Here is a 130,654-nt window from a genome sequence, read left to right on the forward strand (position 1 = left end):
ATGTATGAATTACTTTAATTCAGATGATTTTATTTATTTATTTAATTGTAAGGATTCATGAAGTCAGTATTGATCAACAGTGCAGGTATGGCCTGCCCCCTTTAACCCTTGTATGGTGTTCAACCTGGAACTTATTGGCCTTGGCTCATTTTCTGTGATGAACATATAATCAGTGACTTTACACTTTACACCCCACATACACATTTATATTACCTATGTGATGTTCGGGTCCACTGGACCCAGGACTACATGAAGTGTAAAATTGTATATTTCAATCACCTCTGCTCCCACATTCCTGCACATTTACGTTAAAGTTCTCTGCCAGTTACTGCATCCCACAAGGATTCTGTTGATTCCCCTTTGGATTTGAAAACTCCAGCACGGATAATAACCCCAAAGTATGCAAATAAAGAAAGAGCAGGTGCCATGACAGCACGAAGACCGAAAGGCGCGAGTGTACCAGTCAAACCTCTCCGGCGGAAGTTGTGCTCACGGCCTACTCACAAAAGAAATGGCGAGCGGTATCGGCAGTGAGTAATATTTTCTAACTCCCCCTCGATCCTACTTGTGATTTACAACAAAAACACCAAACCAGCAACACGCGGCTTAGCTCCATTAGTTAATTTGACTAGAGTTGTGTCGTTCTTTGTTAAAACGCTGCACAGTGTAGCTGTGTGTGTCTCATCAATAGGTCCCCCGTAACCAACTGTGCTAAGCTAATGCTGCTATTATAACAGTAGCTAGCTGCATGCTATTGTACGTGAAGTAGAGGTCTCTAAATGTGTGTATTTGACTTTTCTGTTGTGTTCACACGTCAGTACATGCACAAAAAGAGTGAAACTAAATAAACACGTCTTTATGACACACGATACACACTAGTAGCGGCACTGCAGCTAATGGCAGTTAGCTAATCTGGTTAAATAAATAAAACATATGCGTGAGTTAAAAGTGTTGCTGGGCTTGTTTTATGTTGTTTATCTTGACTGTAGTGACGCATCACATGCCGTGCAGTTTATTGTATGGATTTGGACAGTAGCGCGCGCACGTACACACAGACACACGCACTCAAAAGACACCCACCAAAACAAAACACACGACCAGCCTGAGAAAATACGAATTAAACAAAAATCTGAAGGAAAGATAAACTCACCAGCTCTTAGAGAAGGGAACTGTATCTGAGTGTTCTTATGTATGGTTGGTCGTGGATATTCTGAGTTTATTTATGTATTAACACATTTTGTATTAATTTTTCAAGTCTTGGGGATTTCAGAGACCCCTGGACATGTTATAATGTGTATTTGTGTTGTTGTGTTTCCTCCACAGAACACAAGATGCTGACCATGGGGCCCACAGAGCCCTGGTCAGTCCGGGAGAAACTGTGCCTGGCCTCCTCGGTTATGAGGAGCGGCGACCAAAACTGGTAAAGAGAAAATCTGCTGATAAATGCAGCGTATTATACCAAATCTGGGCCCATTTCTGTCTGTGGTATTTGAAACATTAATGTGATGGATAAGTTGCAGGATGGGAGCAATAAGAAGGAGGTCTTTTGCTTTTAGTTGGACTCATAGTAAATGTAACGGGTCATAAACCATCTACCATGATGATCATTATATGGTCGCTTTCCTCATCCTTTTCATTATGAGCAGTTGAACAGATGGATGAATCGTGCTGTCAGGATTATACTCCCCTAACATACAAATAAACTTTAGCCCTTTGGCTATTATACTGAGTCCATGGATATCCAGTGTTGTGTGCTGATGTTTCATTTTATTCCCAATACAGTTGGATGTGCAACAAAAGGAGGGAAAAAATCTGAAGCAAACAAATCAATTAATGAGACAATTGTCTTTGACCTGAAGATTGTTTCCATTAGGCTTCCACTATAATGATCTCCATTAACAAACGCAAGCATCAACCACAACAAAAACACTTAGATTCACTAGACGTGAGAGAGACAGACTGAACGTGTCTCTCTTATGAAATGAGCTGCAGGCAAATATTAGTTCACGTCAGAGTTTTAGAAAACCTCCATTTTCCATTCAGCAGGAGTGTTACAGAAACATGTAGCATTCTTTAAAAAGTGGAAATTCAATATTTTTTCTGCAGAATATGCAGAACTTTTGAGTCACGATCCTACTGTAGGACGAAACCTTAACCAACCTGTCTGTCTGTTACTTTCTTTTCCATACCACTCTGATAATAATACGCAGCAACAGCCCTTAGTTCCTTATTGACAAAGGTTGCGTCACCTGTAGGAATAATGTACAAATCGGACCATTAGTGTACACAGTTTGGCTATGTCCATGCAAAAAGTACTGCTGTCTCAGTATGTGGTGTTAAAACAGGTCATCTCTGGTCTCTCCAGTAGAGGTCAGATATGGACAAGCAATAGTGACTGAACAACAGTGACAGGTGGATCTTGAACAATGATGGCACAGAACTCTGACAGTCAATAAGTAATTTATAAGAGATGATAAATACCAACCCGGTAACTGTGAAACTTTTAAAAACAACCAGCCGAACCCTAACAAACAGAAATTAATCACTGTTGCAGTATTCTGTGTTTTCTTTGAACTGTTTTCAGTGCTGCAGATCCATTTAATTTGTTTCACATCACCCTGGAGTTCTTTCATATGTCCTTTTAAGTGATTTATTCCCAATATTTAATGGTTTATTCCTTATATTAATGAATGTCTTCAGTCACCAGATGCATTTATTTTCTTTTTGTCTTGTCGCCTCTCTTTGTCTTCCAGGGTGTCTGTAAGTAGAGCCATCAAACCTTTCTCAGAGCTGGGTCGTCCACCTGACTGGTTCTCACAGAAGGTGAGAGAATATTGAAAACCTTTGCAGCATTTTTCACCATTTGCTTCTCTCACTATCTAATTCTTTAACTTTGTGTTCTGGAAGGACAGGTTGCAGCCTTTGTCAGCATTTGCTTCATGATAACACATTTTCTTTTTTCTCAGCACTGTGCCTCACAATACTCTGAGCTGCTTGAAGCCACAGAAGCACCAAAGTTAGTACTACTATACACACTTACACAGACCCATGAGAAGAATCCTGATAATGTTACCCTTTTCACCATAAATACAATATTGTTAAAGTTATCCTAAAGCCTATGCATCCGACTTTGCTCCAGGCGTAAGCGTGGCGAGAAGGGCGAGGTGGTCGAGACGATAGAAGATGTCATCGTTCGTAGGCTGACCACCGAGAGGATAGAGGAGCTGAAAAAACTACTACGAGAAACACAGGACCAGTACAGGTACATAGACACCTGAAAGAAAGACATTTGACGATTGTGAGACGTGACTCTTAACCTCCCTGTGATTTCTGTCCTGACAGGAAGTTGAAGAAGGAGGTGGATATGATACAGACAGGTCATATGGACACGCAGCTGAAGGAGCTGTGGGCAGACATCACACTGTAAGACTCTTCTCAGTTTTTCTGTCTGTTGTCGATTGTTTTGATGTATCTATTACTGTTGATGCGTGACCCATGTTATATAAAAATACCAACACATACCCGACGGTTATACAAGCTACAGCTTGAGATATGAGAGGGCTTGTGGATTTGGTTGGTCTTATCCAATTCTTTGGTCCAGAAACCAAGACATTTTATCTAATGAATGGATGCAGCAAAATTGGCTGCATATGTTCTTGGTTCCCAGAGGATCAATCCTTTGAACTTTGTTTTCATGTAGCTACTTATCTGAGTGCCCATTTATCCAGCAAATTGGTTCATGAAAGGTTTTCGGAAAAATGTATATCAATAGTTTTTCATCTAAATTCATAGTCTCTGTGTCTGTCAGTATGCTGAGGTCCTATATGGTCCTCATGACATAAATTTGGTCATCAGCCCATGTCTGCTAGCGTAGCCACTGACTGTATTGTGGACGTCCGTGTGCAGCAAAAATTTGTGACCACGCTCACTGATGGTGTCGACCAACTTGAGAATAATAATTGTTATCGTAATTTTTTTATTAATAAAAAAAATACAAATAAATGTCACCTACTTAAATTTCCTCCATAGTATTTCCCCTTAGTTCTTCTACATCTGAGCAAACTATGTGTGATCTGAGTGTTTGTTTTTCCAACTCCAGAAAGAAGAAGCAGGATGAGGACGAAGCCGAACAGAAGAGAAAAGCAACAGAAACAGCGTATCAAGGTATGTTCAGTCGGCACATTGTGACGACCTTTATGTTGAAATATGTTATTATATAATATGTAACAAAGAGTTTTAGCAGAGTTTTTACACATTTTTATATACCAACAAATGTTTTCTTTGACTTGATGCATCTGCAACCACCAGAATGATGCTTTTCTCTGACCTCTTATTGGAATTGTTTTTTTCTTGTTAGGACAAGAGGTTGTTTTTCTTATGGCTAATGCATGAGGCCATACTTTCTCTGCTGCAGTTTCCTCACGTCATGGATTAATTTCTCTCTCTCATTTCTCTCTTTGTTGCAGCTCGACAGGCAGTAAAAAACACACCTAAACGTTTGCCTAGTGTAACTGTTCGTTCTCCTCTTGGTGCCAGCCCACCAACACTGGATTCTCAGGCCGAGTCCTCAGTCTCGACACCTCCCATGGATACAGGAGGTGCCTCTGATGACACCACTACCCACTCAGTTGTAAGAGCTTACCCGTTGATAAGATGCCATGAGAATCCGGCACATGCTGAGGGAAAATATGCTATATAAATATTATCCAGGCTTCATTGAGATGGATTTGGCTGTACACTGTCACAGGGACTGTGATTGACTCCTTTTGTTTAACCAGTCTAACCATCTGTTTAGTATGTTGACTTTGAATTCATAAGTGATTCCACAGACGTGCCTCTCTGTCCTTCAGCTTCTTTATTGTGTCATTATGAGTCAGTGGAAAAATTTAATCTCACATGATCACTGATTCTCTGCTACACCTGACAGGTTCAGGGGGTCGGGGTTTTTCTACCAATTACGGACACTCCCGGGCCTGGGCCCAAAGATGGAGGCCTGGCTGCTCTAGTAGATGACTCGCCGCAGAAGAGGCTCCTGACCCAGAAATCCACCCCGCCACCTTCTCCTCTTCTGTCAGAACTGCTGAAAAAGGGCAACCTCATCTCAGCTAGCCCCCGCTTGGTGAGTGGCACCTTAAAGCTTCAGTCGGTAGGTTTCTGAAAATATAGGAGTGAGAGAAAGAGAACTTAAACAAGTACTTCATCAACCATATCAAAATAGATATATGATATTCTCATAATGTTAGGCTGTAATAAGACCTTTTTAAATGTCACTTCAGAAGGAGAGATGGAATATCCCTGAATGCATTCATTCTTGTTTGCATTTCAGTTTTATTCACTGCTAGCGGATCTTATTGCACCATCAAATATCAAGTCAGTACTTTTCACTGTACTGGGTTAAAACGTTGCTTTTAGGGTTTTGCTCCCTTTTTGTTTTTGTATTTGTTGATGTCAGGTTGCAGAGGGAGACTTGACTGGAGGCCTCACTAATGGATTACAGACTGCCACTGCAGCCACTGCCTTACCCCCTGGTCATGTGGTCATCACTGGTAAATATAATTTAATCTAACAGAAGCTGTGTCCTAATCCAGGGGCTGTGTAGTCTACATGGCTGTGACAGATATTCATTGGGATTTCAAAGCATGCAAAATATCCCAAGTCTGTAGACTATATCTGTATTGTAATATTATCAATAGAGATACAAATTACCTTTGTACGGAAGATAAAATACACAAACATTACCAGGCATTAAAGAAACATAAACTGTGATCGCAATGCCACCAGAATAATTTCCATTATATTAGTAACAATGTTAATATTGCAGTGATGTTTTTATTTTGTGCTCATATTCTTATTTGCTCTGCTGTGTGTGTTTGCAGAGGGAGAAGCTGAAGCCGCAGTGAAGGAAGAGCTTTGTGAGGAGACGGGGTTAGTGGAGGAGGACCTTGTATCTGTGTCTTATATGGGAGACGAACTGGACCTGGAGACAGTAGGAGACATCATCGCCATCATAGAGGAGAAGGTACAGGAGATGTTATTCTGTTTACATGTCTAAGTCATTTAATCTCACTTGAATTCTCAAAACAACCTGTGATTAAAACATTATATAACATAAACAACTGTTTCTTGAATCATTAACATAAAGGTATTATGTGCTACTTTTGTCTCATAATATCCTTTTGTCTAAATCTTTCTCTCTCCCTGTCGTCCTGTCCTCCTCCCCAGGTCGATGACTCGGTGGAGGCTTTAGATGCAGCAGCGGTGGAAGCGGCGCTCTCTCTGTGTGAAGAGGCCGTTTCAGAGGGACACACCCTCCCTGGCCCCTGGGAGACCCATGAGCTGAAGGCTTCGGACCCTACGCCCTCAGTCCAGGACTCCAACCCCATACAGGAGCCTCAAGATGTGACCACAGTGTCAGCCCCAACACCTGCAAGCACAGAGACTCACGCCCAACCGGAAACCAAAAGGGAAGAGCAGCTGAAGGGAAACTGTGAGGGACCAGAGGTGACAGGAAGTGACGTCACTTCTTCTGTCACGTCTGATGACGGCGCCACAGGAAGTGAGGTTATGGAGGAAGCAGGGACAGGGAAAGAGGTCATCGAAGCTACAGTAAAGAGTGAAGTAGAGGAGTGGAGCCAGCCTGAGCCCAACCCACCTTGCCTAGGTGGGTGATGACAAACACACACTTTGCCGTTTATTTATTCTCAAAGTATGCCCACGTAAAAACGCCTGCGTATATACTAGAAGTGGTGGACACAACAGTATCCATGAGTGTTAAACCATACATACACATCGAGAGAGAGCATCGTTGCTCTGTGTGCACAACTGAGGTTCCATGAGAATTGAGCTGAGACCAGCGCGGACTTCCTTCCCTACCCGCTCCCAGACGCTCAACGCTGCCTGACAGTCTCTTGTTTTTCAAGTTGAATTTGGAGCGGAGACAGTAGCTGATGCTCCCTTCCTTCGACTGGTCACTTTGAACACTCCCGTCCCTGACTATCTGAACCCCTTCCCCTTCAAATTTCTGTCACTATTGTAATGCCCCCTTGTGAATCTGCCTTTCCTCTTCGGAATAATGATCTGTTTCCTCATGAGTGGTTTCGCTGTCGCAGATACTTTTCTGTGCACTCGTTAAAACCTGTTGTAATTCCTGTTCACAGATTCTGAGGACAGCTCTGTGTCTGGGAAAGAGTCCAAGGTAACTCACTTAGTTGCAGACTTGCACACATGAACACCTTTCTAAAATTTCCATCATATCACTGTATTTTTGTTCTTCCAGGAGGTAAAGGAGGAAGAGGCGGGCAGTGAGGGTGACCCTGAAGAAGGGATGGAGCTGAAGGAGGAGTGTGGGGAGGGCCCCTATCTGTCAGAGGTGGAGCGGGCAGCCAGCGAGAGTGAAGACGGCTACGACCCACCCTCTCAACGCTACACTGCAGATTCAATGGCCAGCAGCCCAGCCTCCTCTTCCCAATTGTAAGTATCATACACTACTTCTCGAATGGTTTGACAACTGTGTCAGCATAACTAAGTCTAACTTTATAGTAGTAGTGACATTGTGCATCAATCCAGGGCAACGGCCTGAGATAACCTCCTTCCCTTACTGCAACAAAACATTTTAGTTGCTCTGCTGCAATAAAACTAGATAAAGCTCAGCTGACATTGTCATGAATATTGATGTCCTGACCTCTGAATCAGATTAGGACTCCATTTCCCTGAGCTAAGCAGTCTGTGACTGCTGACATCAAAATTTGTAACACTATGTGCTTTTGTCTCGCTGCCACTTGGGCTTTCTCATTTGCTTTCATTTCCATTCACTGTGGATCCTCTCTTCGTTCCCCAATAACTTCCTCTCTTCATCCCCCTTTTCTCCACTGTCTCTGCATCAGATCTACATGTGGCGAGGACCAGGAGGCAGTTCAGGCACAAAAGATCTGGAAGAAAGCCATTATGCTGGTGTGGAGAGCCGCAGCCAATCACAGGTGGAGCTTCTTGGCCTGTCCCATGCGAGATAATCCATCAGACTTTATTACTCACAGTCGGGTTCATTTAGAAAGTGTTGTTTTGGCTTATTAAGTTTTTTAAGTCAATACAAAAGCATAGTGTATAGAGCTTGTGTTTGAAGAATATTATAATATGTAAACCGTATCGGGTCTATTCATGAAAATACATCATACCACCCGTGCCATGTAGCCAGCTCTTTGAAAATACTGAGCTTTTCCCAGGCACAACCCCAATACAGCTAATATATTTGAAAAAAAATCACACAAAAATTGAATCATATTTTTTAATCAAATCAGTTATGAAATATGTGATTTTATCTTCCAACATGATGGTGCTTAAACCATCTCTTATATTTTAATGTAACGTTTGGCTGAATATAATGTTCCTGTGAAGAATTGGATGTAGAGAGAATCAGTCTTGTAAACTGACCTTTTGTATTTTCTGTCTAATGCATTGTAGAATGTGAATATCCACTAAAAGTGATTGGGCCATGAGTACTGTTTCTGTTTTATATAAAATATATACTCACAATTTGTTGTATAGTTTAAAATTTTGCTAGAAAATTTAAGTGCAGAGGAAAACATATTAATTTCAAATGTAATCAGTAGCTTGTAACAGCCATAGATTTATTATTATAGAATTGTTGTGGGATCGCATTAAATCAAAAATATATTATTTTGGATGTAAACCTTGTCTTTTCTGTTGACTGTCACTGTAATGTTTCTAGACAGTAGTTTTCACCTTTTCTTTCGATCTTAACCTGTTCACAGCAAAACATATGATGCACCTCTTTGGAGAAATAAATGCATACAGTCTCCTGAAAGAATAGCTGATGGCAGCTGTATTTAAAGGGTTTTAACGTTTCTGATGTCCTGTGTCTCTCAGGTACGCCAGTGTCTTCCTGCAGCCTGTGTCAGATGATATTGCCCCCGGCTACCACAGCATCGTACACAGGTCTGACCAAACACACATTAAAAGCTGAATTTGAAATAACACTCAAAAGCTATTATCCTGGTTCAAATAAATGCTTTCTAACTCATGTCCTAGAAAATATTGTATCATGCTTTTTGTTGCACGTGTCAGCATGACAGGGTAGAGAAGCTCTTGTTTGTTAAGATCAATCGGCAACGAAAATCCCTGTTGCTGCAATTCCATTAAATACAAACAACTCCCGCCGTCCTGTTCCAGACCCATGGACCTGTCGGCCATAAAGAAGAACATCGAGTCCGGGGTGATCCGCACGACAGCTGAGTTCCAGCGAGACATCATGCTCATGTTTCAGAATGCTGTCATGTATAACTCGTCGGACCACGATGTGTACCACATGGCACTGGAGATGCAGCGTGATGTCCTGGAGCACGTTCAGCAGTTCCTGGCCACCCAGCTCATCATGCAGACCTCAGAGAGCGCCATCTCCGCCAAGAGCCTCCGCGGCAGAGAGGGAAACCGTAAGCCAGGAGAGCCAGCTGAGAAGGTGGGTTGGCTGTGAAGAGTAGGAGTCTCTTAAAGTTTAAGACTCAAGTCTCATTGAATTTAACAATGAATTTACATAGTTCATGTTCCGAAACACAGAGGTATTTGTCTGAAGTCCCTCATGTTTATAGCCTGACTCCCTTTTGCTTGTTCATAGGCCTGAGTAATAAATTCAATACACGTAATGATTTAATAACTTGAGTAGAAACCAGCTTCAGAGTGGCAAAAAAACATGTCCACAGAGACTATTCAAAACATGTTTATAGTAAAGTCCACTTCTCCACTATCCATCTGTCTGCAATGACCTTGGAAGCCTTGTATTGACTTGCTCTCTGCTCCTACTTTTCTATATCTTTGATCAAACCTGATTGAACAGAGTGCAGAATCTTAGGCCTCCACCTGGCAGCTGCTTTTATTGAGGAACAAACCCAGTTTGATACAGATTATGTTTTTTAAGCAAGCGGATCCTTTTGTTCAGTCTCACATGTTACTGGGGAAAGTCCAGTTTTGGAGCAATATCAGCTGTTGACATCACAGATACAATTAAAAACTGATAATGGGCTGAAACTGTGTTATTTGATGGACTAATATATGTGTGTCAATCCTCAAATAACAAGCACAATTGTAATAATGTTTTCAGATCTTGATTGAACCGATACTTAACATTCTTGCAGACTGGGATTTTGGTTTCATTTAGAATTTCAAATACCAAAATCATCTTGTCGTGTTCAGACATGAACTCTGAAAAAAGTCAATAAAAATAGGTCCGGACCTTTCCAGAGTTTGCACGATGAGTTTTAACAGATGAAGAACGCCGTAGGAAATTGTCAGTCGGATGAGCTCACAAGTACTGCAGAGCGTGCCAGAGGCAGGACATGATGTACAAAATCCAAGCGAGTCTCTTGCTGTTCCCACAACTTCCCTGAGAATTTCTGAGTGTGTCCCGGTTGCCAAAAAGATGTGAATCTTGTCGAGTTGACATCTTTGTTTACCTCTTTCGTGTGTATGACGTCTCTTCTTCATCCTTAGATATTTGTATTCTATCAGTTTTATGTTAGAAGCGTCCTCAACACAACCACACGCTCGCTGTAAATTTCCAGACATTTTCCTGCTTTATTCCCACATGAGCTCAATGTGACATTTTCCAAATATTTATCTAGGGGAGCTGGCTGGAAAATTTCCAGATCAACCGACTCAGACAGCTTCTTTTTTTTTCCAGAAACAGCCCCCCCTGGAAAATGTCTGGAAAATGAGTGGAGTTCAGTGCTGAAATCTGCTTATTTGTGTTGCCTTCAGTGTTTCACACTCAGTGTAAATTGTGGTTATGTAAACACAACACCACATATGATATACAGAATACACAATGGTACATGCTGACAATGCATATAAGGTGACAACATGATTACTCACAATTACTTCTTTATTTTATAGTTCAGGCTCTCCACTGAAAATGTATATTGTCATATTGATGTTACTTTTATATTTAAGAATATATATTTGAATCATTACACTATCATTCACTCACAATGTGCAAAAGGCAGACATTCACACACTGTTGAATACATGGAAGATCTGATCCACACTTGCCTCCGCCTGCTGTATTGTGCTTCAGAGAAATGATTCCTGGTCCTTCATGTCCTGCATGCTGGCTGCTCCTCTCCTCACTTACTTCTGTCTGTCCCTGACTCAGCTGTTTGTCTGCCGCTGTCCAGCTGCTTTCTGTCTGCTATCAATTCCGTCACTGCATGAATGTGCGAGTTGTGAGAGTGTGTCTAGCGGGGCCTGTCCGACTCATGGCGGATTGTTATGGAAGTATTGTGTTGTTTAAAAGAGGTCATCTCAGGATAGGGAATATCCAGGAATGCGCTTAATCTTCATGGGATGACCAAAAATGTATTTTGGTCATAGAACATATTTAGCAAGTTTTTAGACAAGTTAATTAAGTTTTAAAAATAATGTTTGGCTGCGTCTCCACAGCATGCTTAGCTGGGTTGGATATGAGTGTCATATTATCGTTTAATATTAAATATATTGCAGCTCATACAAATGACTGAGAGTCTTGAGACTGGTATGGTGTTTGTGAGCTGTGTTGAAGAAGTGTTGGTGTGCATGTGTGCCTGTCTTCTTGTGTCTGTCATTGATTTCACTATTTACGATCTGCATATCTGACTCTGAGCGTGGGTCGATATCTGTCTGTCTTTCTGTGTCTGTGTGTCTTTGTGTTTTTGCCCCCCGGCGTGCTCCTATGTTTGACGCAGACTTGTATGAAACTTGCTTCACATGCACGTGTTTCCTTTCTCTCTTTCTCACTCCAATGTTTGTCCACCTACAGGACAGTGTCCCAATGGCCTCTCCTGCTTTCCTTCTCTCTCTCTTTGTAAGTATTCAGGTCCTCCCTCAGATTTCACCAGAACCAGGAAACGCCCCGCACATGCTTGTCTCAGTACCAGCACACACACACACACACACACACTCTACGCATTAATCTGTACCGCTCATCTCCTTTCTTTTTCTCGGTTCAATTGTGGTTTAGTTGACTTAAAGGAAGCAAACCTGATGTAGAAATACAAGTTGTGAGGATTAAAATAATTATGAGACCCTTTTATTGGTGCTATTCAATAATATAGCTCAACATTTTCCTTGTGATCAGTTAAGTCATAATTAAGCTTTTAATAACTATTTATATACAACCCTTAAAAATGCTGAAGCTGTAAATATATTATTAGAAATTCATAAAAATATCTCTTTATATAATTATATATTTTTTAAATTTTGTTTTACATTACTGATATTTTATTTAGTTAAAGTTGGAAATAAAAGCATACAAAATATGATTTATCGATATATGGATTGAGAATCTCTGCGTTTGATCAGATTCCGTTGTCAACTTCAGTCCTGCAACAGTTTTACTTTGCAAATATTTATTTGTGCATTCAAATAGCTGATGTCACCTTTCTCAAAGTAAGCCCCACCCACTTCACACCAGTGATATGAGAACAACACAAATATCTCAGTGTTAACTGTGGGGCCCTAACAATAGATTATAATGGCTTTAAGAACAGATCAGAATTTTTGATGTCTTTTTTTAAATTAGTTTTGCTAAAAGTTAAACAGTAAACTTCCTGAAAATGTCAGACTTTGAACTGATCCACTGACAAGTCTTTGTGTTTCCTGTTTGTGGAAAGCTTTAATCTTCCATAGTCAACAGTTGAGGAAAAATTCTCAGACACAATATCACTGTATAGATGTGTGTCGTGGACAAGAATTGAAGAACTTCTTTACCTCTCTCTCTTGCTTTTTCATACAATGTCTCTCACACACACATCACACTTCACTAGCTGTGTCACCCTCATAAACATCAACACACACACACACACAGGCTCCTTCCATCCCCCGAGCTTCAGTCGACCTTCGTTTTTTTACCCATGCCGGTTCCCTGTGTTTTTCTGTTCTTGTGCGGTTGTCCATGTCTCTGCATGTTCTAATTTCTTTTCTCCTTCTTTTTTACTTTTAAATGTTTTTCTTTCTCATCATAATTTTTTAAGTTCTTCATTTGGGGAGGAAGCCCTCCGAAGTGGACTGTGCTGTGATTTTGTGCGGAGCTCCATCACGTGAGCTCCGCACCCTCACGTGAGGGAGGCCCACCTCAGGGCCTCCCTTCACACTTTCCAACTGACCACCACCCTGCCTACTCCCATGTTAATTATTTCTCCTATTCTCTCTTTCTTTTTTTTCTTTTTCCCTGTTCTCCTAATTTGTCTCCCGCTGCAGGACGGAGGCACCAGGGGTCGGCGCAGTGCCATGGAGGCGGACCTCAAAATGAAAAAATAGCCTAAAATTTCAGAAGAGATGCTATGAGTGACAAACAGACACTTTTGGAATTATAGAAGGTGGAGCTGAATACTTATTGGTCTCTTCGTTTTTTTTGTGAAGAGGACTGCAGCGTCGTGCCTGGTTCGAGTGTGTGTATGTATAAACCTAGTCATCCGTGCTTTGGCATAGACAAGGGTATATGTGTCAGTGTGTGTCAGCCAGTGGACATGAAAGAGCTGCTTAGAGCTTCCTCTCTTCTGGTTCATATGATTAGTTTGTGGGCAGCACTATAGGATTTCACTCCGGGACAAAACTAACCAGCGCACCACTTTACCCAAGTATCATTTCACCAAGGTAGTCGGTCATCATTTCCTTCAGCTGAGAGGGAACAGCGAAGGACTGAGAGGAAAGAGACAGAACATTTTCACCAGCAGATGTGTTTGGGATCAAATGATAAAGGACGGGTGAGTTCTACTCACCAGATTGTATCATGTTAAGTCGAGGACGCATCAATACTAGTCAGTGACTGATCATTGATCTAGCACCAAACTGTGCACTAGCCATTGGGGCTGAAAAACACCATGCCCAGGACGGTCACACAACAAATAATGTACAAGTTCAAAATGATGGGAACTAAGATCATCTCTGTCAGATCACTACAGTGTTAACCACTAGTCACATCTCGATGAATGTATTTTCAGGGTGTTTATCATTACCGGAGCAAAGGTGGTTAAATTAAAGAAATCAGATCATGTCGCTAAACTGGTTATTTAAATCGACTTAGTTAAGTACCTTAATTTATTGCCTTAAAGGAATATGTTTTAGCATATTAACTGCAAAATTCATATACTATACATTTCTGCTGATATTTTTCCAAAGAGCAGGTTCCATAAAATACCATATTTAATTCAATTCAACCTCATAATCTGCAGGCAGAAAGGAAACATGCCTGAGTTATGTCATCACTCTCAAACCGTTGTCTTGTGTTAGTGAGAATTAATTTCATCATGTATTTAATGTCCTTGCTTGTGCATCCAGGTAAACTCAGGCATCTTAAGTTTCTACAAATCTGAGGTACTCAAATTATCCGTTATACCCCTCACTATGCTTCATGAAGCATAAAGATATATAGAACCTTTGTTTTATTGCTTTTGATGAAATTTGTATTGTTAGTGTTGATATGGTTTGATCGCTAAGCCCTAAATTCACAGTCATGGAAATTTTTTCAAATCGGTTCCTATAGATGAACAGACCATTAGCTGCTTAGTTAACATGTGCAAAGTGAAATGATCAATAGTCATGTAAAACCTGTTGTGTTGCGTTAAAAAGGGCTAAAACACAGAATGTGAAGATTTTTGTTGCCAAATTAGTATTGATGCGTCACTTAGGATGTAGCCAGTGTGCTATGTAAATAGCATAAGAACCGTTTGTGTAATGAGTGTTAGCTGAGAGTACAAAAACTGGTTTGTACTCCTGACGGATCATGTAGACTTTGTTTTGGTAGCTGGTACATGTATCACGTGTTCTGTTGTACATTTGTTAAATAAAGATTTGATCTAAGCTTAAATTAGCTGAGATGTTTTTTATCCTGCCATGTCAGTGGAGATGAGCTGATTGACACACATTGAAAAAAAGTTCTATGAAATACTGTCACATTTATTTAAAAATGACTTAAATAACAAGTACAACACATTTAAGGAGTGAGACCTGCCCATTCCTGAAGTAAATGTCCATGTTTACAATGTATGTAGCAACATTCAACTATGTGCAAAATACTACAGTCACGCTGTGTATGTAGTAGAAAAACAAATGACATTCATGTAGGACACAATAAAAAAAACAGTTTAAGACAAGAAATACGTTACAGAGCACACCGAGCCAGACTGTGCATGGAGCCCGACATTTGAAACATGAAAAACAAGGTTAACAGTGAAACAGGTTTACTGTCTCGACTTCGACCCCTAGCTGAAATCATGGATGACAGGACTGGCAGAGGAGTAAAGCTTCCTCTTCACCAGCCGGTACTCTGCTCTCAGCTTCAACACTTTGTTGGTATCAAAGATGTTCTTGAGCTGCGGCCAACCGTCGTCTTTATCTGCCTTGAAGATCACAGACAGTTCAAATGTGGGGATGACGCTTGGGTCCGGGAAGATGCTCCCGACGGATTTGAGGCCATCTTTGAACTCCACGTAGACTGCGATGGAGGCGCCACGGAGCCCACAGGGCTCATCGGCCGAGGAGCGCACCACGTCTTGGCCGATCCTCATGGTCATGTGGCGAGGCAGCAGCAGCACCTGGCAGTGGAGGCTGGACACCTTGGCCTGGGTCAGACAGCGCTCGATCTGCCAGGTCACATCCTGCTGCAGCAGCTGCTCCTCATGCTCCACAACAGTGTCCAAACTGCAAACTGTGGAAAGATAACCAGTATTGTAAGAACAAGTGGCATTAATTCACAAAAACACATGAAGTACATTTTTACACATGCTTAAAGAAACATGCAGCTTTGTCGCTTTAAAATCATATTCCTACTCCTCACCCTGAACGTCTGTTCTTGCTCTGTGTAATGTTGGTGAGAAGGATACAACTGGCTTATGGACTGACTGATCAGGAAGACTTAGAGGTAATTAAAACAGTTTCTCAAAAAACTTAAAAATCGCAGCAACTCTTCTGGAAGCCGAGGATCATGGGTATGATCAACTGTTCTGTTGTGTTTCAGTTCAGTGAGCGACAGTAGACACATTGACAAGCCTCTTTTCCCCAGGACAGAAACAGCCTGAAAAGAATGAATGACCTCATGTGGCTGCAGAGGGCGCTGTTCCTCAGTAAAAGTTCCCCAGTGTTGATTTAATATCGGTGCCGACAGCGGAGTTCAGCAGTAAAAATCTTAAATCGGACCAACACCACTTCAGACGGTCTCACTCGGACCTTTTTGATGTCATTCTACTTTCATCTCAACTTTGACCATGGTCACGTGAGTGAAACCCAGGAAGTGATGCTTGAATCTGTAGCAAGAGAGCAGTGAACACCTGAGTGTGTCATCAGCTGATCCAAGACCCGATTCACTTGTATCAGACTCATCCCTGTCAGGTGGATTAGAGAATTAAAGTGTCCTTCCGCCAATAGTATAGGACCATTTCCAATAAAGTGTATTTTACTTCAGTTAGCGGATTTATATTTAACTGTTATTAGGTTATGGGGGTGAACTAGAGCTGACCTCCAGGACTTTTCTGAAATTAACCATTTAATATAATTTCAGAGTCAGACGTGATGGTTAACTTTTTAAACTACTTACAGCGTGAGTTGTTGTCTCTCTCGTCCCAGCTGTCGACGCTCCCCCGCCGGGCAGAGCTGCTCTTGGTTCCCGGGGATGTGAGCTGGGACCAGTACTTTCCTATCATTCCCGTCACGCTGTGCTCCGGCTTCGTCAGGACGGACGCTCCGTGTCCAAAGAGCAGGGCCGCGACAAACACCATCCTGGTTCTGGTTCGAGTTGACTGAGCTCCGGTTTCTCCTCCGAACGTCCGCAGTGTGTTTTCTCCATGTATGAAGTCGGTGTGGATGAGCCGACGCGGAGGGAGCGGTGCTTTTAAACCGGAGGAGCCGCGGGTTGCATCAGCTGAGCGTGTGGGCGGAGCTGTCCGCGTCCATCCAGAAGGTTCCCGGATCATCACGCAACATGTCCGGGCATTACTCAGGTGAGGAAGCCCAGAATACACGAACTAACAGTTAAAGTACTAATACACTGACAGAAATGTCCTCGAGAACCACATTAAGATTTTGTACTTGAGTACTTTTAAATATAATTGAGTATTACAAGTAAGAGTACCACATAAACTTGATACTTTACTTAAAGTAAGTGCGTTCTTGAAAGTAAAAGCACCAGCTAAAGTAAGGAATAACAAGTGTATTTATCAAATATATTTTAATTTGATCAGATAAATCTTGCATCCAAGACACACAGTCTGGTGTCACTTTATTAAGCACACTCAACTAAAGGAATGCAGCTTAAATACTGTAGCTCAATCAAGTCAAATTAATTGATTAATCCATTTTTTTTATTTGTATCATCGTCTTTTTTATGTGAAATAATCCAATTATTAACCTATTGATTGACAGTTACAGGCATAGGGTTTTATAGGTCCTTAATTTCCCATGGACAGATCATGAACAATTTAACATGCAGTTGCTAACAGATGTTTTATTATTTACATTGAACACTGAATGAACTCCAATGGTTATTTTCAAAGTATTTTATGTTTAAATGGTTCCACCAGAGGGTTGTCCAGTCTGGATGCATTTAGAGGAGTCTCTTTAAATCGGTCCAGACAGAGGGTCAGTCAGAGTTGCCCCACCTTTTATTTGTCAAAAGCACTAAAGGCTCCAGGTTTGAGGAGGTCCTTATTATCTTTTCAAAGACACAACACAAACTGACAACCAACAAAAGCTGGTGGGAATCATTAAAAAACCTTCAAGGAAACTCTGGTGAATGGGTTTTTCTTACTATTGCAAAAAAATGTAAATTGCTGATTTCATATCTAAATGTATCAGGTTCTTAAGCCACGGACAAGTCACTTGTTTTCTTTAGGGTCCAGTTTTTCTTATTGACATTATTAGAGTAACAAAGCAATAACATGTCAATAATAAGGTAAAATTCGGTCGTCTCAGTATATCTGGCATTAAGGAAAAATCCAGATTGGGGAAACACTGAGTTTATCGGCATTCTTTTACATTAGATTACATTACATATAGCTGATGCTTTTATCCAAAGCAACTTACAATAACAGTTGGCGAGAACAGTTTATGACCAATTTGCCATATGTTCTGTATGGTCAAACAAGGTCACTATAACAGAAAATAGAAGAAAACATTTGTGAAAAAATACTAGTTCCTTCAAATTATCTCTTCTGGTTAGATGAAACACTTTAATTCATCTTTATGACACGTCACAGTAAATCTAATTTCTTCTGGTTTCCCCTGAAGCTCTGTCTGTGTGTGTGTCAGGTCTAGACATGGTAGCATGAGCCCTACCTTACTCACAGGTGAGTAAGATTTTCTGACACTTTTGATTTAGACTCGCGCACAAACGCACGCACACACCTGGTTGAGCAACGGAGGCGTATCCACTGAACTCAGGATTGTATCATGCGTAAGCTTTACAATAATAGTTTGAATTTATATAGCGCCTAAGGACGCTACTGCTATGAAACACATTCACCTAAAAGAGGCTCACAATGGGTTGACAAACGTACAGACGTCATTAAAACACACCTTGGTTCCTCATCTTATTACAGAGTAGGAGAAAAGTCAAACTAGGATCAAGGACATGTAAACCATTAAACTGGTTGTTGCTGCTTTTCATTGACTGATCAGTTTCAAAATAAGTGTTAAGATTTGATTACAATCCTAACCTTTAAGATCTTTGTGGTCTGTTTACATTTTTTAATCTGCATTACTATAAGTCACTATCTATGCATCTTTGTCAGATATCTTTTATTTAATTTCATTATAAAGCAGTTGACACTGACAGTGTGCTATCTAAATAAAGTATATTATATACATTAGGCCATATAGTTAAATGGTACCAGTAACAAATATGGGAAGTCTGGGCACATATTTCCTCCTGTTTAATACAAAGAGACGTACATTGGTTTGACCCACAACAGACGCACACACACATATATATATTTACACGTGTGTCATCATGCCAGTTGTCATATAAGTATATACAAATACGTGTATGTATGTGTATATGCATATATATTTATGCTCAAAAACATGAAGGGAACACTTAATCATCACAGTTTAACACAGAGTCAGTTAAACTTCAGGGATCACTCTGTCCATTTTGGAAGACCAAGTGTTTGTGTTTGGTGCACAGCTAATCCAGCTCCTCTAGGATGCCACATCCATACCTGCGGTCCCAAGAAGCTGTGTCTCCGGGCAAAGTCTCAAGAGCACAGAGGAGACACCCGGAGGCCAGCCGCTACACAAGGAGAGCTGGAAAAGGCCGCAGAACCCAGTAGCAGGACCGGTTTCTGCTAATTTACAAGTACCACCACAGATTGTCAAAGAGTTCACTGATGATCCAGGTTTGGGAGGAGATCCCTTAGGACACCAGCCGCCAACTCATCAGGAGCATGTCCAGACATTGTCTGAAGTGCATTATAGGCCCACTGAGGCCACTAACCCGAGTCACATTATGAGTTGCCTTAATGAAATTCACACAAGTTGGATCAGCCTGTGATTAAAATCTTTTACTTAGACTTCCGGCGTGATTATGAATCCAACCCTCAATGGGTTGATGGGCTGGATGAACAGTGGATGAACAGTCAATGGAAACCAAAATCAATGGATTTTGATTTCCATTGAATGTTGTTTTGTCATTTTGTTCTCAACAAATAATACAAATGACATCAGTAAAGATCCTCAACTTGAATAATTTGTTTGTTTAGATCTGATGTGTGATTTAAGTGTAATATATCCTACTTGCATGACATGAATAGACGGACTGAATAGGTTCACCACTGACATCTGACTCACCTTCCTGGTGATGTCCCTGCTTCTGTTACATCACAGCTGCCAACCAATCACGTTATGATCTGATGCCGTCATCACAAAGACCTGACACCAAAGGAGGAAGTGTCTCTCTCTAGACCTGCAGGGGAAGTACAGGATTGTATTACGGCATATCCTCACGACATTACCAAAAGGAAATTTGTGTGTGTGTGTGCTCATTTTTATTCCCTTTTTAGAATAAACGCTAACACTCTGAGGACCAGTAGACCTCATAGGGACCAAAGCCTGAACCTAATGTGGCAAAACGTCGAGCTCCTGGTTAAGGTTAGGGGTAAGGTATGAATTGTGGTTAGGTAAAGGTTAGTGTTAAGCAGGAATCTCGATTAGAGTTGGGGATACTGTTTTTGTTAGGCTGTCCACAATGAATTGAAGTCAAAGCGAAGTCCAAAAAAAGGATAGGTTTGCAAACCTGTGTGTCTTTTTCTGTGTAGAAAATGTAACCATTTAATTAATTTCCAGTTCCAAATGAACACCTAATCTGATGCATCAAAATTATCTTGAACAAATATTTCTGTGTGATGAAGGTCACAGATTAAATGTTTCATGAAGTCATGGATGACTTGAGCCATTCATGAGCCAGTATGACGACCAGCAAGTGTGTCAATAATCACTCAATAGCCACGTGAACTGAATCAGACATCATTAGTTTACATGAGTGCAGGTCACTGATATCCAGTCTCCTGAAATCTCCTGTCAGTAAACAGTCAGTCTCATACTGTGTGTAAACTCTGGCAGTGTCATCCATCCACAGTTCCAGCTGGTGTCAGCTGGTCGGGATGTTGTGTTTTTGGTGGAGAACAGGTCAGACCAGTCTCCTGTATCTGATTCGAAAATAACTCACATGTCTGCAGCTGAGTGTTGTTTTCTTAAATCCTAAATGAAGGCAAACTAGACGGGTGAAGGTAGAGTGGATATCTACACCACTGTTAACACCTTATCTCTGAAATAACATTCATGGGTCCATCTGTTTATCAGGAAAGACTCCACAGGTGCTTCCATGAGTCATGTCCCACCCCTCCACCAAGTTTTAATAATGCCACACCCTGTATTCTCAAACACTGTTTTCCAAACTTCTTGACTTGTGACACTTTTTGGAAATTAACTTAGATTCAGGTGAAACAAATGGTAGAGCTGCATGCCTGTCTGTGTAATATGAAAGAAAAAATGTAGCACTAAGACTGAAAGCATGGGGAAACAGCTGGTCTGATTCTGTCCAAAGGTGACAAAATCTAACACCTGATTTGTCCACATACAAGTTTTGATTTGTACATACTGTGTGGTGCTTTGTGCTAAACTAATAAGTACTTTCACCATGAAGATATGTTCGCAGACAGATGATCTTTAAAAAGCTTGTGACCTTCTCGCACCACAAATGTTTGATTGCCGTGTTTGACGGATAGATGGTGTAGTAACTGTGTTACAATAAATTGTTCTACCACTGGTGAATTATCAGGCTCAACCAGGAGGTGGTGCTAATGCTGTGTACGGTAGGGAAAGATCAGAATCAGATCAGAATCAGAATCAGCAGTATTTTATTGCCAAGTAGGTTTACACCTACAAGGAATTTGCTCTGGTTGTTGGTGCTTACAATGAACATAGAAACATAAAACACAATAAATACAACATACATAGGAAAAGCAATAAAAAATAGAAAACCAGTATATATTTACTCACTGTATACTTCTTATTTACTCACTTTTTTCCAATATTTATACAAAGTAGCATTTATTTGACATAAACATTTCTGAATAAAATATATGAAAGATAAAAGATATAAAAAGTGAAGTAAAAAGTAAAATGCAAAATGCAAAACAGTATACATTGTCCGATTGCAATATGCAATGTAATACAGTATAATATAATATGAGATAATGTGTTAATTTATTAATTTAACACATCCTTGAGGTGTGGGGGTGGAATAAAAGTCTGAGGCAGCTGGGAAGAAGCTGGTCTTGTGGCGGGAGGTTTTGGTCCTGATGGACCACAGACTCCTGCCCGAGGGAAGAACCTCAAAGAGTTTGTGACCCGGGTGGGAAGGATCAGCCACAATCTTGCCTGCAGGCCTCAGGGACCTCGAGGCAAACAGGTCCTATAAAGATGGCAGATTGCAGCCGATTACCTTCTCAGCAGAACGGATGATACGCTGTAGCCTCCTTTTGTCGTTAGTGGTGGCAGCAGCGAACCAGATGGTGATGGAGGAGGTGAGGATGGACTCGATGATGCAGGTGTAGAAGTGCACCATCATTGACTTCGGCAGGTTGAATTTCTTCAGCTGCCGCAGGAAGAACATCCTCTGTTGCCCTCTTTTGGTGATGGAGCTGATGTTCAGCTCCCAGTTGAGGTCCTTGGAGATGATGGTGCCCAGGAAGCGGAAGGACTCCGCCGTGATAACTTGGGCGTCGCTCAGGGTGATGGGGGTGTGTGGGGCTGGGTTCCTTCTGAAGTCCACAACCATCTCCACTGTTTTCAGCACGTTGAGCTCCAGGTTGTTCTGGTTACACCAGGTCACCAGATGGTCAATCTCCCACCTGTAGGCGGACTCGTCCCCATCAGAGATGAGCCCAATGAGGGTGGTGTCATCCGCGAACTTCAGGAGTTTGACGGACTGGTGACTGGAGGTGCAGCTGTTGGTGTACAGGGAGAAGAGAAGAGGTGAAAGAACACAGCCTTGAGGGGAACCGGTGCTAATAGATCTGAATTCAGAGACATACTTACCCAGCCTCACGCGTTGCCTCCTGTCAGGCAGGTGGAGTCAGGCACACTCAGCTGGGAGAGCTTCTCCTGCAGCAGATTCGGGATTATAGTGTTGAAGGCAGAGCTGAAGTCCACAACCAGGATCCTGGCGTAGGTTCCTGAGGAGTCCAGGTGCTGGAGGCTGAAGTGAAGGGCCATGTTGACTGCATCGTCTACAGACCTGTTGGCTCTGTAGGCAAACTGCAGCGGGTCCAGGAGAGGGTCAGTGATGGCTTTAAGGTGGAACAGCACGAGGCGCTCAACTGCCTTCATCACCACAGAGGTCAGGGCGACGGGTCTGTAATCGTTGAGTCCAGCGATCTTGGTTTTTTTGGGGACAGGGATGATGGTGGAGGTCTTGAAGCAGGCTGGTACGTGACATGTCTCCAGTGAGGTGTTAAAAATGTCAGTAAACACCGGAGACAGCTGATCAGCACAGTGCTTCAGGAGTGATGGAGAGACAGAGACTGGCCCGGCTGAAGGCACTGTACTGGACTAAATATTCGATTTTTGTGTCTCAATGTACAAATCACCTTCGTAAACAAAAATGTCACTAAATGTCTCAATATATGCTCAAGATGAGAATTGATTGCCTTTTACACTAATATTTAAGGTGAAATAAATTCTAATCAATGGCGTTATAAAATTTCAAAATTATTGTCACAACTAATTCAATAGGTTTCTTAAAGGTGGTGAAATGACTAATTGTAATTTGGATCAAAAAGCACCTCAGCTAATGTCAGGGCAAGTTTAGAAAAATGGGGTCTACAGAACAGTGCTGCTGTTTTTTCTACATACTGTGAAGACTGTTGGTGAGTGTGTTGGGATTTGTACTATATGTATTGATTGGATGTTGGCAGACGATCATGACCTGGTGATTTCAAAGGGAAGGACAATGACAAACTCTTCTAAACAACTTTGTCAAGTTTTAACCCTGACGTCGCACTAAAGCATAGTGCACACCCTCTACAGACTTAAAGATGGATGACAGGACTGCTCCCAAGTTGTTGATAGTTTCCGCGTTTGCTATCAAGGACAGAAATATATTGTACACATATTAATCTAGGGTGACATGTCTGGTCACAGGTCAGGCTGCATCTTTCTCTAAGAACTGTGAACAAAATATTCATTACAGATTAAACACAACCCTTTATCTGAGAATTCTCTTTTATTTATTTAATATTTTCAGATTAGAGTTCAGATTTTCTTCAAACTGATGTAAGATAATGTGTGCGACCGTGCGTGTGTGTGTTTGAATTCCTCTGACTGTGTGTGTCTGAGCATGTGTTTATGTTGGTCCATGTTAATGTTCGCTGTTTTCAACAGGTTCTTTCAGGGGTAGAGGCTTCTCCAGGCTGATCATGATGGTGGGCTCCCTGCTCAGTGGCTCTGGTTGCTGCCACCTGCCGTTTACACGAAACACACTTGGCTGCACGCTTGAAGTGTTCGCTAACGGGTTCACCATGTCCGGTTTGGGAGGTGGAGTGACGCAGAACTCCTCTTTCTCCTGCTGCTGCAGGTGTGTGAGGATGGCCTTGGACAGGAAGTGAGGGTCGTCCTGACGCTCATCTAGAGGAAGAGGAAAACATAGTCTGAGGTTTGTTTGAACGCACTGCCTCTAATTACTTTCACTGTTTTGAGTTCACCATGTTTTCAACAGTCTTGACCTTCATTCTTTATTTTAGTCATACACCATACCACCCAAATCCTGAATGTCTTTGTGGGGAGTCACTAGATAATCTAAAAACTGAAATGCCCTTGACAAGCAGTCTGTCTCACAATGTGTGGCAAGAGACACAAACATATACAGACACACACTTAGCGGCCCCCCTGACCATTGAGCAAGATGAGTGTGTAGCGGTTTCGACACTCCAGCGACTGCTCCAGGATGTTCTGCAGGGTCCTGAAGAAGATCAGAACCTGCTGCCTACGCTCAGGCTCCCCAAAACCAGCACTGCTCTCCTGGGACATTTTGTAGAGTGTCAGCAAAGGTGTGGCATACTCCACTACACACTCACGGGCCTGTTGACACAAACACGCAAACACAAATCTGAATACACACATTAAACAACAACAGAGTGGTGGATACGTCCCCGGCCTAGACAGATGATCTTTGAATAGCTTGTGACCCTCTGGCACCAGAAAATTTTGATTACCGTGTTTGACGGATAGATGGTATAGTAACTGTATTACAATAATGTTCTTCCACTGGTGAATTATCAGATTCAGCCAGGAGGTGGTGCTCATGCTGTGTATAGTAGGTAAAATGGCAGGTGAAGGCATTGTACTGGACTAAATATTAGATTTTTGTGTCTCAATGTACAAATTGTCACAACTAATTAAATTAAGTTTAGTAGTGAAATAACAAATTAGGTAGTGAAATAACAAATTGTAATTTGGTTCAAAAAGCACCCCAGCTAATGTCAGGGCAAGTTCTGACATTAGCTGAGCTGACATAAACAGTTCTGCTGTTGTTTTTTTTTACATACTGTGAAGACTGTTGGTGAGTGTGTTGCAATTTGCTGATGAAACCTTTTCATAAAATGTCTGGGAATAGTTTAATTCAGCATTTCAGTCCATTCAATGCAATGAACAATTTCCACATCAATTCTGCCAGAAACACAAACACAAACTCCACAGCAGCCCAATAGAGAGCATGTCGGTCCCTATCCACATGGTTGATGGTTAGACCCCTGGTTTCTCCAGTCCGTATGAATGATGAATGACAGAAATAGCGCTGCATAAATGGTTGAAAGCCACTTGCATTGTAAAAGTAAAACTGGAAACGTTCCACTAAAATTACAGCTTTCCAAAGTTTCAGATTCTCAAGAAACAATAAGTTTCTTTACTGATAATTACTTTATTCATTATTATACTTGGTGTAAGACAGTATTATAAGTCTCATTATAAAATTTCTGATATAGATTAAAATCAGATCAGGGGAATTTGAAGCCCAGGTCAACACCTAGAAATGTCATCACCAAAATGTGTGATTTTTATTTCACGTTTCAAAAGTCTCACATTTGCTATCATCTTATTTTGTGTCAAATACAGCAACAAATCTGTTCTGGTAATCACTTTGAAATAACTGGAGGCTATTTTTGGTCTGACATGAAACGCGGGATGTTTTCATGCAGCCCAAACCTTCCTTTCCCTTCACTGGAATACAGAGCCAGTTCTGAGCCCAGTCACTGTCAGATTTGTTACATCAAAAACATTGAATATAGAACACATTGAAGTGCTTTCTTAAAATACTGGAAAAAAACAATATACAGAAACAGTCCCTTGAGTCTGTCACTTTCCTGTGACTCTCTCTCTCTCTCTCTCTCTGTCGCATTCAAGATGAGAAGTCTTTACAAATCTGATCAGAGGAGAAAATATCAGCACACTGAGTCGCTCAGCCCACACTGGCAGTAAGAGGACCGACACAGAGTTAAATTTTAGCACAAGAAGTTCAGCATTTAAGCTGCAGCTTCTCTGGGAGGTATATTTATCTGCCTTGAATCTGATACAGATGAACTTCTTATCAACTTATTGTGTAAACATGTAACAGTGTAACTTTAGAAATAAACGATCATGCAGTTATTTACCTTCCCGTCCTCGCCCACCACTCTGTAGACACTGTGCTTGTAGACCCGGCCCCGGACCCCTGCCCTGTCAATCTCGCTGTTTGGGAGGTTGTCGTAAAAATGAATGTTGTTGTCCTCATCTTCTAACTTGTGCGAGATGTTGGCGTTGAGAGGAATGAGGATCAGGAGCTTCTTGGAGCCGCGACCCCAAGAGGAACCGTTCAATTGATGGCTGGACTGAAATGATGCGATGGAATTCTCCAAACCTGGAAGGACACACACGTCTGTTCATTCACCTTCATTTATATCTGTAGGATCACTACAACGCAGTGCAAAGTTCAATACTATGTTGTTATATTAGGGCCATGCCAAAGAAAAAAATATTTCAAGCTTTCGAAAATAAATCTGTAATATGATCAGAATAATGTCATAATTTTACATGATGAAATTCATAATTTTAGGCTACTCGTAATTTTAGAAGAGGAATATCAGAAAATCTTGACGTTGGCTATGTTTAAATGAGGAATGGTAAATTATTCTTAAATTAAAGTTTCACCAAAAAATGAAATACTTCTTCTTTTGAAAAATCTGTCTACTCTAAAGAAAGAAGCACCCAGTCTTGGAGGCAATGTTAGTGGTCAGCTGCGAGGTTATCCTTTGTGTGAACTTGTACTTTCTCTAGATACAAAAAGAGCATTATTGTGAAATTCCAGTGAGCACTGGTTCTCCTTTTTGCTACAAAATGTTACAAATGTTATTTATAGTTTTATTTTGAGGAATCTTTGTGTGCTCTGAGAACCCGAAAACACAGAATCAGAACTGGTGTTGTTTTATAAACTTTGATATTATCACTTTACTCATTAATGTATGAATTTTTTCCTCACAGTACTATGACCTAATTCTGAGAATATATTTATTCCCTTTAGGGGCCCTAATACCCTAGTGCAATCCTATAGCCCTCTAAATATCTTGAGTGTCACCAAAGATGAATGTCTGAGGTTTGAAGTTACCTGATTCATAGGCATATACCTACTTGCATTGTTAAAATGGTACAATGGTATGGTATTGTGTTAATCCACACATTCTGGTATTCTAATTATAGGTGATTTATTTCAGAGACCAGGAGGATAATCCAGATGCCCATTGTGTGTGTGTTTGTTGTGGCGTTACTGACGTGGCAGCACCAACTGCAAGTAGCCCAGGTAGAAGGACCAGGCCAGGCCGTGGGCCACGTTCATCTTCCTCCCCTCGCAGATGTCTGACACCTCCACTTCCGACGGACCCTGCACACCGACCACATACAGTAAACAGCTGGAAGCACAACGCAACACCTCAACCTCTGCTCAAGAGCTGCCTGACACCCTTTGGCAAGAGAAAAGGGCATTCCTGCACCCGGACTGCCCTTTCCTAATCAGGACAAAAACAGGACACAGAGAGACAGAGCTGAGCCAAATCTATAACGCTGTACGTTCCTGTAAAGAATCTGACGGAAGCTTTGTACAAAATGGTTCAATTCTTTGAGGACAGAATTAGTGCTATCGTCATTCTCGCTGATGAATATTACTATGGAGTCTATTTTTACTCCACATATATCGATTACAATCAACCGATCCTTCAGGAAGTGTTCTTACACATAGACTATTATGTCTGAAGTGTAGTCCTCAGAGTACAGTTAACTCTCAGATTATGACGTATCTGGTATATAATGATCTAAACTTGCCTGGGTTGTGAAGACAGATTCCTTTTTCTGTCGTCCAGGAAGGGAGACTCATTGATACAGGTCTAACTAGTCAGGACAATTTTTTTGGGTTTAAGATGTAGAATTTATTATTAACGGTTTTACTGAAATTAAGTGGAGAAGATTGACTGTATATAAAGATAGATGACGGGACCGCTTCTCCTAAACCTAAGCCAAAATGTTTTTAACGCCCCCTGGTGACTTACTTTAATACAGGTCAGAAACCATATGGGACATTGACTACACCAAGTGCTCATTATTATGGTTTTAATTTCTTATTAGTTGGTATAAAAATGGGATGAGACATGTTGTGCATCGTTAGTCTTTTTTGTAGGATTTGTTTTGACATTTTAACTAATGTCGCATGGAATAATTCATAGATCTAGTTGAAAGAAGAAAGGTATATTAAGGAGGCTTATATCTATCAGTGTGTACAATTTGGTGATGTTGGACTGAATCTATTTGACTGTTGGGATTTAGGTTACGAGGGAGGTTGGCCTGATATGATGTAACACACCCTCTAATGATCCTGTAGTCTTGCCTGTACGATCACAGTTATATCGAAACTCTTTGTCTTGGAAGTAGAGGTGGACAAAAGGGAGAGCAGCTGTGCATCCGAGGAGGGTGAGGGTAATGGCATTCAGGTAAAACTGCAAAGCAAAGCAGTGGAACCAGCCAAGCCAGAGCCACATTCTATGGAATGTCTGGTGAAATGACTCCATGGACGTCATGTAAGATGTTTTACTAACACCAGTGTTTCATTTCTGTCTGGGTGTGACAGTACTGAACATTCGCCCTCTCAAAACTGTCTTTGATTAGCTTATCTTAGCCACAGCAGAACATTTTGTATGGGGCAGTGACTAGTAGTGAAACAGAAACTGAATGACACTGACTCATTGTTATAAGGATTACAGTATTCTCTGGAACATTGACAGAGAGCTGTAACCCAACCTGTCAACTAGGCCTGAACTTACCCGAGATAATGACAGTTACTGTGCATTAAGTGATGCCTGCTGTTGCGATGGTTGTTGTAGTCTATCTTTGTCAAATTGCTTATGAATAACCTTCCCCAGAGCACATTGTTGGATGTTACAGCTTTCAATACTTTAATGTTTACTAATGTCAGCCTGAAAGGACACTTAAACATCTCTCATGTAATGATTCAAATATAGTTTTTTTTGTCTTTGTACTAAAGTGGAAGGGTCAAGACCCCAGGAAATACAAAACCAGTGGTGTTTGTGTTTGTGTGTCAGGTCTGTATCTCACCAGGAAGCCCAGGCTCTTAAACAGAGCGTGAAGAGCTGATGCCAGAATGAGGTCTTTCCAGCCCTCGCCTTGGTTGTTCAGTGGTTGTTCATCCAGGTAGAGCAGAAGACCTGCCATCCCAGCAGTCAGCAAAGTCTTTATCTCCAAGCCACAGGCAGGAACCACATGGCTCAGCAGCCCTCTACCTTGATACCTGGTAAGAAAAAAAACCATATAAACTGAAGGGATGAGGGCTGTTTGTGTGTGTCCTCCACTTACATGTTTACATGTAACCACATTAACAGAAAGGGTTTCGGCAGCATACGGTTCTTATTTAAAACTGATCTACTCTGTCCAGAGTGGAAAGAGTTAACCAGACAGTAAAGTTGCATCACTAGAGCTAAGAATCAGGTTTTCACCGGATTTGAGCAACACACCAGATATTACGAAAGGGTTAGGGTTCACTGAGACATGGTTTATGTTAATAGATCAATTAAAATGGCTTTCAACAATGCTTAAATAAAGGTACTGTTTAGAGATATATCAAAAGAAAACACAACCACAAGCATTGAACACTTGAATCTGTCTCTTCTCTTACTCCAACTGATCTCTCACCTTGTGTTTGAATGGTACAGCATCTCCTCTGCCAGCAGACAGAGCCCGTGCAGCAGAGGGCCAAGGGTCAGGCTGAGTATTACCATAGCAACCCTTTCAAATGACCATTCAGGAGACAGAAACATGATGCATACCACTGTTATGGCAACCAGTACCGCTGCACACTTCTTAGGCAAAGTCCCACGAGGCTTCGGGATGAGAGCATCTTGATCTCGGTGGCATTGCATCTGTGGGGGAAGAGACATCTGGTGTCAGGAGTCCTTTTATAAAAAAACAGCTGTAACACTTTGTATGCAGAGCTAGCTGAAAAAAGAAAACCTAAACAAGCCCATCTGAATGAAGTCTAATGTGGAAGTCAAGTGAGACTTCATCAACGCTTATACCGATTGAGAAAAAGAAAGGTGGCGACGAACACTTCCTGTAAGTTCCACCTTCTAGATTTAACGTTGAATATTTAGATTTAACATTTGACATAAGGTTGAAATTTAATATTTACATTTAACATTGATATCATCTTCAATAGTTATTTACAAGATATGTAAATGTGACAAACTTCGCAGATATTGTCATAAATTCGGTAAAAAGGTCACTTTAAAAATACACACCACTTTTTAACATGTTTTGGAACTAAATTTGGTGACAAGTTGCTGTTATCTTCAGCATGTGCTTTACAATCGGCGACCCCTACCTTCTGTCTAATTCAGAAGGTCCAATTTTAAATGTACACACCATCCTCAAACAGCAATGAAAGACTGAATTGCCTCATTGCTTTCTACTCCGGTTTCCAATGCAAGTTTGTCTTTAGGTGTGCCACTGTTTAATGAATGAATGCTTTGACCAACCTGTCGAAAATAATAATGCGTCTTAAAATGTTCTGAGTCGCCAGTCTCAAGAATAACAGGGTCTAGTGGTCACAGATCAGTGTCACTAATATTTTAATCCCAATTAGTGGCAGCTCATACTCAAACGGAGAAAGGTCTGTGATTTGGGTTGCCTCTTCTTGTCCTTTGTTTTAAGTCATGCAAAAAGTCTAAACACAACTTGGACTGGTTTGTCTAAATCTATGAAAGGGGAATTATAAAATGAAACAAGAGAAAGAAATGTATGAAAGGACTCACCTTGGTTAGTTTTCTGGATCCTTATTAGAGAGACTCCTTCTCTTGTTCTTCTGCCTCTGCTCTCCTCCTCTCCTCTCTCCGACCTTTTATCGTAGTCCAACACTTTCACTTTTAGTTACCGGTAAATCAGCCCTCTGCCTGTACACACATTTGATCACGTGTGCACTGGTTATCATTTCACTCCTCTCTGTACACCGATCAGCCACAACAGTAAACATACTTTCTATGTTGTAGTTAATCTGTGTGTATATACAGTGTACCTCCTCGTTTCATCAACACCAGTTGTGCTTCTTTGTTTTCAGATTCTCAGAGCTAAGAGAGAGAAAGCGCAAAGATTTCTCACAGTAAAACTATTAATAATGTTTCGTAACAGATTTTTTTACTTTTACTTCCAGTTTAAGCTGTTGCCAAGTATCTGACAACTGAGCAGGTGTTGGGGCCTGTTTCTTTGCGTCATCTGTACATTAAAGAGTAACAACATCCTCTGTGAGGCGTGTCTCACTCAGGATATGGTTCTTTATTGCTCTTTGTCTCTACAAGTCTTTGGACCTCTTTTGAGGGGTTTGAGGGAGTTGCAGGTCGTCTCTCATTTCAGTATTTTATTTAGACATTGTTTTTAGTGTGTTAATTTGCCAAAGGAGGATCCAAATTTGGTTAAAGGTCCAGTGTGTAAGATTTAGGTGAAAGGATCCATTGACAGAAATTGAATATAAAATAAACTTAGTGATGTTTTTCACGAGTGTGTTTCATCTAAACTATACAAATTGTTGTTTTATTCACCCTAGAAAGGGCCCTTTATAATCAATGCTTGATAATTACATCAGGGGATGTGATATTTTTTTGTGTCAGCAGTCGACATTAAACAGCACAAAAAAAGGATAGCTGGAATGCAGTTACACCTTCAGTGAAAGCTGTATCTATTGAAAGTCACCTATATTGGTTTGATCGCGGAATTGAATTCAAACACAGTAGAGAGAGAGGGATGGTGCAGAGTTATCTAAGCTGGAGCTGTCCATCATTGGAAACACAGCACTGCAGGTGAACCCTCAGCTGAAGGGCCAATCGGGACCGGACATGCTGGGTCAGTTTCAGACAAAATGTTTTCAATAATATTTGGGTGAAGGTGCCACTCGGTGCACAATCAGGGAGCTCTGCATAAACAGACCCGAGAGCAGTGAGCACCACAGCATCTCCTTATCCATCTCTCCTCTCAGAACAGATAATTTTCAGTTTTCAGAATTAATAGGCCACACTTGGAGGGAACATCTTAAATAAAAGCTGTAGCCGTACAACTATGTATGTAAACACCAGTATGTAAAACCTAAAGATGGGGGGGTCATGTGTTTAAAACAACCGCAATGTGAACTGAAACTTATAAAAATAAAAATTATCAAATATTGTGCAAATTTAAATTGTAAATAACACAATTACTGATTATTCACAAGCATTTTAGTTGTCAAAACTGCGTAAGTGGGTTTTAAGAAGACTTTTCTTCTTAAGACCAGTGGGTGGATGAGGCCCAATGAGTGATAATGTGTCTTTTGCATATGTGTTCACTGCCTGATGTCTGTTCATGTTCTTCTGTGAACAGGTATTGCCGGTTTGACTGGTTTTGATGGAGAGTTTCTCTGTGGCATCAGTTTGTGTGTGCGTGTGTTGACTTGTCTCCCTTATGGGGACAAAAAGCAAGTCCCCATAATGTGAACCATGGTAAAGACATTATGGTTAGGTGAGGTTAAGAGTTAGGCAAATATATTATCATGGTTAGAGTAAGCCTTTACAGTATGGAGGAAATAAAGACAAGGTATTGATTTCAAAGGTTCATGCATATTTTATTCAAGAGTAAAAAAGTGGATCGTCCCATGGGGCATGCTTACAGTGTTAGTGACTGGGGGAGTCAAACCGAAAGAGAGCAGAGGGAGAGAGAGGGAGAGAGAGGGAGAGAGAGAGAGAGAGAGAGAGAGAGAGATAGAGAGCCGTGGCAAAATTTATATGGCACAGGGTCTCCCAGGGGTGTTCACCTCTCCCAAAGAAGCACAACAAGATTAACCAAGGAGCAACGAAACATGAAGAGCAAACAGCAGAGAGAGAGAGCTTAAATATTAAGAATAATGTCCAGAAAAAATAGAATCATAATAATCATAGAATCATAAATATCATCAAATAACAAGAGGTATCATCAAGAGTCATGATCAGAGAGAGTACACTTTTTTCCTTTAAATCGTGACGGCAACACACCGGCTCTTCTGTTAAAATGTGTCTTGCTGCTTTTTGCTTTGAACAGCTCAAATTTTAACCATGCAATCATGCTTTGGCTGCCTGAATGCCTGTGCCTCTGTATATAGTATGGTCATTCATCATTGCTAGTTTAATATTTGTTTATCATTATTCATATTTATCATTTAAAAACAACTCCTGTACATCGACAAAGAAGAGCGGAGAGAACGTGGACTCAACACTTTGAATAGAAGTTTACTGTCATTCTGTACAGCGTCGAAAGAAACCGGAAACACTGGTTGTGAAAAAAAAAAGAAAAAGAAAAAAACATAATAACACAAAATGCATACAAAAAATAAATTAACACTATGTACAAAATTAATTATTCCTCAGTTCATTTATATCAACCAGAAAACCAGAAACAAATTCCTACCATAGTGAAACACAGAGCACAAATATAATCTTCACATTATTATCAAAGAACTTAACTCTGCATGCACTGATGCGTTAATATAAATGCTTTACAAAGACCTTTTCTTCGGACTTCTTCTGTTGTCTCAGCTGCTACCTTCACCACAAGAGTCAGTTTCCTGTGTGAAATATCATTTCCTGCTGCTGTTTAGAAGCAGACAGAAAGGAGGATGTAGAAAGAGGATGTATAGAGAATGACTTCACATTTCAGCTCCCCCCGGCCCCCTCAGAGACAGAAAGCATCTTAATTCCACTATACTGCATCGTGCATTCTGTGATCATATGCATCAGATGTGCAATAGAGCCTCTCTCTGTATCCTATTTACACATGACAGGTAGGGAGGAACACCTCAGATCTGATCCGGCCCAGGTGTCAGGCCTTTCCACTAGAGTTAACTGGCCTGGGATCAGAGTTTTGGGGGGTGGATGGTTCAGGGAGGGGGGATCCTCCACTTCACTTCAGCTGGAGGACGGGTGCAGTGCTACAAAAGCAAAACGTGAATCTCCTCCCGAGAAGAAAAGGTCAGCTAGGACTCAGATTAGACGGCAGCTGAGATTATCTCACGCCGACAGAGAGACCTCCACACCACACCACACTGCATGTCCGAACTCTTCTCACCCGCTGCCTGCTTTAGGACCAGATCTGCCAGTGTTTGCAAAACCAGGACGAACTTTCAAATGCCTCACGGACAATTACATGTTGAAGCATGTGCCAGCAGGCAAGAGCAATTACGACCATATAAAATCAACCCACAGAAGGTTTGGTTCCATTTCCTGTTTCGCAATGCAAACAGGAAAAATAACCAGGCAAATCTTTAACGCCCCAACCTTGATTGCCACTCACAACCCCCCCACCCCAATGTGCAAACACTTGACCCCGCCAGACACGCCACACGCCACAGAGACAGCCACGTCATGCCTACACCGGTGATCCCCAACATACGAGGTGAACCGCAGCTCCTCCTGTTTAGCATGGGGACTGTTTTATTAGTACTTTTCCTGTTGTTGTGCAGTGACATGGGAGTGGTACTTCTCTAAAAGGGCTGATCAGTACAGTGAAGAGACTCAGCCTTTGGTGGTAACGTCCAGGTACACTCATGCCTTTACATACAGCTGAGGGCATTGGGAATGGGGGCAGTAATCATGTGTGTCTGTTTGCATATGTGTGTGATGTTGTGTGATCTTCTTGAGTGAATGAAATACTGTGTCGCTGTGTGATGCCTTTTTTTCTGGTGTATATATGCCTATGTACAGGTATCTTATAAATATGGTACCACCATATCAGTGTTGTAACTGCAGGTTTGGGCTTGTGGGAGTGTATGTCCATCACTCTATATTGCTGTTGCTGTCCGTCCCATTGGGCTCTCCCATGTTCATGCGGCCCATTGACAGGCCCACGCTGTTGACGCCGTCGCGCCGCGGTGGCATCCTCTCGTTGATCCGGTCCAGACCTTTGGCCTCCTCGAAACTGCTGATCCGATGCTGCGGGGAGAAGCCTCTGATGGCTGCAGACAGACACGAACACACAAACACACACACACACACACACACACACACACACACAAACACAAACACACACACACACACACACACACACACACAAACACACACACACACACACACACACACACACACACACACACACAAGCATACGTTAATGCACACAGAGAGTTAATATCTTAAAATACATTCAGTCAAATCTTGTGTATCCAAACCCCCTGGAGAACATATTCAGAGCACTAACAAATGTGAATAAACAAACATTTACAAAACATCCATTCTCCTCTGATTCACCTTTTAAATGCTTTTGTTTGCGTGCAGCAGGAAGAACACTTTTTTACCAGTCTGATCCTGATAGTGCTCGCCATTTGGGGATTTGGATAGACAAATTTCTCTAGCATATACACATCTTCAGGGCTCCTACACCAATACAAACACACACACACACACACACACACACACACACACACACACACATACACATATATATATATACATCAGCCAGTGTTCATAAGTTGTCTGAATGCTGAGCTAGGATTACTTTGATCTCACAGTGGTCAGTCAGTGCGACTTGGCCATTGATCCTAGATCAGTAGTCTGAGATATCTGGTTCAAGCCACTAGGAGACACAGTATAGCTGCATGGGAGCAGTCGTTCATAAGTCCTGAAAACACTTTTCACTTCTGTGCGGACAGTTTGACAGTCAGATGCTGTTAGAGAAGATTTAGCGTAAACTCCAAGTTTCCCTAAAATGCTGTGAATTACAGACGAAAATTCAAAAGAAGGACAAACGTCGGGTGTCAGGTTTGAATTTTCTCTCCAGTTGCTTTTCCTCATTTTACATTAAAACTATGCTTGAACTTGACGCTTTGAAATCAGCCGATCCCAGATCCGGAGGTGTGTCCTGTCATTTTACCTTTTCACACATGCGGCACACTCACAAATACAATGTGCTACTGTGTTACACAGCAGACAGCCAACACCCACCTACAAGTCGCATTAACATCACAGAAATACACAATGAGTGATTTCCATAATTTATTTGCTTAAACAAATTATGGGCTGTAGTTCATGTTGGCCAAGGACAGCAATAAGGGTACAAACACAAACGACTACAATTAACTAAGCGTGCAGAGTTATCACATCACCTATGTTCACAAAATATTTAATACAATAGAACACAAACACCATGACCACAATCTAGTCAGTAGCACAGAACAACTTGGCAGAACTGTCGCCCGGTAATTCAATAAAATGTGTAAAATGTATTTTATCTTCTTTTGTGTTATCATATTCTCTCTTTTTCTTTACACTGAGTTTTTACATTTCGAGATTAAGTTTAAACCTCAGGAACACATCTGTAGTAAAAATATTCAAAATTCAAGGTTGACTTAGTTATAGTTAGCAAATAAGTAAAAATAGTTGAAGGAGCACTTTGACAGTAAAGCAGCGCAGACATCTGGGGCTCAGTTTGGAGAGATTCATGTGAAGCTTAATTTACTTTGCCTTCCACAGAGATTACCACCATCTCCTCAGTCTTCTTCAGCAAATGTCTCAGGTGTCATCACATGATCTAGGTCACATCACCTTCCCTCTGTACTCACCAGACCGAAGGTCTGTGCCAAGGTCATATGATCATTTACTGGAGGAGGTCACAGAATATTGCCGAAAGCTCCTTGAAAAGCTGAACTGAACCTTGAATTAAGACTATTTTAACCCGGATAAAGTTTGAAGATTTGACAAATATAATTCCATAAACTTTGCTTTTATTTTGTATAGCTTCACGAGTGACTGGTGTTCGGCCGTATTGTTGTAGAGCTACAGATTGATTGCATGTTCATTTTCTACAGTACTACAGTTCCTTTGAAATACAGAGATAACACACTGCAGACTACAAGAGGTCTTAGTGACCCTGCCCACCCTCACAACACCCACTCCCTATCACAGTCCGGCTCTTCTTGTATGTGTAAGAAAAAGTTGTGTGATGTGTGTGTATGTGTGTTGACAGAGCAGGTGTAGCGGTATTCCTGTTTACCAGGTGAAGGAAAGAGAAAAATGTGTGTATGGTTGTGTTGTTTAATGTGGCGGCTTCAGCGTGGAGCAGTTTTAGGCTTTGTTGTAAGTGGCTGATGCGGTTAGAAGAGCTGAGTGCATCGTGGGTAAAGAAATTCTATGACCTTATGAGCATGGGTTGCTGAGAGCGCAGCCATGCTGCTCAGACGCACACCCACACACAGGTGAACACATGTGTGCGCACACAACACACACACAGAGTGAAATGAGTGGGATTTTACCTTCAGCGTCCTTAACTGTCTCGATGGCTTCTATGGCCTCAATGGTAGCTGAAGGATGGGCAAAGATAAAAGAAGAGACAGGAAGAGAGAGAGAAGATGACAGTCCAAGAGGGTAGATGAAGTGCAAAGAAGGAGGAGAAGAAAGGGGTGGAGGCTGAAACATGCTTCTGTGCAGTTATGTGTAAATGTATTGGCTTCAAGACACAAAGAAGTTGTTATGGGAAATCCTAGCCCAGGGGGGGCCTCAAAAATCTCAGATAGATGTCAAACGGTTGGGTTGGCTCATCACCAAAGCAGTCAGCAATTTGTGGAGGAATGAGGTGGGAGTCCATCCCCATGAAGCAAAAATCCTCCCCCAGGAGGTCAGAGCAGAGGCACACAGTCAATTTCAGACAGAATGGCAGTGGAAAAACATGATAAGGGGCGGGATGATTGTCAAGGGGGTAAAACGTGTACATTGTAAACTTCAACGTCTCAGGTTTGAGGCCAGCCAGGGACATTTGTTACATATTACCCGTCTCTCCTCTCAATCCTCACGTTTTCATGGACTTTTTCCACATGATGATTTAACATAGCCTGTCTACAAATGGAGTTGTGCTTACTACGTTCACAAGGAGATCTCATATGAACGCACCCCTCTTCTGGTTTCTCCGCCTTTTGCTGTGAGCTGACGTTTTTTAGAAATGATTAAGGGCATGGTTGTAAATTTTTCATTGGATTGTGAAGTATAGACCATTTCCCTCTGTCACTATGTATTTGTACTGATTGTTACCTTAAGGCTAGCTTGCTAAATTGTTAGCTGAGATCACTGTTAATATTAGGATCCATTTTGGTGTTGCCTAGCAGCGCTGTTCTCACAACTCTACCACTTAAACTCCTGGTGCACTGTGTATGTGACCTAGCACATCGTAACCAGGAGCTCATGAGTTCCATTTGAAGGCAGCAATACGTCCCGGTCTGACAAATCATGGCTTTGTGCAGTTTGTGTTGGCAGACGAGTGCAAGCATGGATGCTCAGCATTCACAAATTCACAGACTCAAAAGAATGTTTCAGGCTTTAGTCAGGTGAGGAACTCAGGGCACTGAGGTCATGATAGGTTCAGAGTTAGCAGTAGCTGCTGTTAGCTCACACACACACACACACCTCACACACACACACTTTAGCTGTATGTGCTCTCAATGCCAGTCTCCGCAATACTGTCCCTTAATGTAAAGGTTATTCTCTCGCTCACTCACACACATAACCAGCAGGCTGTTAGTATCCTCAGCGCCGGTGAGGTGAGGTGAAGAGGGTGACTGAGTCAGTGAGGCAGAACGATGAGGAGAAAAACAGCAGTAGAGTGGGAGATAAGGAAAGAGGGCAGGAAGGAAGATGGTCCAAAGCAGATATTCTAATTGAATCTGTGTCTGCTTGTGTATCTTCTAAATCTACTTTGGAAGGTGGGCTCTGGGTTTAGACGTGGAGTGTGTCTGTGTGTGTGTGCAGGTGTGTGAAACTCACCACTCTGCAGGGTCTGTTTGCCCCCAGACAGCACTCCGCTGGGCAGCATGCCTGTAGGGGTCAGTCCCTTCAGAGTCAACACGTTCTCACTCTCCTCCCTGAGAGATAGAAAGAGATAATGTGTGTGTGTGTGTGTGAGTGTGAGTGTGTGTAAAAAGGGAGATGGTGAAAGAGTTACATAGAATTACACACTTCCTTAAGCAGGACATCTGCAAGCAGTTTAACATCCTTGTGGTTTCAAACCCACAAAGTGACAATCAGATAACTTCTGATTAATTTCTGCAGAATGAAATTAAATACTACATGCGTTGGCAGTAAGCACACACTCACACAACCAGGACTCAACCCACCGTAGAACAGAGAACATTTTGGCCATCTTCCCAATGGCTCGGATCTTGTTTTTGATCACCTCTTTCCTTGCTGCTGCTGCATTGGCTGAAAGACCAACAAACACACACTCAGACATACATTAACAAAATAAATGTTACAAAAAAAACCTGGTTAATGACATATTAAATAAGAAATGCAATTAATTCTATATGGCTCTAATGTTGGTGCTGTGTGTTTGTTACCATCGTAGATTTCCTCTCCGTCGTTCACAAGTTCGTCGTCAGAGCAGATACTCAGGACATTTACCAGCATCTCAGTCACTGCAGGACCAAGAGAGACACACATTCTCAGGGACATGGTGACACCCTGGTGGTTTAAACACCCAGCTGGAGACTCTTGTTGTCTCCATCTCTCCCTCTCTCCTCATTTCCTATCATCTATCTACTGCTGCTCTAGGGAAGGAGAGAATCACAGTGAACTCTAGTTACCCACATGTCTCTAATCCAGTAAATAGGGGTTGTTTAGCTTTTAGAGCTGATGTCACTGCTATTTTTAGAGAAGTGTATTAAGTGGTGCTTCAAACAGAATGATTTTACCTAACACAAAAAGTATGAATCTCTCATATGGCCAGGAGGACTGCAACAACTATTGGACACATATTTCATAGTACTCTGAGGCACTGTGTCCTTACATTACTCAATATAAAAATACAAGTAGCCAGTACCAGTACTAGACAAAGTAGTGTGTGTGTGTGTGTGTGTGTGTGTGTGTGTGTGTGTGTGTGTGTGTGTGTGTGTGTGTGTGTGTGTGTGTGTGTGTGTGTGTGTGTGTGTGTGTGTGTGTGTGTGTGTGTGTGTGTGTGTGTGTGTGTGGTACCCTTCTCTCCCACGAAAGGCAACGACCATGTGAAGACGTCCATGAAGTTGGGAAGCCAGTAGGGATGAGGAGAACAGTTGAATTGACGAATGTTCATCACATTGTTCTCATACTTCAGCACCGCCGCTAGACACACACACACACACATACAGATATAAGCCTTTTCCCTAAACACTAACACACATGTAACACATGTGATACTAAGAAGAAGGGGAAGATTGTGTAAATTGGGTCACTGTAAGACCTTTGTTGTTGTAGACATCCAGGTAGTTAGGAGCAGAGAAGATGGTGATGAGGGAGGGAAAACCTGTAGTCTGACTCTTCCTGTACATGCGGTACCTGAGGAACAAGCAAGACAAGCAAACCACCCACATTACAGCCGTTCAAATAAAACACTACTCTGTGGATGACAACCAGAGGATTTGCTCACAGCCGTTTAAACCAGACAGGGACCGTTTGAAGACTAGACAGCCACATGTTTAAAAATCATGACAGAACAGAATCCCTGGCATGGCGGAGAAAATCTGAGAGTGCAAAATGACAGGGTAAAGTAGAGCTGCTGAAATCTCCTTGTGTTTAAAAGAAGGAGTGAGAAGCCGGTTAACACTTTGAGTTTTAGACTGGCACTCAGTAGAGCTCCCCCACAGTCCCCCCAAATGTAATCAAGCTGTGCCAAATTTTTAACGCTGATAAATATCAGTCTCCTAAACATGCCAGATTTTTTTTTATAAAGATGCCTGAGTTATTACCAGGGAAATCATTAAAAAAAATATTTTTTTAAAACACCACATCTTATATTGTTAATGCAATAGACAAAAATCCCTGGATGATCATTTGAAAGCATAAAAGCTTCCTCTGCCAGTTGTCTCCCTTTAAGGATGGACTAATTACAAAATTCATGACTAATCTGGTATTCCAGGTACAAGTGCAGCGGCTTATTCTACTAAAAATATCATTTCTATTGACCTGTCCTTTTTCCAAGTGCACCTAGACTAGATGGACGATTACCCAGACTACCCGGCTGCATGACCAAAATACTGTTAATGGGTTCAGCAAACAGCACAACTCAGAATAGCTCTGTCTTAATTGCAGCATTATAGTTCGAGGATTTTCACTGAGATAACAGATGCTGGTAATGCATTTGGATTTGTTTGGGGTCAGAAAATGTGTTTTGCACCTACTTCTTTTTTTTTTTTATTGAGACTAGTAGTGCAAGCCTCACATGGCCCTGTTGCCTTAACGTGCTGTTTTCAAGATGTGAGTTATTCAACCTGGATTTTGTTATGGATGCTCTCAGTGAGACAAACTGTAACCAGGGCCGGTCTTTCCTACAGGCGACATAGGCGGTTGCCTAGGGCGCCACTCAGAGGGGGGCGCCAAAAACTGCGCCGAGCAAAAATAAAAATCCCCCAAAAAACATTATTCTTTTGTTGCTAGGCAGTGTTTTTTGCGCCCCCTTCTTTATGTGGTATGACCCAAAATATTGTATTTAATTACTTTGACAGTGATTTAAGTAGTTTCATTAGAGAAATCAGTAAATGACAGCAGCGCTCAAGAGGAACGTTTGGAACGGGAGCAGTTTCACCAGGAGTGAAGCTTGCCTAGAGCGCCAAATGTGCTAGGGCCGGCCCTGACTGTAACAATAATAATAACACAGTTTAATGGTGACAGGGGGTAAAATTATGGAACCTCTTTTTCCCTTAAAGTGCCAATTCCTGCCCAAAGAGAAGTAACAGGCCGGCACATGAAGTGTCAAGGTAAGCAATTAAATTAAATGGTGCTCCCTTTTTAAGCCGAGAGAAGGACTGAGCTGTGACAGTCAGTCAGCTTACCCAGCATCCTGTGCTTCATGTGCTCTGATGATTGACAGCAGGTTGTTGGTCTGTAGGAACTCACACACTGCTGGGTAACTGGAGAAAGAGAGAGAGAGAAAGACAGACTTAGAGCGGGCTAAACAATCTGAAAAATGGCTATGGAAAAACATCCAGTAGAAGAAATATCCCAAAAGATCCAGTAAAGACTGCATTACATAAAAAACGTGTAATTTGCTATAACATTAAGACAGTTGTAAACCACAAGACAGATGAAGGTGTTTTAAGTCTTGCAGTGGGAGATCAGTAGGCCTCTTATTTTCTAAAGTCATGTCTGACAGAGACCAGCAGGAGGCATTAGTGAGCGCAGGCAGGCCTCAGTTCTGTGGAGGTAGATTGATGCCTTGTCCGCTTAAAATTGAAAATCACTGTGTTCTCCTCAGACAACATGTCATAACACCAACTTCTACACTCGAGGACGAGCCCAAAGCAGTTCAACTTCAGCTTTGCCTCTTTAACATTCCTTTATTTTTATTTTTGGAATTACAGCTCTCATTGTCCATCCTTCCACCACCACCACAACCCTCCTCACATGATGCTCTCCCTCTTTCTCTCACTGTATCTTAATATCACTTCATATCTGGCAGGAGTAGCCAGTCGTCATAGCAACAGAACCGCGCAGTCTCCCTGGGGATTGTGGGGTATCGTTTCATGCTGAAACGGAACTGTGAGTATGTGTTTGTGAATGTGCTGTTTGTGTGTGTGTGCGTTTGTGTAAGTGTGTGTGTTTGTGTGTGTGTGTGTGTGTTTGTGCGTTTGTGTGTGTGTGTGTGTGTGTGTGTGTGTGTGTGTGTGTAAACTGGCCAAGATTTTCTGTCTCTTGTTCAAATCCCAACCATTATTGTCTTATCTTGGATGTGGTGTAACCAGGCTGGACAGGTCTCTCCTCTAATAACCGACATCCCAAACCAACTACCAGAATTCCACCTAAAACTTAATAGATTCCTGGTTTATAAATGAAAGCCACATCTCACTGAACACCAGGCACTCGCTTACGAGGCACCCACATCATTAAAACATATTGAATTAGCCTCACACAACCCATTTGAGAGAGCCTACCTCACTTCTCGCTGCATGCTGTAGCTGGTAATTTCAAATAATATTGTTCCTAATGTGAATTTATTCTTAATATATGAATATTGCATTCTTTCTGGGTTGTTTGGACACCAGGTTGGTTCATAACACTGGGCTTCATAAGTGCAGGGATCTGTTATGTAAACGCGAACAGACTAAATTCATTCAAATCATGCTAATTTTCTATTTATCCATTTTTTGTCTGAGTCATCCTGAGGAGTAGTTTTGTCCTGTACCTGTAGAAATAGGAGCAGCCTCTGACTGTGTTGTGGCCAAAATACTCCTGGGTCTTCTCGTTGCCAAAGTCTTCCAGAGGGTCGGCCCACAACAGGTCGCACATGGGCCCAAACGCTGGGGGCTCCTTGAACCGGTCCAACTAGGACACAGGAGGCACACAGACAAACGCACACAAAGAAACAAACAAAATGTAAGTTTACAGGGACACAGTATTTATATAAAGACCAGCACACACATACATTTACATTTAGGACCAAATAATATATATATCACACAAAATGTTCAAATCAACCACACACATATACCAATAAACAAACACGGTATAAATCGGAGGAGAAAAAAAGCGAACACATAGTGCACACAAATGCACACAAACACATACTGTCAGAGCAGAGCATCTCCATGGCAACCCTCACCACACAGGGGGAGAAGATGTCACACCAGCAGATTCACCATGGAAACACTGCAATTAGATGAGGAAGTGTGTGTTCTCATGTCTCTGTGTGCATGTGTGAGCCTTTGTATTCTGTATTAAGTGAATACATACAGACTGCGTGAGCGTCTTTTTCACTGCTGCATCTTCTGGTGTCTTATGAAGTATCTGCCTAGCCAGTGCAGGCCGAGGGTAGAGTTCACTTACGAAAATATTTTTTTTTTTCTTTTAAAAGTAAGGAATGATTAATTAACTGAATCTAGTTTGAGCTTTAGTGAAGGCTAGCTATGGTTAGCTCACAGCTAGTAAAGATGGACGACATACAAAAGTGAAGCCAAGTCTTCATTGCCCCCTGGTGTCCTCACTAACTCAACCTCGATAGGACATGGCATGCATTTGTCTCGAGGTAGTTCTTATCACAATGATGTATCTTCTAGTGAGCATGTGTCTGATATATTTGGGTTTATGTTAAATTAGTAGGTTATTTGATGCTTTAATTTAATAATATACAACGATTTGGAACTGGACGAGCGCATGTATCAGCAGGTTTTCAATATTGTCTCAGCACACAACAATGGCAACTGTGCAGGCTCGAAATGACACGAAAGTTGCAAGATGTTTTAGCTTCATTTTTATAAAACAGGAGAAAGTGGAGATGCATCATTGCTCATTATATATATGATTTTCATTGAGAAATAACTTTCTTGCTTTAGCTAGTAGTTATCTCACTCTATGTGAGTTCAGTCTGACCACAGCCTCTAGATAAACAAACCACAGTGTAGCTATTGCTGCCTATTTTTTCAACTCTTTTATGTACTAACTCTAAATTGCAGAATCATTTACCTCAGAAACTATACACTATATAGCACAACATTTCCAAAGAAGATGTCAAAACCCAAATCTTGCATAAGTAGGGTAGCACTGTTCCTTCAAACTTTGTATATGTGTGTGTCTTATTTTACCTTCTTGATGTCGTCCAGCGTGTGGATCTCTGGTGAAAGCCCTCCATGCACACAAAGGAACTGCTGGTTCATCAGGGCTGCCAGGGGCAGGCAATCAAACGCCTCCATGCACGAATCATACACCTGCTCCGAGTACTTGATCTTACCTGGAGGTGGATGGAGCCGTGGAGAGATATTTTCAGACGTAAGACAAAAGAAGCGCCCGAGTGTGTTTTGACATGCATTGAACAGCCGCTATCCCCACACATGTATAGTCGGTCCCTTGTCACTCAGGGTATGACTGTTTCATATCATACACAAACACACTGTGCAAGAACAAATGCAGAGAACAAACATATATGAAGCCTTTACATGGATGGACCTGAAGAACTGAGTCATTTTAAGGCCTCAGACTGACTTGTTTGTTTCCTCTCAAAACATACTTTAGTTCACTTGAGCATAAAGGAGCCAACATGTAGGATTTCCAAATAACACATTATTAATTTATGCTTCCATCTCTTCTCCGGCACTTGACATGTTTATCTCCTCTCGAACGATTTAGAAATGCTACTTCCCAGAAATCAGACATGTTGCTAAAAAAAAACTGATCCATATTAGTAACATTGCATATTATTCCAGGAAACATATTGATGAAAAAACTCTGTTCGGATGCCAGTGAACAAAATCTGACCCAAATACACACATGAAGCAGCATAACTGTTAGGCAAAATCTTTGCTTCAAGAAAAACTCCTTTGATTTGGCAGGGATGTCGATAAAAACATCCAACACGCAGCATCTTTAAGGACATTTCACACATCAGCGTAACAATACATCTGACACAAAACAATATCACAGAATTAAAATAGCTGAAAGAAGATAGGGGGATGGAGAGAGAAGAAGAAGAGGGAGGAAGAAAGGTGGATTTTGGATGACAGCGAGCAGGGAGGAATGGAAAGGGAGAACGATAATTTTATAAAGAGAGATTGATGGGAGGAGACAGGAGAAGGAGGAGAGGTTAAGAGTGGTGAGAGGGAGAGAGTGAGGAGAGGCGACGACGAGGAGAGAGGGATGAGAAAGTGGAGGGGGAGTGCAAGGACACGGGAACGACATGTACAAATCAAAGCCAATATTGTAGAGCGTTTCAGTGTTTGTGTGTGCGTGTGTGATAGTGAGGAGTGTGTTTGTCAACCTCTCCATCTGCCTCGTGTAGAGCAAGAACTCATTATTGCTAGTCCACCAGTTGTCAGCCCCTTACACACACACGCAAACTCAAACATTTATGAAGACACTCTTGCACACACATGCAGTCAATGTACATGCACTTGCACACATATACACACATACACATAGCAGATGGTAATTGAGGGCGACCACTATTCGCCATGAGCACCAGGGGAAATTAGCTCCCTCGTCCCTTGGCCAATCGGACACAGAGGAGTAAGTCCCTGAGCCAATCATTACTGGCCAAATTAATTTGCTGTTAATCACCCACTCTCGCACAGGACGGCGGGAGAGAGAGAGAGAGAAAGAGAAGGACTGAGACAGAGAAGGACTGGGGGTGGGAAGAGGAGCTGTAAGAGTGATGAAGACGAAGAGGAGGAGAAAAAGGAAAAGGAGGGAGCATGCAACCTGCTAATGACAGAGGAGGATGAGGAGAATCTTTGATAAGATAAGAGAAAAAGCCCCATTAAAGTTTAGCTGAGACAGTCAGTCAATGTATCGATCAGTTGATTGACAGAAGATTAATTGACTCTTTGCTAAACCTCTCTCCTGAGCAGCAAATGATCCAATCAGAGTGTAGCTAAGCAGAGCAGAGCTGTCACGGTTTGAGTCGCACATTGTTGAAGCAGTGTATAATGAGAGTGATACTCAACATCTCAAGAGTTTCAACGGGGGTAAAGAAGTTTTAGTTTTTGTAAAACCAAGGATACAAGAGCGGATGTGTAAGGAGCTAGTTAAATTGCTGCAAAAATTAGCACATTCAACTAGCTAGCTTACTTCCTACAACATAAGAATAAAATCCAGTGAGGCCCAGCATTACTTTCAATGGGCAAGCAACCTTTATCAGCTAATTATAATTTTTAGTGCTACAGGCTAAATTGACAACAGACCCAATTATGATAGCTCATTGGCTGTATAGTATAGAGGCTAGTGCTAGATCAGAGATTAGATTAAGTTCAGCAGGTTTATCCTGCTCTGTTGGGTGTGTGGAGGTTTAGATATCAGTATAGAAGCCAAACATGTTGAATGTTAAGCTCAACATTAATATAAAAATACAAAAATATAAACGATAAAGCATAAATCTAACCTATATCTTGTTTAACACAAAAATGTGTTCGAAATGATATCCAACCATCCATCCCATATTTATGCCACTCCACCTACGAGGGTCGTGGCTGAGCTGCAGCCAATCCCAGCTGACCTTGGGGCGACACCCAGGATAGGTCACCAGCGTATCATACGGCCAACCTACAGAGACCATTCACACCTACAGTCAATTTAGAGTCTTGGATTACATTTATCCCAACCTACATGTCTTTGGACTGTGGGAGGAAGCTGGAGTACCTGGAGGAACAACTCCAGACAGAAAGGCAAAGCAGGAACCTTCTTGTTGTGAGGTGACAGTGTTACTGCATCACTGTGTGGTCTTAGAAATAACATTATTTCTAGAGCGGCACTTATTTATTCCTAGAAATGTTATATAATGAAGGATAGAAAAACCTGGATTTGACCGATTATCGAAGTTCAATGTTCGAGAATTACTTAAAAAAAAGTCAAATTGATGTTTAATGTTATGTCAACTTGTGCTTTGGGCAATTATGATGGACAATTTTATTCTATTTATTATTAAAGTCTTTCAAATCAGCAGATTAATACAAATTAAAATAATTAGTTGTAGCCTTAACTTTAACAGAGAGATATGAAATGATATGTTATGAAGTAGGAAAGCAGAGGGAAGAACAACAGAACGGTTGAAGTGATGAAGCAACATAAAACATCAGGAGGAAACAAGAGTAACTCACATTCTTGTTTGAAGGTGAAATATTCGGTTAGATGTCTACATTCATGGTTTCCCCGTAGAAGAAAGAGCGTCTTTGGGTAGAGGATTTTCAGTGACCACAGGTATAACACACACTGAGGGTTCAACCAGGAGAGAGACAATGACACTGGTTAGAGAGAGCAGCTCGATGGAAAGTACAACATTTTACTTTAACATATTAGTTTTGAGTACATTTAAAAAAAGAAATTTGAACAAAGTCAAAAACAGTCTAAGTATTTTTGACAGATTTTGTATTTTAGATCAAGTTATGAATTATTTTGATCAACAGTATTTGTCACATTCAAAGCCTTTTATTTTGCTAGCACTTCTTCTTAAGACATCTAGTGGTTCACGGACATAAAGTGGACATCCCATAAACTGAGGCTTATCCTATACTGTGCATGCTGCACTTAACCATTTCACACTGAAATCTGTCCATGTCAATGGGTAAAAAATCGCCCAAAATAGCTTAAGTTTTCAAAGATAACATTAAGTTACTTTTTTATCTTAATCCAAAATCTGAAATCTGTTTAAAAAGAGATTATTTTGACTAAGCTAACAAAAAAAACGTTCCATTTTGACCCTTACGTTTTTTGCGTTTTGAAAGGTTTGTATTACTGTTGGGAAAATAGTCTAGGTAAGTGTAACAGCTTACCACTTTCTGCTGTCCTAATGCTCTTGTAGCTATAACTTCATATTAAAACAAATGTCTACTACTTTTCCTCTAATGTCAAACTTTACTACATTATTCCTTGTTAGTAATTGTATGAGACAGAGTTTCACTTTCAGTTCTCCCAAATTAAATTCAAACTGGAGATCCAACGTGCGACATAGAATCACAATGGAGCCAGTTTCTAGGAATTCCTTCACTGTCCAAATTAATTGAGCTGAAAGCAAATTGATCCGTACTCCAGTCTAAAGATAGACAGAAACAGCATTTAGACAAGAATCATCCCAAATCAGACTGTGACGATCAAGGTAGCAGGGGAAAATAGACTTGAAAAACACCTGTAGCTCCGACCAGTTTTTTCTTTATTAACCTACTTATAACTCATGGAGTGTTATCTCACTTTTACACAGCATCACAACTGTGTCCTTGAAGTGTGTCGGGAAGGTGACCGACCTGAACACTGCTCCGAACTCTCCGTGACACATCATGTCCTGGTGGCTCAACAAGCTCAGTCACTCACGTCTAAAGAATCCAATGTCCAAACAGCCCTGTGGCTGATCTCCTCTCAGCTTCTATACATATTTCAGCTAGCAGCATGTTCTACTTGTGTCAGTGACTACAGACCTTGAATCCTTCTCTGTCTGTTGTGTCCTATAGGAAAACACTGGCTACTAAATCTGAATAGTGCCTGAAAGCTGATCTTTGTATTGAGACTCCCTGTCCATGAATTTTAGATTACCTCACCTCAGTCTATGTGCACATTGTCAGACACACATTGTGTCAATGCCAAACTGAAGTCCCCTTTGTAAATTTATAATACATATAATACAGAACAGTAGTGTAACTGTATACCACATAGTGACATAAACCTCACCCCTGGAAAAGGCCTAATGGATTTGAGGGCAATAGTGCACTATCATTCAGTTGTAATCTCACTGTATATATAATACAGTGGATACACACACACAGACGTGCTGCAGAGAACTGTGTAAAGTGTCCGTCCTCACCTCAATACTGAAGTAGCCCCTGTCCACATAGTCCCCCAGGAAGAGGTAGCGTGTGTTGGCAGGAGAACCTCCCACTTCAAACAACTTCATCAGGTCAAAGAACTGGCCATGGATGTCGCCACACACTGAGGACACAGCACACACATCATGAACACTCGGAGCTGCCACACAACTCAGCTAACAAATGTGGGAGCATCTCTGCCTCGGTGGCTCCATTTGACCTGATTTGCATCTGCAGAGGTATATGTGTCCTGTGTACTGAGCTAGAAACCCCACTCATCTGTCTGATGAAAAACTCACAGAGAACACTTGATAAAAAGGGTCTAGTGAGATCATTTGAAGGCCTTTGTTTTGAAATGCATCAAGGATCTAGAAAAGGCTTCTAAAAATTAGCCTCTCAAACTTCTCTGCCAAATCACCTTTAATGCTTTAATTGCTGTGTGAGTATTTGGACCTGAAACAATTAGTAGAATAATTGGTGGTTAGTTCATCAATAGAAAATTATTGGGTGGCCAACTTGTAATTTGATTCATTTTTCAAGCAAATAAAATAATATTTTGTGTTTAAATCATAGACTGTATATAAAGATGGACGACATGGCAGATCCCCAAAAGTGAAGCCAAAGGGCCTTGAACGTCACGTAGTGGCAGGCTGAAATTCAGGTCATAAGCCTGCCTAACGTGGAGGGAACCTGGTCCTAACTAAAAACTCAAAGTACACGTCAAATATATATTTTGGCTTCATGTGGGGACACATTGTTCATCTTTATGTCTATGAAACACTTTCCAGTCATAGCAAGTAATCAAGAAATCAAGAAAATAAACAGCAGATTTATTAATATTGCAAATAAATAGTTTTAGCCCTAATGCTTAGTTTGAGTTTACTGTTGTACTCCAACAGCAAACTGCTTTTCAAAGCATCCTTTTCTGCTAACTTTCTGGATAGAGCCTCATAAGGTCGGATTCTGTTCATTCTTTTCCAATTCTCTTGTCTGTGTTTCCCACAATTTCTTCAAGTGACATGCAGGAGAATTGGATCTAATTCAGAATAGGCATCACATGCTGAACACTTTATATTCTGAAAGACTTCAGCACTGTGCCCATCTGTATGACGTGCCAGCAGACATCTTCCTCCCTCCCCATCTGTCTGGCCTCTCCTTTCAATTGCAGTTGATGTCATAGTTGCCCCTCTGCAGACATTATGCGATGGTCATTTCACATCTGTCTGCCGTCTGGCGTTTCTCCATCTGCTTGCCATGTTATTCTCTGTTTTTGTGTCATCTCCTCAGCATTCGCTTTTAATTTGAACTGGGAATTGGGAATGCAAAAAATGGCATGAGCGAAACTGATCTGTGCCCGTCGGCTTTCTCAGACCTGTGTTCTTCCAGACGCCTCTGTGTGACACCCGAAAAGAGTCAGCTCAGATTTAACCCTTTCACCTGCCTGTCTGTTCTATAGATGGCCGATCTTAGAGCATTTCTAGAGAGACTGCATCAAAGTGCTGTTTTCTGAATATCTTCTCACGATACTTTTGCATGTCTACATGAATCTGCACATCTGTAGTTTTATTGGCGAGATATTTTTTAAAACAAACTTAGACGAAGTGTTTCGGGGTCAGAATTCATACAAGTGGAAAAACTTAGAAACAGGGATCGATAGGTTGCTCCTTGGGAACGAGCTGGTCTGAGAACAGCTGTACTGAGCTGCCTATGATCGACTGTCTCTCCATCTGCCTGTCTGTCTGTCTCCGTCCCCGGGGATCTGTACCTGTGAAAGCTGAGCGTTGTTCCCACAGTGCGTGGGCTCGACAGCCCACTCAAAATTGTCTCACCACTCGCACTTGCACAAACACACACATGTACAAGCCGAGACACACAAGTACATTAAGGTGGTGTCAGGAGGTTGAGATGGTCTGAGTCCGCCTGCCTGCTAGTCTGTCCACTCTGACATCGTCAACCAAACTTGTTTTCCATTTTGTTTCTCATTCTCCTCCTCCTCTCCACATAGCCCCCGGTTCATACCATTTCCTTGGCAGGGGAATACATGCAGATATTACCAAAGCCAGCACCTGCTGCTGTGAGGTACATGAGGGCCTACTGGCTTTTCTCAGTGATGTGCCACCAAATAACATTTCACATTAAAAGTGAGGGAGATTATGAATCAGCCAATGATATCTGATTATTTCATTATTGCAAATAGTCTGCCTTTTGTTGTGCAGCTCAATTCTCTGTGTCACTGTTTCTATCCGTGTCCTTGCTGTTAAAGTGCGTGATCTGTTGCCACTCATGCATGTATATAAACAACATGTTTTTCAAACAAGACGCCCCAGACTGTGCTTTGTAAAACAATTTTAAAGGAACAGTTCAACTTGTGGATTATAACCTTATTCACCTTTTTGGTTAGAGTTCCATAAGATTAGGAATAATACAAGGAGCAGATTTACAGTTTAAAATAAAGAGTAGAAACAGGTGGAAACATCTCAAATTAACCTGTCAGCACAAGCAAAGCTCACCAAGGCTACATCCATACAACTATATTCTTTGTTTGAACACACCACAACTATTAACCTTATGTTGTGCTCTGGAATAGTTCTTGTCCAGAAGTAGAGCCTGCAGGACGTTACAACTCAATAAATAAATAGTTTGGCACATTAAAATTGATTGAACAAATGACATATTAAAGTTTAATTGGTGAGCAAGCTGTTTCCCAGTTTCCAGTCTTTATGCTAAGCTAAGCTGTTTACATTAACTGTTGTATTTACTGTGCAGACATGAACCAGTGTCATATGTTTCCTCATGTGACTAACAAATGAAAACAAATACATATTTCCCTGAATGTCAAACTATGTCATTTGCTGATATCAGGATTAGCTACTGTTATTGCCCTGCAATTCTTCATTATATTACAGATTTATTTGACTGTTTCATCACTGTACCATACCGGTGACTGGCGCCTCAATGTCCAGCATGGTGCGCTCCTGGCGCAGAATGGCGGCGCCCTCATCGATGATGCGCAGTGCCACAGCCTCCTCCAGTCGGCCCTCCTTGGTGAGATGAGCTTTGAGCAAGTCCACCCGCGGCCGGCCCTCGGCATCGAACACCTCCTTCATGGAGAGCTGGTGGGCCAGGGGGAAGGGGACCGCTGGAGAAGGATGATGGGAGTGATGGCCAGGTGGGCGAGGAGAGAGAAATAAGAAGGTGCAAATAGGAACGGAGGCAGAGGATGGAGCCAGTGATGGAGAGAGGGAGATGAATTATAGCAGGTATACGAGATTAAGAAAGAGGAGTGTTTAAATCAGTGGATGTATGGGCGGAGGGGATGTAGATAACAGAGGGAGTGAGCGATGTTGATGCAGGGAAAAGAGAGAAGAACATTTATTAAAATGCAGAAAAAGATTTAGTGGCATTTCCTGTATACTTCAACAAGCTTGTCCACAAACATCAGCGGCCTTCAATCTTCACCATTATCCCGATCACACTTCTGCTGCAGGTTTTGATTGTGTCTGTGTGTGTGTGTGTGTGTGATGGAAGCCTAGGCGTGTTGTAGTGAAGCAGGGGCTGCCAGAGTTATCAGGGCTGCCCGCCTCTGTTCTGCAGTAATGTCTTTCTTACATAATGAAGGCCCCCAGGGCGCTGCTGGAGTAGGGGGTTGACTGACGACGGGGGTGATACAGCAAGAGCACACAGCTGCATGTCAGGAGTCACATACACACGCACACACACTTACACATACACATATACGAAAACACTCTAGACAAAATGCAGCCACGCACAAGTGTTGTTAACAAACAGGAACAAACTCAGTGGCAAGAAACAAAAGGCAGGGGCACAGGGGCGCATGCGTACATTATGTATGGCACAACGGAACTAACATGCATGAATGCACGTGTGTGAGCCTATAGTGGCGCACACTCACATGCACACACACACACATAGAAGCTCATAAAAGGTATTGTTATGCAGGATCCACAGAGCCTGTTGGAGCCCCACTAGTGCTAACACAGATAATGGCCTAGATCAGACACTAAAAACTAGGCCTGGCTCTTTCACTCTTTCACTCTCTCTCTCTCCCTCTACACACACACACACACACACACTTTCACTCTCTCACTTTTGTCTCCGTTTTGCACTTGCTCCTCTTGCCCCTGCCCGTTTTTTTTTTCTCTCTTTCTCTCGCTGCATCTCTCTCTCTCTTTCTTCCCGTCGCGGGGACAGGCTGCAGTCTTTGCTTTCACACTGAGGTCCATCATTACAGTTTAATGTGATGCTCACATTTAGGAGTAAAAGCATTTCAACAACATCCACATGGAAGCAGACAGCATTGCTTTATGTAATCACAACTGAAACATCAGCAACGTTTAGACAGAGCTCTTGGGTGGGTGCCTGGGTGGGGGTGTTCAATAACCAATCATTTACAGTAAGTTTACAGTGTCATTAGGAAATCTTTCAAATACGTATGTTGATAAAACTTATCTACATACCACACCCCTTTTTCACAGCATTACACTGAACCTAACACTCGGAGATGTCCCAGCACACTACGAGCTGCCAAGCTGAAGGAGGTCGGTGTTCCATCTGTTTAGAACAGTGGATTCTACACATTAAACCCAGTTTTGCTCTTCGGGTTTGGTCTGATGTTGTATATGGGAGGTTTTATGTATCCAAGGCTGTCAGAGTAAAAGAGCCGGAAGACGAATTATATTGCATGTTGGTATTCGTGTGACTCTGTATTTATAAGAGAAAACATAAAATAACCTCCTCCTTCACTGTACTGTTATGTACTGTCCTGTATTACTGTACTGCACCACACTGCACTGTACCTCAAACTAATGAGCCCCGGACATGTCATGTTAAGAATCTGCATGTATATTTAAGAAAACATTTCTGATGTGTGTGTGTGTGTGTGTGTGTGTGTGTGTGTGTGTGTGTGTGTGTGTGTGTGTGTGCGTGCGTGCGTGCGTGCGTGCGTGCGTGCGTGCGTGTGTGGGAAGGAGTGTGAAACTCGTAAATTGTGAGAGCAGCGTGAAAGTAGGGCAGGTATGAGAGAGTGGAGAACAGCAGAGACTGAGCTTGGGGAAAGGAACTAAAGTTGGTAAAACTGTACTCGGCAGTTGGGGAATAGAAAGAGGAGAGGTTCAGAACCAACTCAGTCAAACCAAGAAGACGACTGATCGTCTGATGGGTGTGCAAGACGCTGGGATTTAAGACAAACTCCAGAGGTTCAAGTATGATTGGAAGGCTAAAGACTGAGAGGAAAGCTTTATGGGGCTTAGAGATGTAAATTATGAAGAAACCTTGTATGAAGTTAATATTTATTCTGACATTTACTTGTAAAAAGTGTTGCTGAAGCTTTTTCTCCACATATCCAGTTTAACTCGTACAACATAACTGGATTATTCTTTAAGGGGTCTGGACTGTTAAACATAACCGACAACAATTGCCATGCATCTCTGCAAAAAAGCTTTTATCATGTGATTATTGAATTTATGATATTATTCAAATTATAATTTTCACGAGTTTTAAAATGTTTAATGAAAAAGTGCTACACAATATATAGTTATTACTATTAAAGTTATTCTAATAACAGAAAATGTTGTATGTATGTTAAGATTGAAGACATGACAACTCTTCAAAAGTGAAGCCAAAGCGTTTTGATCACTACATGGTGGCTTGATGCAGTATAGGTCATGAATCCTGCCTCCGACGTGCAGTGGCTTTCAAACTTTCTCTGCCCAAGGCACACTGCAGGGCAATTAAGAAAATACAAGGCACACCTGTATTCTAATTCATGCAAAATCATTGTTATCCATTTTTTTTTATCACGTTTCTCTCTTTTTTTAAGTTGCTCTCCTTCTCACTGGAGACTCACTGTCAATGAAGGTCTTTGATGTGTCACACATTAATAATTCCCACCATCTGACAACTGCGCCAACGGCACAAATTAAGTTAAAAATAACTGATTTGATAAATTAAAAAGTAATTCAAAAATGTTTGTTTCAGGGCTCCAGACTTACTTTTTACATTGCTTGCACCGGTGCGGCTACCATTTTCATTTAGGTGCACCCACAATACACCTATTCTACCTTTACTTGACATTTCTCATATGCATTGGTAATTTCTCAACTGGGGCTGGGTTCGATGCTATTTGGTTTGTTGGATATTGACTAAGTTAAAGATATTTCCATGTAGAATCATTTAGCCTGGATATGAAAGATATTCTCAGAGATCGAAAGCTGTAAACTGTACAAGGAAACCTCTTGTAACCTTTGTGCATTCTCAAAAATAGTTCTGCCCTTCACAATACTCAATTATGTGTGTGTGGGTGTGGGGGGGGGGTGTTTATGTGTGTGTGTGTGTGTGTGTGTGTGTGTGTGTGTGTGTGTGTGTGTGTTTCTGCTCGTCACATTTCCGATGTAATTAAATTATGTGTTTAAGTACTTAAATACTCATAAACTCTCCAGAAAATCCAACAAACACAAAGTAAACTTCACTACTGTTCAGGTCCTAATGTCTAGTCAATGTAAATGTCAACTATATTTATATAGTACATTTAAAACAACTTGGTTGACCAAAGTGCTTCACAAATTAAAGGTACAAAAAGAAAAACAGCAACACAGAGAAAGGCCAAAGAGAAGAGATGTGTTTTTAACAATGTGTTGAATTGTGCTATAAACAGGGTAGATCTAATATGGAGCGATAAGCCTGATTAGTGTTGCTGTTTATAGTTAAAGTATAAAGCGAGTGCAGGTCAGCAGCAGCATCGAGGGAGGACACTGAGACAGAGACTCTGACATGGTACAAGCCAACATCTGTTTCTGCTCTGATCCTGAAGCAGTGGCGCTCATCATTTTACAGCGTTGGTCCAAAGTGGAAAACCTTCATTCAAACTTTTTGTTTCTACTGTTGGATATACATTGTTCCGTTCAACTCCTCTTCTCCATCATCTCTGCTTCATGTGTGTCAATGTGAGTAAGTGTGGGAGTGGCCAGCCCAGGGCCCATTTGGATAGTTCTACACTGATGTCATCAAAAGTTAGTTTTTTAGGTAAATTTAATTTAGTTATTTGATGCTATAAAAATAGGGTGAAACGTCAAAGCACCTAGCACAAAGTACAGCTGAGGCTGATGGGAAGCATGAGCTCGGCAGGTTCTTTTTATTTTCATGAAAGCAATGGATACGTTTCAATTTGATCATGTTGACATGGGATGTCAGGGGATCATCAAAGATGTTCGGATTCCTTCTCTGAGCACTGGGAGCATCTGCAGCAAAAAGTTGTCAAGAAAAAAACAAAAATGTCAAAGTTGTGGAGGTGTCTTAGGAGACAGGGATTACTGATCAACAGTAGTTACGTACTAGTCTGAATCAATGTGGCGAATGCACTGACAGACTGATATTGTGACGCCTACACCTGCTAGTGTTGCTAGACACACACACAGCACTGTTCTCATATAAATATAGGGGATGTTTTAGTTTACCGAACAAGACAAAAAAAACTCAGTTCAGTCAATTTAAAATATAAATAGTAACCGCAGATCACTTCTATCTGCAGTTGTTTTAGCACAAAGGGCGTCTAGTTAAAGTTCAATCACTCTTATAAAGAGGGAGATGAAAATTATTTTGTTCAAATTATATTTTGGGTTCCCGGCAAAGGATCATTATGTATCATTTGGCGACAATAAGAACAAACTGTACAAATTAAGTGCTTGAGCTTGTGCGGAACAAATTGCACCCACTGACTATTCAATCCATTGAGTGGTGGAACCAGCCAACTTAGAGTGTCACTGTGTGAGACCAGAGGTCTGCCACCAGTCTGGGTCGTTTGTTGCTGCACAAGCTTTGCAGCTTCACTGTTTCCTCGTGAAATGTTCCAGGGCCTGGAACATTTCACGATCAATTTTGATCATCTACTATAAAAGGTATTCTTTGATATCAGGTTATTTCTTACTCCATAACTCACTAACACTGTTAGATATTGTTGCACTAGAGGTATGATTCTCACTTACGGTGAAAGAGATCACATGTGAAACTCCCGGACAAGCCTTTGACATTAAGATCTCGCACTGTTTACAGCGCCAAGTTAATGCCAGTAATCCTCATCAAATGAATGTCTCATCAGTACGTGTTACTGAGTTGACCTCTTCTCCAGAGCAGGACCAGATCGACACTACTCAGGTTGGGGGGGCAATTATAAATTTGGGTTCGGCACCTTTTCACACTGAGAGTTTTTCAATGTTTTAAAGATCGCTACACAATAGCAAATTCAACCAGCTTGTGGTATTTTAATTATTCTTTTATTAATTTTTTGTGATGCACTGTCTAGCGCCACAGAACATTTCTACTCATGCACAGAAGCAGAAATGCAGGTGATGAGTTCCAGTCAGGAAGCTGTGAGCAGACAACGCTGGCACACAAATGAGCTTATGTTATGACTGTATCATTTATGGACCAATTCTCATAGTTGAAGCATCTGATGCTACATAACGCTCAGTGGACGTTCAGTCAGAAAGACTAGTGCATGCCTCTTAAGTCACAGTTCTCGTCATCTCATTCTCTATAGACATGCAATCAAAACATGACACGTTGACCTTGAGCCATTCGCTTGTAAGCTCCACCCCTGCCCCAGTACAACTCTGGATACCTGGTCATCTCCCTTCAAACCATTCAATCAGAAGCCTCCATGTCTTCCCTCATCACATCCGAAAACACCTAAGTCATACGGCCGCTTAAATTATGTTCTACTTCCTGCCAGGGTCTAACTGCCAAAGTCCCTCCATTCACAGAAATGGTATTTTATGTTAATTTACTAATTTCATATGTTTCTCAGTAAGGTGCACCTGATTAAATTCGGGTTGATCTAGTAAAAATTAAGAGCAAATTAAACCCTAAATTATTCAAATACAGACCCTGGGGTAGACCAGAAATGTAAAGTTAACTATAGCCTAATGCACCATGAAAGCCTTTGTCAACTGATGGAGAGAGTTACTTTATAAGTAGCAACAGAGAACGCAGTCTATTAACAATCCCAGCCTCCGCATTTCAATATATAATATGTGATTAATTACAGTTTTCTATTTATTATCAATCATATTTATATATACAGGCGATAAATGCCACCAATCATCAGTTTAAAAAAAGTAGTACTGTACCATGGAAATCACCTCAACTGAAAAGAACTACATTTTGCCGCCGATTGAAACAAAGGGTTAACTTGTCATCAGCACAGTTAACTTACAGCTAATAACCAGTTCACTTGTCATTAGCACAACGCAATTAAAAGCTAATTTTGAACAACCATGATTAATATATGTACGCTAAGGTTTTTGCTGATTGCCTATTCTGAGCAATGTGAAAATCAAAAGTAAAATAGTGTCAAAGTGATTCTGCATCATTACCACATGTCAGCAGTGGAGGGAGCTTTGACCTATGATGAACTCACATCATAAACGCCACACTTCTTGAGTGAAGTCACGATGGTGATGAACTCAGTGAAAACAAACATACTCATCCACGACTGTCGTTTTCACTGATTCAACCAATCACAAGGCTGGCAGCGTGTGAGGTGAGATGGACTGAGCAGTGAAAGATGAGCGAAGAGGTGAAACACGTTTTTAGCCTCTGCCTAATGTACTTTGACCTGTTTTTGTCTTCTGGCCCACTCCACGCAGTCCAACTCCCCCGCGTGGATTTATGAAGCACCAAAGCTGCCAGCTCAGCCAAAAATCTCCACATCACAGAGTGACGAGGGGGAAGCCTGAGAGAAAATCTATGACATAGCTTTTAACCAAAGCTCCTTAATTCGTTTGGGTTGGCCTAATAGCCCAACTGGAGCAGAATCTGATCAGAATCATCTTGTTATTGTGTGAGCCCTTCCTAATGGCTAAAGTTAATTATGGTGGAATATTTCATCCGTTCTTTAATAACACTGGGACACCGTTCGCAATCAGAGGGGCTGCTGCGGGATGGAGGAAGTGACTGTGATGGAGAACAGACATACTGCAGAAGGTAGAAGTCTCTCATGATCCCTGTGTCCTCATTTGTGTCTGTCCTTGGAATCTAGCTCAAAATGGCTTAATAGGTATAAAACAACACAACCGTGTGTTTCTCCATCAACGGAGTAGGAATTCATCTTCAGCGGCTGAACAATGAATATGCCAGAAGTTAAATTACAACAATTCAATTGGTCGAAATGTTACATGCATGCACTAATCAAAGAAGCATCATAAACAACCTGTATGTGCTGTATTGCCATTGAATGAATTCATGACAGTGCAGTACAGTGTCGGCCCAGACTGTAGCTGGCTGGTGACATCCATCAGAAGTGATGGCATTCCTGTGTGTGTGTGTTTGTATGTTAGATGTGTTGCCCTCAGCAGGACCTCATTTAAAGTGATTACACAGACACCTCCTGAGATCAGTCCGTCCTGCTGCCTGTCTCAGCAGGAACAGATGAAGGAGGGAGGAAAGAGTGAGATCAGCAAAGAGAGAGAGAGAGAGAGAGCACAAAAATTGGGGGGAATGAAAGACATCTTATTGTGTGTGTGTGTTAATCTACCATCTTTGACCCAGATCAGCTAACACAGATACATGGGTCTTTGAAGGTGGTGGAGGGGGGACAACTAAAAAGGCGTTTGAAGTCATTCAATTAATGCACACTACACACATGAAGGACCATCTGTGTTCACACACACACACACACACACACACATGAACAGAGACAACGGCCCATCCCCTAACAGCCTGTCCTCATTAGACAATCTCTCTCTCTCTCTCTCTCTCTCTCTCTCTCTCTCTCTCTCTCTCTCTCTCTCTCTCTCTCTCTCTCTCTCTCTCTCTCTCTCGAGTACCTTTCATATAAATAGCTGTTGCCCTGCCACCCTCCCCATAAGGTGGGACCCCTGTCTCCCAAGAATAACATCAGAGTCCAACCACACACACACACACATATACACACACACATATACACACACACACACACACACACACACACACACACACACACACGGCTCACATAGGGCTCTGAGGGAACCAAGGGGGAATCGGACAGTATGTTACACTAAAAGGAAATATGCCCAGTGTGCCTCGAGCCTTGCCAGAGGTGGTGTGTGTGTGTGTGTCTGTGTGCTACATTCATGTGTGCATGTTGGGTATGGCTCCACTCAGCTTTTTCTATTAACTCTCTTCACACATTCACCGATATGTTCAAAAGGCCAGAACTTACAAAAGACGTATAGCCCTTTTACACAATGGAAAATATATATTTTTTGGCTATATTTCTATTTGAGTATGTTATAATATGACTGTCCAACTGTATTCTCAGGCACTTTAACACGCAGGCACCCTACCTAAGACATTAGACAGTAAAATTGTCTCTCTGTCACTCTGCCCGGCATCATGCTAGCATACATATGAAACACAATGTCCTAAAAGCGACAAGTCAAGCAAGCGAGCCTGGATGGTGACTGAGTTAAAACCTCTCCTGATGTAAGACAAACAGACAAAATCCTCCACCTGTTAGGTACTGTGTGATTAATAGAAAAAGGGAGATAAAGGACACAACCCACAAATGGATGCCTTATTTTCATTAGTACATTAAATGTAAACAATTTTGGATTACTACAAGGTTTTTTTCTTTATCTTGGATAACAATTATCCCTTGCAATTTGACCTAGTTGTACACTTTATGCATTGTTACAGTCAAGACTAAGTATTAATATAACTACCAATACATTGAGTTTCAACTTTTATTAGATAAACCAGTGTAATCAGATGCAACAATGCAATAGATTATAAAATAAATCGTATAATCTATTAACATGGAGCCAGAGAGGCTTCAATTCACCTTTACAGTCATTACAGAGATCTTTCTCACGCTGTTCGGTTTGAATTGTCACAGCACGAAAAGAATGGGTGTTACTAATTGCAATGATGATGATCTATGGCATTAAGGTGAACTGGTCGTCCATGACAATGAGCCAGCAGCACATTACCAGGGCCCTGACACCTGAATGAAACACATAGATGCAGCACAGACGTCATCAATGTTATTAGTCACACTTCAAAATATGGGAGAGGGCTATTGGACAGTATTATGTTATGAGATCTCATTTATGCTGCCTTTATGTTCGAAGAGAGCTACGTCTGTTTCAATTGATGTAACCGTCACAACACACATACTTTCATGTGTCATTTATGTTGGCATGGATGTTAAGCAATACATCCACTAGAGGGCAGTGAAGGTGGCAAGGGTGGAGGAGGTTACGATAATCTACCTCTTGTAAAGTAACGTCACATAGACGGCTGTAGTTTCTAAACAACTCACAAAGTCTCCAAAAAGTTCCACCATTGTTGAAGTTTCTTCTGAACTATTAGCAGCACTGCCTCCCCATGATTTCCTGTGGTACTGCTCCATTTTGCCTGTTTCGTCAGTCTCAGTTAAATTTCAGAAAAGGTGCACAACTATGGACGAAAATAATGCAGTGTACAAATACATGGCTCAGCTGTCTCTACTTATATATGTAACGTTTGTTCTAAATGAGCCTTTAATAAATTATGTCCACCCATGTACACATTATTGGTTCACCTGGTGAAAGCTGACTTAGCTGATAAACTTATATATTTTTAAATATTAAAACCTTGAATCCATGTTTCCCCACCTTCTGATGATCCGTCTCATCAAATAAACAGTGTGACCACCAACTATTATTCTCATTATCTGCTCTTCAATTTAATGTCCAATGTCCATATGTTCAATGATTGTTTGTCTGAGGTTTTTATTTTACAATTAACCGTAATATGCATGGTCAGTCGGCTGGTCAGACTTGTCCTATATGCCAACAGACCTTTTTATACACTTGACATTTTGACATGTGTCATAGACGGAAATGTGCAAGTGTAACTAATAACATTAACAATGGTATCTTTCCATGTCAGTGACCCAGCGTGCACAAGACTCTGACACAAGCTGTTATATGGAAAGCAACCATCAGTAATGCTACTAATTATAACTGTGCGTATCATGTGATAGAATGACTGCCATGAATACAATCTATATATATTTTATATTTCATTAAGCCAGGAAAGTCCCATTGAGATTAAGAATCTCTTTTTAAAGGGAGACTTGTTCAAAATATAGGCAGCAGCACAGGTAAAAACACTTGTAACACACAACCAGATAAGTTTAAAACAGCAACGTCTTATAGAATCTGCCTCCAGTTCTTTTATCGTGGTTTAAAAGGTGTTGAATGAGATTTATTCGCTGAGCTTTAAGTCCTTCTGTAATAAATTCTGCGTGGTAGGTGCAGACTAAGCAGAAGCCCTTTTCCCAATTTATGTGTGGACATTTGGAACAGAGAGTAAAATAGGTTCTGTGAACACAGAGAGTAATGTCCAATAAATGTTTGTGTATTGCAGACATACAGGTAATGACGGAGCAGGCCCAGAAGCTCCTTACACATAAGGTTGTACCAGTGGCAGAGCCTACTGGTGGCCAGAGCAGGGCATCCTAAACGAGAGTAAAACTCAGGAGGTGATGCCTTATGACTTGTGACTCAAGGGTTAGTCCATCTTAGTCCAGCATCACATGTTGCCAACTGGAATCAGACAACTCTTTAAGTGGGAACCATAGGTTACATTTTTACACATTTTTAACAACTTGAAACTGTCATTGATTTTCCTTTGGCCATGTCCAGTGGTGTTTGTATCTATATCTGGACCCTGTTTCTGACCCCCAGTTCAGGATTCTAGGAAACTGACAGCATGATTAGACCCTGCAGATACACCAACCTCCATGTGCATTGTACATCCATATCTTTATGTGTTGTTATCACTTGAGTCCAAATTTCGGTGCTGTACCCTCTACGGTACAAGGAGATGGAGAGCGGTGTGTCTCCCTCTTCTTTGTGTCACTGATGGTAAAATAGGATCCATAATGTTGTAGAAACAGGTAAGGTTGTAACATGACGTGGAAGTAACAGAACTTAATTTGTGTTCCTGCAAACTGTGACATGTTCTGTTCTGTTCAAGTCTGCACATTCAAAGGTAATGTTTGGTGGAGACTACGACAAAATAACTAAACCTTTAGGTAAGCTTCACAAAGCTTGCACAAACACACATACACACAAACACACATGGTCCTGCATGATAAGATAGATAGATAGATTACTTTATAATAAGTGAATCAAACAAGGGTGTGAGGAGTCTGTTGGTCAAGTAACAGAGGACTGTCCTGCTGCTCAGCTTTTGGAAACACTATGTCCCTTATGCTTTTTTCTTTTTTTCTCTCTGTCTCTCTCCCTGTTTCCCTCTCTCTCTCTCTTTCTCCCTCTGTGCCTCTCACTCCCTCTCGCTCCAGCTACTTCACCTCCTCCGTGGCCTTGTCACAATCTCTCCTTCCCTCTCTCCCTCACCTCGCCCCCACACTCTCTGCCCTACTGTCCGTTTGTCTCGCTATGGTTTGTCCTTTTGGCTCCATCTCTGTGCACTGCTGTCCGTGCGTGTGTGGGGACATCCATCCACCACGCGGGAGGGACGTCCCTTTGAGCCCCCACATCATCCCACTCTCCAGAAGGTGCATTTGTAAAGGTGTGTGAATGTGCACGTGTGCCGGATGATGTATGAGAATATGGGACACTTAGTTTGTTCCAGTGTGGAGGCAGCAATCGGCGGCCCAGCTGCTGCAACACACACGAACACGGAGATAACGATGTAAAAATACACACTCATAAAGAGGCGATAGTCATTTGGAGGTTTTAGGCAGATTACTGACGGATGTGGGAGAGTGGTGTGCGGTCAGTACTCAGTTGGTTGCAGGGGACCCAGATTTGCTAGCACCAACCCTGCACAGCTGCATCCGTGTACAGGCCAGTTACACGCATTCACACACGCACAGCCATACTGTAGGCATATGCAAATGCAGTCCTGAAATCCTACGTGCAAAAACTGCAAAAAGCCCCCCCAAGCCCCCAAGCTCACGCCCCCCACCCCCTTCCCAAGCACGGAGACTAGGCATGCACGCACGCGCGGAATACCGGGGCATGCCCGAGCGGCGCATCCAACTGTCAGCTCCACTTCTTCCGGCAGAGAGACCTTGTGAGTTTATTAACGCGGGGCCAGTGGGAGAGACAGAGCCAGCCAGGCGTCGTCGCATGTGACAGGGCGACCGTGCGTGGAGGAAGCGCCGCTGCCGTGCACAACCCCACTGTGACCCGATGAGCAAGACAATCTGTGCAAGCTCCGCGGATCACAACCTGAGAGCAGCCCCTCCTCGCCTCGCCAACCCCGTAGATATAGCCGCTCACACGTAAAGGCAGAAAAAGACACTCGCATAAACACATAAAATATTTCATTATCCAATGATTCAATACTACTGTTAAAGGCGGCAGGCAGCATCCTCTTCGGGCAGAGAGGCTCGGATACCCAGTCCAGCATCTCTATCAACTCCATTTTGTTCTCTCTTTTGACACTCAGGGAAACCAGTGGGGAGAGGGGGAAGCCAGGGAGACCTTTACGGAGACGCGGAGGAGCAGTACGCACGGGAGAGACACCGTCACCTGCTGACATTCAGGCCTCGCGGAGGAAACGCCGACTTAAAATGACTCGCAGATCCATCGTGCTGACATTGGCGGCTTTTCAGCGTGACATCAGCAAACATCGGCAGAATTTCACCCAACAAGGCCCGCGGAACTAAACCCAAACACGCGGGTGCGATGGTGCGCACTCGGCCTGATGTCAAAGTTACACCTGCCATTCACACCAATCGATTCCCTGTCTGTGGCTCCGATTTGGGCTAAAAATAAAACGCAGATCGCAAATGTAGGCACCCTATGAAGTTTAGTCGGCACGTCCGACACCGAGGCTCCGCTACTACGCACAGACTGCACGCGATGCAAAGACAGAGAGCGGACAAATCCTTGAGAACCTCCGAGTCCAAGTCCTCCACAGCATCTCACCCGTCATGCCTCCCCTTCTCTCCCCCTGCTTACATGCACCATGCTCCCGTGACACCACATCCACAGCAGAGCCACAACCAAGGATCGCAGGTTACGCGTAACATGTATTTACCTTTATGTCTGCCTTTCGCTGTCATCGTCACACTGCTTGATGTTTCATTGGAACAAGATGCTCATCTCCCTCTCTCTCTCTCTCTCTCCCTCCCCTGCTTTTTGCCCCCTCTCTCTACCACACTCTCGGCTGTGTCTCCGTAGGGTATTATTCAGTAGCACGAAACCACCGCTAGGAGTGGATCGCGTAAATGGAGCTCATGCAGCACAGGGGTGTCGCACCATAGCTTTGGCTATACATAGAGGGGGAGACATCACCCCCCCCCCCCCCTTTAGAAAATGGGGTAATGCCTCGGTGAGGGGGTGAATTCAAATAGAATAACGAGGGAAGACCTGATTATGGCGCACCGTGCTGGGTATGCCCCCACCCCCTCTCCCTCCATCACCAACTCCTTCCCCCTGAAAGATGCATGTTGACTCGCCACTCAAATTGTCATCTTTTATTACAAGGTGCTATGATTATAATAATTCACAGGGATGAGCTCAGAAGCAAAAAAGAAGAACGTGCGAATCAGGGACGGCGGTGCAACGACAGGGATGCAAAGAGGAATGAACGATGAGCAGAATCATTGGCACAGACGAAGCTCTCACTGGCCGTCTTATGGCAAGCCGATTTGACATAAATTCGCTAGACTGGATATGTGTTGCAGATATCTGCAATTCAGTTTCGCCTAGTCAAAGAGAACATTTTGGATATCCGCAACTACATTCCTCCTATCCACAACTGTCATTTCAGATATCCACAAAGACATTCCTCCTAGGAGAAATGACGTCATTTTTGCCATTCATGTCTATGGGGTTTCTCATTACAGATATCTACAATTCAATTGCGGATATCCACTATGTGAATTACGGATATCTGCAACTGAATTGTAGATATCTGTAATTCCAGTTGGAGATATCTACAATTTGATTCTGACTAGTCATAATTCCAGTTCAAGATATCTTTAATTCACCTCAATTCAAGATATCTACATGTCCCTTTTCAGATATCTTAAATTAAGTTTTGACTAGGCGAAATTACATTGTAGATATCTCTAACTGGAGTTAAGACTAGTCAAAACGACGTTGTAGATATCTCAAACTGGAGTTAGGGATAGTCATAATTTAATTGTAGATATCTATTATCAGGTTATAGATATCTTGAAATTAATTTTGATTAGAGATATCTAAAGTTGTAGATATCTGTAACTTTCATTCCGCCTAGTCAAAATTGAATTAGAGATATCTTAAACTAGAGTTTTGACTAGGCGAAATTACGTTTCAGATATCTGTAATGACAAATTATAGGACCGCCTACCACTTTAGACGGGAGCGGAGCAGGTCGTTGTCGTTCATCATCATTCACACAATACACCTGTGTTCACTGATTACATCGGTCCACGGATCAGTTTAGTACCATGTCACAGCAGCCGGCAGTCGAGGGGGTCGGGGTTTTTAACCGTCTTTTTAACGCTGCAGCCCGTGCCAGGCAGGAGCTGGCAACGAGCAATGAGGATTCCCGATTACTTTCTTCAACGAGAAGACTATTTCGCCGGGAAGTTCCACGAGTTCGGGGTAAGTTTGGCCATTTGCTAGCTAGCAGAATGTGGTAGCAGAAGTTCGGGGTAACGTTAGCTGTTAAATATGTTAACCTATCTTGTTTTTCCGGGTTGACTATCGTGCTTCGTTATCGTTACTATAAAGTTATTTGCAGCATAATTCACAGCCTCATACGTATTTAAGTGTAACGTTAATTCAGCTGCTACCTCAGGGATTCCCAATCTGGTACGTGAGCTGCTAACTTGCTAGATGCTAGCAGGGGGGGTCATCCCTATGTTCCCCGTTTTTTTTTTTTAAAAGGCTCCTATGTTCCCCGCTTTTCCCAAAAAATGTGAGATGAAAAGGGCAATGTCAGAAAGGTGTTAAATTTACTTTTTAAATCTTATTTAATTACTGCACTTTGATAACATTTAATGCTGGTCTCTCGACTTTATCCTTATAATGTTGGACTTATTTGCACTACCACCATGACTGGCTATTGCTAGACCAAGCTCAACTGTAGCATGTGCAAAAGCTGCAGGACGAAATCAAATCGCCGGAAGATTGGGCTGGGGGTTACACGAAGGGGAAACGCAGATATTTCCACGGGGTTTGGCCTCTAATTTACACAAACACTTTCTTCTTCTCTTTTTTTTTAATCACAAAACTATTCTCAAAATGAGCGTCGGAATTACGGCATGGCACCATTATAAAAGGTATACACTACAGTAAGCGGTAATATGGTGAGCCTTTCCAAGAGATCCGGCTCACTAAAAAGAGCCGAAATTCCCATCCCTAATTCCCTGGTTGTTTTTATCATTGGTGTGACCAGAATTTTTTTCAATATCGCCGTTTTTCAGAATACCCTGCTGCTATGTATAAACATGGCCTAACCATGACGCACTTTATAATAGAGCACCTTACCACCCACTGAATCACAGGGTCAGTCCCTCTCTGCCTGCATGCCATACACCCCTCAGTACATTCATGTGAACTTTTTATTTGTTTTTATTTAGTATCTTATTGTCCATATTATTCATATAGATTTTAGCGAAGAGTGACTGACAGTTATGTATTTGTGTTTACAGGAGGATCTGGTGGCCGCAGGGAAAACCTTATTTGGCAAGCAAAGCTTTTCCTCCTTCCAGGGCCAGATAGTGATTTTCTGCCCCCAACAAAAACACTTGATGAACTTGCTAAACTTGGATTAGGTAATGTGAGATTGAAGCACATAAGAATTGAGTGTTATTTACTTTTACACCTTATTATCCAACCTTCTTGCCAAGAAAACTATGGAACAAGCTTTTTTAATTCTAACTTGAGCCTGTCTGGTCCCATTTGTAAAACTGTGTATTGGGAGACATTTTTAATTATGTTAAAATACATTTAGCATTTGTTTTAAAGAAATATTGTAGAGCTGTTTACTCTTTAATGCATTTTCATAAAAGTTTCCATGTAGCCATTTTAATAAATACACCTATGCCCTTCCAACACTTTCTCATGCCAAGGCATCATTTTGAAAGTGTTGAGGAATATCTCCCAATGAATCATTTTGCATCAGCGATCTAAAGTTAGTCAATGGTGGTTATGGTTAGTGTGGGTTCTAGGTGGTGCATTCGGAGGCTCAGCTACACCATATATCATATGTTAATGTTCTTTCACATATTATGCTCAGAGGCTCAACTGTGTGATGCCCTTGGGAGTGAAACCAGGCTTCCTCATCTCAGTCATATACAAATTTTGTTTAGCTTTAAACTTTGTAGAAGCACAACTTATCATAGGTTAGCTGTGGCAGTCATACAGGTCTACTTTAGTGGTTGGCAACACTGATTATCTCTGAAGCCAACAGTTTGGAAGCCTTGATTTGTGGAATTTATCGTCTTTGAAACTGTCTTCGCGAACATTGTAGGAGTCTGGGCAAGATCTCTAAGGACAGTTTGCGAGGATTCCTGAAATATCGGGAATATAGTATTAGCAACTAATGGCTGAGTTACTTTGCCACTAGAAGCAGATTATACTGATGTTTACATTTCCATTTTTAGGAAAACCTGTGCAAGATTCAGCAGACAGCCGCACAAACTCGAAGATTGGGTTGAACTGGAGTCTAGCGGAATTAAACAGCTTTGTTTGTCACAGCTACCCTCACATAAGCTTAAATTTGGTTGGGTTTGAATTGGCAAGAACAGGCAAAGGACGCAAAATCCAGATATTGAATGTTAGTTCTGTGAGGGAACTAAAAACAGCTGTTGGCAAAAGCAGACTTTACATCGTGCCACGAGCCACTGTCTTGCAGGTATGGAATTATATACACAGGGATTTATATCATACTACAGTGCTGAAGTTAGTTTTACCTTTGTAACCTATTTTGAGGTTCTTAGAAATAGGCCTTTTATGTTTTTTTACCTTGACAGTTATAATAATAATGTACTACAATCAAATGTGTTAACTGTAATGTCTGCCTGTAACTGAAGTTACCCTCTCTGACCTCAGGAAACCTCACCACCCTCAGCCATGTCCCAGAATTCATTCCCACCACTTTCTGCAGCTCCAGCAGCAGATGAGACCTCACAGGTGGCTAAGGAAAATGTGGTTTCAGATCAGGTCCATATTGAAATGATTGCACATCTAAGATCAGTATGCACTTGATGAGTGGCAGATATAAACGGTGTTTTTGTCTTTTTCTAATATGTATTTATTATACTGTGATGTCTGAGCAGTTACATTCCCCAGGCAAACAGTTTTTGTACGTTTTGATTTTCTGTGTACTGCCAGGTGGCATCCACATCCTCTGCCATATCCATGGTTTCATTCCCACCACTCTCAATTGCTCCAGTACAAGATGAGACCGCCCCTTTGGCTGAGAGTACCCAAGCTCAAAGTGTGCTTGCAAATCGGGTAACAAATTTTGACATTAAAGAATCTATTATTTTAAGTATGTGTAGGCCTATTTGATGGTGATTGGTGAGAAATACCATTTTTGATGTTTTACTTTAGGCTCTTCAAGAATGGCAAGCAATACGTGCCCAGCAAGACCAGGAATATAATGACAATTTGTTGGTGGATCAGGAGAAGGTAAAATTTCCAAGTTGTTATTTTGTATGTTTTACATTATATTACAGAATGCATAAATAATTTTAATGTGGTATTTTAATAGGAGAAGAAGAAACTAGCCTATCAGGCCTGTGAGGAAAGGCGTCAAAAGGTTTGTTTGTAATATTCGCTTGAATGAACTAGCTGAAGATTAATTTGAATTTTCTTTTTAATGAGAGCAATAACATTTCAGGCTATTGAAGCAAGACATCAGCGTCTATCTGCATGTGAGGTACCCTCTGATGGGGTGTTGATCAAATTTAAATATCCAGATGGACACCTCAACATGAGGAAATTCAGCTTGTGTGAGCCAATTCAGGTGATGTGTGTTCAGCTTGAGAAAATATCAAGTGTCGTCACAGTGGGTTGTCAAACGTCACTGGTGTAACACTGTTTCACATATTTTTAGACCTTGTTTGACTTTGTGGGACAAGATGATGGTGCCAGTGAAATCTTTGTGGTACAAGAAGCCACATCATCAAGATCAATTGAGAGCAGTTCCGCCGGGTCAATAATTGATCATGGCATAAAACCATCCTCAACTCTTTACGTACTTTGGTTTTCAAATCACCATGTACAGGTAAATGTATATTGCATTGTATTTCCTGTCTCAAATGAAAAATTGTTTTTTTTTGTGCAAGCTCATGTATTGTGTATGTTTGTCTTCAGGAAATTCTCTCAGGTCAACAAAATGATGGAGCTCATGCCCTAAACCATACATCTCCTGGTCAGTCGTCGCTGTCTGAGCCCTCAACCCAGCCAAGTCTCTCTGTGACCTCCACCCACTCACTGCTGTTTGAGCCCTCTCTCCAGCCTCTGCCATCTGAGAACTCTATCCAGCCATCGCTCACTCTGATCTCACAACCACAAGAAATCCTGACTGATGAAGAACCATCACTCCCTCCTTCACCTGTCCAGGAACCAATCATTGATCTTGATGAACAAGAGGAGACGGTTTCACAAAATCAGTCTCCTGTATCAACACATCACCTTAGAGGACCTGTGGATGAGTATGTGTTTCTCATTAACTTGACATTGATGTTTTTGGTGTATGTAAATATTACATTTTCTATACCATAAAAAGGACTAGCACTAAACCAAAGTCAGTGTGATGCTTATATCCTGTAACATTTAAGCAGGTGGTTAAAACTTAGAAAACATGGTACATATTTGGCATATGAATAAAATGTATGAACTTCTTTGGTTGCAGGATTGATCTACAGACCATATTGAAAAAACTGGTCAGCAAAGTAGATGACTGCTTCTCTCCAACAAGCAACCAAATAAATGTGTGCAGGGACAATGTTTTACCATGTAGCCTGCGGGCGTTTAAACGGAAGTCCTTCGACCCTGAAGCAAGACTGGATGTTGTCTTTGTGGATGAAGATGACAATGGTGAAGGGGCAGTTGACGAAGGCGGCCCGACCAGAGAGTACCTAAGGCTGTTGATGAGGGCCGTCCACCAATCAAACATCTTCGATGGACATGAGAAAGACCGGCAGTTGCGTCTTGATACGCAAGGTAAGGAAGCCCAAATTCTTGGGGCTGTCTTCATTCAACTGGCATAATTCTAGAAATGTATACACGGAAACCTATTTAAATTATTGTACTCCCTTATTTCTCCTGTCTTGCTTTATTGTGGTTTTTTTACGTGTTCATTTTAGCTTTACAGAGTAAACTGTACACCTGGGTGGGGAAAATGATAGCTGTGTGCATCATTCATGGAGGAGTTGGTCCGCATTTCTTCTCGGAAAGGCTTTTCCGGCAAATCTGTGGAATAGAAACGACCCCGGCCACGGTCGATGAAGTTGGCGACCATACTTTTAGGGAGCAGTTGATGAAAGTAAGAAGGAGAAAGGTGTTAAACATTGAATGTGCAGTCTACTGTGACACAGCCCTCCAGTTGCTTTCTATTAACTTTCTATTTATGAAATGCTTCCTTTCATAGTGTACAACTATTGACATGTAATTTATATAGGATAGGTGTCCTTGTAAGCCAAGTTTGGATTGTAGACTCCTGCACATTTTAATTATCCTTGTCTTTATGTGCCACTCACTATCTTTCATTCTGTCTTTTCTTTCTTTTTGTCTTTCTTTCTGTCGATTTGTCTTTTCTTTTTAGATACAGGATGCAACAACAGTCAGAGAGGCAAACAATGCAATAACAGAGGCAGCAGATAGTCTCAGTATTATAGGTGCCTTGAGACATGTGTCCAGCCTGGAAGAGAAGGACTCCCTTGTCCAGTCAGCTGCTGACTTCTTTGTCAACGGCAGATTGGCGACTGCCCTGGACCAGTAAGTAATTGCCTCACCTGTCTTGTCTGTCAGAGAAATTAAACTCACTAGCCCAGGACAACTCACACTGTCACATGTTTTCATAGGTTTGCTGATGGGTTAAAAACCCTTGGATTACTCAAAGAGATGAGGGAGAATCCGGCCGTGTTCTTCAACTTCTTTGTCAATGAGGAAATTCCCCTTCAGGCGAAGGACCTGTGCAAATTATTTGTTCCAGACTTCTCAGCGCAGGGCAGCAACCGGAGAAACCGAGAAAATATGACAATCTGCTTCTGGCGTGACTGGTTGATTGACATAGAAGGTATACTAATTATTCTACCAGTAACAATATTGTATGTGAAAACATTTGATTTATTTTAAATTAACTTTTCTCCAATTCTATGAAGGTGTGAAAGGCATCACTTAATCACTGTTTCACACCACTTTCTTGTGTTACAGAAGGAGAATGCAGTCCAGTCACCCTTGAGAGGGTTTTGGAATTTTCGTCTGGAGCCTCTGTAGTCCCTCCACTGGGATTTCCACACCCTCCTCAAATACAGTTCATTCATGAAGAGAACCGAATCTTCCCTGAAGCAAACACGTGTATTGTTACACTATCCCTGCCGCTGCACTCTTCTTATGAATGGTTTAAAAAACATATGATGGAGGGAATTTTGCAAGCGCCGACCTTTGGTCTTGCATAATGTTACCGTGTTTGTTTTTAAAATTGTTCAGTGCAGGTTGTTAGAGGGCATGCCTCTATTGTTCCCAATTGTTTTCTACATTCTAGTTTTACAAGTGCTCTTTAACTTGGCACTTGTTGTTCTAATCACAACCCCATCACCAGATTTGTGCCCACCCTCTGCCACTCTGCCAATGCTGGGCCCACGACACAGGCCACAATGCCTGTTAGTTGGGCATCAACCACAGCTGCCATCAAGTGCCAAGTGCACTTGCACCTTCACTTTTAATGATGTGGTACTCTGTTAATGTTATGTCCAATTTCATGCACTTTTTAATATTTTCTATGTCCAAATCTTACAAGTGCTCCTTGCCTCTGTGGCACTTGTTGTTCTCTTTACTGTGGTCATCCCCACTTGCTGCACTCTCAATAAAGTGGTCAGTGCTACAATGATGCATTGTTGAGTGTATTTATATGCAGGGCCTATAATTTAACAAATCCTTTAAATCAGCATCCCAATAGCAGAAGGCCTAATAGACATAAGAATGAATGGCCTCTAGGCAGAATGGAAACATTCTCACACAAACATGGACTTTTGATCAATACTCGGACTAACAAGACTTTATCACTTTAGATCAAGCGTTTGCAATAATACACATTTGTTCCGTTTGTTTTGAAGACGTATGACCATGCATGATGCCAGCCTCTTGGGCACCTGTGGGCAGGACATGCAAATTAGTTAGACATCAAATGTATATTTATTTATTGTACAATATTGACCAAGCACAATGGGAGCAGTAACGCAACTATACAGCCCATCCCCCTACACAGAGCAGCCTAAACAGAGTCAGGCAGGGCGTGTCGGCGCTTGTCAACCAACAATAGGCCTACAATATGACATGACAACACTTGTTGCTACTTCCAATGTCTTGACTGGCACACCCGGCATTAGCTACATCCTGGATAATGTATGCAACCAATAAAATGTCTCTGGGCTTGGAATTGGACTATACCTGATCAGTTTGCAAAATACTGACAATTGCAGTACAGCAAGCCTGATATTTAATCTTCAGATCAGAAAAGTGTTGGATTGCATTGTGCACAGATGTCTGTTGTTGCCGAGTGAGGATGAGTTGAGGTGGCTCTACCCTTACAGCTGGGAACTCTTCGTCAAGTGTAGGCAGTGTTTGAATTCCGTACTGCGCTAGGATGGCCTCAATGTTTTGGTCGCTGTAGGGATTTTCCCCAAACACATTGTTGACAGCTGTGCTGTCTGTGGCAATATTTCTGAGCATGCCCTCTGTCCAGAGTTGAGTTGGTGTGCGATTATTTTCTGTTCTCAACGGATGGAGGTTCCAGGCCTGTCTAAACTGCTCCAGTCTTTTCTGGATCTCCGGAAGATAAACAATATGCAGTGATAGTCTGTGGACATCATTATCTGGGTTTAGAACCTCTGAATCCTCTAAGGAGTAGAACATATGGTAAAAGTGCTGCAACACATGCAAAAATACATCACGCCAAAGGCGTTCAATTCTCTGATTGTGAACTGATCGTCCGGTTATGAAACCTCTGTGTTCAAGTCCTTGAACTAGATGCATGAATAAAGCCACAAGGATGTTTTCACCACCATGGTCAGATCTAACTCTTGATGGTAGGGCGTAGAGGCAGGTTGCTTTCAAAAACTGAGAAAGCACTGTTGTGGAACGATTGTCTGTGCTGCAGCTGAGGTAAGTAATCAGACGGGAGTATCCATCAATTGCACCATGAGTGACAAAGCCCCATCTAGAAAGGTTGAAAAACAAATAAAATGATTACTTGAAATTATAATACTATTGACAGTAGTCTTGAAACAATATAGCTGTGAACTCCAGTTTTTCACTTGCTGAAGTTCTCTTCAAAATATAAAAGAATATATTGACAAGTCTGGTAGTAAGTATGACAAGTCTGGTAATAATAACCTTATCAGACGCATGTTCCCATCAATGTGCCACAAACTGTTGGGGTAAGGTACATGATAAACACGTCTTGCAACTGTCCGGCTCCATCTCCTTGCAGCAGCAGTAGGATTCACCCGTGTCAACATCTCACGCACTCTGGACCGTGTAACAAAGACACCCCGTGTGCGCAACAGGGCTCGAATAATCTGAAACACATTTAAGAAAAGATCTACATTTTCTTGATATTCAAAAAACAATGGCACACAAATGTGAATTAAATACAGGCTAAAAATAAAGACCACCAATTACCTCATTTCCAGAATTAGGATATTGGCCCTGAAGTTGCCTCACATGTTGTTCTAGTTCACCATCATCTATTGCAGGCCGCATACTTCTTACAGGTATACCCATCAACTTTGACTTCTTGTACAGAAATGATGAGGAACATCCAAGTATTTCAGCAGTTTTTGCAATTGTATTGCCTTGCGCCAGCAGAAATTCTATCTGTTCTCTGGTAACATCAATAGCTGGTCGGCCTGTTCTCCCTACAAAAAGAAAAAGTCAACAAGGTTTAAGTGTTGAGGCAGCATTGGACTGTTTATTAATTATAATTTAAAGTAGGCCTATATATCAGCATACCAATTCTCAAACATGCATTGAAATTGCATATTGTTAATGAATAGGCCAATAGGCTACCCTGGGTGTGGAGAGGCTTGAGGATTTGCAAAAATACTGTATTTATTGCTGTGACCAGTCAGTGGACATAACAGTAAGACCAATACATTTAATGATTGCTGAAATAAGCACATGGATCAGTGTGCGAAATACCCATCAATATTCGGGGGGTCCCCATCTCCCCCGATTGTTGCGCCATATCGATCTAAATTTTCTCATGCAGTAGGCCTATTACATTACAATATTTCATGGATGCAAGCCAAGATAATCAGTCTAATAGGCTACATGACAAACACATGCACACACTTAACAATTTTGCAATTTTGCAAACTGAAATAAACATTTGACAAAACATCCTTTTACAACGGTGAAAAAACATTAAAAACACTGAACGGGAGCAAGTGTGCGGACTTTCCACTCTTTTTCATTTTGATAGTTATTATTGTCCAGTAGCAATTGTTTTTTATTTCTTTAGTGTGACTTCTCAACATTACGTCTTCTGTTTGGCGCACATGGCTAATTTGCATACGGGCGCACAGGACTGGCTGGCTCCGCTTGGCAAAAAATAGAACATATTTGTGAATAAATGTTTAAAATTCTGAATACTGGACATGGTGAGCTTAAACACATTGAAATTACCATTAGTGACAATAATATATATATATATATATACGAAATTTGAGACCCCTCTCAAATTTTGCTTTTGAGGCTTTCAGGCGGTCTCATGGGATAGGGGATAGACCCCCCCGTATTTCGCACACTCCATGTGGTAGGCTATGCCACTCGTTTTTTTGTTTGTTTATTTTTTATTGACCAATGTACAAAATCCATAACCACTCGGTTATAGGGTCACCCATGCAGGAGCGATAGAGCAAACTCCATGGCTCTGACCCATGCAACTTGTTTTTGTATTTTCACAAACAATCAGACGTGGTCTGAACCGTGCACCTGCATGTCCGTAGGAAACACTATCGCCACTATGTCGCCACAACTATTTTACGTAGCGAACTAATGCATATTATAGCCTAATATATGAATGAGGTGATAAACGGACACACCTGAACGAATGCGCCCGACAGAGAAACTTCGGTCTTCCCCAGCCTGGAAATGTGTGCCTACTAGATTTTTCAGTTCAGCCAAACTGCTTTTGAGTTCGTTGTTGGTCTCTGGTGATAGCAAATCTTCAATTCTTCCGAGATTTCTTTCACAGCTTTCAATCGAACGACGTTCTCTCTCTCCACAAATCCCCTGTGTGAGGGCTCGTTCAATTTCATGGCATTTTCTGGTGATTTTTTCGATTACAGCCAACGCCATGACTGCTCCTTTCTTATTCCCACTTCTTCTTTGATTATGGCGGCAAACAGAAATTACGTATTTCTGGATATCTAAAACGTCATGCCCAATAATTCGCACTCAAATGACGTTTGAGATATCTTTAACTTTAATTCTGCCTAGTCAAAACTGAATTACAGATATCTGCAATTGTCATTTAAGATGTGTGACGAGTTGAATGTCGTTTTCTGTGACGTCATTGCAGATATCTGTAATTCAGTTTCGCCTAGTCAAACCTGAATTACAGATATCTTTATGTGTCGTTTCGACTAGTCACAATTACATTAAAGATATCTTGAATGAAAATTCCAACTATTCAAAATGTAATTATGACTAGTCAGAAAGAAGTTGTTGATATCTACAATGTTAATTCCGGATAGTCAAACGTAGTTGATAAATGACAAGGTTTCTGTTGTTTTGCCAATGCCTACGTTTGATCACCCGGTCAGTGGGACTTGAGCTGCAGCCGGACATCCTGGAGTCGGGACGGGAGAAACGGAGCCGAGGGAGGAGTAGGGGGGGGGGGCTCGCGCGCACTCTCTCTCTTGCTCTCGCTCTCTCTCTCTTGCTCTCTCTTCTGTCAAGGGCCGAGACCGTGATGTCCAGTCCTCAGACAGGCGTCGAGGATGATGTGCGCGGTAGCCGGGTGCCTCTCTCGCTGCAGAAGTGGCATCACTCGGTGGAGTCTCCGTGCGCTCTCGAACGGGGGAAGCCTGCTGGGGCGCCTGCGGTGACTTGCGGGGAGGATTGGTGGATACCTAGCTGCTGTTGCGGCATGCTTGGATCCCCAATTTTTTTCTTTCTTTTTGAGAGGGGGCGGGACGGGTGAGGGGCTGCTGCTGTATCGGTGGCGATGGTGAAATAAGAAGTGGGGAGAGTGGCTGGAGGGGGCTGACTCTGGAGGTGAGATGGCGAAGAGACGCCATGCAGAGACGAGACAGACGCGCAGGCTCTGCTCTGTCTCTCCAGGGCGCCACTGTGCGCGGGGCCGTGCAGCTGGCAGCACCCCGGAATGGCGAAAGAAGGAACTCCCACGCAGAGTCACGCACAGGCGGGAACAGTGGAACAGACACATACGCACACAAACAAACAGATTTACATTCACTCATAAACACACACCCACACATATAGTGCTCCATTCACTCATAACCCCCCCCCCCCACACACACACACGCACACACACATATAGAGCTCCATTGACTCATAAACACACACACACAAACACACACATACAGTGCTACATTCGCTCATGAAAACCTATGATAAAAACGCACAGAGAGAGAGACACACACACACACAAAGACATATTGGCCTGCATACACACACACATGCACATCTATACACAGTACACACACACACACATTAACCAACATCACACATACAGTATGTATATGTATGTATGTGCATGTAATGTATGTGTGTACACCCACCCATACTGGCATCCTGTGGAGGCATTGATTACAGGGCTTTCCCTCCTTAACAACTCTGTGCAGTGTGTGTGCGTGCGTGTGTGCGTGCACGTGTGTGTAACTACACAGGATAGGCTATTTGACAGATGATCACGTGGTCCGATAGGATGGTGTTTTCTTTCTGACACAATGTGTTTTAGACAAGAACATGTAAACCACAGTAAAACAGCAATTAATATAAATTTGAGATATGATAAAATAATTTGCCCCCTGCACAGCCATCCACACACACGTATAGACATTTGTCCGTCCAGCAAGCCTACTTTCTACACCCAAAGACAAAAGAGACAGATGAAGAGATGAAGGCACAGACAGCTCAGGCCTGTACAGGAAGGTCTTAAACAACACATGTATGGTCCATCTTATCTCATCAGGCATTTTTTTTCTCGGATTTACTTTTTAATATGGGCACAGTCAAGAAACCAGTGTCTGAGGGTTTGTAATTAACGGGCAGGTCAGAGAGAGCTATAAGAATTACTTTATTAACCCTTGTATGTTGTTCTGGTCTGTGGGACCCGTTTTCAATATTTTTTTCAACCTGAGACTCATTGGCCTTGGCTCATTTTCTGTGATGAACATATAGAAGAACATATTTTAGGTGACTGTACACTGTACACCCCTCTATATTACATATGTGGTGTTCGGGTCCACTGGACCCAGGACTACGTAAAGTGTTAAATTGTACATTTCAAGCACTTCTGCTCCCACATTCCTGTACATTTTACGTAAAGGTTCTCTGCAAGTTTCTGCATCTCACATAGATTCTGTGGATTCCCCAACTGGATTTGAAAACTCCAGCAAGGATAATAACCCCAAAGTATGCAAATAAATGGGTTTGGCTTTCTACGAAAACACGCTGTCCCTCCAAATTAGTGCAGAATGATTTACGTAATGAAAAGTTCGTAAGAAGGCTTGATGCCTGCACATGAGTCACTGCTATCCGTGTCAGCCCTGGTTGCATCCTTTTTACACTGGTAGCCATACGATTTCATCATTTTTTTTACATCCATATGTTAGCTGCTGATGGCCTAGCCTGGATTTGGGACTGGCTGCAGATCAATGTTGTGCATGAACAAACGCAAAAGAACGCTTTCATTGAACACGTTTGCTTTTATGAGAACGATGAACTGAACGCAACTCAATGATAAATAATGATTTTGAATGGTGAACAGGTTCACCGACACTCCGACACTCTCACACACAGACAGACAAATTTGTAAGCTATAAAAAACAATAAAAACATATAATAAAAAATATCAAAAGATTCCTTTGCTGATAGCATGTCATGTCATGTCGACACAAATAAACATTAATGATGTCCACAATCGGGGTGATTCTTACCTCTATATTGTTCTTTCTTCTCCTCCTCTACTTTGCAGTTCTTTCTGAATTGTGCACCTGATAATGAAAACAGTCTATCTCCACAGCGTGATAGATACTTTAGTTAGTCACAAGCGGCACAAACCAGCTTGTGATTAACCCAACAGCCAGCAGGGGGGCAGCCTCAGGACATCAGAGCAGACAATGATTCTTGTAAGGCGTCCGAAGACAAGGTTGAAATGTACTGGGTTATTCTCTAACAATAGGTTTTTAAGGTATGTTAAATCATCCAGTATCTAAAAGCCAAAAATATAAAAGTTACTTTTAAGTAAGGCTGTCAAATATATCTAGTAAAGTAGAACATATTTTCTCTGGAGTGTTTATCAAAAGCAGCATAAAATGGCACAGACACACACGATAATTTGTCCATCTTCTTAGTGTGCTGAGTTCCTCATGGCAACCATCAGGCGGTGTGGCCTAGTTGGTAAAGTGTTCTTCTGCCAACAAGTAGGACCTGTCCTGGGTTCAAACCGTTCAAACCCCACTCTTTCCCATCTTCAAGTTGGCAATATACTTAACTCTTAAAATTGGCAGGATATTCTCCTATTAATTGATAAATATCTTACACTATGTCAATTTAAATTAATTAAATATAAAAGCTGCGTGCGCAATTCCTGCGCACTGGGCTTCTGTGTAGGAAGTGCACAGTAGGCTTCTGCGCAGGATGTGCGCACTGGGCTTCTGCGCACAAATATTGACAAATATTAACCATATATGCTGTTTATATTGCTTGTAATTGGGATAAAGTTAACATCTGTTAACTATTTTTACATATATTGTTGTAGCTGTATTGATTGAAAGACACAATAAAGTGGTGGGTCCACCAAGGGTTGTGATTTTTAGTGAGCAGTTGTTTTTAAAGAATGTTTATATTTTATCAGAATCCAATGAAATGATCTAAGTGTGGAAATAACATGTACAGTTTTTTCTTACCTCAGTGAGCAGCGATTAATATGAGGCAGAGTCGTCCCATAGTGTTTTGGGGAAGACAAATAGGAGATTACATTCTAGCCTCAAGGAGAATAATGATTGAACCAGTTTTTCAGCATCTGCCTGAGACAACATGGATTTCAAATTGTATTTATTTATAAATACTTATTTATTGTTATTTTTATATCAATTGGTCACAAAAGCTGAGTTATCCTAGTGATGAGGTTTTTCAAATTGCTTTCGTAATAAAAGATAACTGGACTGGAGTCAGAGATCTGAAAGAAACTGATATTTTCTCTCTTATACTACAGTGCAGACAACATGGTCCTTTGTTCGACAAAGGGATGTAAACAAGACAGCATCCACAAAGACCACTTTGAGGTATTATTTCTCAGTAAGCCTACAGAAGAAAACTAAATTGTTGATGCATACTGAATGGGACAAGAAATGTGAACATTGGCCAGAAGGTGGCCCTAAAGAAGAGGAAACTGTGGTCTCTGAGCAGAGGCCAGTCAGCGCATCTCTGAATCACAATCACACTGTCAGATTCAGTGACATCAGTCTAAAGCACAAATTGTACCTTCTGTATCTGGATAATTTCAGTGAAGATTTTATCATCTGTCTTTGTCTCTTATCTGGTCCTTTAGCTGAACTATTCTTGTCTGGCTCTGCTGAACTTCTGATCTGATCTGTTCCGTGGAAGATTCCTGACATTTGCAGCTGCTAATGAACCTGAGCCGACAGTATCCTGTGATAGGTAAAACCAATTGGACCCTAAAAGGAATTTGTTTAATAACCAACTAAATGTAGGCTACTGAAGTGCACATGACTTAAATCGTCTTGCCAGCCAAATGTTTTTTGCAATTAATCTGGAGTCCATTTAAATTTAATTATGTTTCACACCATAATTAATATTGATCTAGGTTATGTTTGATCAAAAGTATGGGAGTAATCAATAGCATTACTGTAGCTGGGTCTAAGTGTGGGTTTGGCCATTATGCACATTAATACACCTGCATGGATTATTTAAAAGAACTACCAACAGTCACATTACTTAGACATTTCCTCCAGGTCTCAGTCATTAGAAACAGAATGTTGTTGCTACATGGATTATAACTCAGATCTAAACAGTTGCCACAAATTAAGATATATATGAACTTAATTGGATTCTTATATTTAGAGTTAGGAAGAAGCAAGAAGACGAACTTGCCGTTTGCTCGCTGCAAACCTATAATTATTTGAGTATGTCATGGCAGCTACAGACTTTTGATTGGCACACATGCTGTGAAAATATTCTATTTAATCTTATATCTCTACTATTGATAACAGTACCACCATCAATACATACTGCATATCAACTAGTGTAGGAAAATGCTGACATTGAGTGCTGAAGTAAGAGTGACTCTTGATTGAGGATTCTAATGAAGATGGACAGGGCTCACCTTATTTAATCTGTAATCAATCATCACTCTCCTGCTGTTAATGCAAAAGACCACGGCCATTTTGTTTCATCTGACATTGGTGCTGAAAGCGTATGATAAATATTGGAAATGACACAGACATCATTAAACCCTCAAATGTTTTGTTGAAGACATAAATATGTCTGCTGCATATAAACAGTGACAGGGCCACAAGTCTAAAAAAAACAATTGCAATGAGAGTTGCAAATTATGAATTAGTTGTTATTTAAAGAACTTTGTAAAGTAGAATAATACTCTACAATTTCATAGGAATTATAGAATTGAGATAATTATGAAGCCTCTTGCTTAGAGTGTTTTAAACATTCACTATGTAGGAACTGGACCGTTCTTGTTTATCTTTTTTATAAACTTAAGTGTGTCCTCCATACATTAATTTTGATATTGTAGACGTAAATCAATAATAAATGCTCTAGCCTGTTACATGTTTAGCTGCAGAGGTTAATATGAACATTAAAGTATTTGGAGAATTAATTCACATATATATATATATATATATATATATACATATATTTATTTATTTATTTAACAGAGGTGCAAGGACATTATCTCACATGTTTCTCATATGAAATAAACGTTCAGATTTGTAAATAATGGGATAAAGTGTTGTTTTAGGAGCTTGTGCAAAGACGCCATATGGAGCAACGTGTTTGCTTCTCAATAACTGTAATTTCAAAAAAGAGATAAAGTAAAAAATAAATTTCCTAAATTTTGCAGCTGCTGGAGATGTGCTGAAGTTATAGTTCCACTGGTAATCATACTTTATATTTGCACCCTCACCTGAAACGGTGGGAATTATACATTTAATTTAATCAAACCTGAAACTGAGAAAAACTGAATTTCTTTGTACCCCATGATCATAACATCCAATCAGAATCATCTTATATTAACGTATTAAAAATGTTGCACTATGCTGTCAGCAATATTATAGGTCTGACATCAACATGGAATCTGGCGATCGCAGTGTTTGCGGTCGTATCACTCCGCGCTGGACTCCATCTATATGACAGCCCCCCTCATTGTGTTATTATATCCATAGATACAGTGAAAACCCCAAACCCTCTCAGTGTCTAGGAGCATGTGAGCGACGCTGTGTCAGTGAACCGTTTTAACACAGGAGGTTACTTCATGCAAAATAAGCGCAGGGGAGACATTTTGGCTCCGGCCGGGCCATGTGAACACAGTCGCACCGCCTCGTGCACGGAGCCACAATGATGCCAGTTGCAGCAGCAGCACTACGTTGGCAGCGCGCACTTCGTGCGTGCACATGAAGGAGGGGGCTCTGGCGGCGGAGCAGTGACAGATGCGGTCCAACAATAAGACATCCGGTTTCAGCGGCAGGCTTTCAGAATAAAAAAATGTTCTAGCATTTAATTGTCGCCAGACACACTAAATCAATTGCAAATAATTAATTGGTGTAAGTGTAGTAATACAAATGTAAAGTTTATTTAGACAAAACAATCATCACACACATTTTCTCTTGCAGGAGCCAAACATTAATGGGCAACTTGTCTGATGTTTAAATCAGTTTTATAGCATTGCAGACTTATTATATTCATAATTTGTATTTTTTCTTACAGAATCAGCAATTTTAACATTTCTCCTCGGTTTCACAAAGCAATTTGTTTTTTGTTTTTACTGTTTCTCACCCACTTTGTGTAGATTAAAACAATTATTGAGAAAATAAGAGAGCACAACCAATACTTTCCATCTTCTCTGATGCGGCACTTTAGATCGGATAGAACCAACCATTTGAGGATTTCTCATTAAGTTCACAAATATGTTGATGGGTATTTACCACTGTTTTTCACATTGCATAGATACAAAAAATAATCTACAGAACAGTGATGAATAACAACCAATGATAAGAGCAATACTTACTTGTAGTCATGCCTCTTTCTTGTGCAAGACTGCACGTTTTGTAAGCCTGAGAGGCATTTAAGATAAGAGAAGATAATCCTTTATTAGTCCCACACTGGGGAAATTTGCAGTATTACAGAAGCAAGAGACAAAAGGACATCAGAAAGCAATAAGTGACATACAATACTTAAGTGTAAGGACTATAAATGAATATATAGAAATATTTGGAAACTCTGAATATCATTAAACTAATTTATACATTGTAAAGACAGGAAGAAACGCAGTGTGAGAATATGATCAGTAAATGGATTGCACATGAACCATGGATATTCAACAGAAAGATGAATATAGTACAGTGAATATTGCAATGTTGCGACCTAAGGTGTTACAGTACAGTCCATAATGATGGTGAATGTAGTTTTTACTAGGAGCAGAGCTGGTTATACATTTTTACTGCAGCAGGGAGGAACGACCTCCGTACCTCTCCTTCACACACTTAGGGTGAGTCATTTCAAAGTAGCCGATGAGGCAATCCTCTGTGGTTGTCAATGCACACGAAGCCCTGACATTGTTCTAATGCTATTCATATTGCAGGGTTCTTTTACTCTGAAGAGGCGGGTTCGGTCCCGGAGAGCTGTGCTGGTTTCCGCTGGCATAACACAGGCCGCAGTGATTTGGTAGCCGCTGCAGTCGGAGGAAGGACCGCGGTTCTCCCCCCTCTATCTTTCTGGTTCGCTTCGAATATCTCTCGGTGGTCCCCTCACGCAGCGATCAGCTAACCCAGCGCAGCGCAGCCTGTTATATGATAGCCGAGTTGTAGTATTACCGACGGACAGTGATCTCCATCGCCATTTTAATCGCACGTTTTCCCTGACAGAACCGCTAGCACAACAATGGCTCTGAAAAGAATTCACAAGGTAAGGAAGTGAACGGCGTGGCCCGGGATTTCGCAGTTTGGTCTGGGGGGGGGGGTTTAGCTCCACCGGTGACCGTCGGAAGCCTTTCTGACGGCTGTAATGGGTCGTGAACGACGTAAAAAGAAGGTCCAAATCAGCCGGGCTAGGTCGGAGCCGCCAGCTAACGGTCTGTGAATAGCCAGTGACGACAGTGAGAGCAGCAATGCGCCGCTTTCCTGTGTTCACCAGTAACGCTACGAATGGGCCAAGTCCACCATCCGCTCAAAAACACCAGTCACGGAAGCGGCTTGTGGTTCCGTCACGTCGGTTCAACGTTCGACAGTTAATCCAACAGTTTAATGTTTAATGTGTCTACGACCGCTGCTAGTTGGTCATATCAGCGGCTTGTGTTAGCTGTGTCTGGCCAACATTATCTGCCCCGGTGGCTGCTGGCTAGCTCGGGTAAGCTAACCCGAGATGTTCCCCTTATCGAGCCAGCTCCAGTAACGTTATATATTTAAAGTCAAGCGACGGTAGTTTCCATTTGTACACGTTTCCTGTTTACGACTCTTCCCTGTGATGTAACTCACACACTCAGTCCGTGTACCTAACATTATTTATTTTCGTAGCTTTAGCTCGCCGGACCCGCTCCTTGATTTGACAGATAAGTTACCCAGCTAGCATGCATGCTAACGTTAGCTTGATTTAAGGGGACACTTTTACTTTGACCTAACAATTCGCCATATCTTTCTTTTCTGCCTATTTAACCTGTTTTGATGGTTTTCTATCAATCTGTGGATTGAGGTGGGATTGTAACAGCCCGGGGTTACGGCTGGATTTAACCTAAGCTAGCGTGTTTTTTCCATTATATCGCATCCGTTTGAATCAAAACGTATGTATTTCTAGTAGTCAGCTTAGTGTAGGTGTGTTATTGTACGTATTGGACAGTATTAAGCTTTGCAGTCGATTTAAAGGGCAACAATAAAGGGATCGATGGTGATTATGTTAGCATTGTGCTGCTGTGGTAAAAACGGGCCCCACGCGTTGCTCGCCTTTTTATGTCATGTAGCTGACAGCAGGCGAGCAGCTGCTCCTTATTACAACTTAACGTTTGTCGGTGGGATCGGGTTGGTTTATGCCCGGTGTCGTCCCTCCAGTAGGGTTAGCACATGTCACAGCGAAGCAGATCATCCACCATAGCTTGACATCCTGTGCTTTTGTCGATTGCGAGCAGGAGCTAGCATTTACAGCTAACGCATACGGCTAACGAGGGTCTACCTGGCTACACACAACTAGCTTACGTTCTGTTGAACTGAGTGTCATTTGGTTTAGAGTAATACCTCTGCTGTAATATCGTTCCACCTGTGAGGCCGTCGCAATCCTTTCTGAGATCAGTAGTTTGGTTGTACCAGAGGGGAAATTGAGAGCTGTTACTATGGTACCTGCCATAATGAAGCATGTTACGTGGTATTTATTAGTAGGAATTAGTAACTGATTATTAAAAATCTTCTTGCAGGAATTTGTTTTTTGCTATATGCAGTGTTTGAGGTCATTTGTTACGCTAAAATAATCTATGTCTTTTCTTTTATTTAGATTATTTTTGATGGAAATATTTAAATGACTAACATACTGCACGTCCTGATGAACTGACTTATCATTTGTTTGTCACAGGAGTTGAACGACTTGGCACGGGATCCACCAGCCCAGTGTTCTGCAGGACCAGTAGGAGATGACAGTAAGTGAACATTAACACCTTCATTGTCCTGATAGTTGTGTGGAACTGGGCCTCAAAATGAACTCTATGAAATGCACACAAGTGACAAAGTAAATGTTTTTTCTAATATATGTCAGACTTAATAGATCACTTCAGCTTTAAGCTAGGTATGAATTGTCTCCAGCTTTTATCACAGGTTTAATTTCATGGTTATTTTGTTAAGACTGTTTGCAGAAAATAGTCCACAAATTCTTATCACAACTTTGAACTCAAATGCATACAATGTTTTCAAGCTGAGGACTATTTTGTGAAGGGGAAATACAAACACCAGTGAAGGGGCTGACTTTTGATGTCTTGTACAGTGTATTAGACTAGATTAGAAGTCCTGTTTTTTCTGTCAAGTAGATCCAATAAATACCTGGACTTGTTCATAGGAAATACTGCTGGTAAATAATAGTCATTATAAAATAATAATATTCCCAACTTTATAACTACTTCCCAATTCCACTTCTGCCTTAAGTTCATACGGCAAAGGGGGCCTTTTTCATTCGGCAAGTATTTCAATCTTTTGTAATGTAGTAAATCACCACTGGGAGTTCACAATATTAAATACATTACATTCATACTGTAAATATTTCCCTGGAAACTAATTTCATTTGCAATTTTGCAGTAAAAATAAGATAATGAAGGGAAGCAAGTTTTTCTTACTGAATAGAAAACCGGTAACATCTGGAACCCCATTAAATAATGATAGATTAATAATTGTCCATTTATTGTCAGACAATCCTCAGAAAGAAACCATCAGTTTAAAAAACACAGAATCAATCTTCATAGTAGTGTTTAAACTTAAAATTCGAAGCTCCTGTGAACAGAATTCTGTAGAATCTCAGAGGCCAAATTGAAATTATTCTTTAATTACAATCTTTAGTATTTCAGCAGAAAACCTGCTAGCTTTGTGCAGGCTGTGAAGTGTGTTGTCCGCCCTTGACTATGTCTGAAGCTACTAGCAGTCTAAAACAGACCACTCTAACATCCCAGCAACTTGTACTTCTGCTTTGAGCATTTCTGTTCTTCACTCACTTCTAAGCAGCTTTTAAAGGTCTTTGTTTATCACCTAAACAAAACGAGTAAAATCCGATACTGAAGAAGTGTCAAGGTTGGACATTTTCTTGTCAGACCAGACCTCTGTAGTAAGGGTTAGAGAAATTATGGGGATACATTTGTCATAGCAGAGGGCGTAATTGGTTTGTTAGGCTACCACTGGTGTGCAGGCTAATCCTTGGTTTGAGCTTTATCACCATGAAAAGCAAAAATTGACTTTAGTTTAAAGGTTTAATCGAATGTTTCTGTTGACTGATCCATTCATTTGTTTTAAAAAGTTTTTTTCGTGAAATATATGCAGGAATAGAAGATTCTCGGCTACATGCTGTATAGTACTGATTTATTTGAGCACATAGGACTACTTTTAAACAAGGGAATACTGTAATTATACCAGAACTCAGAAAGGTTGTAGTAATATCAATAATTTACGTAAAGAACTTCAGGTGATGGGCAGTAGTCTCTCCCTCCCCCTCTCTCGCTCTGTCTCCCTCACACACACACACACAAATTTGACCATTCTAAAGACAATGTAAAGACATAGCTCTAGCAATAGCAGCTTTGCTGCTGAACCACAGCCGGTGTGACCAACTGACAATTTCAACACACAGCCATTCCACGGCACAGCTGGTCTGCAGCAGGTGTGCCAGGGGCTTCATTCATAAAGTAACGATAATAATTAAATTGGCTATCGTAACTTTTTTGAAGCCTGGGTGTTATGATGCCTTTCTAGTACTGGTATACTGTGCAACACTAATAAGCATAGTATAGTAGTTTTGGTTATGTTGTGGTAGACACAATGAGTTCCACTATTTGTGAATTTGAATAATGAACATATTTTCATGAAACTTATGTAACTTTGTCTTTACATCATTTTATGTGAACACTGTTTGTACTGAGGTCAAGGTCTTTCTGTCTGAAGAAAGGCAACTTGCAATATGTAATGTCAGCTGTTAGGGGTCTCCTAATTATAGCAATTACAGAAGACCTAGTTTGATGACATCATGAATTACTATGGGATCATGGGAGTTATTTTCTTGTGTTCCCCTGTGCGCCATGTTAAACTTGTATTGTAACTTCGGTGACAAAAACTCACAGCAAACGTCAATGACTAATCGGGATCCATTACGAGTGACCAGTACAAACAGGGGAGGGAAAAAACTGCAGACTGGTCAATTGGCTAACTTGCAAGAAGTGTGTTTCTCCTTTCTCGTGCGTTGTTTGCCTTTAGAATTTGTAGCAACCTGTCTCTCAAGCAGAGATAGGTAAATGGTGACATGACGCAATAAAACATCCTGTGGCCTTCAATAAACTTGGGGATTTCTCAGGGTTCGAACGATGTATAATATCTTAAATTGTAATGTGTTGGAACTAATCATAGCAATGTAATTTTTAAAATATTTAACAGTAAATAATTTACTTTTCATAGCAACATAGTAGGACGAAACTTTCATTCTCATGATGCATGGTCTTTAGTGTTAAAAATAATGTTATCACATTATTGTCTGTGGAGAGATTGTAAGACTGTGTCATACATGTGGAATTAGTCAGGTGATTGACAGTTTGCTCATACAGTGGCAGGGCTTTTCTCCTTAAATACATGCAGTTGTGGGCTACTAATTATTACTACCTGTTATTGTTATTAGAATTCAGATAAAACAAACAGCTTTTATTTAGTGTGTAACTGAGTGGTAAGACCTTTCTGCAAAATGTGCAGTTTTTCAGAACGTTGAATTTTGTTCAAACGAATGTAGCTCACTGACTAACACTAGCTTGTTCCACCAACCAACTGCAGACAATATGAAGCCCGCAAATTTAGTTGGCACGACGATTATTCTAATGCATGGCACAAGAATTATAAATGAAAAAATATAACAAAAATAGTAAGCCATACACATTGGTTTAATCATACGTTTATGCTGATAGACTATAAAGGTTGACATATGCCTCATTGTACAGATGAACAATTATGCTGCAGCTTGTAATAAGGGAGGGGTGTGGTGATGCTCATCATGGGTGCAACACCTGGTTTTCACAGGGGACCAACACCACATCATTATCTCACATTTGAGATTTGTGACATGCACACAGGAGCGTAGGTAGTTAGTATGTAAATGGATCTTATGTTGAACTAAACAGAGAAAATTCACTGGGTAGTTGTGTACAAATTGGCATATTGAGTCATTGTTAAAAACATATTTTGTTTATCTGGTCAGCAAAATATTTTTGTTATCTGTTACTATACCCTTTAATGAATAAGGTGTATTAATGATATATTTCTGTTTTTCCTCCTAATATTTTTTCCATCCTATGCAAGAAACCACAAATAACATTGGCCAAATTTGGTAGTGGATCAGTGGCCTTTAAAAAGTACTGGGTGACTGAGTCTAGTGTATGCTTAATAGACAAAATAGTGGTGTTAATAATTTATAACAATTTCTAATATTTATTTTCACTATCAAGTTTTTATTATTCCAGGAGGAAATTGTGTGGTCAAATTATACCAAAAAATGTGCATATATTTCAATGGGCTTCAAATATGCTTCCATTACATGGAGGGATGATATGCTATCAGAAGTGTGATGGTTTAGAACCATTAATCTTCATTTATCTATCTATGATTATTCTTTTTTTATTAATTTTATTTATTGACTATTAATCCAAAGCTGCTTTTGACCCTTACCTGTAGTTTATTTGATAAGCAACTTTATCTTCTACAATGTTTTTTTTATGCATTACCGATATCTGCAACTTTATGACGATTATTCCAGATTTATTCTAACTATTCATAATTCAAGTCCATGATGAGAAATCACACACACGTCCATGTAGTTTGAACCTATTACAGATGTTGAAAAGATTTGAATAGTTAAAACAGCATTAATGATTATTTGGACAATTCAAAATTATGCTATATATATTTCTTATGCAACAATTCGTATTATCCGCAATAAAAGTCAAAAGGAGGTTCTGTGTGACTGTCGTTGTATCTGTCACTCACACAGTCTCTGTAGACGGGGACAATATCACTGTGGTATGAACCTTAAATCCTCAGTAAACCGAGAAAAGAGGAGAAAGAAGAAGAGGCAGATCTACAGGTTTTCTCTTCAGGTTCATACCGCAATGATCTTGTGCTGCTGTTCCATGTGGAGTCACCCTTACACAGTTTGCAGCTAACGGTCTCTCAGCCATTTTCGAAACGTTGACTCCAGAGAGGAGACGGCATCGTCATGTGAGCTGAACAAAGCACAGGATTGGCTGGTTTACTGCCCCCATCTCAGGAGACGCTGCCACAGTGTGTGCCTTGCATTATAATAGACCCGACTACAAAATTGGTTGGGAACTATTTTTATAATCGATTAAATCAATTATTTTTTGCAGCCCTAATCACATGTACTTGATCTAAAGTGAAATTTTGCCTCTAGTACATCAGTATGGGAAAAATGAGTAGCAGCAACATCCCTCTTCACCGCACTTCCTACCATCCATGAACTGGTTAACCACTCGTCTACAAGCCGCGAGAAAAGTGTATTTTAACCCGTGATTACCACGATCAACTTTTTACCATTACAGATGTCATTGTACCACATCAGATCAGATCAGGATGCTAAATTTGGACAAGTTCAAATGTTTATTACACCCATTGGTTTGATTCATTTAACTTGTCTTTTCTGACCCTTAAAAAGTGTTTATTGTGATTATATGATGTTCCCAGGCATATTTGGCATGAGATGCAGATAGGGGCTCTTTACTCCTGCACACTCCATGTGAAATATGTATTTTTACACCTCACAGACACATTTATCCTCATACTGTTAGCCAACTTCTCTGTTTCTTTTGTTGCAGTGTTTCACTGGCAAGCCACAATAATGGGACCTGTAAGTATTCACTTTCTCACAGCCTCATCACTCTAGTTTTTTGGTGAATAAACAAACAGAAGCCATTTTCAGACTCTGGGGAATGTCCAGACTTTCTCTGGAGTTCACCTTTCACACATGAACAATGCATCAGGAGATTTCCCGTTCAGATGCCAACAACAGAGAAATCTCTGGAGGGTTCATGCGAGGGGGGATGCAGTGGCCGGACGTAACATATGGATTCTGCTGCGTAGATCACATGGTTTGATTATAGCACATCCACACCAGTATTGGCTCCTACCACCAAAAGCCCTCTTCGTGGCTGTCTTCTACGTGTGTGGCTCAGTTTTTTCACATCTGTGTCAAACACGTCACGAACACACCCACTCGCTTTCTAGTGAATCCTTCCAAGGATCTCCTGCTGTATTCTCACGTGGGGAGTTTTTACTACGGGGCTGGCTGTCGAAACTCTGGAGAAAGTCCAGAGCCTCTGACATTTGTGTTCTCACATACAGTCCAGAGATTATTTTCTCTCTGAAAGACCCGACATTGCTCTTCAAACAGTGCTTAACCAATGTAGGAGGTAATGGGGCTTAAGTAGACTGAACCAACTACTCACTGCTTACTTCATCAATTTAGTCAGAGAAGAAGTCATGTTAACCACAGCCCTTGTATATAATGTATAGTTAAATGATGTCTTAATTTGGCCCTGTTTGCGATTGATGGGTTCCTTTCTCCTTGCATTAGAATGACAGTCCTTATCAGAGCGGGGTTTTCTTCTTGACCATACACTTCCCCACAGACTATCCTTTCAAACCGCCAAAGGTAAGCATGAATAGGCCAAGCACAGCATTACACATTAAGAAGTGCTTCTTGTCAAGTATAAATATGCCACAGCTTTATCAGTTTCCTGCCCCTCTTTCTCACCCCCGCTCTGCCTGTGTATAAATTGTATTTTTTTCAGGTTGCGTTTACCACAAGAATCTATCACCCAAATATCAACAGCAACGGCAGCATCTGTCTTGACATCCTGCGATCACAGTGGTCTCCGGCTCTCACCATCTCCAAAGGTAGGCTGTTCCTGACTGGACGTCAGACATGAAACGCTGCTCGTATGGTTCCTGGTAAAGTGCTGATGTTACTGCATTTTGTTAAAATTGTGTTAAAGGTGAAAGGGAGGAATGTTGGTTTCCCTGCAATTTCTTACAATTTAAACATTTCTGCATTTCTCTCACAAAGGTCCTTGTACTCCACTATCTGTAAATCTTCATGTTCTTACCACACTTTTTATTTTTTATTTTTCATGAGACATTAATTCCATGTATAATAGTCATGACAAACTCGACATAACTTAAATTTTGGGCTCATTTGAGGAAAAATTTTAGAAATTCTGAAAGTATCTGTTTCCTTTTGTGAATGCTGATTGGTTAAATCATAACCTTCGCCCATTCCATTCCAGTCCTCCTGTCCATCTGCTCTCTGCTGTGCGACCCAAACCCGGACGACCCCTTAGTACCCGAGATCGCCCGCATCTACAAGACGGACAGGGAAAAGTAAGTGCCTTGCCTAATGTTTGTGCATCAGAACGGTGTAGTGTGATTTTTTTTTTTTCCTATGCTTAGTGCTGTCTTGTCAGCATTAAACATGTAATTATTTTTATTTCAGCAGTCTCGAAAAACAATGGTATTTTTTGCATCTTTGGATCTGGAGCTGCATGAAAACATGTTTATGTCTGAACAAGGTGCTGATGAGGAAATAACTGCTGCTATGATGCAGACTTTGCAGAAATCACATGGAATTTAACCAGCTTTGGGCATGCAGAAAACGGTTATAACTAATATTTGATGATCACTTAAGCTTTACAATTAAATATATAACAAATACATTTGTGCAAGTACAACAAAAGATCCTGGACTTAAATGAACAGGAAGAAAAGCTTAAATTGTGTGAACTGGTTTTACAAATGCCAATCTCTGTTCGCTCTCAGCCTCTGAAATGCTGCTTTATTCATCTCTCAAATTGAATAATTCTTCCATCTGACCTTCACAATTGCAGTTTCCCTCCCATGTCTGCCTTTTCGGACTGTAACATGGTTAAATATACACATCATCTTAGATCAGTAGTGTGACAGTACAGGGACTATGAGTATGTTTCTCTTACATTGGAGCAGTTGGCTGGTGTTTCCTTGCTGATCTGTGCAGTGCATGTTCTGTCTACTTTAGTGACACTGTCCAGTCAGTGATTTTTGTCATTACTGTTCTTGACATACACGTAGAACATGATAATGTAACGTTTGTCTGGAAAACCTGGTTGATGTTTTTACATGCGTGATAATCCCGGATTGGATTTGGCAACTAGACTGCTTCCTTTAGCAATATATTTTCACTGTCTCTCTCTCTGTGCGTTCTGCCACGGCCAGTCGAGCTGTTACATGCCCTCACTTGCAAAAAATAATAATCACAGCCCTAGTTGAAGACATTTAGTTGGTTTTCGGTCAGGTGTGGACAGGTGTTGTAAACTAGCATTTATGCTAATACACTGTAAACAATGCATCTGGTTCGTCCAATGACATTGTCATGTCCATGTCCAAATAAAATCAAATCAATCAATCAACTTAATATCTCCCATTACAATGCGCATCATGTCCCAATCAGATCAACGGACATAACCAGGATTGTGGGAATTGCTCTTTGTTCTTTTGTTCCTGTCAAATATGTGCTTGATGAGTGCAGTCCTTCCTATCACTGATTGGCCAGCAGCGGTGATTTCTGTTAGCTGCTGCACAGGAAGATGAAATCGACCGACCTGTTGCTGCTAAATTGGAGAGCTGTGTTGTCTTGTAGAGAAGCAGCCAGCTGGTCACTCTGCTGCTGATGTCAGGTCAGCCGCTAAACTTATGATGTACACATGATGACAAAAAGAGGGGACACCTGTGAACTCTGCCAGTCCGAGGCTGGAATGTTGTGTCTCTATTCTGGCTCAACGGGTACAAACATGGAGTATGGGTCATTGTCTTTCAGCCTTTAAAGCAGTGGAGGTAGTCATAGTGCAGAATTTACCTATGTAAAGAGTTGGAATGGAGGGACATGATGCATTTCACACCATGTCAATACTGCAGCCTGTTTGGGTCAGTGTAAACAGGCAAAAGCAACAAAATGAGGGACGTTTTAACAGCAGTGAAACAGGCTTGCGTTTCAACTTCCCCACAGATGTTTTTGTTTATTGTGTCATTAAATCCTGATGTGTCCAAATGTGTCAACTAACAGTTCACTCCCTGTGTCTTTCTCTTTCTCTCTGCTTGTCAACAGATACAACAAAATAGCTCGGGAATGGACACAAAAGTATGCAATGTAGTGTTGGAGTAGAATCATGGCCAACCACCTCTACAACATAAAGTTAGGGGAGCTACAGACGTAAAGAGAAAACAAACAAAAACCATACAAACAAAATGAGAAGTTTAAAACAAGATCTTGTTGGTTTCCATTGGAGTGCTTTCTTTGAGCCACGCCCCCCCCCCCCCCCACCAGAGTACCTGTAAAACTCCCTCTGCCCCGACTCCCCGACCCTCCCTCTCTCTTTCCCTCTCTATTGTTCCCTCTCTCTCTGTTTGACTCTTCCCCCTCCCCCTCCCGCCTCTCAGCTCACCTTTCTATCCTCCAGTGTACATATTGTCAACTTGCATTGGTAACACCTGTCTCTCTGCTCCTTTTTTTTTTTTCTTCTTTTTTTACCTCCTCCCTCCCCTTGTGACCTCTGCCTCCAATCTTCTGACTTCCGTTATATTTGATCATGATGCAGGTTGGGCTCTTGTGCCAGCAGCCGATAACCCTCCCCCCACCTAACTTCCCCTTTTACATACACACCTGCATCCTCACCCATCTCCCCCCAGATGAAATCACTAAATGCATTCCTTTGAGCATCTGTAAAAACATTGAGGGGACCTTATCCTTTATTTCCCTTTTTGTTTTGTTTGTTTTTAGGGGAAGGGGTACAATAATATGGAGGGATTTTTACACTCTGCATCCTTTCTTGTTTTGTTGTCCTTGTAATTTCCATCTGTCGGGGTGACAATTCAAGAAAGCCGTATTCGCATGTGAGTTGAAGGGCACTCTGTATTTTATAATAATTAAAATCCTTAAACCATGGAAGGCTGTGTAAAACGGCCTCTTCTGGTCTTCTGTTGGATTCTCTGAAAGGACATGAATTATCCCTAGCCCACACCTTCTGCCCCTCCCCCCAGCCTCAAAACACCTTACCCAAATTGACCCCTTTGTATACACACACACACACACACACACACACACACACACATACACACACAACTATAACCCCATGCCCCCCCACCCCCCACGTTTTCTTTATTCACAAAGTGGAGGTCCTGGACCAGGTATTTAAGCAATTTATTTTTCTTAGTTTAACCTGTGTTTTTATACCCCAACCCCATAACTCTTTAGGTTGCATTTTTTTGGTTTTGTTTAATTTTTATTTTATTTTTATTTTATTTTTTTGCTATTGTTAAATTAGAAGCTAACATCTTAAATGGCTATGGGACTGGCTTGTGCTCTGGGTGCGAGGAGAACCCACTCTTCTTGCACAAAACCTCTGTATATTGAATTACCTGAGAGGCTCGTTGAGCTTTGTGTGTTGATTAAACTGTGTAATAAAAACCCATGACTCCTGTGTTGACTCATTTTAAGAACTTTTTTAAAATACATGTGAAGGTAAAGAGGGAATGACCCACCTCTACAGATATTTAACAGAATGAGCAGCGGAAAGACGTCATTACCACATAGGATCACTGTTATTTTATAGAACGAATCACCTCTAATGCAACTATTATTGCATATTAGGGGAAATCTGATTACTAAGTTAAACAAACGAAAATTGAATGGAATTTAAGATGTTAATATTTAAGGATTATAGCTCCACATGTGACGTCAGCTGCGATGGCTTTTCATGTGAAAATAAACTCTGCTGAGTAAAAAAAAAAGAATCTACGTTGCTGAATACCTGCATTATTACAAATCTTATCATAAACCTTTAACTTCTGTCATTGCAACTGTTCAGTGACTGATTTTGCTGGTGGAATTTGTATTGCCCTCTAGTGGTGCTTTAATGTCAAGTAATGTGAAATGCAGTAAATTTGCACAAATGCGGATTCTCTGTCCATGCTTCAGAATTTTCTGTTGAAATAATTGTATTAAATTTATGTATCATCGTTATGGTTCTTTATCATGGATCTGGTACATAATCCTTCTTTAGAAAAGTATGGGACTCATCAAAGCTCACAGACATTCTGAGGATTCTCTGCCAGAGGAATCTTAAATCTCCACCTGTCGAGTTTCATTATACAAGTTGTCTTTTAAAGGGATAATTCACTTATTATAAAGCTGTAACGTGTGGCAGTTTGACAGTTATTGTATCTTACAATCCTGGTCAGTAGCTACTAAGTGACAAAGATCAATCCGCTGAGAGTGTAGTGTAGATGAAGGCTCTGGAAAAACGGCTGTAGAGTGGAGCTTGATATATCACTGTATTGAAGCCCATTTCTGAAAGTGAAAGGAAGAAAACAATCCTGAATCAAAACTATGAAATAGTTACTCATGTTTATGAGTTAGTAAGTGATTATTTTGAAACATCAAGTCAGTATTATGAGATAGTAAGTTGGTGTTAAGAAGTAATAAGTCATTATTTTAAATACTAAGTCACTATTTGAGAAAATAAGTGATTGTTGAGAGTTAGTGAATCATTACTTTAGAGATTTATTCAATATGAGACTTTGGAATTAAGTTGCTTTTCTAGACTATTTTATTATTTTCTCAATTTAAAGTCGTTTTGAGATACTAATGGATTCTTTTTAAGAGTAAATTATTTCAAAATTATGTTATTTCGAGATTATTTAATTGTCCTCACACAGGTCCTCTTTAAACCCGTTGCGGGATTTATATCAAGGTGAAGAAAGTTTAGCTTATTCGCAGTTCCGTCTTCTAACAGCACAGAAACGAAGCCGGAAGTCCATCGCAGGTTCTGATGAATCCTCTTGGCGTCACAGAACCTCCTCGGCCTCTCATTGGCTGCCGCCCCAGACGCTGCGAGGTGACGTAGGCTGGCTAACCTGAAGCGGAGTTCACATAAGACGACGTCAGTTGACCTTGTGCTGGAGCCCTGTCTGCAAACAGACCGTCGTCCCGGGAAAACATGAGCAGTCTCCCCGCCATGCCGCAGTTAGCCGTGCCTCAGATGCCCGCGCTACCCAGCTCGGGTTTCAGGCTATCCAAAGGTAAAGTATCTCAGCTAGCTGATAGCATGCTAGCATTAAATGACCGCTTAACGTAAACTAAACATATTTCAGCTTAACCCTGCCAGGAAAGACGCAGTTACACCGCACGCTGTTCTTTAGGGAGACCGCTCCTTGGAAGAGGACTGCACATGTTTAAAATACAGGGAATACGTTTTTCTCAGAACCGGTCATGAGCCATTTAGTTTGCTGACAGCACGTCAGCCACAGGTTGTGTTTCCAACTCGAGACAGTCACTTGGATTGTTCTTGGCCCCTCAGCTCGAGCCATACTTGGAGGCGACCCCCCCCCCCCCCCCCCCCCCCCCGAGGAGTGTGTGTGTCTGTGTGTTAGTGTGTGTCGGACTGTGTGTGTGTCACGCCGCTCTGATGGACCTGCTGATAGCTGAACTAGCTGACCCTGATCGCCCCCCATGTTCTTCTTGTCCTGCGATTCTGCGTCATGTGATGCTCAGTAGGTTTGGATTATCCTCCTCATTGCTTCGCTAAAACCCGCAATTTCACAGCGCCTGGCAAGAATGGAAAGTTTCCTCTGTATCCGTCAGGCAGGCCACTGTTCGAGAGGAATCCGTCGACCTCATTATCATCCCTGCCATGATGCAGAATTACAGGAAGTGTGGTTTATTGTGGGTCCAGGGTCTTCAAGCTCGTTCTTTACAAGACACAACTGTTAGACATCACATATAAATGATCATTTAGCTGAAGTACGTTCAACTACGAGGGTACAAACCCAGAACAGCAACAATCATTTAAGTACTTAGTTTCATAAAAGCCAAACAATAAGTGCTACATCAAATGACTTGAAAACCAACCATCGATCAGAAGCTGAGCAGTACATACTGAAAATATTATTTCCAGGCTTTTCACACTTAGTAGATCCTTGACCAGCAGAAACGTGCAAAAGCAACCGTTTATCAACTCTACAATCACTTTGTACGTTTCTGTATTTCTCTGCTGACCATGAATGTCTGTCTCTGTAGAGCATTTTTTGGTGGCCGTGCCAGTCGCAGTGGTCGCAGCTGTCGGAGGCTTCCTGGTCAGCCACTACCTGAGTGGACGGAGCTGTAAAAAGAGCCAGGTGAACACGTGCATCAGCAAAGACAGTCCCAAAGTGGTCCACAGCTTCGACATGGAGGACATCGGTACCAAGGCTGTGTACTGCCGCTGCTGGAAGTCAAAGAAGGTCAGGCCACGGCAGCTTGTTTGTGTTGTTGAACATTCTTATTAAACAGATCAACTTGTTATTCATCAGTAATTATTTTTGAATTGTCCTTTTTTGAAGTCTTACTACTGCCCCTTGGACATAATGAATAAAGAACTAGGAAATTGACTGTGTAAAGAATAAGGCTTTGATTATTTCTAACCACGGTAGATCAGGGCAGTTGAGTGGATCCACTTCCTTATTTCATTTTATCATGATCATAACGATAATACTTCTTAGTTACATTAACTGTATGCGGGGAACAGAGCCAACTTGTCCCCTCAAAAGAATCTTTATGTTGTGGGAACACTTAAACCAGCGAACTGACATGAGAGATTAAATCCTGTGTCTCATATCGTGAAGTATAAACGACCAAAAGTTGATCAGATATTGTTTTTATTTAAACGTTGTGTGTTTTCTTCTTGCAGTTCCCTTACTGCGACGGAGCCCACACCAAACACAACGAGGAGACCGGGGACAACGTCGGGCCTCTCATCATCAAAAAGAAGGATACTTAAGTCAACCAATCACAGAACTCCATCTTGCCTCGACTTGTCCTTTGCCCACCCCCTCTCAGTTTGTCCACGTGTTTATGATAATCATTAACGCTGTCTAATTGATAAATGCTAATAAACTGTGACACTCAAAACAAAGGATACAAAGAAAAAATGTTGATATCTGTTATTCCACCGGTTCCCGCATTGGATGACATTGAAAACCAAAGGTCATTTGAGGAGAGATAAGGAAGGAACTTTGACAATCAACAGTCAAACAGGAAAGTGTTTTGTCTGCACAGTTGTAATTTGATGGCTTTAACATTCTGAATTTTGCATCATCTCCTCCCGTTTGGTTTCACCTGTATTCCCCCACCCCCCCGTCCTCTCCTCCTCGATGTGGAGCAGGTGGTTGATACATAATGAGCTGGCAGCGCGTAGCCTCAGTCAGACCAGTGTTTGATTGGAATTCGTCACAGGCCTTATAATCTACATCCCAGAGTCTGAACACGCATAACTAATGTGAATGTTACTTGATTTTTGCACAAATACAGGAAACCACTAAGTTTTGTTTTTTCTCTGCTCTTGTCAGGGGAGGCAGAAGTTTAGTTTGTATGACATAATAATTTTTAGTCTTGGGAGCTGTTGAAACACTATCGACTGTAAGCGCTTATTATCTGCTTTCTGGGGGAGCTGTTGTATTTAATCTGTAAAGTGTAAACCTCTGCTTATGAAGGATATACTTTGCTTTTTCATGAGATTAATTTTCTACTGGCTGCGGTGTGTCTGACTTGATGACTTGTCCTGTATTTTGTGAATAAAACTTGATGAGCAATGTGATTTGTATACCTCCCTTCTGATTAATTTATTTGACGGATGTCGTCTGGAGCCAAACTCCACTTTTATTGTTTAGTTTGTTTATTCCTTTAACCACAGGATGGAATGTGCTTAGTTTATCCACCTCACCTCAGAGAGGCAGGGCCGAGTGTTTGTGGATTAACAGAGGGGGATAATAAGTAAACAGGGCTGTGTGGCGCCCGCAGTGTGTGTGTGAGTGATTGAGGCCTGGTGGGGGTGAGGAGGGGTAGGTGGGGTGGCGGGGAGGGGGGGCTGCCGTGCTGCAGTGTCCACCACCAGCACCAAGTGGCCATTTTAAGACGCGGCAGTGTGCGCGGTGACCGCTAGGACGCGCTGTGCTCGCACGATCTGGTCCGGGCCAGACAGCGGAGTGGTACGCGAGTGCACGGCGGTGGGCCCCCTGCTCCCACAGTGACACGCTCGCGCACGCACGGACACGCACGAGGTATCTGGCCTCGTGCCAGATGCATGCAGGACTCTCACAAGAGGTGGAGTGGACTCCGCGTCCCCGCGTGAGGAGTCACCTCAGTATGGCGGCCCCACGGCGCGCGCTGCCTCTACTGCGTGGACTGTGCTCACGAAGCACGTGCTTCAAAATCACATCCCGCGTGGTGCCGAATCATCAACACACAACATGCTAACGTCCTCTGGTAACTGAGGCTGACCATCTATTTGCAGTTAATAATTATCAGTCTAATGACCCTCTTCTATTTTATTGGTTAATCGTTTTTAAAGTGACTTCATATCACTGTGTGTGACAGGCCACATATTCACGTAATGACTGTAAATATAAGTGTTATGTACAGATGCATGCTGGGAGTACACGCTTCAGGTGTGGATAAAACTGGTCAATCATTCAGTGTTTACAAAACAAATAAAGTCATAAAGTTTATTTCACGTATTTTTATCTTATCAGTTAACCTACTTTTGTATTTGCCCTACTTTTTGTGGCTGTAGAATTCTATGACAACGCTGACAGATAACTAAAGCATCTTCCCTTTTAATATAGTCTAAACCCTGTTATCACCAATTTGCTACTACCAGGCAGACGACCTTATATATCTGAATCCAGTTAATTATATTTAACAGATGAAAGTAAGCAGGTATAACAATCTGAGCTCCACACAGGCTGGATCCCATTTCGTTAACACACAAGTCGAGTATACAGGAGTCAATGCAGGACAGGGGAAACTGACAAAGACCTAAACATCTGTTCAGTGATATGAGGCCTGATATACATAGCTGTAACATTATATATAACAGTTTAATAAGTGTATCAACTGATGAGTCTTCATTGTGGAGGTAAACAATTGATTATTAATTGACATTAGGATTAGTCCATATTTAATATATTATTTATCATGAGCCCTTTGACATGTTGATAAACATGTATGATATCAGATTATTTATCATAGCAATAATTCCAACCTGAAGCCCATGTTCACTGACACAGTGTTTGTGTACTGGTGTATACTAGTGTAGTGTGTAACTACACTTTGATGGTTCAGTGTTGTGTGTGAGCTGGGGTGTACTAGTGTAGTGCGAAACAAAACTGTGATGGTTCAGTGTTGTGTGTCTGCTGGTGTGTATTAGTTTAGTGTGTAGCAACACTGTGAGTGTTCAGTGTTGTGTTGGCGGATGTGTATTAATGTAGTGGGTGCTGATGTGTATTAGAGTAGTGTGTAAAGATGGTCCAGTGTTGTGTGTGTGCTGAAGTGTACTGTGGAAAACCTAGTGATGGTCTACTGTTGTGTTTGCTGAAATGTATTAATGTTGTGTGTAACAACACTGTGATGGTCCAGTGTTGCTTGTTTGTTGATGTGTATTAATGTAGTGTGTAATGATGGTCCAGTTTTGTGTGTGTGCTGGTATGTATTAAGGTACTGTGTAACAACACTGTGAAGGTTCAGTGTTCTGACATATATTAGTGTTGTGTGTAATGAAACTGTGATGGTCCAGTGTTGTGTGCTGGTGTTTATTAATGTAGTGTTTAATGATGGTCCAGTTTTGTTTGTGTGCTGATGTGTATTCGTGTTGTGTGTAATGACTCTGTTATTGTCCAGTGATGTGCGTGTGTGCTGGTTTGTATTAGTGTTGTATGTAATGACACTGTGATGGTTCAGTACTGTGTGTGTGTGTGTTGGTGTGTTGGTGTGTAATGATGGTCCAGTGGTGTGTGTGTGTGCTAGTGTGTAATGATGGTCCAGTGCTGTGTGTGTGCTGGTGTGTAATGATGGTCCAGTGCTGTGTGTGTGCTGACGTGTATTAGTGACACTGTGATGGTTCAGTGTTGTGTGACAGCAGCCTCTCTCTCTCTCCCTCTCTCCCTCTCCCTCTCTCTGTGCTGGGGTCGCTCTGACCACGGTCTCGGCTGCAGAGTCCACTTCGCATTTTGAGCGACGCCCCCAAATTCCGTGCAGAGTGTTTGCAGACCCTCCGGGACGGAGAGGTGGAGGAGGAATCGGCAGCTCCGCCGTCCATATACACTACAATCAGCTCGCCATTAGTTCATGACTTCATCATATCTGTGACAGGGGAGTTTGGACCGTGTTTACAAGGTAAGCCTGAGACGTTTCGCCCACACTTCCGGTCGATTTTCGCCGTGTTTTTCGCCGTGTCGCCTTTTTCCTGCGCGCAGCTGCCGTGTCGCAGCGACCACTCGGACTGTGGTCAGCTCTCCGTGGCGTCGGTCGAGCACCGTCTTCTTAGGTAACCTGAACCACGGCGAAACGATCGATCGCTGTTTCCACCATGGATCCATCGATAGGTCTACACACATGTCCCCTGGCAACAACCATGTCCCGTGGTTAATCGGCGGAACAGTTTTTTCTCTAAACGTGGACACGGAATACAGCCTGCTCGCTTTTTTTATCCACAGCCACCGCATCGTTGCGCACCTCGCTCCTCGTCGTCGATACCAGACAAAAGACAGCCTGTTTTTTTACTCTCCTCGATGTAGAGTTGCTCTGTGGAGCTAAAGCTTTGGCTGGCACACATAACAGCAGTCGTCAAAATGTATTTGAAAAGCGCGCTCCACATTTGACCTGCGCATATGCGCATATCTTTGCATATTGTTGTCGCTCTGTTATTGATTGCATTGATATACCGTGAAATTCTTAAAGGGATAGTCTACTGCCTCCTGTATGCGGAAATCAGCGGCAGGGCATGCACTGTGTGATAGATGCCTCAGTTACTCTCTGTTATAGCTCTTTTATTTAAACATTATTTACATATATGTTGTTTTTGGTTTTTAAGCTCAGATTCTCTGCTCTGTCTCTGTGTGTTGTGGCTGTGGCTTAGAAACATATCCCACTCTTATCTCCTGGGTTTCCTCTCTTTCTGTATTTGTCTTTCCAGCATTTCTATTCTTAACCCTCCTCTCTTCATCCCCTGTTCGTTTCTAGCTCTCCAGGACTCCGAGGCTGCTGCAGAGAATGGGAATAGGGACACAGGCCAAGGCTTGCCATTTTGGCTGAAGTAACAGCAAGGACGGTTGTCAATCCCGCATCGGCGTCAATCCCCTTCTCCCTCACCTCTTCTCCTCCACACACACACACACACACACACACACACACACACACACACACACAGAAGGACAAACACCCCCACTCACAGCCACTGCTATGTCCACCGCCGTAGACATCGCCGGCCCTTCCTCCTCAGATCAAGCCCACAGCAGCGCTAAAATCCCCAACGCGCCACTGAGACCCAGCCTAAAGCGCTCCAACCACCCCTACAGCCTCTCCCATTACATCTCCACCCCTTCCCAGGCCATGGACGTCAAAGGCCTGATCCAGCCCTCCCCAGCCCAGCAGCGGGCCGCCCAGCCCGCACATACCAAGCCTCGCCGTACCCCCTCCTGGCCCGACATGTGGGAGTCACCCAGCGGGCTCCACCTGGCCCATGCCGCTGAGCTGCTGATGCGCGCCGGGCTCCTGGCTCTGACACCCGCCACCACGGAGCAGGCCAACCTGGGTGCACAGATCAGCCAGCCAGTGAAAAGGGAGGCTATAGAGGCAAGGGGGGGAAAGGGAGATGGGGAAGGAAGTGGGTCTGGGCCCGAGGAGGAGGAAGAGGACTCCTCTGGATGTGGCACTGACTTCCAGCCCTTCCTAGGTGCCTGGTTCCCCTTCAGCCCTGCTCTGTTTCCCCTGGCAGGCTTCCAGATGGGGGGAGGCCACTGGAGAAGTGCCGCCATGGGAACTGAGGGCATCGAGGGGCTGGTGGCCGAGGGCTACTCTCCGGGCTCCCTGGGCGCAGGCAGTGCTAGCAGGAGGAAGAGGAAGAGGTGCGGGGAGTGCGTACCGTGTCGGCGTCAGACGAACTGCGACCAGTGCAGCAGCTGCCGCAATCGCAAGAGGGGACACCAGATCTGTAAATACAGGAAGTGTGAGGAGCTGAAGAGGAAGCCGGGAGGCCCTGGGTTTGAGAGCAGAGTGTCTGGCTTTGACCTCAGGGGGTCCGACTTTACTTTGGGTCTCTCACAGGAGAGAAGCAACGGAGTCTTGGATGGATAGTAACGCTTGTGGTGGCAGCATTTGTCAGAGGATCCTGGTTGGATGATTGTTGAGGAGCTGCGTTTGAATAATAACACATGGGACACAACGTCAACACACTCGGACTGTGAGGTCTCAGAGACCTCTGCATCTTGTGTTTAGTGAGGAGCTGCAGCTCTGTTAAAGAATGTCCACACTCGTTCCCATCCTTCCTTTTGACAATCAGTGAAATGGAGAGGCGAGAAAGAAGGATACCAATGTGTGTCAATATTTAGATGATGACAAAAATGCTGTAAATAGCCTGTAAATATCTGGAAAACATTATGTCTTTTTTACATCCCTTTCCAGTTTGGATGTGTTGTGTTTCGACATTTAAAAAAAAAAAAAAGGAGCCAAATGTTTTGTTTCTAATGGGGAGTTTTGATTCTGTTGTTCTGACGTCACTGCATCAGCAAGAAATGAATGAGTTCAGCCTAGGCTAAATTATTTCATGTGCAGCTTGTACTGTATAGCTCTGTTTGCCCTTTTGAAATAAAAGAAATTGGCCATGTGCACTTGTCTACAGGCTGGGTTTATACTATTTGTGTGTGTGTGTTTGTGTGTTTGCAATTAATTGGGTGTGTGTGTGTGCCGGTTTGCAGCCATGTTTCTAACGTGCGTGTGTGCGTGAGGTGTGGATTATGAGTCACCTAATGGTGTGGCTGAGAACCTTATCACAACCCCACAGACACACAAACGCATACACGCTGCCTTGGCAAGTCCGGCCTATGCACTGGAACACACCTAACCTGACATGCACACACAATCACAAAAACTCTCTCCTGTATTCACACACTGACACAATTTCCCTTTTTATTCACAAGTGTAGATCATAGACACACACATTACAAGCCTAATACACAGCCAGCTGGACTGAGGCTACAGGGTGGGTTTTTGCTTGTTGCCGTAACGATGGCTGATGTGATAAGACCTTCTTCCTCGGCGCCACACTCCAGGGGACCGCAGGGAAGACGTAACCATGGCAACGGCCGGCCCGAGGTGTCACGCTATAATTGGGCCACGGCTGCACTTCCTGTGCGCCTTCAGTCAGGGGGATCGCAGAGGGACTGCTCTGTGTATGTGTGTGTGTGTGCGTGTGTGCATCTGTGGGGGTGGGGGGGGGGGGGGTTGTGCGTGTGTGCGTCCGTGTTTGTCAGGCAGGGAGAGAGAGAGAGGCAGAGAGAAAGCTCAGCACGCCAGCCAACACAGGACCCTGCCAACTCATGGAGAAAAGCAGTGAGCTCCAACATCATGCTATTACAACGTTCCCACTGAATGAGAAACACACAGTCTTTTAGTTAAAGTCCACAGTCTAGTGTTTCTTCATCTCCCAGACAAAGGGGGAATTTCAAATTCTTGGATCTGCAGCTTTTTTTTCCTCCGCCCCCCTTCTCTCTCTCTTCTGTGCCTTTCTAGTGATTTGGAGCTTAATCCCCCCTCCCTGTTCTCGTCACGCATGCACACACACGCACACACACTCACACTCACACTCACACTCACACTCACACTCACACACACACACATACACACACACACACACACACACTCACACACACACACACCGGAAATCTGTGTCACCCGCTGCCCAGCAGGTCCAGTGACTCCCTGAACGCCTGCAGTCTGGCTCCACTGGCCTGCAAGATGGCAGGAGAGAAAGGGAGGAGGAGGAGGGGAGAGGGATTGAACGAAGGACAGAGAAGAGGAGGAGGGGGGAGGGTTGAGAGGGAGTTGGGGGAATGGGGGAGGAGGAGGTGGTGGAAAGCGGATCCTGGGGTGGCGGTGGTGGTGGGGGTGAACTGTGGTGAAGGGCAGTGAAGGAAAAAGGGAGGAAAGAGGTGGAGGGGGGCGTAAGGGGTGTAAGAGAGAGTGGGTGAAACTGGGGGAGATGAAACGCAGGCCACAGGGGGAGAGAAAGGAGAAAGAGGGAGAGAGATGCAGGGAGGGGGACTGGGAGATGGACAGCAGGGGATGAAGATAACGTGGGCCAAACAAAGAGAGGAAGAGAGATGAGTGGGAGATCCAGCGAGCGGCGTGATGGAGGCCGACTGAAATGCAGCAAGACAGAGAGGCGAGGACACCGGGGTTAATGACCGATGCACTGTCCGTATAGCCGATGTGCGTCCGTCTCAGACCCCTGTGGATCCTACATATGTTACAGCACCAGCGGACCTGCCCACTCTGGAGAAAAACTCCTCTCTCACAAACACACACTGCAGTGGAACAACCTGCCAGCCCAAGGCAACCTGCACTGGAGCTGGGCGGACCCTCACTCACGAGCCAGACCTTTGAAATTTTGGCCACTGCGTCTGCTCGGAGACACTGTGTCTCATTGTGGATTTTTTTTCTCCCTCCACTGGCAGTAACCCCAGCGTTAGAAAACGTCTAACAGCTTCGCAGAAACAGCATCTTTCTGAGATCACAGCTCATTACGTCTCTGTTATCCATTTGCGTTCACTTTTATAGACTTGGAAAACATGCAACACTACTCCCTAACAGGAACACAATGGTTTCCTACATCCTTGAAAAGCCCCAGCTCATCTGCCCTGAGGTATTTTGGTGACACCGGGGTCAAAGGGGACTCTTGACCTTTGACCCTTAAAGCTGTTAAAGGTGGATTCAAATAGACAAACTTCTAAAAACAGCTTCATTCACTTCTGGTTCGGTCTCATATTACCAATGAACAGTACCAAACCCATTAAATGTCATTAAGATGTAACTAATTACCATGTAACTAAGAGTCTGGATAATTAAATGACTTGAATTACTATCGGCCGAACCAAAGCACGGTCATAAAATAAAGAAGAAAACAAATTAGCTCTGAAAACCGTCTCACATGTCGATCCTCAGGCGGGTTCACATGGTGTTCGTTTTCATTGGTAATGTGTACCGAAAATTCTGTTAATCTTTAGCTCACTGCTGATCTCCAAAAAGGCACAGTGGTTCCAGGAGGTTAGGCAAAGCCAGTTGATAACTGTCTGCCTGCACTGATATTTCATCACAGCTTTTTTTCACACCACCTCGTGATGTGGACAAGATCACTGTCAAATACACTGTATCAGGCTGACTTCTTTTACACAGATACCATTATAGATATCCAGCAGGAGAATTAGCTGACAATGAGCTAACATTTTTCTGATTCTATATATTCTCTTTCCAGTACAATTACTGAATTATAAATACTCTAATTGGGATCTGTCCAGCGCTAACAAATAAATACAATCACCAGACGACCGCCATGTTGGTGGCACTTTGAGGCTGTGCTATGCTAATGTTAGAGCTAAATGCTGGTTTACATGTGTGTCAATTCAGGGGCTGCATCTTTCAGAGGCTGCATTTGAAGCCTGACTGCATCACACCGGACTGTCCCATTTCGAAGGATCCTTCTAATGCGGCTGACAAATGTATCCTCCCATCCCTAGATAGTAAGGCTACAGCGGTTGGATCCTTCCTGACCCAACCTAACCCAGGTTTCAAAGGAAGTCCAATGATTACATTGTCAAATGTACTTGTATCAGGCTTAAACTCAGCCCACTAGCTACAGGTACACATGTTAAAAAAAGGGTTAAGGTTAAGGGGCAATCAAACTTTCTCATCATGTCCAGCTGTAGCTCTGTTGCTAGGCAAAAGAACTAAGGGCAAGATGAACTGGTGAAGCTGATCAAGGAAATCCTCTGTAGAGCAAATCATCTGATTTCAGTTCTTCCTTTGCAGTCTACCCGGCCTAGGAAGACTGACCCATTCATGGGCGGTGTAGATCGTGTCCTCTGAAGGATGCAGCCCCTGTATTGAGACAAAGCTATAGTCAGTATAATCTTCTGGGTAAAAAAGGGAAACCAACAATTTTACTCACCAAAGTTAGTCCTGTATACTAGCCATGAGTCATCAGCTTTAGAAACCAGTTGTATATCTAGTCTCTGAAGGTCTGTTAAGTGAGGACTTGACCATGTTTCCTTTTTTAGGGACTGAACTTTAAAGGATGTGGGTGTTTCCCAGGCGAGCCTGACAGAAACATGCTTTTGGTTGCATTCTGGGAAATGTAGTGTATTTTTAGCTTGACCCACAACTAGGGACTATTGGTCACAATATTTAAGCCTTTCCTCTGAGCTGACCCACAATTCTTTAGAGTGCCATACCTAGATCCCTTTAAGTTTAGGTCGGTACATGTTGGTTAAAATCATGACAAGTAAGGTCTTGTTTTTGCGTTGGAAGAAAAAGGCTTTAATGGTGAGAATCTTTTTTTGTTGTACAGATAAGACATAAAAAGTATATTAAACCCTGTGATGTGTACAAATCTTTGAGGGTTTATCATATGTTTTATGAACTTCACAGTTTACACGATTATAATTTTGTAATGTTCAGAGGTTGAACAAAATGCTTGTTTTACAGATTTTGTGGCCAGGTATAAAAAATCCTAATATGGATTTAATTGACTTAAAACTGCTCAAAGCAGAAACGGATGTTTTACTCAACACTGAGGTTATAAATTAGAAAAGCATTGCCCTTTAGTGCAGAATCTAATAATACCACTACTGAGGTGTTATTATACAGTGTAGAGCCATTAACAAACTGTTTGATCTCCTGACTCAATATAAGTCTTCACAAGGACTTTATTCAGAAAATTGGCTAACATGGCGTTACAAAGGGAAATGGTCTTACAGAGTTTTAGAAGTTTGCTAACATACAGGCCCTCAGTCAACACATGACGGAAAATACTCCAGAGCCCCGGTTGACCCCAGACACCTTTACTAGATAGAAACATTACAAGTAAATGACTTGCACTTTAATACTGGACAGAGATGAAGAGACTCCTACAATGCTTTGCCGAGAAACCCAACACTGTCCTACTATATATAGCGGGGGCTTTTCACACTGTGTGCATGACTGCTCGTGTCAAGTCACATGATGCAAGATATATGGGTGGACAGACACAAACGCACGCACACACTTCCACTGGTACACAGAAGCGCATACACAGAGGCCGAGGGTGTGGAGGTGGTGAGGGAATGCGGAGGGGTTTATTGAGTTGACTGTGACGTGTTGCTTCCCGTGACTTAACTCCCATTTTCTCTGTCTCCCCATGCGTCTCGCCCTCTGTCTCAAGTCTAAACCACATGCTAATCAGCTTTCTGTGCTCTGTGTTTGATCTCTGACGGCCTGTTTTCTGATGGGTCCCACTGAATAGATAATCATTGTGTAAGTGATCACTATCAACAACCTCTCTGTGCTCACCAATGTCAGCGACCCCACCTACCCCGATTGAATGAAGGCTACGAACAGACGCAACTTTGTTACACGCAATAAAAAAAACTAAAAGTTAATAGAGATAAAGCCAGTCTTTCAGTTTCATTAACTTGTTTCTTTTCACACCATCAGTGGACAATAAACCCATTAAGTAAATATTAAACGCTAATACAAATGAAAGGGGAAACACAAAAAGCCAGCGTGTCAGCTGGAGTAGGGTTTAAACAAGGAAATAGTGAACAAGTAAGGGAACATGTGACCAGTTAGGTAATAACTACAGCGCAAGTATTAAACATGAAGTGCTGCCATGGTAAGACATGTTCTCATAGTTTAGTCCATCTACTTTAAGCTGCAGCAGAATATTTTTCAGAGGCACATTATTAATTGTTTTAGATCTGTACTGCAGCTCATCACTGAGAGGAAACAATGGCCATAGGGTTAAAGTGCTGACTCAAAGAGGGAATGAATGTGTTCAAATCAAAATCGGCTGACCAGAATAGAAACTGGAGCTCCTCTTTATACACAGTCACTTCAGGTTTATGACTCTGCAGGTCAGTAATCCTAAAAGAGCCAGAAAAGTGCATCTCTCTTGATGAGCCAAGTCAGTCTCCTGACCCCTGTCAGCTGACCTCAGCCAAAATGATCATGTGTCTCATTAGCTGTGGAGCAGCCTGAAGGCAAAAAGTCACCAAAACAAGTGAGACAAGGAGATGCTAACAGTGGTCTGTTGGTTTCTAAGAGTCACAAGCTTCAGAATTGATTACAAACAATTTACTGTGAAATATCAAAGATGGCGTTTGACAAAAATGTTCAAGACGCGGTCCACTTACATGGATTGCAGACCTTTCAACCAGATGCTGTTGCTTTAGTTAACAAATGGAGTTTTTAGTTGTGTTTAGATGACTTTAGCATGAACTTTTGGTCATGTGACAGTAGTAAAAAATGAGTAATGAAGGTTGTGATAACAACTTTTTTGTGTATCAATAAGATGAATCTACATTGTACATTAAATATAATAGCTTTATTAAAAAGAAGTGTACGCAGCTCTTTGAAGCTATCATTTGTATTATTAGTATTTAGTACATTGAGATACATGCTAGTCTAAATATGCTAACATGCTAAGGTTGTTGGAAAGCAAGTACAAAGAAAGCAGGTAAATCTTTTTTTAAAAATCTCTTTTGGTCTATTCTCTGCAGATGAGGTTACCTGGAAGATATCCCACAATGTTCTGTGGTTTTTGGATGTTTGGATGTCAAAAAACCACAAATCCCAACAGCTTTCTAAATGTTGATGTATATCACACTTTATCATTGCATCAACCCTATTATACCTGTGAGGCTATGGCCTGCTTTGTATTTAGTGCATTGAGCTAAATGCTACAGTAAATATGCTAATGTTGATGTATAGCAAGTATAATTGATTGACACAGAGAGCACCTTTGTTTTGGGTGTTAGCTTGCTAACAATTGGAAAATAGCATGACAATAGATTTGAGTGTAGCTTGGGCTGATGGGAATTGTTTTCCAGGTGTTTGTCATAATTTGAAGATCTGGACAAGATTTTAAGAAATCATCCTCTGTGGAAATATGAATGTCTGAATGAAATTTCATAACAATCCATGTAATAGTTAACATATATTTAAGTCAAGTGCCTGATAGGCTAACATTGAGCCAATGCTATCATTGCTACATTCCTGTGGAGGACATTTTCTTTAAAGGCTACTAGTCACTAGACTTGTGGTCTCAAAATGTTGTTACTCTTTCTTCTTTAAACTCATATTCTACAGTGGAGGAAACAGTGTCTCTCTCCAACTGCAGTGTAGGTTCATTTTGTGATTGTGATCATAGTTGTGGCTGTGACACCATTATTTCCTGTTCACCGGTTCACACAAAGAAGAAAAAAAAATCTAAGGAAGACAGTGGTGGAGAAAGAACTCAAACAATTTACTTAAGTAAAAGTACAAATAAATATTCTAAGATTTACATAAATAAAGTAAAAGCTCCACATTAAGTTTTCTTTTATTTGAGTCAGAGTAAGTTAGTATTTAAAGTATTAAAAGCAAAAGTACTTGCCGAGGGTCCTGGGTCCGTCCAGGGAGAGAGATCCCTCACAGGTGGCTCTCTAAGGTTTCTACCTTCTTTTCCCCTGTTAAAAGTTTGTTTTACTCCTGTTGAGGGCTGAGGATGCCACAGCTTGTTACAGACCTATGAGACTAATTGTGAATATGGGCTATACAATGTTATTTGATTGATTGATTGATTGATTGATTGATTGATTGATAGATAGCAGATTCTTAATAGGGAAAGGTTCAAGTTGGTACCTAAGAACAAGTCAACTGATAATTTGGCAAGGGTGTTTTTTATTTATTGCGCAATGCACTGAAAATACAACTGTTCCTAAAATTAATATCTGGTCAAAGGTGAGAGTGTTCTGAGGAATAAAGGCAGATACAGTCAAGTAATCACTTACAAAGAATTCAGACCTTTTATTTTATATATTTACAAACCCCTGCACCGACCTGAATGTACATAATGGATAAAGATGTTGCCAACATGTTAAAAAGTCGGTGGTTTTCAAACAAGTGACAAGTCCCACAGACTCCAATACAATAAAAACAATCAAATATTACAGAATAAAATAATATGATTTCATCAAGTTGCTTCCCAGTAACCTCTTATGATATTAAAATGATAAATCTTCAGTAACACTCATTTAAGAAGTGAGCCTCGGTGTGTATTTTCCCCTGTAGTCAGCAGTCCATGTGCGTGTACCTGTGGACGTCTCACACTGCCCATGCCCATCAATAACAAAAGCTATGTGAGCGTATTTGAACTCAGCAACATCAAAGCTGCTTCATTTTATCATTCAGAAAGCTTTCAAGTCATTCTCTCACTCCACCCCCCCCCCCAGACATTTCTCTGTCTGTCGGTCGGTCCTTCTGTTATAACAAAGTGGGCCTCAGTTCACTGTTCAGGTTCAAGTGAGGACCTCATGAATGTGGCCGCAGCCTGGTCCAGCAGCGTGTGGCCGCCATTATCCCTGGGCACGTTCCAGCTCTGCCGTCATGGGGTCAAGTGTTTTTCTGCAGGAGGGACGATACACCTGGAGACCTAATGGATCAGCGGTGTGCTCCTCATCTGTAGATGAGCAGGTTTGCAAGGTATAGGAGGTTTGCTGTTGGCGGGTGTTGTGCTGTGGCGATCATCTGTGAAGGCCTTCCTGAGCTGCGCTACGCGACCTTGGTTGCCGGACTGTGTCTCTTCATGACACCCAGTTCCTGAGAAGAAAAGAAGAGAAGGACGGGACGTTTTTAGTGATGATAGCCAGACTCCTTTTTAAGCTTGCATTATTTACATTAATTAATTACTTACATTTTCATCAGATTAAAGTTTTGAATTATCTTACAAAGTTTATCTCTCCAAATTTGTGATAAATGGTTTCTATCAAAGAATAAATGAAAGCAGGTAGAACGATGAATGAATGTTTGAGATTTAGCAAAAAGCATCTGTGCATATTGGATAAATAAAAGGGATTATTGTGTATGAAAAATAAATATGATACTCATGGTATGTATACTATTTAATAACTTATTTAAATTTTACAATTTCGTATTTGGTAGTAAATGTAAATGTAAATGTTTGTAATGAATCATTATCCCAGTTTTTAAGTTATATCTACAAATATTCTATGCATGTGTTCTTGTACTTATCCTATGGCACTACAGTTTATCTTATCTTACCTTATCTTAACCTTTCTTTAAAAAAATATTGTGTTTCTATTACAGGACTAATAGTAATGGTGTGTGATAGTGTTTCTACTTTTACATGTTCTGCATGGATTAGAATCAGTGAATGATTAACATGGACTCTTACATTTTAACACAAAAACACACACGTCAGGGTTCTCTCCACCTCTCCTCTCTTGTTTTCTCACCTCTGTCTTGTGGGTCGGCTCTCTCTGTGTCTGACAGCCCGGCTTTGAGCGGCGGCAGGTTGCCATGGTGACTCACATAGGGCCTGTAGAGAGGATAGCAGTCGCTGGGATTGTCTGAGCTGCTGCCTGATTCACTGTCGCTGTCCTCCGCAGGGTCCTTCAGGTCGTCATCTGCGCTGCAGGATTCCACGTCCTCCTCAGACGAGTGCTCGTTCGGTGAAGCTGGGTAATCCTGCATGTAAGAGGGGACATACTTTGACAGTGAGACGCTGTTAGGCTGGTCATTTTACCTTCCAAACTTCAAAGCAACATACAAATACATTAACTCACGCTAACATCTGCGAGGGGCAGCTGGGTTTCTTCCTTAAAGCCGAGCTCTCGGGCCTCTCTTCCTGACAGCAAGTCCACTGTCTGGATGCCATTCATATTATCGCTGTAGAGTCTGGAAGGCAAAGAGATCCATTTTTAGTCCCACACACGGCTGTCCCAACATATGAATCAATCCCCCAGTTCCTCATTTGGGAATAACTTCTGTAATCAAATTGGGACGAGGAGACGGGAGCTGACGGAAACTCTTAAGTTCACTGTTTATCTTATCACAGTTAACTGTTATATAACCTATTAAACACATGGAAGATTTGATGTCAGTCCATCACTTTGTTAAAAATTTAAATGTCCTTGTATTTCCGGTTAGAAATATAGCAAGCATGGAAAACACAGCGGAGGGGATTTGTTGAGTTGTTGGTGATCAAAGTCTACTGGAAAACTATGATCATATATGATCATATAATGGCTCAGTTGATATTAAAAAAAATAAAATTAAAATGAATAAATTAAAATTATTTTTTATACCTCCTTATCCTATTCGAGTCAGTAAATAAAAGGGACATATCCTTAGACTGTGGTTTCTACCTGTTGTTCCTGAGGCTCTGGAGCAGTTTGGAGGACCTGAACTCGTCCACTTCTCCGATTACAATGACGCTCACATCTCCGTCCCGTCCGAGCAGCCATTGCACATGTTTACTGGAAGCTGGAGAGAGAAAAAAAAAGAAAGGAAAGACACACAATGGGTGAGGCTCGCAGGTGATACGGTGTACTTTCACCACAGAGGTCCTGTTTACACCCGCATTAACATACGTGATCTGATCACAAGTGGAGAACAGCTCCAGGTGTTAACTGACAGTTAACACCTGGAGCAGGAATTAGAGAGCGTGTGTCCACATGTGTCTCCAGTGACCATGACCGATCAGGTTTCCCTTCCCCTAAATAAACACATACATCATTTCTGAAAGCAATGTGTTTGAAACAGGTCCTGTGTGAGTTCACGTCTGTAGTCACACAAGTAGATTCCTCCACTTGTGATCAGATCACCTGCGAGACATGTAAATGTCAGTTACTAACAGCGCCAGCGTATCAGAGGCTGTCAAATACGCTGTTATTCCGACTTTTGCCCAGAAGGTGGTGCTATCCTATAAGTAAAGAGCTTGGGAGTCCTCACACAGGGGCAGTGGACTTTGTCCTCTATTACTGTTTCTACAGATCTATAATCCATTTTCCATCCTAAATAAACTGTGTCACAATTGAACATTATTCATGGAAGATATACAGATAAAGCTTGTCAAAGGTGAAAGGTGACAAACAAAGGCAGTCACCAGCTTCCAGTCAGTGAGCAGCCACCTTTGTCAGCTTCAGAGGAATTCTCTGTGATGTTTGAATTGTAAACAGCCCGCATGTTGCTAATGCTAATATTTAGCTTTCATATATTGACTTAACTCAGGAAAAACATATTTAATTATTGTATAATCTATTATTTCCACATTCCTATTCATCAATTAGAAATATCCAATATCCTCTGAGGTTTCAGGGGTATCTGGAGCCAATCAAAGCTGAGATGTCAATTTAGAGTCTCTGATTAATCTAATCTGACTGTGTTTGTACTTTGGGAGGAAGCTGCAGTACTCACACAGACACAATCCTAACAATTGCACCACAATGCTGCCCGTTTTCAAATGTACGATCAATCAGTTGAAGCAAGAATTCCAGCAACGTATCTCTTTGGTTAGCTAACCTTCATGACGTCTCACACACAAATAAAACCCGAACACACTTTGTTCCATGACATCTCAATTCCAGATGTGTGACGACAGGTGTTTTCCATGACAGATACTCCACCTGATAAGGAGGAAACTCATCCCGTGACATCACTGATAAGGCGTGTGCCGTTAAGTTTTTACAATTCCAATCTTTTGAGATCAGTGATGCCGAAGCAGCTTTTTTTCGGCCCCCTGTGGTTCAGTGTAGATTTATCCTTTGAAAGACACAATAGGCCTAATGAGCAGATACTGTGGCTGTCGACAGACATAATCAGCTCCTCGCTGGGACCCGAGGCAGCTGTGTTTCCATTCATATGTCGCAGAATGACACACATCGTCTGATGTCACCTGACCAAAGAACATTTCTGACATACGTTATGTATGCAACACACCTTTATGCTGCCTCACTGAGCTGTAACTATGATAACAAGCCACTTGGACTATTTCCATCGCAGAACTGAGATGTCTTTATTTATTCCCACCCCACCCACAAATTACCCACATTCTGCAAATCTCTATTCTCATGCCATGGCTTGTGTAGTTGTGTGTGAGATTGTCTGTCTGCTCATGTAATGACTGCCTCTCCTGACGGCAGCACAAAGAATGTAAAGACGCCAAACTGGACTGTATGTTGTGCAACATGAACACACACTCGGCCGCCTCTCAGGTGACATAGCAGAGATTGGGTAAACAAAGACGGTAACTTAACATGTGGTTTAAAGTGGGGCGGGGCCTGAACAATGATTCGACGGGCTGTGATCGAAGCTGTCTATCACACACACACACAATTACTCAAACACAATCACAAAGTATTACCCAAACACACACACTGTCTTTGTGCGGGGGAGCCAGTGGAGTTGATAGGGGCTTGTGAGTCAGGTAAACACTGTTAATGGAGCGAGGCTGGATGAAATGACTGAGAGCACTGGGAGACGTGGGTTAGTGACACTGCACCATAAATGTTTGGCTGTGATCTAAACACATTAATGAGATTGGTAACCCGAGAGGGTGTTAACCACACAGCTTGTGTGTCTATGTTTCATGACTCATACATGTGCACTCAGATTTCTGGAAGACATTAATTGCTTGTAAGAAGGCTTGCCACTGACAGACTTTATGAGATTAAGACACTTAAGTTAAGTGATTATTTATAGTTACAGAGTAAAGAACAGGGCCGTAGCCCGGATTTTTACAAATGCTGAGGATGTAAATCAAAAATCCCCCTGGTGCCACCACCACAGAAATGTCTCATAAACTCTGATTAAAATGTTATAATCCATTATATTCTGTAATATTCCTTCTGTTTAAATGGTAAATGAAGAGTATTTATATAGCGAATATAGTGTCATTGACTACTTGATAATTGCTTTTGATAAAATTCATACAGCACTTCTATTTGCAATGCATTTTCTCTCACACATCATTCACACACGGCCGTCAGAGGTTAGTTCAGGTTTAGTGTCTTTCCCAAGCACAATTTAAAATGTAGAGTTTCTGGGGATCGAATCAGCCAGCATTCAGAATAACAAAATGACCTTTAATTATTAAATCTCAAATAATTATCTACTCAAGAGATATAACTTGTAAGGGCTGTGGTTGTTATGTAATGCAATGCTGTTTTTTATATATATGTGGTCAAAATTGTGTAGGCTATGTATTTTTTCCTTTTATGGATGTGTACATATATGTGTTTGTACAACCTCGGTCAAACCTTTTTTCCCCTGAAACGGTTTGCCAGTCAGTGTTTTCATGGTTTGCTTTACTGGAGATCTTAATCATACTCTGGTGTTATTGATTGAGAGGTCATACCAGTATAACCAGTTCAAAAAAAGCCACTCTACCTTTCTTTGGCCTGCTGTTGTTGCTGCCTCCTCTTTCTCTCTCCTCCCTCTCCTCCTTCTCCACCTGCGCTCTCCAGCGGCGCACCTGCTCCTCTCTCATCTTCAGGAACAGGATCCTCTTCTGCTCCTCATTGAGGGCCTCCAGCACCTCCGGCTCCACCCACATATCCTCAAGGATTTTAGCCAGCATCTTGCCTCTTTCTCCTCTCAGCTAACAGACACAGCCGTCTGTTCCTCCGTCCAGTGGGTTGTGTTTCAGCAGGGGGATGCAGTCGCTCCTCTCCTTCCCCTCCTTCCTGGAGTCAGGTTCCTCTTTTCTTTGAGGGATGTGGGATCGGGTACGGTCTTACTGCTGGAGGTCACTGTTGGTGCCTTTTGTTAAGTGACCTTTCTCTGTGCAGCAGGAGTGTGTTGGGCGCTCTGGAGGTGAAGGTGCAGCACGTCTGGTGTTGGAACTGTGTGAGAAAGAGAGAGAGAGAGAGATTATATCTACTGTTTTGTTTAGTTTACCTCCATTCAATCCTGTTCTGGCTGCTGGAACACAACAGGCCCTAAGCAAATAAGACAAAAATACAATACAGTAATGTGTGTTTGTCTGTAAGCATGCAGTGTTTACTCTGCATACAGTAGGCAGTGGGAATGCTGATGTGCTTTCAAACACTGAAATACAAACAGGTAGGTTCAGTTTGTCAACACACACAGGGTGGGGTGTTAATGACTATATGCTATCTGGGTGCAACAGACAGGCAAAGAGCTACAGAGGGCTGTAGTTCAGCGCTTCTCAGACAGACACACACACACACGAACACCCAAACCTATTAACACCCACTGTGACTCCTTATCAACACACGTGACACTGATAGCCATAGACTGCCTGCCCTGGTACAGTTCACCTCAGCCAGGAACTCCTGCAGTGCAGAGAAAATATCGTCTGTAAACACACTCTACAAAAGCAGTCGCCGCCTTGCACACACTGAGGGAAGATTTGAAACAGTGAGCTGCTGAGTGAGAGCCAATGGGGTGCGAGTCTGTGATAACGGTTCACCAATCCCCGCCCGAAGCTGATCTAATATTCCAGTAAATTAGCAGACGGTGCCAGGAGGTGATTTATCAATGGTGAACTTTTCTGTTCATATTTAAGGTGTGACCATGTGTATCAAAGATGAACAGGATAATTATACTAAGCAGCTGATGTTGGACTGAATGAAAATGTATTAAAAATATCAAATATAAGGTGCAAAATCTCTTGAAGGATGAAGGATACTTATAATGAATTGTGAGCTCATATATTATATAAATGTAACAAAATAAAAAGTCACAGCCACCAGATTCTGACTTCATGGTTTCTAACCTTCCTCTGGTGAAAAAACTAAACAAAGGCTGAGCTTGCTGTAGATGACATCTTTTAATTTTTAAGTGCACACAGAGCATGTTGTTAGTCGGAGAACAAGTATGTATTCATTCATCGACTGGGCAACACCTCCTCAGACCGGTTTCTATTGTCATCAGATTGAGCAGGAAGTGTTTACTCATTATGCAGGAGCTGTAGGAGTCTGTGATTGAGAGCAATACAAACAGACCAGAGATGACAGGGAGATCTGCGAGTAAACGACCAACTCCGAGTCAAACTGTTCAAAGTTTCCGTACAAGAGGAGTCTTCCCCCTGAATTACAGCGCCTGTTATCAACTTTACACATGTGAACTTGGGCTCAGCAGCACAAAGGAAACAATTCAAATCAAGACGTGAACACAGCACAGGCATCACAGACAATAACAACCCGCACAGGAACTGCAGTAAATCAACATCACACAAGGGCAAAAATTTACATATAGCAGATAAACATACATCTCTCCCTCACACACAGACCCATAGACACACACACACACACTCACACAAATATAAAGGCAAAGTATCCAGCTCTGGCTCTGCGCCAACATGCAAATAAGACTGGGATTTGTCTCTGCCTTCGCTCACATGCAGAGAAGAGAGAGAAAGGGAGCGAGAGCAGGGAGAAGGTATGTGCATGGCATACTGAGAGAAAAGTTTCAAAAGTCTTTCAGTCTGAGAAAACACTGGTCATTTCACTGCGGCGAGCAGAGAGTGAGGGATAAATGAGCGCAGACAAGCCCTGAAGAATGGTAATTCATGCAAAGGACAAAAAGAAAGAGAGAAAGGAAGGAGGCAGAGGAGGGAAGAGTGGACTTACTCAGTGGGTGCCAGCCGGTAGCATCTCCCTGCACTGCTCTGGATATCCAGCTCTTGTGAAGAAGTGTGTGACGTGAGTGTGTGTCTTTGTGTGTGTGTGGGGGGGGGGTCAGGTCAGTCGTCAGCAGCGGTGGTATGCAGCCACTGCTCTGCTCTGTCGCATTTGTACTGAATGGGAGTGGGAAGGACTGACATCACTGCCCGGATTTTTTTCTCTCCACCTTCCTCCTTCCTCCTCCCTCTCTCCTTTTCTTTATTTCTTGTACTTACATTCCTATAACACAACAAAGAAGTGAAATAACAAACACTCTACAACGCACATATGTATAAACACAGTCTATCAACTACTAAAAATATTGTATAGCTTAATTTTTCACATTTGTGTGTGTGTATGTGTGTCCTCAGGTAAAACTCAATCTCCCAGCTCTGGGTTTAGTTATGGGTAAGATATGATTCGTGGCTAAGTCAAGGTTAGCAGTAGGCATGAATTGGTCATGGTTAAAGTTTGGGATAAGATTTGACCTCAATGCTACAAGCCTCCCTCAGGCATGAGTGAAACAAAAATAGGATCAGCATGTCCCTGTCAGGGGTCGGGGAGCCAGGGCATGAGAAGTGGGCTATACTGGAACGAGACATTCACAGACTAGGGTGGAAAACAAGGAATTGATGGAGTGCTACTGCACAACCTACCATAGTGAGAGAGGATATATGCAGCGGGTGTGGGACCTATGGATACTTACCCAACATTTTAACTAACAAATTAACAGCTACTCACTCTCAGGTTTCTGTCTGCAGACACAAGCTGCGATCTGCTCCCTTGTTACATGTAGCCACAGTCAAGGACACACGGAGCGACACCTCCCCTGACAGGAGGTGTAACTTTTCCATATGCCGCAATGGGAGCGATTTCAGACGTTTTAATTTGATCTGGCTGACAGTCTCTGCGTCGCTTTGTTTACCCCCCCCCCCCTTCTCCATTCCTTATCTTCCTCTAGGAAGTCCTGCTGGCTTTGCATGAACCCATTAATCACAGCACCACATGGGAGATGGAATGTGGATATTTATTTATGGGGACTTTTCCGTCAACAGGTTGTTGACCCGCTTACCGTTCCAGCAGTCATTGTTGTGCGCTTGCTGCGCCTCATGGAGTCGGATGAGATAAATCCAGTTGGATGGGTTAGTGCCAGTAATGTGCATCTGAGTAATTATGGTAAATTATATCACACGTGTCTCAAAACACGTTCAACCATGACTCACCGGTTTCCTGACTTCACTGACCCATGAGAGCTGTGTGGGTGTGTCCTGCAGGGAGTGTTTACGGTAAATTAAATCTGGCTGTCATTATTCACTACTCGTCCTTCTCTTATGGTCTTCGTTAATTCTAGTTGTATTAAGTTAATAACTGCATAATAAAAACAAGTAAAGTACCAAGCGACACTGTGGACCTTGTGATGAACCGACACTAACACTAGCAGGATAAAATGAATTACAAGACATAATTCAAAAGCACAAGTAGGAAAGAGATTCAGGCTTTATTTTACATTAGTTTAGTAATTGAGTAATATATTGATGCTTTTACAATAACCTTATAACCTTGATGTCACACCCATTAGCTGATTCCTTTGACTTGAAAGAAAGTAGCATTTCATATCTGAAGGTGTATTTTGAATCATTCATAATTGAAAACATTGTCATAGTTATAAATATATCGCTGCCTTTAAATGGAATCATGCTAACAGTGTGTAAGAGAACAGTCCATGTGAATACCACCCTTAAATATTCTGAAAGCTCTGAGTTCCTTCCCCTGAGCGTTGATTGTCATTTTTCCTGAAGTTTTCAGAAACAATGGAGGCCATGGACGTTCATCTCAGTCGATATATACAATAATGTTAGTGGTACAGAGTTTTTATTCAAATTGTGTAATTAATGATGCCAGAGTGCATGACTGCAAAAAGGGTTCTAAAAAAAGGTTCAATCAGTTTAAGGTTAGTAACAGTTTCATCACTTTCAGATGAAATTACCCTGAACTTCCACTTACGCAAAATGAAACCACAGCCGTCATCAGATGTGTTTTTCCCCCAAAACCAGTGTTACAGTGATACCAGACACTGGTGTGTTTGTCTCTCTGTTTGTCACTGCAGGTATCAGGGCTGAAAGCTCAAGGTCTGCACACAAACCCACACACTAATACACACTATACAACTAAGATGAATCATCATTTCAATCAGCCTTAAGGTAAAGGTTTACTTCTTACCTCAAATTTGAACCTGTAGTTAATATCCACGTCACTAGACCTAGCTCTTTATCTATAACCACAGGTTAAACCCTCCCCTTGATCTACAGTAAGATAAGTCAAAGTGACAACATTAATTATAGTTTTCACTTACTCTTTCCCTTATCGGTATATTTACCTGTTGATATTTGATCTTTGAAGAAGATAAAGTAAATATACAAACAGAAGTAAACACAAACTCCCCCCTCTTAACCTCTGGGGTCAAAACAAGGCATTGATCTGTGAACAGGATGCTCAGCTATCTGAGTATTTCTATTCTATTTTATCATGTGTGCACATACACAAGGAGAGGCGGTGGTCTAGTGGCAGAAACTTGGACTATGGGCAGAGAAGGTCTCTGGTTCGTCTCTGGTTCGACTCCACGGAGAGACAACAAAAGACGAACCTGGATTGATCTGCCCAAAAATCTAAGAGGATTCTCCCTACCCTGTCTAGTGCCCCTGAGCAAGGCACCTTACTCCCCCAAAATCTGTTCCCCGGGCGCCCTACATGGTCGCTCACTGCTCTGTGTGTCCTGAACCAGATGGGTCAAAAGCAGAGGTTAAATTCCCCTACCTGCATGCCTGTGCATGTCTGTGCATGTGTTTGGGATAAATAAATCTTAATCTTAATACTGAATGTTGTCAGAGCTTCTAAATTCTTCCCGTCAGCCTGAAAAAACACCTTCTAAAGGCCCCAGGTGCTTTTAACAGCAATGATTCATTAGAGGAAAGTATTTTTTCCTGTTACTGAAAACATCATTAATTCTCTTCACGTTCTTACCTTTAAATCTGGTTTGAAGGACACACCTTGGGAAAGTCCCGGCTGCTGTCAACACGTTATGTCGTCATCCGCATCAGCGTTGAGAGAATGTGCTCACGTTCAAATGGTATTATGCTTGAGGGGCGCCCTCTGCTGGAGAAAGATAAACAGTAACTCAGAAACAAAAGGGTCTCGCCTGATTTCATCAAACAAGTGATTAAACATTGCCACATAAATATATTTGTAGTCATAGTATATAAATAAGTTTGAATTCATTGTTTATCAGAAGTTAAAACGCGATTGAAATGTGTTATTTGTGTATATTTTTACCCCTTTACATTAATTACAATGTTACAACAATGTAATAAAGATAAAATACATCAAATAAATAGCTTTTAAAAAGAATATAGGTGTTCACATATATCCATTGACCCAGTAGACATTTGTTTGTAAAGTTCTGTGTAATAATGTTGTATATGTATGTATCTAATTGTTACATGTGCTATTCATTGTATCTTGCTGCTTGTGAAATCGAATGGTTTTACTTCAAGTTGTTTCTGAGTCAATAAAAGACAACAAATGTAGATTGAAAGAGGATTAAAATGAATTTTCTGGAATGTTCATTTGAGTTTCTTTAAATGCTTCCTTAATTTTATTCATGTAAGCCATTAAGATCTTTAAATTCAGACCCCCCAGAGGCCCCACATATCACTGTGGTACTTTGAGCAAATAATACAATTTGATATAAACTGAAATGGTAAGGGACTGAAGGTTGCTCTGTGACTTTTATCCTGTGTTGAGATGATTTTGCAGGGACTCTGTGTCCACTTTTAATACATACGAATTATATTAATTGAATTAAAAGATCAAAATGTATTATCAAGGATCTGTCTGACTATCTTTCTAAAATACTTCATCTTGCACTTTCCACCTTTTGCTCTGCTGTGCAATATGTATTATAAAGCCTCTCTCTATTTTTGTATTGGTTTAACTGCATTTTTTTTAAATATTATGCTTCCATGCTGCATATTCCTATATTATAAAAATAACCAACTTATTTGATTTACATTTTTCCCTTTGGGGGACACAGTTTGGTGTTGGTGTGTGAGGGGGTTTCACTTTAAGTTCATTGATCCCCATTAGCCACTGTGTTGTAACAGCGGCTACTCTTCCTGGTGTCCTGGGCTCTGGAGTCTGCAGTGTGTTGCCCAAGCCCTGCTCAAATGTCAACACATGCCATGACCTTTGACCTCTAATAATCGAACATGCAGGACAGAACGAGTGAGGACACACCATGGAGTCTCTGCTGAGACTTAATCTGCATAATCTATCTGATATCTTATTCCAGTACCAACATTTACTTATTTTACATTTTCATTTGCAAATATAAAGACAAATAATTGCAATATGTCACAAATAACATCAGCAGCACAGCCGAGGATGACAGTTTCTTAACCTCAACATTATATTTTCCATCATGCTTTTGTGGCCCTGATTCAGCAACTTGGGCAGGCAATTTTTCAGTGGTCAAATTATTGGTATTCTCCCCCATGTTCGTTCCTCGACCGCCCCCCCGTTTAATGCATGGAGCCCACCACCATGGAGCCTGCTCTGGGAAGAGAATGTACATTAGCATGGCTTCACATAAGCAGACAACAAAGAAGAATGTCTGTAAAGTTCCCAAACTAATTTACCTAGTACCAACTGTGGGAGACTGGTGTACCACGACACCATGTGTTGACCTATTTGCATAGTTTTCATTGAGTTGACTCAACATCCCATGTTGTCATGTTCACTTTCCATTGAGCTCTGTTTTTGTCTGTATCATATCCTGGGGGAAATGGATTGGTTGTTATGCTGCTAAATACTCATCAACAGCTGCAGGAGCTGCTCATATTTTTGTTTTGGGTTGTGAGCAGTGGATCTATCAGTGTTTTTTCTCAAAAAACAGTGATCTGCTTTGCCCAAAGCCTGATTGTTAGCATTGTTAGCTGTGCCCACCACAATCATGATGTTCACCTGTGTGTAGCTTAAGCTTCACAGATGTAGAACTTACAACAATGTGTAGGTGATGTCGTTTCAAGTCGAATTTGAATGTCAGGCCTTACAGACACTTGCATTACACCTCACATGTCTCAGGGAAAGAAAACGATTTTAAGCAAATTGGAGTGACATATGTGTTCACAATGTTATGTTTGCTTGGATTACATTATAACTTGTATAGTGTATAACTTGGATCGGCATGAGGGAGATATGATAATTTAGCCCATTGTGCAGGAACTCTCAACTGCCTCGTGATTAAAGGGAAAGTTAGTCTTCCTTATTTTATATTACTTCCATATTTACAACTTAGCATAGAGGGGCAGAGTGTGCCACTGTTGCTCTGGTGACCAGACTTGTCTGTTAACCTGGCTGCCCGCACAAACACACACACACACACACGCACCTACGCACGCACGCACACACACACACACACACACACACACACACACACACACCCTCACGCACACACAAACAGAGTGTCTGTGGCACACATGGCATTTTCTGGCACCATGTTGGCATAGATGCCACTGTTTTCCTTGCTTGTCTGTCTGGCTGTCCTTTTCTCTCACACTCTCACACACACGTGTTAACACATATAAACACAGCTTTAGTTTCTCGGTATATATATATATAAATATAGATTATATACGTGGTACATATTAATTTCTCATTTCACTTAAGAAATTCCATGCAATGTGGTGGCAATCAATTCTTCATCTGCTGTTTAATTTTAGGATAGACACACACACACACACACACACACACACACACACACACAGAGGCACACATACACTTACACACACAGTATCTTTCTGTTTGGTCTTTTTTTCAGCTCAGTGTTAAGGACAAGTGGTCACAGGTGGAAGTGACTGATGCTCGTATGAAAACCCTCCCCCACTCCATTCTGTTTGCCTGTGTCACATGAAGAGATGTGTGTCATCGTAAACTGCTTTTTCATGCCTGTGGATACAATGACCCAGATGAGCGCAACACACAGACACACACAGACACAGATACACACACACACACACACACACACACACACATACACACTGTTGCGTTCCCCTCCTCTTCAGCAGTACTGAATGCTGATGAGGTCATCAGGGGGATCACAGGAGTCTAGCACAAAGCTGTGCAGCTAAATAATGATGTCCACACGAAGGCTGGAGTGATGATTCTTTTTTTCTTTTAGTTTTTTCATGAAGCTGAAACCAGGGAACGATACGTGTTGTGGATCAAGGTTGTTGTGTTACTGATGATGCCCCAGTGCTAAAATGTGTCTTGCTGCGCTCAGTTTCCCAGAAGTACCAAATAACACTCATTTGTTTTTCATGGTGAAAACATTTATCTCCCATGAACAACACTGACTTAAAGCTTGGAGGTGATAAGCTTAGGGCCAAATCAAAATTCATTTCTTTGTTTCGTTGTTTATATGTGATCTGTGAAGCAAATGGAAAACAATGCTATTTCCATAGAGAAAATGAATGTATGTTCATTTGGTTGCAACTATAATATCATTATGGTATTGCTTTGGGGCGTCATTCTAACGGTATACACTCAGAGATGAAGACTTCTGCTTCTGTTACACTGTCTATTGTTTAATGCAGTCTCAACTTCCTGTAATTGGTGGAACTATCAAAGAAAATGTCACGCTGCAAATGATCTGATCCATGGGTCAGTTTGACCTGGATCAGCTCTTTTGGTCTGACTCATTTTTAGTCCGTTGGTTCAAACCATCGTCAAAGGCTCCTCTCACACCTGGTGTTTTGGTTCAGACTAAACTGTGAGGTCAGAGAAGTTCAAACAAAATAGGTTATATATGTGAAAGTGCCCTCATCTAGAAGCATGGGGAAACAGCTAAACAAGCTATATGCCCAAATTATTATATTACTAAATAAAATGTATTGTGTTTACATAATGTATAAATAAATACAACTGTAAAAATGACAGAACATCACGACTGACAACTGACCCTCATTACGCCTCCAGCTAGAGAGAGGGGAGTGGATGTTTCTGATCACTAACTTTTCCTGCAGCTCTGTCAGGAAATACGTGATTCTTTAGCTGCTACATGTGCCGCTGAGTTCACCAGCTATTTCTAACTTTTTCTGAAGCATGCAGCTGAAAGAGGATTTACAGCATATAAACATTTGATTGTATTATGTTTTAGATGACCTACAGACCAGATAATTTTCTCCCATCCATCCTAATTCCTCTACAATATGCTAAATATTGCACTTACTACACAAAATATTATTAAAGAATACAAGTTTGCTTTCTTCAAACATTGCAGCAGTAAAGGTCTCTTAGCATCCCTGCAAAACAGTATTTGAAAAATAATGTATTCAGTTTTATGGCATAAGCCGATTGATCAACAAATACTTCTTGAACATTGTCATGGGAGGTTCGGTTTGTGATCAGTGACATGGTTTATGTCCATCTTCACACACACACACACACACACACACACACACACAAACACACACACAAATACACATCAGATGTGTGCGCATGCTTTTAAACTCTAAAGTACATTCTACTGTGAAGTCCTCAGATCAAACATCCACAAGATGTATTGCATTTTGTGGTTTGTGTGTGTGTGTTAAAAATATGGGCCCACAATGCATCCCATGTGTATATATGTGTGTGTGTGTGTGTGTGTGCGTGTGTGTGTGTGTGTGTGTGTGTGTGATTGTGTGTGTGTGTGCCCCAGCTGTCTCACAGAGCTTCCTGTTGTTTGCCCTGCCGTAGCAGATCCACTGTAAACTATGTGGATCGATGCTTATTTGGAGGATTTCTCTATTTAATTCCACCTCAGTCAGCAGCAATGCATCTTCTTTTGTGTTTGTGTGTGTGTGATTGTGGATGCACACTCGGGTCGAAGAATGTGTCCTTGTGTGTGTGCATTTGTGTCCTTTTTCTTCATATTGAGTTGCATGTGTGAGCATGAGCAGGGGAATGCTGTAGGAGGTGTTGATGTGCGTGTTTGTCTGGCGGAAAACATGTATGTGTGCACTTCTGTCGCCTACACACACACACCTAGAAAGTCTGAGACTGAAGACTCACACCATCAGTTCGTCTCGCACCTCCCCCTCACTTTGATTAGGCTCACAATGTTATTATTAGAGCACCAACATCAGCATATTGATTTATCTACCACACTACTTGCTTTCATTTCATTTTATGCCAACACACACACACACACACACACACACACACACACACACGCTCCTTATGCCATTACACTTTACACTTGATTGCCCATTTGAACACACACACAAACAAAGATAAATGCACACATGATGAAACCCGTACGTATACGTTTTCTGACACCACAGCCCACATTAATACACTTATGTTCACCATCACAGGAGACCACCCATCCCAACAAACCAAAACGCAAGCTGTTAGCTTCTCTCCTCATCAGCCGCCCCCCTCCCTTTGTCACATCAGGGATTTCCAGTGTTCCCAACACATTGCCGCCATCTCGGCCGTGCAGATGTCACTTAGCTGCAGACACACCTCTTCATTTCTCTATCCATCCATCGCTCCCCTTCTCATGGGACATGGAGGGAGGGACAGAAGAGGGAGCAGTGAGTGCATGTGTGTGTGTGTTTGTGTGTGTGTTTGTGTGTGTGTGTGTGTGTGTGTGTGTGTGTGCATGTGTTTGTGGTGGCTGTAGAGGGGGGAAGGGAGCCAGCCAACTTAATGAATTAGTAATTAGGATTGACTTTGCGTCTGCAGTGGGTTTCCCCAAAAACTATTTCCCCACACTCTCTCTCTCTCTCTCTCTCTCTCTCTCTCTCTCTCCGGTCATATGTGCATCCTCTGAACTCTCTTTGTCATCTTCAGCCCCTCTCCTTCCCCCCTCCCCTCTCCATCTCTCTCCTTGCGTAACCCCCCTCCACCTGTCTCGCTGCCTCTAACCTTCTCCTCCCCTTGTCTTCAAAGACACACACCGACCTGCGGCCCCTTTTGTTCTATCCACATCATCACCAATGCTTTACCCATCCCTCTCTCCTTCTTAAGTCCCCTTCTTCTCTCCTCATCTCTTCTCAGCCACTCCATTCTTCTCCTCTTCCTTCTTCTCCCTCTAATGTGGTATTGATCAGTGGATCTGAGGCAGAGGTTCCATGCAGACGTTACACTGAAGCTTGGAAAGCTTGGAACTTTAAAGGGCTGTGTGGACGTTCCCTGAAGAAACCGTTGTAAAATCTTGGCAGTGGACAGTGCAGAGCCATATGTGTTATTGTGTTGTGCTGCTTTGCCTCTGTTTATGACCTTGACGGTGGACCATTAGGAGGAAACTCTCAAAGCACCGTACTATATGCTTTCAGCGTTTGATCGTTCCAACCACTATCTATTTATATCAGACAATACAATTAGTTGAAATTGTCTCTTGGCTTATTTTTACTTCATTGCTTTTACTGGTAGAAGATGAGCGAGGCTGAAGGAGCCGGTTGAAAGGGAGTGAAAAGTGAGTGGTGGACATGACTGGAAGAAATGCCCTTTGAGCTTTAGCAAGGGCAGAGAACGATTTAAGTCAAAGTATAGGCCTGCAGATAACATGAGCTGTCTGTCTGTCAGTAGCCTGGTGCCAAGATTTCAACATTTCTTGTTATCTCAGTTTCAAACAGAACACATGTCATCATCACAAGCTCCGTGCAGACGTCTCTTCAACCTCACAAACTCTTTCTGTCTCTCTTTGACTGCCAATCAACTCCTCAGCTTGACAGAGAGGCAACACAAACACATCTCTCCCATGTCTTCTCTCAAAGATGTTTAAAATACTGTTATTTTGCTGGTGTGCTTTGTTACCTTTGTCCATCCTGGGACAGAGATGCATTTCTGTTGTGTAGGTATTCCTCACTATAGTCGAGGGTTAAGGACAGAGGATGTTGCATCTTGTTCAAATTATTAAGCCCTATGAGGTGATTGGTGAATACGGGATGTAAAAATAAAGTTTGATTGATGTCATGTTGGCAAAGGCAACCATGATGCACAGTTTTCCTGAAATGACAGATAACACTGCATCTAATCCTCCTTGTTCTCCAGCCCAAATAACTGCTTGTGTTACTTACAGTGGTTCATTACTTCTGTTTTGGATAGGCTGTAATTACAGTCCTGCCACAAAGGAAGCAGTATCACACTCTCCTCCTGAATGCCTTAACAAGAAGAGAGGAAAAAAGAGGAACTGAGAAATGTCAGCAGTACTGAGACTCAGGCTCCTCTGTGGTAAGAATATGGTCAAAGGCAATCTACAACAATAAAAGCCTTAAAAACATATGA

At 41.8% G+C, this 130,654-nt stretch overlaps 10 protein-coding genes across 16 annotated transcripts; 5 read left to right on the top strand and 5 right to left on the bottom strand.

The window, feature by feature from the left end:
- Positions 1-441: 441 nt before the first annotated feature.
- brd8b (bromodomain containing 8b) lies at positions 442-14,851 on the top strand. 3 transcript variants are annotated; one of them, XM_062393603.1, is made up of 19 exons: positions 442-530; positions 1,324-1,420; positions 2,754-2,823; positions 2,967-3,016; positions 3,140-3,262; positions 3,343-3,423; positions 4,100-4,164; positions 4,467-4,630; positions 4,928-5,119; positions 5,453-5,546; positions 5,877-6,019; positions 6,223-6,661; positions 7,158-7,195; positions 7,277-7,470; positions 7,884-7,976; positions 8,884-8,952; positions 9,187-9,472; positions 11,804-11,848; positions 13,243-14,851. In XM_062393603.1, the coding sequence occupies exons 1-19, from the start codon at positions 512-514 to the stop codon at positions 13,300-13,302; spliced, it is 2,322 nt and encodes a 773-aa protein (XP_062249587.1). In that variant the 5' UTR covers positions 442-511; the 3' UTR covers positions 13,303-14,851. The 3 variants fall into 3 exon arrangements, with proteins under 3 accessions (XP_062249587.1, XP_062249588.1, XP_062249589.1); XM_062393604.1 differs by lacking the exon at positions 11,804-11,848; XM_062393605.1 differs by lacking the exons at positions 11,804-11,848; positions 13,243-14,851 and adding an exon at positions 10,691-11,053.
- A 68-nt stretch (positions 14,852-14,919) lies between these two features.
- On the bottom strand, positions 14,920-16,872 carry si:ch211-39i2.2 (DNA damage-inducible transcript 4-like protein-like). The gene is made up of 2 exons (XM_062393606.1): positions 16,577-16,872; positions 14,920-15,691 (listed from the first exon to the last, which is right to left on the bottom strand). Exons 1-2 carry the CDS (start codon positions 16,755-16,757, stop codon positions 15,246-15,248), a joined length of 627 nt encoding a protein of 208 aa, XP_062249590.1. The 5' UTR covers positions 16,758-16,872; the 3' UTR covers positions 14,920-15,245.
- A 6,870-nt stretch (positions 16,873-23,742) lies between these two features.
- Positions 23,743-31,035, bottom strand: sting1 (stimulator of interferon response cGAMP interactor 1). 3 transcript variants are annotated; one of them, XM_062394180.1, is made up of 7 exons: positions 30,879-31,035; positions 29,761-29,987; positions 29,167-29,359; positions 27,337-27,445; positions 26,184-26,428; positions 24,429-24,615; positions 23,743-24,162 (listed from the first exon to the last, which is right to left on the bottom strand). In XM_062394180.1, the coding sequence occupies exons 2-7, from the start codon at positions 29,985-29,987 to the stop codon at positions 23,897-23,899; spliced, it is 1,227 nt and encodes a 408-aa protein (XP_062250164.1). In that variant the 5' UTR covers positions 30,879-31,035; the 3' UTR covers positions 23,743-23,896. The 3 variants fall into 3 exon arrangements, with proteins under 3 accessions (XP_062250164.1, XP_062250163.1, XP_062250165.1); XM_062394179.1 differs by lacking the exon at positions 30,879-31,035 and having other exon boundaries at positions 29,761-30,005; XM_062394181.1 differs by lacking the exon at positions 30,879-31,035 and having other exon boundaries at positions 29,895-29,987.
- A 1,650-nt stretch (positions 31,036-32,685) lies between these two features.
- ppp3cb (protein phosphatase 3, catalytic subunit, beta isozyme) lies at positions 32,686-65,545 on the bottom strand. Of its 2 annotated transcripts, XM_062394467.1 has the most exons (14): positions 65,399-65,545; positions 52,281-52,481; positions 49,342-49,466; positions 47,648-47,759; positions 44,645-44,790; positions 43,249-43,388; positions 41,900-41,977; positions 40,312-40,406; positions 40,068-40,193; positions 39,434-39,511; positions 39,212-39,296; positions 38,862-38,959; positions 37,361-37,408; positions 32,686-35,071 (listed from the first exon to the last, which is right to left on the bottom strand). In XM_062394467.1, the coding sequence occupies exons 1-14, from the start codon at positions 65,421-65,423 to the stop codon at positions 34,893-34,895; spliced, it is 1,536 nt and encodes a 511-aa protein (XP_062250451.1). In that variant the 5' UTR covers positions 65,424-65,545; the 3' UTR covers positions 32,686-34,892. The 2 variants fall into 2 exon arrangements, with proteins under 2 accessions (XP_062250451.1, XP_062250452.1); XM_062394468.1 differs by lacking the exon at positions 37,361-37,408.
- Positions 65,546-67,397: 1,852 nt separating this feature from the next.
- Positions 67,398-73,415, top strand: LOC133958383 (G2/M phase-specific E3 ubiquitin-protein ligase-like). 2 transcript variants are annotated; one of them, XM_062393137.1, is made up of 14 exons: positions 67,398-68,129; positions 68,961-69,211; positions 69,409-69,489; positions 69,691-69,813; positions 69,913-69,990; positions 70,073-70,120; positions 70,202-70,327; positions 70,418-70,588; positions 70,678-71,018; positions 71,219-71,529; positions 71,673-71,851; positions 72,131-72,303; positions 72,390-72,604; positions 72,742-73,415. In XM_062393137.1, exons 3-14 carry the CDS (start codon positions 69,430-69,432, stop codon positions 72,984-72,986), a joined length of 2,070 nt encoding a protein of 689 aa, XP_062249121.1. In that variant the 5' UTR covers positions 67,398-68,129; positions 68,961-69,211; positions 69,409-69,429; the 3' UTR covers positions 72,987-73,415. The 2 variants fall into 2 exon arrangements, with proteins under 2 accessions (XP_062249121.1, XP_062249120.1); XM_062393136.1 differs by lacking the exon at positions 67,398-68,129 and having other exon boundaries at positions 68,506-69,211.
- Positions 73,416-73,710: 295 nt separating this feature from the next.
- LOC133959084 (uncharacterized) lies at positions 73,711-75,495 on the bottom strand. The gene is made up of 3 exons (XM_062394178.1): positions 75,211-75,495; positions 74,923-75,107; positions 73,711-74,746 (listed from the first exon to the last, which is right to left on the bottom strand). Exons 1-3 carry the CDS (start codon positions 75,310-75,312, stop codon positions 73,972-73,974), a joined length of 1,062 nt encoding a protein of 353 aa, XP_062250162.1. The 5' UTR covers positions 75,313-75,495; the 3' UTR covers positions 73,711-73,971.
- Positions 75,496-84,670: 9,175 nt separating this feature from the next.
- ube2d2 (ubiquitin-conjugating enzyme E2D 2 (UBC4/5 homolog, yeast)) lies at positions 84,671-96,270 on the top strand. The gene is made up of 7 exons (XM_062393621.1): positions 84,671-84,942; positions 86,593-86,656; positions 91,580-91,611; positions 92,338-92,415; positions 92,555-92,660; positions 93,050-93,143; positions 94,899-96,270. Exons 1-7 carry the CDS (start codon positions 84,919-84,921, stop codon positions 94,942-94,944), a joined length of 444 nt encoding a protein of 147 aa, XP_062249605.1. The 5' UTR covers positions 84,671-84,918; the 3' UTR covers positions 94,945-96,270.
- A 1,429-nt stretch (positions 96,271-97,699) lies between these two features.
- On the top strand, positions 97,700-100,422 carry zgc:110843 (uncharacterized protein LOC541492 homolog). Its single transcript, XM_062393946.1, has 3 exons — positions 97,700-97,870; positions 98,868-99,070; positions 99,517-100,422. Exons 1-3 carry the CDS (start codon positions 97,789-97,791, stop codon positions 99,604-99,606), a joined length of 375 nt encoding a protein of 124 aa, XP_062249930.1. The 5' UTR covers positions 97,700-97,788; the 3' UTR covers positions 99,607-100,422.
- Positions 100,423-102,801: 2,379 nt separating this feature from the next.
- On the top strand, positions 102,802-105,488 carry LOC133958981 (CXXC-type zinc finger protein 5-like). The gene is made up of 2 exons (XM_062394031.1): positions 102,802-102,998; positions 103,845-105,488. The coding sequence occupies exon 2, from the start codon at positions 104,064-104,066 to the stop codon at positions 104,955-104,957; it is 894 nt and encodes a 297-aa protein (XP_062250015.1). The 5' UTR covers positions 102,802-102,998; positions 103,845-104,063; the 3' UTR covers positions 104,958-105,488.
- Positions 105,489-112,676: 7,188 nt separating this feature from the next.
- On the bottom strand, positions 112,677-120,440 carry zgc:92242 (uncharacterized protein LOC436899 homolog). The gene is made up of 6 exons (XM_062394000.1): positions 120,290-120,440; positions 118,083-118,537; positions 115,061-115,178; positions 114,479-114,590; positions 114,149-114,380; positions 112,677-113,492 (listed from the first exon to the last, which is right to left on the bottom strand). The coding sequence occupies exons 2-6, from the start codon at positions 118,270-118,272 to the stop codon at positions 113,326-113,328; spliced, it is 819 nt and encodes a 272-aa protein (XP_062249984.1). The 5' UTR covers positions 118,273-118,537; positions 120,290-120,440; the 3' UTR covers positions 112,677-113,325.
- Between the last annotated feature and the right edge of the window lie 10,214 nt (positions 120,441-130,654).

The sequence above is a fragment of the Platichthys flesus genome, chromosome 8, assembly GCF_949316205.1.
Source record: "Platichthys flesus chromosome 8, fPlaFle2.1, whole genome shotgun sequence".
Classification (NCBI taxonomy): domain Eukaryota; kingdom Metazoa; phylum Chordata; class Actinopteri; order Pleuronectiformes; family Pleuronectidae; genus Platichthys; species Platichthys flesus.

What these genes read in the sequence shown, in the direction of transcription:
- brd8b (XM_062393603.1), top strand. An exon ending in TGGTCATGTGGTCATCACTG is followed by an intron (nt 5,547 to 5,876) that starts GTAAATATAATT and finishes GTGTGTTTGCAG; the next exon opens with AGGGAGAAGCTGAAGCCGCA. An exon ending in TCGCCATCATAGAGGAGAAG is followed by an intron (nt 6,020 to 6,222) that starts GTACAGGAGATG and finishes CCTCCTCCCCAG; the next exon opens with GTCGATGACTCGGTGGAGGC.
- si:ch211-39i2.2 (XM_062393606.1), bottom strand. Translation starts at nt 16,757, where the DNA reads ATGGTGTTTGTCGCGGCCCTGCTCTTTGGACACGGAGCGTCCGTCCTG. An exon ending in GAGAGACAACAACTCACGCT is followed by an intron (nt 15,692 to 16,576) that starts GTAAGTAGTTTA and finishes ATCTTTCCACAG; the next exon opens with TTTGCAGTTTGGACACTGTT.
- sting1 (XM_062394179.1), bottom strand. Translation starts at nt 30,005, where the DNA reads ATGTCTCTTCCCCCACAGATGCAATGCCACCGAGATCAAGATGCTCTC. An exon ending in CTTGCAGTTGGTGCTGCCAC is followed by an intron (nt 26,429 to 27,336) that starts GTCAGTAACGCC and finishes GTGTCCTTCCAG; the next exon opens with GTTTGGAGAATTCCATCGCA. An exon ending in CACACTCATCTTGCTCAATG is followed by an intron (nt 24,163 to 24,428) that starts GTCAGGGGGGCC and finishes CTCTTCCTCTAG; the next exon opens with ATGAGCGTCAGGACGACCCT.
- ppp3cb (XM_062394467.1), bottom strand. Translation starts at nt 65,423, where the DNA reads ATGACAGCGAAAGGCAGACATAAAG. An exon ending in TTTCACCTTCAAACAAGAAT is followed by an intron (nt 44,791 to 47,647) that starts GTGAGTTACTCT and finishes ATCCACCTCCAG; the next exon opens with GTAAGATCAAGTACTCGGAG. An exon ending in GACAGTTAAGGACGCTGAAG is followed by an intron (nt 35,072 to 37,360) that starts GTAAAATCCCAC and finishes GTCTGTCTGCAG; the next exon opens with CCATCAGAGGCTTCTCCCCG.
- LOC133958383 (XM_062393136.1), top strand. Translation starts at nt 68,939, where the DNA reads ATGTTTACATTTCCATTTTTAGGAAAACCTGTGCAAGATTCAGCAGAC. An exon ending in CAGCAGATGAGACCTCACAG is followed by an intron (nt 69,490 to 69,690) that starts GTGGCTAAGGAA and finishes GTGTACTGCCAG; the next exon opens with GTGGCATCCACATCCTCTGC. An exon ending in TGTTGGTGGATCAGGAGAAG is followed by an intron (nt 69,991 to 70,072) that starts GTAAAATTTCCA and finishes GTATTTTAATAG; the next exon opens with GAGAAGAAGAAACTAGCCTA.
- LOC133959084 (XM_062394178.1), bottom strand. Translation starts at nt 75,312, where the DNA reads ATGGGTATACCTGTAAGAAGTATGCGGCCTGCAATAGATGATGGTGAA. An exon ending in ATCCTAATTCTGGAAATGAG is followed by an intron (nt 75,108 to 75,210) that starts GTAATTGGTGGT and finishes AATGTGTTTCAG; the next exon opens with ATTATTCGAGCCCTGTTGCG. An exon ending in GGGAACATGCGTCTGATAAG is followed by an intron (nt 74,747 to 74,922) that starts GTTATTATTACC and finishes CAACCTTTCTAG; the next exon opens with ATGGGGCTTTGTCACTCATG.
- ube2d2 (XM_062393621.1), top strand. Translation starts at nt 84,919, where the DNA reads ATGGCTCTGAAAAGAATTCACAAG. An exon ending in AGGACCAGTAGGAGATGACA is followed by an intron (nt 86,657 to 91,579) that starts GTAAGTGAACAT and finishes CTTTTGTTGCAG; the next exon opens with TGTTTCACTGGCAAGCCACA. An exon ending in ATCCTTTCAAACCGCCAAAG is followed by an intron (nt 92,416 to 92,554) that starts GTAAGCATGAAT and finishes TATTTTTTTCAG; the next exon opens with GTTGCGTTTACCACAAGAAT.
- zgc:110843 (XM_062393946.1), top strand. Translation starts at nt 97,789, where the DNA reads ATGAGCAGTCTCCCCGCCATGCCGCAGTTAGCCGTGCCTCAGATGCCC. An exon ending in GGGTTTCAGGCTATCCAAAG is followed by an intron (nt 97,871 to 98,867) that starts GTAAAGTATCTC and finishes CTGTCTCTGTAG; the next exon opens with AGCATTTTTTGGTGGCCGTG. An exon ending in GCTGCTGGAAGTCAAAGAAG is followed by an intron (nt 99,071 to 99,516) that starts GTCAGGCCACGG and finishes TTCTTCTTGCAG; the next exon opens with TTCCCTTACTGCGACGGAGC.
- LOC133958981 (XM_062394031.1), top strand. Translation starts at nt 104,064, where the DNA reads ATGTCCACCGCCGTAGACATCGCCGGCCCTTCCTCCTCAGATCAAGCC.
- zgc:92242 (XM_062394000.1), bottom strand. Translation starts at nt 118,272, where the DNA reads ATGCTGGCTAAAATCCTTGAGGATATGTGGGTGGAGCCGGAGGTGCTG. An exon ending in CAACAGCAGGCCAAAGAAAG is followed by an intron (nt 115,179 to 118,082) that starts GTAGAGTGGCTT and finishes TTCTCTCTCCAG; the next exon opens with CTTCCAGTAAACATGTGCAA. An exon ending in TGCCCCTCGCAGATGTTAGC is followed by an intron (nt 114,381 to 114,478) that starts GTGAGTTAATGT and finishes TCTTACATGCAG; the next exon opens with GATTACCCAGCTTCACCGAA.